The sequence below is a fragment of the Lepidochelys kempii genome, chromosome 11 (genome assembly GCF_965140285.1).
Source record: "Lepidochelys kempii isolate rLepKem1 chromosome 11, rLepKem1.hap1, whole genome shotgun sequence".
Lineage (NCBI taxonomy): Eukaryota > Metazoa > Chordata > Testudines > Cheloniidae > Lepidochelys > Lepidochelys kempii.
The window spans coordinates 26,992,611-27,136,789 of record NC_136390.1 but is presented as its reverse complement, the minus strand read 5'-3'; the positions used below and the strand labels follow the sequence as shown (position 1 = coordinate 27,136,789).

General features: G+C 40.7%; 1 long non-coding RNA gene across 1 annotated transcript; it reads left to right on the top strand.

Annotated features, from left to right (window-relative positions):
• Window positions 1-94,164: 94,164 nt before the first annotated feature.
• LOC140895287 (uncharacterized) lies at window positions 94,165-138,663 on the top strand. The gene is made up of 3 exons (XR_012154160.1): window positions 94,165-94,326; window positions 113,161-113,441; window positions 138,563-138,663. It is a non-coding gene; the product is annotated as an uncharacterized LOC140895287 (long non-coding RNA).
• The last annotated feature ends 5,516 nt before the right edge of the window (window positions 138,664-144,179 follow it).

Below are 144,179 nucleotides of genomic sequence, written 5' to 3'. Positions count from 1 at the left end.
TCAAGTGCCTCTTTGTCCTGCACCGCCGGCAGCAGTTGAAGCTGCACTTGCCAGCGGAACAAGAGGACGTGACTGAGGGCGGGGTCCTTGCAGCCCAGGGAGAGAGGGCTCAGGACAGAGATAGGCTTCCCCAGGGTCGAAAGGGCGGGTAATAGGGCGGCATTGGGAAGGAAGGGACGGACGGAAGTCAGGACCAGGCGGACGCCCAGTGGCTTCAGGGGGACGAATGCACCCCCCAACACCAGGCCCTTCTCCATTGCCTCCTGGGAGGCGGCCTCCAATGCCAGGAAGAAGACCACCTTCCCGTACATTTTGGAGGCCACCACAACGACCGTGGGCCCCACCGCCCTTGCCAACGCCCGCACGTACGTCTCCACATGGGGCGAGGCGAGCACCAGGAGGCAACGGACACCGTGCTTCCTGATCATGTTGGGAAAGGGGCCCCGGCCACTATAGCTGGTAGCGGAGGCAATGGGTGGGAGAGATGATGTAGTGGCGGGCAGGGGGACTGCCACCACCTGGGCATATGCCCTGGGGGCCCAGGGAGGGACACCTACAGAGCTGGTGGATAGAACAGCAGGGAGGAACGCCGCGGCCAGTGGCGGGTCCACGGCAGTGGGGGTGGTCCCTGCCATGGAGGGCCTGGTCTTTTTGGCAGGGCCCTTCCCCTTATTCTTACCCTGGCCCTTCCTGCCGGCTGGGGGGGCTCCCCCAGAATCTGAGGGGGCAAGGAACATGGCAGCAGCGAAGGTCACCCCGGTGCCTGCCACTGCCAGCACCCCGGCGGGGGCCGTGGCAGGTGGTTTGGCAGCAGCAGTTGAGGTAGAGGCTTGGGGGGTGACGGAGGGGCAGGCGGGGGAGGGGTATCTGGGGCTGCTGGAGGGGCCCCACCCATCGTGTCCCTCGCCATAATGAGCAGGGAGGGAGGGAAAAGGGGAGGCAGGCCAACCACTCCTCCCCGCTAGGCTGCAGGCAGGGGAGGAGGGCACCAAAAGGGATGGGCTGGACAGGGGGGCTATCAAGGGCTTGTGGGGGACAGTCACCAACTCAGGATAGGAATCCAGTTCTTCTAGCTGCACTAGTAGAGGGGGGTCATAACAACGTTAGGGGAGTGCAGTGAGATCGGGGCAAACTCAAACAGGGGAAGGGCACAAGCGCATGGGAGGGGGCATGGGCGCACTGAGTAAGGGGCCAATCAGGGCGGGGTATCACGTGGGGAGGGGGGAGAACCAGGCTAGAGGCAGGACAGGGAACCAAGGGGCCAGCTTCAGAGCAGGGGCGGGGCAAACAAACAAAGGCTGCAGAGGGAAGAGGGCGGAGCAGGCAAACAGACTGAAGCCAACAAGGTGCTGGGGTAAAGGGGAGGGCAAAAAAGGCTGCAAGGGGCAAAATGGGACAGGTAGGAAGGGACAAAGCTGAGGGCTTGCTAAAGGGGGTCAGTCCAGGATCGGGGGGGGGGCACGTGCACCTGCAAAAGAGTCAGTGCAGGCTGGCTGCTGCTTCAGGCCCAAAAGGTGGTGAAAGGGCGTGTCAGGCCAAGCAAGCAGTGCAGTTCCAGAGGCCAGAGCTTGAGGCAGATGGTAAGTGTCCACTGGGGGTGGTGGAGGGGGCAGCGATGACAGTGGTGGTGGGGGTTTGAGGGCGGGGGGGGGGACACACAGATGGATGGGGGGCAGGCTCCACGCCACACTCCCTGTGTCCCCACACACACAGTCAAAACCCCCACCACAAGAGCACAGTTCAAAAGTTACTCAGCCTTCAGGCCCCCTCCACAGTGGTCTGCAGAGTCCCTGTGTGCTCCTCCAGCAGCAGATGGCCTCATTCCCTCCTCCTTTGGGGTCCAGCAGCTCCCAGGCAGCAAAGGCAGCAGCAGCCCAGTGGCCAGGCAGGCAGAGAGGACCCCTCACAGGTGGTGGTGGCGGCGTCGGCATCCATTGTAGCAATGGCTAGGGCAGGGGTCCCTCACTCCCCCCCCCCTCTGGGGAGCAGGCCAGCAACCCCCTTCTCTAAGGGGCTGTAGTTGGAGCAGTAGTAACAGCACCCAAGGGGGTGGGGGGGGGTCCAGTAGCTAGCCAACAACCAGGTAGTAGAGAAGGGGGGTGGGGGGTGTCTGGTCCAGCCAGGGGAGTAGCTGGAGTAGTGGCGGCAGCAGCAGGAAGAGCCTAAGGCCCAGCAACAGTCTCCCTCTTCCCTCTAAGCCAGTCAGGTTCATCAGAGGAGCCAAAGGTGGGTCTAGTGGCTGCTAGATAAACAGATTTCTGTTCCCTGACTGACCAGAGCAGGGGCTACTCCAGGCTAATGAGAACACCTGACTCCAATTAACTTGCAAAGAGTCAGGTGAGGCCATTAAGCTAATGTGACCACCTGACTCAAATTAAGGCCCCTCTGATAATATAAAAGGGCTCACTCCAGTCAGGCAGAGAGGAGCCAGGGGAGAGGAAGTATGGCTGAGGGGCTGGTTAATGAAGACACCCTCAAGTCATTGGTAAGGGAGAAGTGGGGGAGCTGTGGGGAAGTGGCCCAGCAAAATATAGCAAAGTTTGGCTGCCAACAGCTGCTACCATTAGGGTCCCTGGGCCAGAACCCAGAGTAGAGGGTAGGCCTGGGTTCCCCCTAACCCACCACTACAGAAACACCTCCTGAAAGGGGAAAACAGGCCCCTGTCAGGACAGGAGGCTAAACTGTTTTGGCATGAGGCCCTAGGAGCAACAGAGACTGTGGGAACACTCTCACCAACCTCCATTGCTGGCTTATGATGAAAAGGGCTCAGTAGACTGTATCCCTGGCCCTAGAGAGAGAAGGGCTATGTAGAGGGTTGCAGTGAGCCTGTGAAGCTAGCATAAACTGCCTGGAAGCATGGGACCCACAGGGACATGGTCAGAGCTCTACCACTATATAATATGCATTTTAATAGATTACTGGAATTGTTTGGAACACTTGGGGAAATGAACAATCCCAAGAGCTGCTCTGTGGTAGGGCTAATATCTCTAACACCACTTTAATGGTGCTTCATTATCATACAGATGGAGGTAAGCACCTTAGATGTAGCACACTCAAGTTAGGGAAATATACCTTTTTGGTGTGCTCACCACACGGAAGAAAGCAAGGACACATGTTATGGGTTTTGACCAGGCTGCACCATTATTAGTCAACCTATATCCAAAAGGTTCCTTTTGGGGACAGCCCAGTGCAGTCACTTGAGCCCCCTGATCCTCTGTCAATTCTTGAGGTGCTCCCAATGCAGGGGGGAGCTAATAACCACACTAGGAGGTTTTCCACCAGGGCTCCTCCACCTGCCTGCTATCACCCCTCCCTTTTTGGGGGGTTGAGGTCAGAGGGGACCTCAACTCCCACAGCCAGCACCACCATAAAGTTCATTGGCAGGACTGTCCCCTCAGGGTCGTGTCCTGCCCTTGGTTCACATTTGCCTCTAGGGTACGTTGCCCCAATCTCATAAGGAGATGACCTTGGGATACCCACTGTGTTACCTTTTTGGATGTGCAGCCTAAATCAGCAAGTTCTTGCACTGGTCATCTGCCACAAAGAGATGCCAGCATCAGCTTGGCCATCCCACTCCACCCCATGTGGGCTACCTAGGATTTCAGCCAACTCAATACTGAGATCCTCCAGAACAAACTGGCACCTATATCAGAGAGGTGCACTCCAGCATCTCAATGAAGCTCAGCTGCACTGTGGTCTGTGTGTCCATGTCTGGCACCTGGGGACTCCAGTCATGTCAATTTTTCTGATTGGCCTTCCTCTGGGCCCTATCCACCTGTTGGGTGAGATGGGGGCAGCAGTCCACCAAATCCAGTCAGCCAACATCTCTGACTAAACTTTCCCCACACTGGGAAATATACCTGCCAGCAGTCTAATAGCCCTGTAAGCTTTTCAAATTAGTTTGAGCCAGGATAGGCTGACCAGACAGCAAGTGTCAAAAACCATGACAGGAGGTGGGGGTAACTTATGGGTTATGGGTAGCTTATGGGTTACCTATGTTTATCTATGCCAAAGTTTGTAGGCCTCAAGACTCATGCTAACTGCTGAAGGCAATATCTTACAGGACACAAGCCTATTGGTTCCTTGCATTACTGCTGAATATAATAAAGCAGAATATAATGCAAAGCAGAGAATAGAATAGTTACCTATGTTTATGGCTAGCTTATGGGTTACCCTGGCAGATTTAGAGGACTGAGAGTTCACCACATGGACAGCTATTTGATTGTCGCACCAAAACCTGACCTTTTTGTCTCTGAAATCCCCACCTCAGATGGTGACTGCCACCAGGGCAGGGAAGAACTCCAGGAATGTGATGACCTTCAAAGTTTCATACTCTTTCTGCTCCTGGGGTCCCTCATGAGCACACCAATGCCGCCTAAAACACAAGCCAAAACCTATCCCACTGCTGCATTTGAGTGGACCTGCAGGTTGGCTTGACTGAAAAATGTCAAAGGGACCTCAGAAACCAGCATCTCTCACGTCCAGCTAATCAGTGCCTAATTGCCTATGGTGAGGACAGTGTGTTGCTTAAACTACTCACTTCTCCTATCTGACTTCACCTTACTGGATCCTGAGTAACCTTGTCACGCCTAGCAGCCCTCCAAGGCTTAGTGCTGCTTTCTCGCAACCATCATCTGCCTCCATGCAGAAATGAGTCACTGCTTACCCTATCTTCAGAGACACCTTTCAAACTTTAAATAACTGGTCTAGCCACAGTAATTATACAGCCCCCGTTACCACAGTATCTGAGCACCTCCAGTCTTCTCAACAGATTTAACCTCACAATATACCCGTGAGCTACGGAAGTACTAATTTACAGATAGAGAACAGAGGCACAGATCCTCAAAGGTATTTAGGCTCCTAATTTCCATTGGAATCAATAAAAAGGAGTACTTGTGGCACCTTAGAGACTAACCAATTTATTTGAGCATAAGCTTTTGTGATCTACAGCTCACTTCATCGGATGCATACTGTGGAAAATACAAAAGATGTTTTTATACACACAGACTATGAAAAAATGGGTGTTCATCACTACAAAAGGTTTTCTCTCCCCCCACCCCATTCTCCTGCTGGTAACAGCTTATCTAAAGTGATCACTCTCCTTACAATGTGTATGATAATCAAGGTGGGCCATTTCCAGCACATATCCAGGGTTTAACAAGAATGTCTGAGGAACAGTGGGGGGGAGGGGAGGAATAAACAAGGGGAAATAGGTTACTTTTTATAATGAATCAACCATTCCCAGGCTCTATTCAAGCCTAAGTTAATTGTATCCAATTTGCAAATTAATTCCAATTCAGCAGTCTCTTGTTGGAGTCTGTTTTCGAAGTTTTTTTGTTGAAGGATAGTCACTTTGAGATCAGAAATTGAGTGACCAGAGAGATTGAAGTGTTCTCCGACTGGTTTATGAATGTTATAATTCTTGACATCTGATTTGTGTCCATTTATTCTTTTACGTAGAGACTGTCCAGTTTGGCCAATGTACATGGCAGAGGGGCATTGCTGGCACATGATGGCATATATCACATCGGTAGATGTGCAGGTGAACGAGCCTCTGATAGTGTGGCTGATGTTATAACATCATTAGATATGCATCCAATGACGAAAGCTTATGCTCAAATAAATTGGTTAGTCTCTAAGGTGCCACAAGTGCTTCTTTTCTTTTTGCGAATACAGACTAACACGGCTGTTACTCTGAAATTGAAATCAATGGGGATTTAGGTGCCAAAACACTTTTGAGGAACACTCCAGGGTTTAAGCAGGAGACTGGCACCTAAATTTGTGCCTCTGGGCATGTGTGCTTGAACTCACTGTAGGCATCCAGATGCCTAAGGAACTTGTACCCTAAAAACAGAGGTATTAAGTCTGACACGGTTCGGTGGGAGTTCTGTGGATTGCAGTGGAGCCTAAAATTGGGACATAGGCAGCAAAGTATCTTTGGGAATCGGAGGGCTTAGTATCTTGTCAGAAGTCACACAGGAAGTCTGTAGTGGAGGAGGGAATTCACCCAGGTCTCCTGAGTTCCAGCTTAGCACCCTACCCACCAGCTTGGCCACTGGACCGTCGTGCTGTTTGTGGGTGAATGCTGAATGCCTAATATCCGCTATAGTTGTCGACTTGTCCTGTTGTAATAATAATATTAAGGGTCTCAGTAGTATTCTCAAGTAATAGGAATAATTATATTCAAGGCACCCCCTACTTTGGTGCTCTCAAGAGAAGAAGAAAATACAGTAGTATATTTTAAAACATTACATAATAAAAATATAAAGTCTTGCCCTTTAATAGCTGGGGGGGATTAGAGGGGAGCTAGCACTAAAAAAAAGGAGGGGGGCTAGGGAGGAAGAACAATAAAAATGGGGCCAACAACAGTGGTCAGGCTATAAAGTACCTTTGAAGGGAGAAAAATTGTCGGTCTGATTTAAAAGGAGGGATGGATGGAGTGAGAGACATGTCAAGGAAGAACAGAGTCCACTCCAAGGACCCACATCAACAAAGAAATAGAACACAGTTGTGGGGCTGCTAGAAGTGGACAGTGTCAGAGTGAAAACAAGGTTGTTTGAGGAGGAAGTCTCTCATACAAAGATAGGGCCCCACCTAATAAGTATTTTGAAAACCACCAGGATGGTTTTACAGGTCAGGTGCATGTGGCTTGATTGTTCCAAAATATATTGGGCCCAGTCTCTCTCTCTATCTATTTTTATGTGCTATCCCTCATTTGGATTGACATTTGAGTTTTTTAATTGGGTTGTGAGTACTGCACCTGGGATTAATTTGGGTAATTTGGATCATCTGCTGCTCACCAGGTGTGGAATGAAATCAGGAGATAAGCACAGGGTGCTGCTGAAGAGAAAAATTGGGAGCCTTTGAAAGACTCTCAATGGCTACATTTGGCAAATAATGAGGCTACTTAGCAATAGCATGGTGAAGCCTTTGTCCTACACTTGAGCAGAATAAGACTGTGATGCTGCTGATAAATTGTTCCAGGATTAGTGTTAAATCCTGCCTGGATTTTTAAACACCCAGTTTTACTTTCCTAGGGTAACTGAAAGTCCTTGTTTTCAGAGGAAACAATGGTGATTGGAATGACAAATCACATTAAATTTTTGCAAAATGCTGAGATTATCTCCTGACAACAACCATTCTTACTGCACTAATTCAGCTTCCCTTCCTACAGTATTGCTCTTTAAAAAAGCAGGCGAGATTTTATTTTTCAGGTAAGAGTTTGGTTGTAGCCAACATTTTCCATTTACACACATAAACCATTCAACATAATTAGTCCTAAAATAAGACAAAGGTGTAAGTTAGCAGCCTGAACTCCAGGGAGTTCTAACTTTCTCTGTGGTCTTGGAGAATTTCTTAACCTCTCTTCTTTAGTCACCCTCATTGTAAAATACTTGCTTAGCACCCTTATTAGCACACAGGAACATTGTGAGAATTAATTAGATAATGAGCATTAAATGCTTTGAACAGGAGAGGCACTGTACAGCATAAATGAACATGACCTGTATAAGGCAGCATTTTTATTTTACAATTTTGTTTAGGTCCAGAGTCTAGCTCTGCTTGCTTGTGAGTTTCCAGTGCATGAGGGGAATCCTTTATTCTCTTGAGTATCTGGATGAAGTAGCAGCTAAAATCCCACTGCTTGCATTCCTGGAGCATAGGGAGTAGGGCAGGGGTAGTCAAGGTCCAAATATCTTGGTTAAGGCATAGTCCAGATCCAGAGAAAATAATAACAATATAATAATAATAAATATTTTTGGAGTCTTTGTTCAAAAATGTCTATTGGTCTGGATTTGGCCCATGGTCCACCTATTGACTACTCATGGTGAAGGGGACTGGCTGCTGTGATACGCTCTCCAAAGGGCTCAGATGATGCTCTGAAGTTAGTTCTGCGGGGAGGTGTGTGCTGCATCCCCACAAAGGAAGAATAGGATTGCTCCTGAATACAATTCCCCAAACACTCACAGAGAAAGTCTGCCTTCCTCAGACCCCTGCCACAGTGTGATGCACCTCAAACCCCCAACATTTGCAGCTGTGGATTTAAAAAGCCACAACAGACTTTAACATGAGAAAATATACCACTTGCAGATTATCTTCACTTAGGCCAACCCCTGAGGGAAACTGCTGTGTAGTCTCATCCCTCTTCATGTTCCGTGTTTAATTAATGTTTTTGCAGCACTTTGTACATGCAAAGTGCCAGAGGAATAGTATTATTCTTAGCCCTGCCAGAGAGCTCTCTCAGCTCATTGGGTCTGATTCTCTGCTACAAACAGGCCAATTTATACTATCCTGGCAGCATTAGGTGACCTTAAAATAGTCAGGAACAGCCCCTGAAAATAACATCCCTGTAGGGGGCTTCCTTGAATGATGTATAGCTGATGTAAGGACTGACCTGCTCCCATTCCCCAGTGTAGGAATGTATTAGGGTGGAAAGGAGGAGGGTTTGGAATGGAGACAGATTGTGTCCAGAGTACACCGTGTTATGTCTATTCTCTTTTCTTCTCAGGGTCCAGGGGGAAGAGGGCGTGTGGGAAGGAGAGTATAAATTAGAGCTGACTTGAAGTTGCTCTAATTTACAGGAGCCCCAGAATACAGAAAGCACAAAAGTGACTTGAAGCCACACCTTATCCCCCCCTCTTTGTTCCCAGAGGAAGGGCAAGAATGGAATAACTGACAGTTAGGCCCATTGCCAGCTAATGGGAGTTGTGTGTGCTCAATACCCTTGGAAAGCAGGCTGCATATCTACAGGCCTAAATCTGGATTTAGGTGCATAATCTTAGGCAATTTATTTTAAAAATTTGGGCCTAAATCACTTGTTTATGCTTTTTTTTATGTTTATACTTTTTTTCTAAAAAAAAAAAAAAAATCTGTGTGTCTAAAGGTTTAAAACAGCAAATGTAGTAAATTTTCAAAGCAGAGCGGTTAAAAAAATAAAATTGCTGTTTTTATTTTTATTATTTAAAAATTGGATTGTTAATCTCCATTCCTGTTCTTCTTTTCTTTCCCACACTGATTCCAGTGACCACCTTTGCCATCTTTACAACAACAGTAGATAGTACCAGGCAATTCCAATGTGTTCTTTTTCATACTAGTTAAAGGCATGCACCAGAAACAGATAAGGAGGCTATGCCACTCACTGAGAGATCCTGTGGTCACTGATGTACCACTGGGCTCCCTGTTGTTTTCCTCCTCCATTCCTGCTTCACCCCAAGTGCACTCATAATAATTTGCTGCATACTTCACAGATGTTTCTTCCATTCTGCTGAATGCTTATCTTTCAAGTAGACTCTTAGAGCAGATGTTCCCTGTGTAGACCTGCTTTCCTTTTCCTGACACCTTTTTGATACTAACAGAAGACTGTTTCCTGCGGTTCTTTGAATACAGATGAAAAGAATCTTGTGTACTTGGCAGTGATTTTAGGTGTTACCACTTCTGGCCTTTTTTCATTTGCCTCCACAATACTTTATCATAGTTGTTTCATGACACAATCGCCTTATCAGCAAGCTGTCTCAAGAAGCTAATTTATGGTATGCAGCTAACGTGTCTCAAGACACAGGTTCCATTTCAGAATTTGCAATCCTTGTGAATGGCTTCTTGTATCTTAACCTGCCGGATAAAAGGACCCATTTCTCAAATCAGTTGCTGCTTGGGGATAGGAAATATATGCAATGGGGAACTTTCTCTGTTTCTCACGGAATAACAATCACTGCCTGCTGCCAGCACCATTGTGTGCAGCTCTAGACACCAATGCTAAAGCCTCTTGACAAAGAACATAGGTTTGAAACAAAAGAGAAAAAATGCAATTAGGTGATAAGTGAAGAGACTATTTAGCTGTTCCCCACCTTATGGCTAGAGAACAAAAATGGCCAGCTCTCAGATTAGAGGAAATCTTAAGAGCAGAAGTTATTAATAGCCATTAAATGTCTCAAACACCCCAGTATGGCATACAAATAACCCCAAGTGAAATGCTCTTTATGATTGTCTGGGTGCCATAGACATCAGATAAATATGAATATATTAGTGCATTGTGTATAACTATGCATGCTCCCTTCTGAGCTTAATTTGCCCTCTCCAAAAAAAATTTAAAAAGTTATTTCCAAAAAACGAGAGTGTTGGGGATTCAAATTAAATTACAAATAATATTTAAGACCAACTTTTCAACCTAGACGAAGCCAGGCCCCTCTCTTTCTATCCAGGGTATGAGTAAAGTCAATTGGGTTATGTATACACTGCAGCTAGGAGCATGGCTCCCAGCCCAAATAGACAGATACACTAGCTCTGATCCTGCTAACACACTAAAAATAGCAGTGTGGACCTTGTGCCATAGAAAGTATCATGAACTAGCCACCCACGCTTGGACCTAGAGAGTCTGCCCAAGCCGCCCCCAGGCAGCAACAAGCCTTTTGTTATTTTTAGCATGCTAGTTCAAGAAGAGCTAGCACATGTCTATCTACCTACCCAGGCTGGTAGGCACTATCCCAGCTACATTCTAGACATACCCTTTGACATTTAAGTACTTAATCTAGTAGGTGTAATCAGAAAATTTATTTAGCTGTCCATGTAACATTAATTGTGGCACAAAAATGGAGACCAGCTTTAGAACATCTGGCTCTCCTCGTGTTTAAATTGGAGATGCCTGTGTTAACAGGTAATTTGTAGTGCTCCTGGCAAGTATTGCTATACGATTATGAATATTTTGTTTTGCTCATGATATTTTATCTTGGATAATATAAAGTTGTATATTTTAAGAGCGGGATTTTCAAAAAAATTCTCAGCCTTGGCCGAAACCTTGCATCCACTGAAGTTAACGGACGCTCAAGCTAGGCAGGGCATTGTTGAGAGCTTTTGAAACTTCCACTTACATCATTTGCATTGTTCAGAGAGATGGAAAGGAGCTGATAAAAAATATTGTATGGTGAACAGTGTCATGTAGCCTTTAGAACAGAGATTTGGGAGTCAGGAGTCTTCAGTTCTTTTCCTAACCCTGAAACTGAGTCACTGTTATCTCACTGTGCCTTAGTTTACCTCTCTATAATGGTCATAATCATATTTAGCTTATAGAGTCAATGTGAGTTTTGGGTACATGTGTACAGTACTTTGAGATCTCTATATGAAAGGTGCTATTTAAGTGCAAATTAATACTATTATTAGGTTAGTAAATCTCTGTCTGCTCTGAAGATATGAAATGTAGACACCGAGCAATAAATAAAATGAAGCAGGGATCCTGGGGAAGGGGAGGAGACACAAAACAAAAACAAACAAAACCTAATGACATTGTTTTAAAGTAAGTAAAAAGAACTCAAAGCCTAAATCACAGGGAAGAAAGTATGTAGGGGAGGAACAGAGAAATATTCTATCATCAAATAAGGGGTACAATCGGACCTCCAAACAATAGCTTTTAGCCATTCATCTGGATATGCATGGAGGTGTTAAAGTGGTCAGATAGATCTTTATCTTATTGTGGTCATGGCCCAAGGCAGATTTCAGGATACCATTATAATCTTATAACCCATCTGCATTGATTTTTGTTGTTGTTGTCTATTAAATATGAAACAGTACTGTGAAGTTTGTTTGGTTACATTCCCCTTTTTAAGAAGGGATTTAGCTTCTTCCAGACAGATCCTTGTCTCTGAGGTCCCTGAGTACCCACAATTGTTTGTTTCTGAACTAACATTAAATCCAATGTTTTAAAATGCAGCTTGCACAGCAGATGCCTTTATCGGGGTTAGCTGAATGTGTCAACAAGATGTAGCTTCTGTAGTATTTGTCTTTGTGTATTTGAGCCATGAGTACATAAGTGTGCCATGTAATACTGAGGTTGCTATGGTTATCTCTCAGAAATTGTTGGCTAATAGGGCAATTACACTACCACAATGCACCTAATTGCTTGTGTCCTTTTGTACATATTTTCACAATTTTTTTTTTGCATATAGATCTTCCACTTTAGTGCTAAAACATAGCCATTTCTCTGCTGGCACATTTTCCAGTTAACACGTATAGCAACACCCATTTGTATGCAAAAGTAAACCAAAATATCTGTCACAGACCTTGTATAGATGCACTGGAAGAGTTTAGCAAGTGAGACTTGCATAGGTCTCAATACTAGTTAATACTTAATACTAAGCTAGTTATGGGAGCTGGACAATACTCTAAATATATTTGTTTGAAACCCTTAAGGCTCATAACTGCGTGTCTTAAAAAAAAAAATGACCAGAGTGGTTCACTGTCATCTCTCATCACATACCTTTGCCACCTCATGCTTTTGACAGCCAGAAGGCATTATTACAGAATGCGTGCAGATACATCGCTTAATGCTAGGTGACATGCTGCAGTAGAGTTGCTTCTAATTAACTAATATCAAAATCCACTCATTCATAAAATGTAGATATTGCCAGTAGGACAAATATAGTTCCTTTAATTGCTATGTATTATATTACTAGCTACTGCCCATTTTTAATATTGAGAGTAGCATAACATTTAATATGGCCAAACAAATTTATTACCAACAAACCTAAATATGAAGAACAAGGGATGATCACAATTACATTGTTGGTACTGCAGAAATCATAGCTTCCATTCCAATCATTCTTATTTTAAACTAGTTCTCTCTATTTAGAGGGTGATCATTGCCAAGTTTTGAGAGTTTCAGGCACAGAAGATAATGCTCTCAAATTCAGGTTTGATAATATTAGTTTTCAAAGCATTAACACAGCATGGAAATATCTTTAAAGTGCTGTCAGGAATGTGTTTCAAGTGGAATAAAGGGACAATGTGAAAAGAGTTTGCATTTTCATAGTTTCACTTCATGCCTGAGAGAACAGAAGAAAACACCTTTTTTTAAAGCATCATTTCATTGTAATTTTTAATGGGCATTTCAGGTCAATTCTTTTTCTGCCTTTGGGCAGTCTTTCTTACAGTATAGTTCTTGGATTATAAAATATTCAAGCCAGCTAATTTTAAATGAATTTCTGGAATTTTATGAATTTATATTAAAAGGGCCTTTGACGATCAACTTAGCGTCTTTTGAAGAAATAAACTTTCACGACTTTTTTCCCCATAGAATTGTGCAATACTTTTTTATCTCAGCCTGTTATGACAAGAACTGTGATGCCACGTAGAGGACTAGCTATTGTTAGTGAAAGCACCTATTTAAGTTACAAGTTTATAAAAATACCCAGCAATATAATTTAACCATAGATAAAACCCAAGATCTTATATAAAATCTACATAAAGTTACCTTTCAAATGCCATATTGCACTCTATCATATTGACTCCATAAAGTCAGTAGAACTAGGATGTTTTATGCCAGCTGAGGATCTAGTACAATGTCAATTTGAAAGTGGATGCTGGCCCTGCCATATGGGTCAATGGAGTCTAAGATAAGCTCAGGCATTACATAGTTGTGACGAGAGACAGGCGACTACTGTAAAAAGTGTCCAAGAACACTTATTCAAATAAACGCTGCAAATTTGCTTTGACCGTATCCATGACCCTTTTTTATTGCTTTTCACCAATATTTGTACCAGCAAAGCCATTTTACAAAGATATTTGTGGAAAGAAAAGTGTCAAAATACTCCTGAGATTTGCAGAAGTATTCATATGAGAAATATTCAAATTTCCATCTCAAAAGCATGCTCTGGGTTTGGAAATCAGCCAGTCAGGAGCAGAAACAACGCCATGTGACTTAAGTGACCAAACACACAGCATCAGTATTGACTGGCAAATAGCAACATTTGAAGCATCAGTCATGAACCACAGTTTTTGAGCAATCCAGAGGCTGCAGTATGTTTTCCAAATCATTTGTCAGAAAGTTTCCAGTAATGGAGAAATTAATAAAAACTGAAGTTTGTGGATAATTTATGAAGAGGAAAAAGAGTTGACTCATCAAACAGATTGTTTGACGGAATAATTATCCCACCTCTCCCTGCAATAAATATAATTTAGCTTTGGATCTCTCCATGGCTTCATACAAATCTAGCAACAAGCACATTCTTGTGTCAGAGAAAAATATTGATTTGTTTCAAGACAGATTTCATTTGAAAAAAAGAAAAATGAGGAAGTTCAGCAAGCTCATACAGTAAAGGATAAAACTGAGTCTCAGAGCAAAAGGGATGGGAGAGACAAAGAAAGATTACTTATGTAACCCTTCTGCCAGGAGTGACAGCAGTAACAAGGGCTGGGTTCAATATCTAGGGGTTCCTCTTAAATTACAAAATGGAACCAGCTCAAGCCCCCACCCAGAAGGGTGGGAAAACTAAACACCACCCCTGAGTGCCCCTCAGAGACAATACTTCTCTACTTGCAAGCAATGAGTCTGTGTATAGCAAAATAAAACTTTTACTGAAAGGGAGAGATGGGACTCAGCATTTATTTGGGAAAACACTGCTACAATTATTTAAGAAAATCCAAACCATAGTAAACACCTGCCCTATAGTATATTCCATAATAGGCCTTTTCTGCAGTTGCCCAACTTGTGGTATGAAAGTCTAAGGGACAAAAGTCCCTTTAACACACCACTCCCCTTTCCCTCTGCTGCACCCGTCTCCTAGTTGGCTGTCCAAAGTCAGCCAAGTCCCAGAATTAAGAAGTGCTTTCACATGGGTTCACCTCCCGTCCTTGAGGGGGCAATAACTTTGTTGTTGCTATAGCTCACCACTGCTACTGCCTCCTGCCATCTCCGCCTCTAGCTGTGTTCTGAGGCTTTATGACTTCAGCTTTTAGTGATTTTTGAGTAGTGAGGAACCTCCTTCCTGCTGCAACCTCTGTGTTGTCATGAGAGACAAACATTGTCCCCACAACAGGTCTAAGGTTCAACCCCTGGACCTGCTCCTCAGTGACTTCAGGTCTAGTCATCCCTGAGCAGAAAAAAAGACTTTAAGTTGAACCTGCTTATTAATGTCTTTAAACAGTGGAAGGGAAGGGTCAAAAGCTAACTAGGATCTTAAAACTAGTCCACTGCATCCCACAGGAACATTTATCTCCACCCACTCTGACTTGCTCTTGGATTTGGCATCACTACTCCCTGCTTAATGAGTGAGTTCCAGTCAGCATGATCTTCTCAGTTAGGGCTTCTTAAGTACAGTTCTATTTTCCCTTTGGCATAAAATAAGGATAACAACATTTCATTACCCCTGCCTTCAAGACTAAACTGAATTTTAACCCAAAACAGCCAAAATTGATCGCTTTGGGAAAGCAGGTCTGTCTGCTGATCACCTAGGCAAAGTAAGTGAGTCTATGCAAATATGGTCTGCTCCTAGGGTCTTTTTCCCTAGTTCATCAATAGGTGGTGTCAAGGTTCCTCCCCCACTCTGAACTCTAGGGTACAGATGTGGGGACCTGCATGAAAAACCTCCTAAGCTTATCTTTACCAGCTTAGGTCAAAACTTCCCCAAGGTACAAAATATTACACCCGTTGTCCTTGGACTGGCCGCTACCACCACCAAACTAATACTGGTTACTGGGGAAGAGCTGTTTGGACGCATCCTTCCCCCCAAAATACTTCCCAAAACCTTGCACCCCACTTCCTGGACAAGGTTTGGTAAAAAGCCTCACCAATTTGCCTAGGTGACTACAGACCCAGACCCTTGGATCTTAAGAACAATGAACAATCCTCCCAACACTTGCACCCCCCCTTTCCTGGGAAATGTTGGATAAAAAGCCTCACCAATTTGCATAGGTGACCACAGACCCAAACCCTTGGATCTGAGAACAATGAAAAAGCATTCAGTTTTTTACAAGAAGACTTTTAATAAAAAATAGAAGTAAATAGAAATAAAGAAATCCCCCCTGTAAAATCAGGATGGTAGATATCTTACAGGGTAATTAGATTCAAAAACATAGAGAACCCCTCTAGGCAAAACCTTAAGTTACAAAAAAGATACACAGACAGAAATAGTTATTCTATTCAGCACAATTCTTTTCTCAGCCATTTAAAGAAATCATAATCTAACACATACCTAGCTAGATTACTTACTAAAAGTTCTAAGACTCCATTCCTGTTCTGTCCCTGGCAAGAGCAGCATACAGACAGACACAGACCCTTTGTTTCTCTCCCTCCTCCCAGCTTTTGAAAGTATCTTGTCTCCTCATTGGTCATTTTGGTCAGGTGCCAGCGAGGTTACCTTTAGCTTCTTAACCCTTTACAGGTGAGAGGAGCTTTCCCCTGGCCAGGAGGGATTTCAAAGGGGTTTACCCTTCCCTTTATATTTATGACAGGTGGGATAGGACAGCTCATTCAGACCTGGCTTACACTTACAAGAGAGACAAAAATATGAAGAACTCGGCTGCAGTTTGCAGCCACAGCCTATGCTGGAGAGGTGGACGGAGAGGGCCTGCATTGCAGTGGGAGCCAGTAGGCACAATCCTCCTGGACCTTCTAGGGAGTGCAACCTGAATTGTGGAGTGTGTATCACCCACCCAACCTCACACCCAGCCAGTCCTGCCAGACTGTATGAAGAGTGGGAGCAGAGTCGTCACTTGGGTAGGGTAAATTGGGGTGACCGCTCCAGGCCTCGTGATTTGGGGTCCCCGCGAGCCGGTGCAATTGGCTGCTGTGGTCAGTCCCGGAAAACATAGGTGCAGGAACTAGGGCTATGAGGGGGTGCTGCAACACCTCCGGGCTTCCAGCTGCCGCTCCGCGTGACCAGGCTCCCGGCAGCAGGCAGCCCAACACCAGGCCAGATCTGTCTTGATGCAGCTTGGGGCCCAGAAGCTGCTGGGGACTGATTTGTCCCGGGCCCCGCACCTCCCTAGGAACAGCCTTGAGTGAGAGATGGAGCTATCCCTTTAGAAGATACTATTACTGCTGGCAGTGCTAGCAGGACACAAGACACTACTGCTCAGACCCATTGTGCCTGGTGCAGAAGCAGGGTGGGAGCAGTCCAGTGAAGGGCCATCCACTATGAAGCAATAACACTGAAACCTAAATGAAGTTACTGGCTATTGCTTAAACACAAAATCTTATTATTGTTAAAGCTAAACTGCTGAGATGAAATCTATGTGAGGCACAGGGAATTCAATTAAATGAGAGATGGTACTTGATTAAAACTTCTTGGCATCATCTATCAAGAGATCCCTGTGCTAAGTTCCACTGCAGGTTGTAAGCCTTAATATACAATAGGGGGGAGGGGGAGTTATGATGTCTTATATATATGCTGCTTGTGAACTATAAGGTATGAGACTGGTGCTCTTATTGTAAGGAATGTTCTCCTCCTTTAAAATGATTGATTAACCAAATGCATTAGCTTAAAAATCTATAAAGGTTGGGACAGAAGGAATAGAAGTGTAGCCCTAGTGCGAAGAGTGTCTTCGGTTTACTTTCTCAGTGACTTCAAGAGAAAATGTGCTCTGTTTACAAAAATAGATTTTTTTCCCTAGCCTGGGATTTGAAAATGAAGCTGTGTTTTCTCTGTAACACCCATTTTCTCCAATAGATAATGATTCTGCATGACAAACTTTGCCCAGTTGTACACTCTGCCTTGTCTTCAAACACGTCCCTCAGTTACACTTCTACCAACCCTTTTGGCTTCAGTTGCTTTCCTCAGTCATACCTTTGTCTTCCTCAGCAACAGCAAGGAGCAGCAGAGGGATTGGAGAGCCAAGGTTCCTGGACCTAGACTCTAGTGGGGGAAGGGAACAACATCAGATGGGAACCACCCTTCCTTTCAAGTATTCAACACCCAGAATTGTTCTCCTCCCTCAGCCATGTGGGCTTGTGGAGGCAGAGCAGATGGTCCTATCGCAGAACCAGACACTGGGAGAAACAGGGACTGCACAGGAACAGACAAAAGCCGCAGCCACAACCTATAAGTGCTAGGGAAAGGAGAGCAGGATCTCCCTGGGGGCAAAGTCAGGTCCTGGGGGAAGTAGGGACCTCTTTGACATTAATCAGGATGTTCTTGGACATTCCAGCAACAGAAAAAGAGCCCAGTGTGTTGAATAGATTGTTTGTTTGTTTGCTGTGTGATTGGTTTTCTCGGGTCTAGTGGATGTGTATGATTTCAGGCATTAATCCTGGTGCAGATTTCCCCCTCCCACACAGAAATCCATGGAGGGGGACAAGCACCAGAAAAACTCTGTGAAGTTGCTTAGTGGCTGTTCTGTAGCCTATCTGTATTAACTCACTTCTAGATTAGAGCCAGGAGCCGGTGCCTCAGAGATTGGCCAGTATTTGCTCTGCCCTTCCTAAGGGAGCCTGGCTTCTAAACCCCTTGGGGGTTTCCGGGAGCCCAAGAGAGAGGGACAGTACTGCAGAGGTAGCACAGGCCTGTCTGCTATGTTTTTAGGGAGAGAGACACTCATCGTGAGTCCCATCTACATGCCCCTATGGAGGGGACAATACAGTTCCTTATTATTTCACCTGGGAAATATTTAAATTTATTGTATGGACCTCAGAAACTGATACTGAGCTGAGGCTTTAGTTTAAGCTTTTTTGACAGTTCATCAAAGTATACATAAGAAAGAGGCACTCTAGTGGTGCAGTAACTAGATTGGACTTGCTTTGGGATCTGTTGATGATTTTTCATTGACAGTGAGTCTTTGTGTGAGCCTCGAGCCTTATGGATTAACATTTCTCCAAAAGAGAAAGCTCCATGATGTAAATGAAAAGCAGGAGTTCAGGGTTACAGTGACATTTTTTTTTCTGGTAATTGGTTCTGCAGTTCCAGTCTGTTCTATTTAGCCTCTCAGGCTAATGAAGGATAATGGCTGCACATATCATCAGTCGTGAAAACAATTACCAGATGTCTTTTTACTGTTATTATTATGCACCCTTTACACATTTTACATGAAAGATAAATAATTTGCCTGATAAAAATTTGTGCTCACCCCTGGTGAAAGTATATGTTCTGCATGTAGTTAATCCCAAATCTTCTATGGATAATTTCACCTGACTTCATCTATGTTCTTAATCATAAACACAGAGAAGGCCAAAATAAATGTTATTGCAATTCCACATTGACTCTGTGATTTACTAAGAGTTCAGAAAGAGACAAATCACCTCAATTAGCTAATCCAGGGATTGTTTTAGGCGTTTGCCATACTGGCATCCATGAAGTTATTGCATCTTGGAAAGCAATAATATGAAGCGCTTCTCCCATTAAAAAAATGGATCTAATATCTACTCGACTTTCATTCCTGGCCAGTGTATTGTCATTTAGGAATTTTATACTTAAATGGAATTCAGAGAATTGAGAAAATCCAGGATCTTACAACACACAGAAACAACCAAAAATGGGTCATATTCAATTTCAACCAGAGAGGTCTATAGCAGCTCATTGATGACTTACTCATCGGATTGTTTGTGAGTTCAAATCCTTCATTTATTATTGATTGCATGTGAATAGAAGCAGGTCAGCACACTTCTGAGTCTAAGAATGTTCAGCACCACATGTAATCATAAAAGAAATACCCTGCAGTATAAGCACATGTACAGCTACAGTGCTGTATACACTTCTTAAAAGGTATGGTTATGTCACACTGCACACTGTTAGTATTTTGTCAGACTTGTGCAGTGTCACTGCAATTTCATGGAAATTCTAAGCCACTAATTTAACTTTAAAACAACAGACATTTATTTTCTTTTCTCTTATACATTTTCCATAAGACTTAAAAATCGAGGTAAAATATATGTATTTATACTCAAATGGGTCCTAAATTAAAAGATAACCAGGAGATGCATGAAAAAAGGGATGGACTGGTACAACTGGAAGGATAGTCAAAAAAGGGGGGAGGGGGGGCTTAAGCAGAACTTGATGGAGAAGAGTGAAGCAGCCTGGCATATTAGAGGAGGGAGCTTGCATTGGGGATAGGAATTGGCATGGAAAGGTACGGATATGCAAGTGGGCGGAGATAAAGTGTTCAGCGAGGTGGCGATGTTGGCAGAAAGTATTGCATGAGCAGAGATGCAGGAAATATAGGGAAGTGAACCATCAATTTGTTGAGAGTGGTTTAACTGGACTGGAGAAGGTGGAAGCTATCCTGATGGAGAAGAATTCCAAGAAGCTAGGCTAAATGGCATTCTGTAGGACTCTGCATGCGAAAGGAACGGAGGGAGATAGGGTAGCATTCAAAGAAGCAAAGACTGTAGAGAATATCATACAAAGGGATTCTGAATGTAATAAGTTTGGGCTAGATGGACTGGTTGAACTGCTTGAGTTTGAGAAGAAGTAAAAGGTGTCCAATTCTGCAATTTTGATTGTTCTCAGGGCTCTTACTTTGAAGGCAATCAGATATCTCATGAAAGCTGAGAGCCAAAACAAAACAGCATCATTTGTGACCTGAAACATGCTTATTTTTTAAATATCAGAAGCTGCAAGACTGTATTAATATAAACTCTTCCACAAAGGTTTGCACATCTGGTGACCTCAAACAAAAGTGAGTTTTTTCACTAGGTAATGTTTTCAAATTCCCACAGCTCTACAGATGTTTTGATGATGAAACCCAGGGGAAACCAAGATTAAAAACAATTTATTTTCTCTTATGACAACTTTTCTTTATTGTTCAGCAGTGAATCATGAATGAGCTACCACCATATGCTATATAATAAACATCTGGAGTGAAATCCAGACCCACTGAAGTCAATGGGCGTTTTGCCAGTGACTTCAACAGGGCTAGAACTTCACTTCTGAGGACCTAATTATTATACTTGCCCTGAATAGTATTTAAAATGCTTATTTCACACCTTGGTTAGTGTCTCAGTAAAAACCTGGTATATTCATTGCGAGGCTGCATTTTGTTCTCCTAATTGAGATTAGTATTTTAAAATAAGTGATTTTTGGAAGCACTATGTGGTTTATTTTTATTATTTTATTATTTAGTCAGAGTTCACAAGCTTGCAAGACAGATGGGCAAAACTAGCTTGGTTTTCATTTATTTGCAAACCAAACCCCAAATTTTGGCATGGTTCTGATCCAGATCTTGCTGTATCACAATCCTTAAAGTTCTAGTGATGGAAGGGTACCAATAAATGTTAGTCTGGGCCCATATCCCGTGCTTTACTCGCTTTGAGTAGTACCTTTCTCCACAAGCAGTCCCATTGAAATCAACAGGACTATTTAACATGAATAAATGGTGGCAGAATCTGGACCAAATTTAAAATGTAGATGTAATATTTATGTTACAAAACCAAACCGAACAAGGAATAAAATGTAAAGCAAAAATTGTATCAAGTAGAATTAAAGGGATAATGGTTTGCAGTGGCACAAGTGCACATGTAATAATTTACCACCAGATTTATATTCAAATTTTTAAAAGTTACTTTCCAAGATGTCTCACCATCACACTGCATCACTCAAAGTAATTAACTTATATCTTTATTCATATTGTCCACAAATCAAATTTGCTCTCCAAGATGACCTCCCCCACCATTCCTTCCTTCCTTCATCCAAACATCCTTTCCTCATCCCTCCCCATTAATAGAGACCCTGACATTTTTTACAATAAGCCCAGCTGTTTAATTGCCTGAACATGAGCTAGTTATGGGAATACAGTTTGCATAGCTCTCCAACAAAGGTTAAACATACACTATTGCATCAAGTCTTTGTGTAACCAGCTAGTTATTTTCCAAAACTGGCTGCCATTTCTGTTTGTCTCTGATCAATGCATGCTTCCAAGAGCTGATTATAGTTTCTTCATATCTACAGGAAAGGTGGGTTCCTTTTCCATGAACACACTATGCAGAGGTTTAATCTGGCATATCAATAAAAAAATAAATTCCAGTCTAGATATTTAAAGAAATCTCAAGCACCAACAGAAATTCAGATTGGACTATGAATTATGAAAAATGGAAGAAAAGTCTTTTCTATCATAGTACACTTAGCACAATAGTGTATCCATCTCTGTTGTACTTCCTTTGAAGTCAGTTATCACATCAGGAACAGATTTTCCCCATTATTGCTCTGAGGTGCATTTTGCAGAGTGATAAAACTTGGTTTTTCTCTGTTCTTTTGTCCCTTCTAGGACAAATGGACACAAATAAGAGAGTTCTTCTAAAGAATTTCTGTAAAAAAAAATCATTGCCAGCTATTATTAAGCTATTATTATTATTATTATTATTTATTAAGGTGTGTCAAAGTCACTAAGATGATTTCTTCAGTGGTCTAGGCAATTCAGCCAAGTAAAAATCCACTTTTTTTGAACACCGAGTCATAGAAAATTACTGTTTACTTAAGTTATACTGTACAGAGGCTGTCACCCTTGGAACTGGTCTTACTTGTTTGTATGTTTGTCATTTTGTAATTCTGACATTTATAGTGTATTATCTCTACCAACCTCTGAATGGCCTTTGAGCACTTGGTTCTCAAAACACTTGTCTAAAAAACATGTCTAGAGAGTATCTGGGCTGAAGCATGCATTTCATGGCACTCTGCTCTCTAAATGAAAGCCAGTGGTGGAGAATGTCAGCAGCTTGTGTCTGAAAATTATAACTGTCAATACTTACTGTCATGGTAAATCCCAGTGCAAAGAATCTATACTGCTGTTTTAACTGTGGGCCAATTTCTCTGCTTGCAAAACCCAACTTGTTTGTTTTCCTTAATGTACAATAAAAATCTCTCAGACTGAAGCATATGGTGTCTCTTTGTGTGTGGAAAAAACACAAGACTCTGGAATCTGCAACAAAAAACCTTATAGCAATTTCTTTGAAAGCTAGGTACCTAAAGTTAGGCTCCTAAAGCCATATGAACACACCTAGAGAGAAGCAGCTTTTCAGAAGTGCTGAGCACCTAGAAAATCCATTGAAGTCAATGGGAGCTGGAGGTGCTCAGCACCTTTTAAAATCAGGATATCACATCTGAAAACTTTGACGCTAATATGCTGAGCTAGAACACCAGTCTAAAGATACAGGACCAAATTATGTGCTATATCCTGCACCTTGTGCAATGCCACTGAGCTCTGTGGGGTACGATGGAGTATATGTGAGAGCAGTATTTAGCCTATCATCTGCAATATGTTGTAGGAGTAAAAATAGCAGCTGTAAAAATATCTTTCAAACAGGGCATTTTACAAGATTCCATATAATACATTTGTTTGTGTATAATTAAAACTAATTTGAGTGTAATCTAGTTTCCAAATGAAAACCTGTTTTTAATTAGAGTTAAAATGTGTATCCTGGTAACACTGAATTTTAAGTACCATTTTCAAATGTTTATTGATTAATCATTATTATGGGAAAACATGAGCTTTCATACATAAATCTTTTGACAGAAGCTGTCCATCAAAAATAATGATCCTTTTAAAAATCATGAATAAAGAATAGTGTAGATCTATTTTACATAAAAATACGTAGTGGTTTATATTCTGTTCATTGAAATGAAACATGGTTATTTAAAATAATGTTACAGTGCTTGGATAATGAGCCATTATGCATTTAATGCACATGGTGTCTTGTACTGGCCTTTGGATTATTATTTTGTAAAATTAAAGTACTGTGTAGTCTTCTAACCCAAATGTCTCTCATAGGAAATTATTTCAAAATGTTATTGTGAATATTGATATAATCACACAAGAGTCTTATTACAAATAATGAAATAACATCTAGGATCGTTAATATTCGAGTTGTGAGAAAGTTGGTGGGTTTTGAGATTTGTGTGAATATTTTCTCTAGTTTCTGAGAGTTCATAGGCTCACACACATACATACAAACATACCCCTCCCAGGACAGAAACTTGAAATGTGTTATGGAAATGATCCCAAGGTTGCACATGTGACATTTGAAGGGCCACTGAAAATTAATTTTGATTTCTCAGTTATAAGGGTTTTAAAAACTTGCTTTCCACGTACACCTTACATTTTACAATACAATCCCTTAGTGGTCTGCTAGTGTTTTACTGGTTATGTGTATGTATGCATAGTTTAGGAAAGTTTATGAGCAGTTTCCCTCCAGTAAGTGGAAAAGACATAGGGTTCTGGGTTCTGGAAAAGACATAGGGTTCTTCTAAAAAAGAAGCCCTGAACAGTTGCTGAGTTCACTGACCACTTCCAATCTTGTGCACTAAAAATCTGTAGACCTTCAATATAGACTGAAATCCTTCCTATAGGAATTTTTAACTTTCCTATAGAACTCTATAGCAGGGATATCATTTCCTATTACATTCTGTAGGATAGCTAAGACAAAGAGCTATAGAGTATATTTTTATTAATTTCCAAAGGGCTTTTCCATGAGGGACTGAGTTATGGCTGCTGTAATAACCTTGTCTTTGAATTTATTGCTGTTTGTACATTTTAATTCTCAAACATTATGCTTGAATTAAACCTTAAAGCTAGTCTGACACAGTTTTACTGGTTATCTGTACATACAAATTAATAAAAGCCTGCTGCCAGACCACTATTTGTCTGTTTCTCCCTCTCTAGTCTTCTCTGTATGACTCCTTATACCTAGAATTCTAGTCCTTCCTTATGGCTTAATCCAAAACCCACTGAAGTCAATGGGAGTTGGATCAGGCTCCTAATACTGTATGCCTCTTCATTCATATCACTGCTTCATCCATGTAGCCTATTACTAATCATCCACCTCCAAAATTTGTTGTTATTGTTAATAAAATTAACTTTGTTGGTACAGCTCGAAGACCATCATAACTGAGATCAGATCATTTTTAGGTCATCTGGTGCATTCTATGTTAGAGTTGTACTGTTTATTTTAGACTGTAAGCTACTTGGAGCAAGGACTGTCTTTTCCTGTGTTTGGCAAAGTGTCAGTCAGTCATACTGTCAGTGCCCATCAAGGCATCACGGAAGAGCATTCCTGACCTCAGCAAAGGAACCAAGAACCACGACAGAACAGGACACACATCACCAGTTTCTCAGCCCTTCATCTTCTAGCTGTCAATCCACCTCCATAACATTCCCCTTCCCTCCCACCCCTCCATTCTGCCATGCTAATCCTTTTATAACTCCCAGAGAAAACATCCCAGACTAACACTCCCTTCCTACTGCCAGTTTCCTCCCTTTCTCCCATATCAGCTCTGGAGGACTTCAAGTAAAACCTATAACTGAAAGTGCACCAGGCAAATGACCTGTTAGCCAGCCTTTTTGTTCAGCTTTTGTTTTAGTGTGCCTCCATTTGAATCTCACATTTGTTCATCAAATGCAGTTATTTACATAATATTTACAGTGTTGTTTTCTTCTTTAATGAAATTTAGTGTCAGTCTGTTCAATTCTAGCTGGAGTTTTTAGGTCATTTTGCAATGGGATACTAGACGGATGAAGCCGGAGAGTTTATGCAAGTGAGAAAGTGGAGTGAGATGTCCTTAGTCCTGATCCTCACCACTTGTGTGAACCTTCCCTGATTGCTGCTGTGCACTCTCTATGTGCCCTGCCAGTCAGATGCTAATTCCTGATGTAACCATCAGGCTAAAAACCAGCAGAAGGCCATTGGGGAAGCCAGAAGTGTATGTTCAAGGGGCTTAGCAGGTTTACTTGTGCGCCACTTAGTGCACTCCCTGTGGCTGAATAGATACAGAAATCCTTCAGCTTCTTAAAACACAGGCTGGATGTGATGCTAGATTCATAGTAATATTGTGAATGTCCCTGGCTCTAGAAGTGATTAATAGATCTTCTTTAGATCCAACTGGTATTAGTGCATGAAGAAATTACCCACAGATCTCAAATGAGAGTTGGATGAGCAATTTATAGATTCAATTGCCCGTGTGCACTTAGGTACCTGGCTAACAGATTATCCCTTACTTTTAGAATAAGAAAACAATAGAAGACCTTTAATGATGCATTTAAAACTTCAATTAGTTACACCACAAAAATAACATAAGTGGCGAAATATGATTCTTCACATTAATTTTAGAAGGTTTTGAAATTCTGGTTGTTTCTAAAGGCCCAGTGTAAAAAAAATAGAAATAAGTAAAAGTAAAGTTCAGTGACAGAATGGAAGGAAAAAGGGTGTCCTGGGATTGAGCACGATATTCTTGGGGCTACTTCCTTTTACCCAATATATTATTCTTGTAACCTGTAGCTTATTGTGATATTTAGTTGGCACCACTCTATCAGTATGATTTGCTGCACTAAAAATCTGTACAGTCAACTTCATGATAGAAAAAATTTGTAAGATATCTTCTGCCAATGAATGATTTATAACAATACTGTGAGGGAACTCTGCACTCAGATACAATGTTGATAAATGTGGCATACATGCCTACCATAAAGATTATATATGGGCCTTATTTTCCTCTCAGTCACACCAGTGCTATTTCATTGACTTACTCCTTCTTTCCTTGCACTTACCAAGATGTAGAGGAGATAGCTCTTTAGGTTCTTGATTATTTTATGTATATATTTCAGACACAGAAAATTAAGACAACGTGTTTTGATATGTACAACATGTCATGAATCAAACACTAACACATCTCAGATGGAACATTTAAAATTCTAAAATGGGGTACTCTTTCCACTGGATACATTGCGTAGCATTGATCTATATGTTAGCAATGGAGGTGTACCATTCCCTTTCATGGTCATTAGACAGATCGCCGTGCTGTAATTTTTTTTTGCTCTGATGGAAAGGGTTGAATGGTATGGCATCCAGGGGGAAGCAAAGTTTATTGAGAGTAGGTGCACTCTAGAACAAGTGAACTCACTCAGAAAGACAGATCGTGACCCTGGATATGCTTTTTGGCAAGGAAGTAAGGCAGCATAAAGGAGCCCCTTTACACTTCTGCACAGGTTACCCATATTGCAGGTAGCAGCAGTGTACAGAGGGCTATTGCTTTCAGGCAGCTGTGCCACTCCTGCACAGGTGAGCAAGGAACAGAAAGGCAGGGGCAGAGCTTTGACTTCACCCCCTTCCAATGCACCAGCCAACACTGCTGAGCCACCATGGTATGGGAGCAGTACGTTGCACCAGGAAAATGACTGGTGCACCTTCTCTCTTCCATGGAGCAAAGGCGAATCAGGAAACTAATTGTAACTCTCCAGAATCACCATTTGTTCCCTGATCTTCTCCTGGTAGTACTGCCCAACTCTCAAGGTGGATTGCAAATTGGGAAGCCAGCCTTTAGTCCATGAATGTCCACAGCAAAAAGAAATCGGAAGAGATGCAGGTTTTGAATACTGAGGGATAGGAAACACAAGCACAGCCTGTAATCCCAATCTCTTTCCTCATAGACTTTAGACAATTAGGATGGTCCCTTCTAACCTAGTCTGACTTTCTGCACATTGTAGGCCACAAAACCACACCCACCCACTCCGATAATAGGCCTATAAGCTCTGGCTGAGTTACTCAAATCTTCAAATCATGATTTAAAGACTTCAGATTACAGGGACTCTGCCAGTTACACTGGTTTAAACCTGCAAGTGACCTGTGCCCCATGCTACAGAGGAAGGCAAAAAACCGCAGGGTCTATACACTTGCCATTGTATCTGTTTAGTTCCTAGCATCTCCTTTTTTATCGTATTGTTTCTATTCCTGTACTAGTAGTCATTTCTAATATTTAATTCCTACCATTCAATAGCTTTTCATAATAATTATAACACCATACCTCCTCCAGCTTATTTAAAATGATCCTTTCAGGCATAGGAGCTCTCAAGATACAAGCATGTCCCTATTAACTCCCAAATGTCAAGTCTATGAAGGATACTAGACGGAGGAAGCTGGAGACTTTATGCAAGTGAGAAAGTGGAGTAAGATGTCCTGATCCTCACCACTGCAAGTGAGTAAGAGACCAGAGAAAATTTGCTGACAAATGCTGGTTCTTTCATCTTCCTCAAAAAGATGACTGACTGCCTGTTTCTGTGTTGGTGATTGCTTCATTTGCAGGAGTGAGAAAGAGCAGTCGGTATATGGAGACCAAGGTTTGTGCAACATTGGAGTTCATCAAAAAATGTTAAATATGTATGTTTCATGCACAAGAGTCTGTGAGGACTTTCCAGTGTTTGGAAATTTATAGTGTGCATTCTCTAAGTCCCCCAGAAGGTTACAATACTTATGTGCATGCTTTTTCTTGGACTAGTTTCATGAGGATAGCAACTCGCTGGTTTCTCAGGTGCATTTCATTTCTTCAAGATCTTCTATGCAAAGCACCTGACAGCATGAATTTTAATAAGGATCCTTTCCCCCCCACCCTTTCTTCCCAGCTATCTTCACAACAATTCCCTTCTCATGGTTTCAAATAAAAATTCAGATTATGTCATTTCTGAAAACACAGACTCTTTCTTTCCAGGACACAGTGGATTTATTTTCCCTTGTATGTGATATTTCAAATTACAGTAATTGTATATGAGCCAAACAATAAAAAGAAAGACCTTAAAGTCAGAGAGAGGCATCATCCACAGCAGTATTAAATTGGTTGATTTTCTCTGGTGGGATAGATGAGACAGTAGCATCTAAGTGCTAGATTTAAAGTAGCAAAAAGTGTAGTGAACTATAATTAATGTCCCCTAAAAGATGAAGTGGCTAATATTTATCCAGAACATAGTTTCAGCACTTCCTCACCACCAGAGATCCCCTCTCCATCACTGCAACAGGAAATCATTGAGGCCAAGAACTTTGAGCAAGATTCAAAAAGGTATTGGACCTTTATATAGATAATAAGAGTATCCAGCATTACAATGGTTTATTGCTAACAAAAATTCTGGAAGGGATAGTCAACCACACTTCAGGGATTAAACCAATCTCTAACTATTAGAGATTAGGATGAAACCTACAGTGGGGTAAATTATCCCAAATCTTCTCTGGCAGGGCTCTTACCCTTTCTGTGAAACATCTAGTAATAGTTAGTGACAGGATACTGGGCTAGATGGACTTTGGGTCTGAACCAGTCTGGTAATTCCCATGTTCCACACATTACTAAAATGTTAGTGTTAGGCTAAATACCTAGCTATTTGCATAGTGGGAGCTATTAAATAAATTAGGTAGATAGGGTGGTAGGTAGAGGGTGACTCTTACAACCTCTAGTGGCAGAAAGCTTCTCTCTCATAACTAAAGATACTTGCCTTAAGCTCAACTGGGAGTGGCCTATGGTTTTTCATGCTGAAGGCCCCAGGTTGAAATCCTGCTGGTGACTGTGTTTTGCAGCCATTATCTGTTAAATGAATAAACTGGCCCCCAAAACTTTTCTCTAAGGAAACTATTATGGTTTCTGGGACTTCATTGTTTTCTCTTTTAATTTTACACTTTCATGCCATATGAGCTTCTCATAGTCTCACCCTGAATGTGTCTTTTTTTGACATTAAGACCCCAGTTTTCCTCACCTGCTCTCCTTCTACACATTTGCATGGTGTAGAGAGGAGCAAAACTACAGAATAAGCTGCTAACAAGGGGAAAGGTGATTATGTGGGATGCTCTCCCATTCTGTTTAACTGCTCCATAACAGATCTCAATGGCCCACTTACGATATAGAATCATAGAATCATAGAATATCAGGGTTGGAAGGGACCTCAGGAGGTCATCTAGTCCAACCCCCTGCTCAAAGCAGGACCAATCCCCAACTAAATCATCCCAGCCAGGGCTTTGTCAAGCCTGACCTTAAAAACTTCTAGGGAAGGAGATTCCACCACCTCCCTAGGTAATGCATTCCAGTGTTTCACCACCCTCATAGTGAAAAAGTTTTTCCTAATATCCAACCTAAATCTCCCCCACTGCAACTTGAGACCATTACTCCTTGTTCTGTCATCTGCTACCACTGAGAACAGTTTAGAGCCATCCTCTTTAGAACCCCCTTTCAGGTAGTTGAAAGCAGCTATCAAATCCCCCCTCATTCTTCTTTTCTGAAGACTAAACATCCCCAGTTCCCTCAGCCTCTCCTCATAAGTCATCTGTTCCAGCCACCTAATCATTTTTGTTGCCCTCCGCTGGACTCTTTCCAATTTTTCCACATCCTTCTTGTAGTGTGGAGCCCAAAACTGGACACAGTACTCCAGATGAGGCCTCACCAATGTTGAATAGAGGGGAATGATCATGTCCCTCGATCTGCTGGCAATGCCCCTACTTATACATCCCAAAATGCCATTGGCTTTCTTGGCAACAAGGGCACACTGTTGACTCATATCCAACTTCTCGTCCACTGTAACCCCTAGGTCCTTTTCTGCAGAACTGCTGCCGAGCCATTCGGTCCCTAGTCTGTAGCGGTGCATTGGATTCTTCCGTCCTAAGTGCAGGACTCTGCCCTTGTCCTTGTTGAACCTCATCAGATTTCTTTTGGCCCAATCCTCCAATTTGTCTAGGTCCCTCTGTATCCTATCCCTACCCTCCAGCATATCTACCACTCCTCCCAGTTTAGTGTCATCTGCAAACTTGCTGAGGGTGCAATCCACACCATCCTCCAGATCATTTATGAAGATATTGAACAAAACCGGCCGCAGGACCGACCCCTGGGGCACTCCACTTGATACCGGCTGCCAACTAGACATGGAGCCATTGATCACTGCCAGTTGAGCCTGACAATCTAGCCAGCTTTCTATCCACCTTATAGTCCATTCATCCAGCCCATACTTCTTTAACTTGCTGGCAAAAATACTGTGGGAGACAGTGTCAAAAGCTTTGCTAAAGTCAAGGAATAACACGTCCACTGCTTTCCCTTCATCCACAGAGCCAGTTATCTCGTCATAGAAGGCAATTAGATTAGTCAGGCATGACTTGCCCTTGGTGAATCCATGCTGACTGTTCCTGATCACTTTCCTCTCCTCTAAGTGCTTCAGGATTGATTCCTTGAGGACCTGCTCCCTGATTTTTCCAGGGACTGAGGTGAGGCTGACTGGCCTGTAGTTCCCAAAATCCTCCTCCTTCCCTTTTTTAAAGATGGGCACTACATTAGCCTTTTTTCCAGTCATCTGGGACCTCCCCCGATCGCCATGAGTTTTCAAAGATAATGGCCAATGGCTCTGCAATCACATCCGCCAACTCCTTTAGCACTCTCGGATGCAACGCATCCGGCCCCATGGACTTGTGCACGTCCAGCTTTTCTAAATAGTCCCGAACCACTTCTTTCTTCACAGAGGGCTGGTCACCTTCTCCCCATACTGTGCTGCCCAGTGCAGTAGTCTGGGAGCTGACCTTGTTTGTGAAGACAGAGGCAAAAAAAGCATTGAGTACATTAGCTTTTTCCACTTCCTCTGTCACTAGGTTGCCTCCCTCATTCAGTAAGGGGCCCACACTTTCCTTGACTTTCTTCTTGTTGCTAACATACCTGAAGAAACCCTTCTTGTTACTCTTAACATCTCTTGCTAGCTGCAATATGGCAAAAGAGGGGTGGCCAGGTGGCAGGAAAAACTCAGGGAGGACTTGTACCAAGCTTTGTACTACATATTGAGAAATGAGGAAATAAAGCAGTAAGAGAGGTATAATTAATGCTGCTTGAAGTGGAGCACAGAGAAAAAGTCTCTTGTGTGCAGCAGGCTAGGGATCTGTGGTGTTAGGGTTCTAGAAATCTGTGTATCCTCTGCTGATTTTTCCCTCTGGCCTCTCCACACCCAGTCTGCCCCACAAGCTGGGAGGGGTGATGCAGTGACTCAGAGTCACTGCGTTTGTTTGCGGGCGGGGAACATACCAGCCTGACCACAATGGCATGTCGTCATTTCAAAGAAACTGGATCTCTGCTACTATTTGACAGTGGTTCAGCAGCCTATGCAAAATGTGAATAACCATCAAAGAACTTGTCTCAGGGGACATACCAGGGACTGAAGAGTCTGAAAGCTGTCTCAGTCCTAGAGGCAGTAAATCCAGAACTGGACTGACATAGAATACCTGTAAATTGTAATGTGGAATATACCTTAAATGTATTGCGAGCTCTGCACAGCTGCTTTCTACTCTGTGTTGTCCAAAATTGTATATAAGATAAGAGCATGCAATATCAGTTCATGTAAAATAGTAAACTTATTCTTTTATACTTAAGGTGCAGCCCTTTAAGATTTTAATCTTGGCCCACACTGTAATTTAAGATGATGTCCCAGGCATCTCTTACATTTTTATCTGGTACATGAAGACTTGCACATGGATATGTAAAATAACTGCACAAAAATATATTAGGCCAGAATAGTATATTTCAACATCACAACATATCAAGCTGGTGTTAAAATGTATACATATGGAGACCAGTTCTGCATTGATTTACACCACCAGGATGTCTCGAGAAGTAAAGTAGTGGAGGTTTCTGATAATGATTAGCCTTTCCTTGAGGTCATTTTGTGATCATATTATATAAATAGCTCTCAACCTCCCAACGTCCAACATGAACACATACTTTAAAATGTATGACATTCACATTGAAGGAAACCACAGCAAAGAGCAAAAGATTCAACATTTCCAAAATCAGTATATAACAGTAATAAAAAGGAGGCAAGCATGGAACTGAAAGTAAAGGATGAAGTGTTGTCTAATGGTTAGACACTGTACACAGAGCATTGGGACTCAGGATTCCTAGGTTTTATCTCTGGGTCTGCTGCAGATTCAGCTGTGTGTTGTTAAATGTGCTAAGGAATTTTGTGGCAATGTACAGTACGGTAAAATAATGAACTGTGTGATATATAGTGTTTTTAGAACACTTCTTTATTGATCCATAGGAAGAATTTCTTCTGTTACATATGACATACAAGTTCTGGGGAGCCAGACCAGATTGCTTGTGGAATACTTTAACTACAGTGGAAAGATGTTATGGACCTTAATCCATTGATTTATAAATGGCCTTTTTCTAAGGAACTGAGAATCCCAGCTGATTGGACTTGAAGCAATTTGTGAAAATAACACTACTGTTACAAACTATTCCTACTTCTAGTTATGAATTGAGGGAGGGGGAAGTTGTGAGTTATGTATACCAAACAACTGGAAAACCATGAAATTGAGGATAAATGTTGTCACTTATTCATCTACTAAGGATGGTTTTCCTGTGGTTTGCCATTGTGCTACCGGTCTTCTAACAAACACAATTTCCATCAGTTCAGAACATCTTTTGAAGGACTTTCCCCACATAATAAAGGTCCAACAGCCAGATAAATGTAAAGGAGAGTCACAAAAGTGTATTGCTCATAGAGAGAAAAAGAAGGAAATGTATGTTAATAATAGAGGACTCACTTCACATCTCTCCACTATTTTCAGTTGGCGTTACAAAGAGAAAGGGGAAATTGGATTCTTCAAAGCTCATACAGATCTAATAAGTATAATGACCTTAGCTTTCTCTTTTGCTGGTATCACTTGGATACATTTTTTTTTAAAAAAGAAGAGGATTATCAACATCCACAAGTCATTTCCCAGTTTGTCAAGCAAGCAATGAATGTACCTATTGTCATGAAAAGAGACAATATAGCCATTTGGAAAATAGCTGAAAAGAGCAATTTGTTTGGATGATTGCCTTTTAAATTTTTTTTTTCTTTCTTTAGGAAATAGCCTGCTCTGAAGAGGATATTTTGGTTGAACTCCAGTAAAGACTTTGACTGTAAGAAACTCATCTCCCAGCTGAAATGCAGAAAAATCATAGACAAGAAACCCAAGCCAGATGGGTGAGAGGATTGGAAATGGAGATAGGGAACTTTTTGTCTGTCAGTCACTTGTTCATGTGGCCAGATATTATTACTCTCATGGCTCTTCAGTGGCCTATATGAAATGTGTTGAAAGTCTCAGTTAATTTCTTAATGGATAGCTGACCACATCCTCAACCAAACACTACCAAAAATAGAATCCCGTGAGCAGAAACCCACACTAGACCTATACACATGTAGTCCTAAACTTAGGCCTGATCTTGCAAAGACTTAAGCATTTGCTTAACTTTGCACATATAAGTAATTCTAGTCCATAAAATTGAGTCTATGAGTCTTTCCTGGATCAGGGCTTTAGAGATTTGCAAGAAAAATATAACATGTCCAACAGTCTATTTTTCAGATATCTATAATTTAGGGAATGTCTGTATATATAATTGATATAATGTGTGTGTTTTTCCCTTTCTCTTAGTTTCTATTTTACAGAATAATAACTTCTTAAGCCAAAAAAAAAGACCTGTATCTAAAAACAAAATCAAAGGCAGATTTCTAGTGAGCATTGGAACCATAGATTCGGGTTACTAAAACACCTGAATTTTCAAATTCATCTAATACTTTACAGTGCAGTTTTCCAGCTAAATATCTTAGGAGGCCAAAGCAATTTTATGAAATCTTTTAGATACAATTCTGGTGAAAAATGGATCCAGGTGGCTATAAACAAAGGATAAAATGCGGCAGTTCTGAGGAATACAGATGAATACTCTGGATTTTTGTGAACAAGCAAACAGATTCATTGTTTAATACATTGCAAATCTGAGCAGACTGTGATTCTTTCTTTCTCTCGTTCCCTCCTTGTGTGTGTATTTGTGACAGAGTGCTAGGCAACAGCAGCTGAATCAACTCTGGTCACTGTAACTCTAATTAGTAACCCTGATGATGATAGCTGTGCCTGATGGACTGGAGAGAACTAAAAGGCTAATTAACCCATTAGCCCAGAATGTAGAAAGACACAGGAAAGAAGTGTCAGGAGGAGAAAGGGCCAGACTCTGCAGATGGAGATCCTCCCAGGAAGGGTCCAGTGTGCTTTTTGAAGGTTTGGCAGCCTAGTTGATGGAGGAAACTCTACAGTTCCTCATGAACCAACAAAAGGAAATGCAGAAGACCTTAAAAAGCTTCTAGTAGTCACACCACATGGAGAGGCAGGCATTGCTCACATGGCAGGTGAAATATCAATAAAGTCCGCAGGATTTCGTACCAGAGCAAGCAAATGTGCAGCAGCAGTTACTGCAAAGGGTGGTGAGTCCTGTGGCAGGGACTGATAACTGGACACATGGACTGGGTCTCTGTAAGATGGTCCCTGCAAATGAGCCTGTCATGTTCCTAGCCACCTTTAAGAGGGTGTCTATGGGTGCAGGCTGGGACAGGGAACAGGAACAGGGACCCTTACCTTTATCAATGCGGGCAGCAAGGACACTGCTTAAACATGGAGTGAGGTTTTGCCAAGTTCTGTGTTTGGAATGGGTCTCTTGGGCAGAAGAAAGAAAAGAATCTGTCCACCATTGGTGGGGAAGATGTGTCTAAATGGCTGGTAGACGGTGGCCTCAGCTTCCTCTGTGGTCTGGCGGGAGTTGGTAAAACTCCACAGAATGATTCCAGGAGCAAGCTTGAAATTCGAGTGTGTCCACAGGGATAAAACGTACTGCTATATGGCAGACATACCTGTGGAGGTCCAGGGGAGGATTTGTTGGAAATGTTCTGGGTAATGGATAGGTTACCCTCCACTGTTGTGTTGGGCACTGACTGGAGTCCCTTCCCATAGGGGAAAAGAGCTGGCAATGAGTGAAAAAACAAACAAACACCCAGGTGGAAGGAAATGATACCCAAAGGGAAAGGAAAGAATGGACCAGGAGTAGAAGCCACAGGACAAGAAGACACAAGCCGAGATGAAAGGGAAGAACGAGGAGTCCCCTGCAAGACTGAAAGGGAGAGGAAGTAAAATAAGGAAGCAGGTGCAGTGGATAAAGATTATCCAAGCTCATTAATGGGGGTTGGATTACCACGGGAATGAGGCAGACACATACTAGAGCACCAAAGGAAAAAAGCCCATGCATATTTTGGAGAGTTGGGAGAACCACAAGCTTTGAACAGCCCCCAGGATATTCATAGTGTGAAGACTTGTGGGCCAAAACAGAATTGCGTGGGTGACCTCCCCCCCAGCAAGTGTGACTTCTGTGAGTGAAGGGTGCGCAGGCCCTACAAGGAGGACCTGGATGACCCCCTAGAGGCACAGGGAGAACCTCACAAGGAGGCACCTCAGGTAAGGGAGAGAGAACAAAGGGCACAAAAAGCCTTTATGTCAGAGAAGTGGGGAGGGGTGAGACAGAGACCTGGATCACAGCAACTGAACCAGCCCTCTGGTCACTGCTACTCCACTTAGTAGCCTGGGAGTAAATCTCATGGTGGCAGCTGTGCCTAATTGATAGATTGGGGATAGGCTGGAGAGAGCTGTAAGGCTCATTAGCCCAGAAAGTAGAAACGGCACAGTAAGGAAGTGCCAGGAGGACAGAGCATGAGAGTGCCAGACTTGAATCAGTCCTGAAAGAGATCTGAAGAAGACATCTCCTATCTCAACATAGGGGGCTGAGGATGATAAGCTGCTGTAAATAAAGTGCTGCACAATGCTGTAAAGGTGGCAGGGGAACACTGTAAATAAAACAAAGAGTCTAGCAAAGAGTCTGAGCAGTCTCTGTGTCTGTGCAGAAGACAGGAGTGGAGCCTGACCCTGTTAGAGCATCACCATGTTCTACTGTGGTAGGGTTTCGGATTTGGGGGTTTTTTGGGAGGTGCAGTTAAATGAACATGGGGCTATATGCTTGTTAGAGAAGACAGGGCAAAGAAGGAGTGGAAGGTGGTGGGGAGGTTTCTAGGATAGTTTGTTCTACACTCTTGGACCGGCACCCAAGAAAGCTCTATTGCCTGCACAGATGAAATTTACTCTTGTGGTAGAAAATGCCATTGTGCCTGAGAAGCAGAGTTGTCAACCACAGTCCTTATCTCACAATGTTGGATGATCTCTTAGCCATTCTGAGCCATTGAGTGCCTTCAAAGAACAAGATGTGAAATTTGACTTAATATTCTATGGGAAGCCAGTGTAGAAAGCAGAAGAGTGACACCACTAGTCATGCCTGTGAGGACAGAAGGAGCTTTCCACCTTCTTATCTCTGAGTTTCCCTAAAGTAAACTTCAGTAAAAGAGAGCAGATCACACTAAGTAAAGGAAACAGCTGTCAGTAAGCATTTCATTAAACACTCAAGTGCTGATTTCTCTCCCTCACCTTGCAACTACTTCACTTAGATAAAACAGGACACCTGTGTCCCAAAGAGGAAATTCAAGGTCAGGGCTGAGACAACTTCATTAATTCATTCCATGCTCCCTGCGTATTGCAGCACATACGGGCTGTAACTTGTGGAACACAGTGCTGAGACCCTGTGAAGCCTAAGCACAAATAGAAGCACTATGGAAAAAATGTCAGTGCAAATTTTGGCCTTTTCTTGACTTGTGTGAAAACTTAGCATCATTTATTTAATTTTTCCTCGGTGTGTGCGGGGGGTTAATCATTCTTCCCTAGTGGCTTTCATTGTGGTTGTTATATTTTCTTAAAATAAATAAGTAAATAAAAGCAACAATGACCTGCTCTCTTAGCCAACTGCCGTCATTTGGAGTCTTTCACTGTGAACTATTCAGTCTGTTCTGTTGCTTCGTACATGTAGACAGTGATGCAGGTACGGTAGTGTATGCCATACCAGTAAGATATTTGTAGCTGGTACGGCATACTGGAAAGACACAGGATGAGCCTGCCCTCAGCCCTTCCACGCAGCTGCGTCTCCTGAGTCCTCCTGCCTGGGATCTGTACAGGGCTGGACACGGGGTGGGAGGAGTGTCAGGGAGAGCCCTGAACCGCAGCAGGGAAAGGAGCAGAACATGGGGCCACCTGGCAGCCCCATGCCGGCAGCTCCTCCGGCGCAGCTGCTGTCCTGCCCCCAGCGCCGCCCCACTCAGCCCTATCCTCTGGCGAGTACATCCGGTAACGTAGAATGGGTGTGGATCATGGGGAGGGGACAGGGAGAGTGCAGGGGCCCCGGGCTTGGAGTGGGGCAGGGAGGAGTCATGGGGGAGGTCACATGGGGAGGTCACAAGCTCCCTCTCTGGTGTCCCTCCCATGAGTGCAGCGTATCGGCAAGAAATGATTTCTACTTGCACCACTGCATATGGAGACATTTCTCTCAGCAAATTCCTTCTGTGCCGTATGACACACAGAAACACTAGCCTCCTGCTCCAGAACCCACAAGCCTTTGTCATCACTTGAGTTGAAATTTCATTTTGTTTAGATGTCAATTTAATCTTGTTTTCAAGCATCCACTCACTAGAGGGTGATGCATTTACAAACTCAAACCTTTAGAGGTTTGCTATGTTCAATCCAGAAGAGGGCTGGTCAGAAATGCTAAGATTTGTGCAGTCATTATGATTGGCTGTTTTATACACATCAGTAGGAAGCTATAGTAGGATAGATGAGGTGCATTTTCAGGGTCCCTGACCTATTAATATGTTCAGTTGTAGCTAAGTAGGTAGTAAAATTTCAGAGGAAATATGTCTGCCTATGCACAGTAGCATCTTTTCAAAGTGAAATAAAATGCCCACTTTACATTTTTAAATACAGCTACAGGCTTATTACAGGAAAAAATCACATGTTAAATGCAAATCACTTTTTAAGCTATAAAATAAAATCCTTCATAAGGAAGTAAAGTTCCACATTTTGCTTTGCTGTTACTTCTGACTTTTAATCCAATTTTAACTTTTTTTAACTGAAAATCCTCATGATGACATGGTTTGGGCCAAATTTGCACCAAGTGATACCTGCAGAATACACACTGACAGCCAACGACAGGTAAATGCACTCACAAATCAGTTATTTACCTTGTACATGCAATTATGCACGGATTCATTTTGTTGCTTCAATTTAGGCTTTCTCCTTTGATGATGTTGACCTTTTACTATATGTCAAGTTCCAGCTTCAGATGAACTGTTGCCACAGAAAGATAAACCCATGGAAGAGTTGGTTTATTATGAAAGCTCAGACAGCTTTAACTACTATATAATTCAAGCCTGCACTGATCAAAGTCCAGGCAGAGGGCAAGGGCTATGGATGGGAAAGGCAACCTATCACGAAAGGCAGTATAGTAAATTGGAGCAGCCTGGGGACCCTCTGTAGCTAATAGTAGCTGCAGCTGAGCCAGTCCTCTACAATAGGAGCTGCATGTGTATACCAGCTGTGTGCATTGATGAAGGCCAGCTAAAGGTGAAGAGAGGTGTGGGGGAAAGGACCTATTGAAAAGCCAGTGCTGGGAAAAGAAAGGCTTGCAGAGCAGTGATTGTGTGTCAGGACTAAACGGTTAAAAATATTTGGGGGGAGGGAATGAGGGAAACACACAAAATTGTAGACCTTATTGGCTCATTGGGTTGATTTAGCTCTAACTATACTAGGTGCAGTGTAATCAAAAATCAAGGGCCTCTCATGGTCATGACAATGACTCACATGATCTACGGAAAAATCCTCAAGGTTAAACAGTATGATCAGTTTAAATGTTTTATAACCTTCCTCTACATCCCATTGTGTGCATGGAAGGTATGTTCATTCCCCAAGTCATTTGCCAGAGACAAGCTGGCAACATATGAAAAATGACTACAGCACTTTACTTTGCCGAGATTAAAAAAAAAGAGAGAGGTTTTTTCCCCTTCTTTTATTTGTAGCAGCTCTTTAGTTAAGAGCACATTTGATCGTCTCTTTCTAGCACACAGCATATTGAAGCCAGCAATCAATAAGATCAGTCCCATTAGAAGCTGTGAGCTTGAAGAGATGTATGATAATTTCCTGAAATGGCCTCTCCAAGACGATTCCCCAGGGTACATTCATTTGCCAATCTCCTATGTGCTCATCTTCCTTTTTCCCCAATAAAAAGTAATGCATCCAGAAAATATCACTCTTTAACTAGATGAGTGGTCCTGAAACAGCGGCTTTATTTGAAAACTATTAGCTGGTAAAATATGTGAATCTCCTTTTGAGATGGGTTTTTTTCAATGTGTGATCAACAAACCAAATATCCTTTTTTCTCTCTCTCCCTTTTGTAATCAAATTCCCTTAGTGCTGATTTTTAAGCAACATTTACTTATCTGTGAAACTTGGTGTCTTAACAGCAGAAGCATCAAACGTTCACTGGAAAAATCAAGGTCTCTCTTCCTGGGAAAATGCTGTGCCAGCTTTAGTCTGTAAAACACTTATGAGATCCTATCTCTGGCCATAGTAATCCCAGCAATCACTTTGGATACCCATAAATATAAAGCTCCAGCTACCCCCACATCTTTTCTATTGGGTGATTATATAATCTAAATGCTGAATTAGCTTTTAGCCACTAGTCATCTTGGGCTATCTTTTGTGGACATAATTATATCAAATTTCTATCTAAATTATGGTGTCCTCTCCCACCTTATGGCACTTTCTAAGCTATCTAAAGGGTGGGTTGTGGAAGCCCAATTCCCGTTTTAATGCTTTGAAAGTCTCATGCTAAAGGTTTAGCAAGTAGAAAGTAGAAAGGTGGAGTCTATTCTGAGATGCTTTTTGTATACTCTAAACATGAGTATGCCCACCTCCCTGGGGACAGAGTGGACTTCTCAATGCATATCACTAGCAGGTTGTATGCAGTGATTTGGATTGTCTCCTGCTTTCAAGGGGACTACACATTTCAACTAGTGGGTGAGACAGAGAAAAACCTTGCAAGCTTGTAAAAATAACCTAAAAAGTAGCACAAACATTTTGTGTCTCAGCAAGCTACAACATTCTAGTTAATGCAGGGCAAGTGACTTAACTCCATTCCCCCCAAACGTGTGCAAACGTATAATTATATCAGGGGGGTAGCTGTGTTAGTCTGTATCCACAAAAACAATGAGGAGTCCAGTGGCACCTTAAAGACTAACAGATTTATTTGGACATAAGCTTTTGTGAGTAAAAAACCCACTTCTTCAGATGCATGGAGAAAAGTATAATTAACATTCAATCATATCATTGCTGGTACCAGCCCTGCATTCTGTCCATGGCAACAGTAGAATTAAAATGCACAGTACGTGTATGTAGTCACCATGACTGGATCTGGACAGCTGCATGGGAGCATGTGAATAGAGACCAGGCTGTTCGGCCCCTAATCCATACTCCATTACACTATTCAACAGCTTCTGTCCCAAAGGACCTCTCAAGTGGCCTTTCTGGAGAGCAGGGGTTCTCAAACTTCATTGCACATGACTCCCTGGGATGGGGATGGAGACCGAGCTGCACTGCCTCAGGTGGGGGACTGAGGAGGCTGTAGCCTGAGCCCTGCCACCCTGACTGGAGGTAGAGTTCAGGCTTCAGCTTCAGCCCTGGGTCCCAGCAAGTCTCATGCTGGCCCTGGCAACACCATTAAAATGGGGTCGCGACCCACTTTGAGGTCCCAACCCACAGTTTGAGAACTGTTGCTGTAGACCAGAGTACACGTGATTATCTAATCACCCTACAGTAGCTGTGAAATGGTTTATAGTGTGTGCATGCCTAGCTAGAATTTGGGCTCAGTGTTTCCTATTGTTCTGCACTTTGTTGAGGGAGATTATACCTCATCACTCATTGACAGAGCTGGTCATAAAAATATTTAATAGTGTCATGCCTAGAACTGATCCCTCTGGTACCCCACTAGAAACACCTCCATTCAGCGATGATTCCCTATTGATAACAATTTTTTGAGATCTGTCAGTTAGCTGCTTTAATCAATTTAATATTTGCTTTATTGATGTTGTATAATGCTAGTTTTTAATCAAAATGTTAATTTTTGAAATCAGAAATTCAATTAATTCAATTCAGTTCCACTCAGGTTTATTGGTATGACAAACTATACAAGCATACAGGCAGGACTTTCTGGCATCTGTCAGAGGCAGGTACTGGATAAAGCTACACAATGGCTGGGGGTTTATCCCCATGGCTCTTTGTCATTTGTCATTACTGTCCATTCCATGGCCTATTTTGAAATTCAATATTTTCATGAAAATATTAGTATTTTTCAGATTTCTCCATTTTTTTCAGTTAAATTAGAAATTGAACATTTTTAGAGTTCTTTTAAATCTATTTTTCCCTTTTCTCTCCTTTTTCAGAGGCAAGGAAGAAGGAGGGAAGGAAAAGAAAATTTGAAAAAAAGTGAATAATTACCAAAATACAATTTTTTAATTGAGAAAACCTTCAGTGAACATTTTCTCAAAAGATCTCAGAAACACATAGAAAAATATTCCTTTTCAAAACCTGTGGAATGAAGATTGTTTCAAAATCTTTTAAAGTGTTTATATTTTTCTCCCAGTTTTTTGACCATCTCTACTCATAAATCTATATATTTGCTTTAGGTGCATGTTCCTTTGCTTAGTCTCCACAATAAAAGAAAACCATTTCTTCATTCAATACAGCAGATGCTCAAGTACCCCTTGGGATTAATGTATCAATGTTATAGCTCTTGTAATATGGGCCTCACACTCCCTTGCTCATATGGGACACACCTGCAGTTTATCAGCTTTTTGCAGTTGTAGGAGACTCATAGTTTCTGGCTATTTTTGTAAGTTTATTTGCCCTCCTTTATATATTTCTTAACCCTTTGGATACTGGCAAATGTCCAGGAGTTTGGACAGGACTGGTTACTTTCAGAAAGTGAAGCATTTGCCTGTTTGGGATACTGACTATTCCAGAAGAAAGGAGGGTTTCTAGCCACCAGGTAGGGTGTATGTGAGGGAGGTCTAGGTTAGGACACTTGTCTGCAGTAAGTTATGTCTGGTCCTGTGTCCCCATAGCCACAAATGTCCCCTTCCTTCACATGACTGCACTCCCAGCATGACTCAACTCCTTCTGCTGCAAGCTCCTGGCTTCTTCTTTTGTCTGGGAATGTGTAGAGGGGAAGCAGGTGACATTGGGAAGTCTGGCTAAGAATAAGAGGAAAATGGGTCTTTACTAACAATGTGAGAGAGATAGCAGAGATGTGTCATACTATACAGCATCCTGCCATTGGATGTGGAATGGAAAGTAATGATAAATGGACATGGAGATAAAACCCCAATCATTGCATAGCCCTGGCCTGTACATACCTCTGAAGATACCTGAATGTTCTGCCTTGTTTTCATACTTAGGCAACATTTGTATAGCTTGTCATATCAATGAAGGCTTATTGAATTGAATTAATTTAATTTCTGATCTAAAAAAACTAATATTCTGATTAAAAACTAGAACTATACAACATCCAGAAAGCAAATGTTAGATTGATTAAGAACTAGCTAACTGACAGATCTCATAAAACAGTTGTCAGTGGAGAATCATCATTGAATAGGGGCTTCTGTATGGATCAGGTCTGCGCCTGATGCAATTAAGTATTTTTATTAATGATCGTAAGTAAATATAAAATCACTGCTGATAAATTCTGTAGATGACACAAGGATTGGTGGGAGTGGTAAATGGTGATGAGTACAGGGCAGTCATATAGCGCAATCTGGATTGCGTGGTAAGCTGGGCCCATTCAAACACACTGCATTTTAATACAACCAAATGCAGGGTCAAACATCTAAGAACAAAGAATGCAGGCCATACCTACAGAATGGGGGATCTTATCTGCTGGAAAGCAGAGATTCTGAACAGGATTTAAGGAGTCATAGTGGACAAACAACTTAACATGATCTCCTAGTGCAATGCCATTGCAAAAAAAAGGTCAATGCAATGCTTTGATGTATAAACACGAGTGCAGTGAGTAAAAGGGGGGTGATTCTTCCTTTGTGCACAGTAGGGATGACACCACTACTGAAGTGCTGTCTCCATTTCTGATTACCACATTTTTAAAGGATGTTGAAAAATTGAAAAGGGTGCAGAGAAAAGCCCCAAAAATGATTCAGTGAGAGGCTTCAAGATCTCCATCTGTTTAGCTTATCAGAAGAGAAGATTGAGAGGTAACTTAATTATGGTACAAGGGAGGACATATTGATAGAGGGTGAAAGAGGGAAGGAACAGAAGTGGAGATGGACTTGGTTTTTCTTTTGCAGGAATAAGTTTATTTGGTTTCTATCCTTCATCTTAGAGTGCTAGGACAGGACGAGAAAATCCTAAAGGTTAATATAAATGTAGACACCAATCCCCTCCCTCTCTCTTTCTTTGTAACATGGAAATAATCCAATTCAAACAGTGTCAATAAACACTAGAGCAAGTTTTCATTGCAGTAATACTTCTACATGGTGTATATTCAAACTAATAATGTATTTACACCTTCCCACTCTTAATTCCACCCACACGGCACATACAGCAGTATTACTGGAAAGGACAATGAACACTGAATTGTCCCTGTGCATCACAATGACCTGAGCACCTGTTCTAAATTACTTTTATGCTGATACACTACGAATGTTCAGATTTCAACAGCTTCAGCAATTCCACCTGTTCTGTCAGTAATGGGAACAAGAACAGATTATGACTAGAAATGGCCGTGGATAGAATAAAATTATGGAACTTCATACATACGTACACATTTGTAGAAGGGAAAACACAAATTTTGGGGAGCCCTTTCAAGGGCCAGATAGGTAACACATTGTATCACTAGTGAGATAAACTCAGGATTGAATGAATTGTCCTATCAGCTCTATGTTTTTGGGGAACCAGGGCGCAGTACCCAGCCTGTCTGACTCACAAAAGACCCTCCCCTCCTCCAGCCTCTCCTTGAACCAAAGCAGATCAGAAGAAAAACTTTAAAAAAGCAATGAAGAGGCAAGGAGAGACACATCTAAACCCCTCTGGACAAGGGTGACAGGATTAGGGAAACTCCCCTAGCCTCATTTGCATTGGAGATGGGACAGGAAGGCATCCCCATTAGCATACAGATGGAGAACAGAGAGTCCAAGGCAAGGATCGCATGGAACTCTGGGACCAGAAAAGCAGGAAAGTACTGCATGATGGGGAATCTCTGCTCCAGATATTAATAAACCCATGCCTGCACACACCAGCTCAGCAGTTATCAGACCAATTCTAGAAATAAATCCTTTGTTGGTATCCAAAATACTGAAGCTGCCTAAATTGCATTGTAAGCTCCTTCGAACGAACACCGCCTGTAGCCAGGAATGATCAGTTCCTATTGTCTAGCCTGAACAAAACAATTTTAGTGTACTCCCTTGAGCCATCAGTTTACTCACAAACAAATCTAGGGTTCTCCCTTGAACCAGTGTTCTTTCCCTACAAAAACCCCTACCCACACTCAAGTGAGTGCTCTGATGCCTGGATCCAAAATCTGCATCAGTTCTATTGGGACTTCATCTTCTCCTGACTGATCATGCTAGGGGCTCTGCCTGTCTCCAGCACTCCCTCAGCTACCACCACCACCTGGGAACCCCGATCGATTCAAGCTTCATGGAGTGGTAAAAACCTAAATCTCTCTCTCTCTCTAGGTATAGCCTTCTGACCCTGAGTTGTGCAATCAGTTATAGTTTTCTAAACCTGACTTTCGTAATCAAGTTAGATTTAATATTATAACTGTGTTGTTTGTTTGGCTCCCCTTGTATGGTTATTACCTGGCAATAAATAACTTTCATGGTTAAGCTGGTTACCTCTCTCTCTCTCTGCAGCAATGCTCCTCGTACCTAAGTTAAAGATCCTTGTGTGATGTTCCCCTCTGGTGTTATCTGGACCGGAGATCTGCTAGGTCACTCCAATCCTTGACCCTGGAAGCCAGCCTTACCCTGCTGTGCTGTGAGACCCCCCACTCCTGGGCTGTTAATGCACAGCCTCTAGCATGTAAGCAGCTCCTTGGATTGTGCAACCGAATGACCCTAGCCAATATCTCCGGTCCCAGACACAACCTTAAGAACCTTGCAGTGTCCAGTTATGCTCGCTGGATGCAGCAAGCTTATATGAGTTCATCAATTTAACAAAGAAATTGATATGTACCAGGCTTGTTATCCCAAGGGGAGTCTCTGACATGCTTCAAACCAAATGCACTGCTTCAGGTAGAATAAACAAACAGATTGATTAACTACAAAGATAAATTTTAAGTGATTATAAGTCAAAGCATAACAAGTCAGATTTCGTCAAATAAAATAAAAACAAAACTCATTCTAAGCTGATCTTAACACTTTCAATGCCCTTACAAATTTAGGGCTCTTCAGCCAGGCTCTCCCCTTTGATCAGCGCTTCAGTCGCTTGGTGTGGTGTTTGTAGATGGAGGTGGAAGAGAGAGAGAGAGAACATGGCAAATGTCTCTCCCTTTTATCATTTTCTTTCTCCCTCTTGGCTTTGCCCCCTTCAGAGTCAGGTGAGCATTACTTCATCGCAGTCCCAAACTGGCCAAAGGAGGGGGGGGGTGACTCACGCAAGAGACCAACAGAACCTTTTGTTGCTGCCTAGGCCAGCATCCTTTGTTCCTGTGAGGCTGGGCTGGATTTGTCCCATACATGACCTGATGAGGTGTGAACTGCCTCTCTGACCTTGGAGAGTTTTTGCCTGGGCTTGCTTTAAGCCATGAGGATATATTTTCAGCCTTATAACTATATACATGAAATTATAACCTATAATATTACTATAACATTACTGTAACAATTACTATCACATCACTATAACAACAACGCTCAGTACATCATGAGCCTTCCAAAGACACCCAACATAACAAGCTTTGCATTGGATACCACACAATCATTTGATAAGGATGAACATGGGCGTGCTGGGTGTTCCCCAAGGTACAGAGTGTGACACCCTGCAGCGCCCCAAAATCCTGTGGGGTTTGCTCATCAAGTGGGTTACTACCAGAACAATTGTAATGTGAAATTGAGTCTTCATCATACATCACCTTTTCCAACTCTATAGCCAGCAGAGATCAATAATGTAAAAACCTTGCATCCTTTTAGGAAGGAGTTCACCTACAAAATCATGAGATATTTAAACCAAAATCTTTTTTGCTAACAAGACAAACACTAGCTGTCTGTTTCAGTAAAGGAAAGATGTCCAGTTAATAGAGTAAGAGGGAAAGAAACAGTGTAGTTTCAGAAATATGGAAATCCTGGATCAAAAGAGAGAGAGAGAAGAAAGCATTATATTCAGAGTACCAAAGGGAGACAGTTCACCTTCTTTCAGAGTAGCAGCTGTGTTAGTCTGTATTCGCAAAAAGAAAAGGAGTACTTGTGGCACCTTAGAGACTAACCAATTTATTTGAGCATAAGCTTTCGTGAGCTACATCTCACTTCATCGATGCAGCCGATGAAGTGAGCTGTAGCTCACGAAAGCTTATGCTCAAATAACTTTGTTAGTCTCTAAGGTGCCACAAGTATTCTTTTTCTAGTTACCTTCTTATTATTTTAACCAAGAATTCAATCAAGTCAGATTTCCTTTCTAGAGCCCTTTTTCCTATCTACATATCTCTGCCTTTCCAGCACAGGCTTTTGTTGGCTTTGCTTACTGAACTTGTCATTCTGCACTAGCAATGTCTGATGTGTAAGGTATGGTTGGGGAATACTTTCAACTTTTCTAATTAGCAGATCAGAATTACTCTACACAGAGTGAGACCAAATAAATTAAGCCCCTTAAACATGATGCAAGATTGGTGGGACCGTTTCTGGGAATTGCATCACTGTCACAAGATTTTTTTCATATTAATTTCTAATAATTCAAAGAAGCCCAGCACAAATCTGAATTCAGTTAACTTATACCCAATAGACAGCTAAAGGGCAAAGATAAGGCTTTTGTGCATCACTACTTTTCTCATCAAATTGAAACTCTCCATTTCAGTTTTAATGTTAAGCTTATAACTTGGAGTCTTTTCTAAAACGCTATATTTCCAATAAGTTTCACTGAAAAAAGGAGCTGAAACTAAATTCCTTTTTTCATAAAGTAGTTTGATTTTATACAGCACAGAGTGGGCTGGATCAGCCAGTCAAGAAACTAATCTTTAGTGATGGGTGAATTTTGTAAGGTTTGCTTCATGTCTGATGGGCAGTCCAAAGGAGAAAAGCAGTGCCAGCTTAATAGGGGTTGACTACTCATTGACTCTTAGCTAGCACATCTTCTTTAGGTCTCCTTTACTTCAAACACTTATTTTTATACTCATTCCTGGCACAGAGCAGGAAACAAAACCCAAGAAAGGTCAGAGCTTAGGACAGCAGCCTCTCTTAAAAATCTGTGTTCTGCTTTGTGTGCATTACAGACAAAAAGCATATCAGACCAAAACTGGAAACATGCAGAGGGATACAAGGAAGCATGGGCTTTTGGTTAAGACACTGGATAGGGACTCAGGAGAACTGAGTTCAATGAATGAGCCTGCAATAGACTTTTATGTGTCCTTGGGCAAGTCATTTCATTTTTCCTTGTGTCTCAGTTCTCCATCTGTAAAATGGGGACACTAGTACTTTCCTACCTCACAAGGCTGTTCTGAGGATACAGTAATGACTGTGAGGTGTTCAGATATTGTGGTGATAGAAGCCATAAAAGCACGTAGCTAGTATTTAATCTGATGGAATCAGGATGACACAAATATTGTCCTGAGTCAGAAACACACACACACACACACACACACATTGATTTTATCCTATTTTTCCTGTAAATGGTAAATGAAGTTTAATAGTCTCTTCATTTAGCACACTCGAAGCTCCACATTTTAGCTTATATCCTGCTCTTCTTACTCAGACAAATTATCCCCTAGAGGTCATGTGTATGACAGACAAACAGAACTTGGTCCTTTTTGAACAGGTTGGGACTGCAAACATGCACTAAACCTCTGAAAAACTCACTCACCTGCATAAAGTTCAATGTCACAATATTTGTGTTTGTCTGTCGAGACAGAAATTGTTCCCATAAAATGTGTTTGTTCTTCAGCTTTATGTTTTCATGGCTACATGTGAATGTACATCACCCTTCAAGGTTATCTGAAAGGAAAGGAAAGAGAATCTGAATAACATAAAGAAGCTGAAGTGACATCAGTGCCAAACAGTCAGTTCAATCTACTCTTGGGTGCTTCAATAAATGTCAGATCTGTATTAGTACATTGATTCTGGCCCTAAAAGAATTGGAGGATTTTCTTTCCTACTTACTGTATTGGCTAATAAACTGTTTAAGTTTAGAGGCTGGATACAAATGTACAAACTGTTCACTAATCCCACTAAGTGATTAAAACAAAAATAGGTTCTGAAATATTTTTTTAGTTAATAAATACACTGGATATGTTAGAAATATTATCCTGAGCAATAAATAAGAGAAGATATTACAACAGCCTGATATCCAATACAAGGCCTAATTTTGTTCTAAGTTGTGCTGGTGACAGTCCATTGAAGTCATAAAAAGAACAGGAGTACCTGTGGCACCTTAGAGACTAACAAATTTATTAGAGCTGAGATCTGAATTTGTCCCATAGTGTTTAATATGATCATTTTAGTTGTCAGGGCCTTATTATGCACCAAGATGCATCCACCTACTCCTGCTATACTGAATAGGTGCTGTACTTGTGCTCCTGAAAGCAGAATTTGGCTCTAAGGGTCTGATCCAAAGCCCAATGAAATCAATAGAGTATTTCTTTGGATTAGTCTCTAAATCTGTACTGAACACAAACACCTCACTGTATTTAATGTTCTGTTTATACCAGTAACTCTGCCTTGTGAAGGGTGAAATGGCTAGTTCCTATTTTGACACATCATGATCAAAAGTATTTCCAAACTTCCCCAGCATGCAATGCTTAATCAGCAGTCTGGAGGCTTGGAGTGGGAGCTGTGTCTGTATGCATCCAAGGGCAGAATTTGGCTGTTAAAGGGGAAATCCATCAAAAAGAAACCCACGGTATCCTGGGAATCAAATATTCATTTGAGCACAATTCATTCATTTCTTCAATTTAAAATTAATTTGAGCAGGAAAACTGTCATGCCTGGCAATGCAGGAAAGCTTGTTTGTTTGCACAGTAATGAATATCTTATAACAATATTGTTCAAGATGTTTACCCCATATAAAGATTACAATTTCTCTGTACTGTTATCAAGAATAATTAGGAACCTGGCCTATTTTCCCTTAACATCCCATTTCTACTTGGGACCAGTTTTCATTTTGGTGACCTGCTTTTTAAGAGATTTTTTAAACAACATCTTAGAACTGATTATATTTGCTTCCTTCCTGACCTTATTTGAACATTTACCCTGATCCACTTGGTACAGGAAATTATTCATGATATTCCAAGTATAGTGAAAAGCCCCACAAAAGCTACAAGGCTTCAGACTGTAGTAAATAGTATGTCATACTATTTTATGAGACAAAGTGGGTGAAGGAATCTTCTCTTAGTGGAATGTACAAGCTTTCGAGCTACACAGAGATCTTCTTCCGGTCTGGGCAAGAAAGCAGAGTGTCTGAACTAAATGAAAGTTGGAGCAAATGGTTAAGCAGAAGGGTTAATTTGGTGGCAGTCATGTTGAAATGAAGTGGGCAAATGCCAGCACACACCTTGGGAAAATAGAGAAGAGAAAATTCCACTGGTTGGGATATTTTTGAACTTTTAATACCAAGGTACATATAATTTGAGGAGTGGTAAAAGGAGATCTGAACATTGTGAGCTTCACACATGAAAAGACACACACACACACACACACACCACACACACACACACAAAAATCACTGTGAACAGGAAAGGTGTCCTGTTGCATGGTAATGGCCACAAAGAAGTGTGAAGCTGGGAGCTAGGGGTGTAGCTACGGGTGAGCCTGGGCCCGCCCAACGATGGCAATCATCAAAAAATGTAGGCCTGCCACCTCAGAGAGTCAGGCCCGGAGTAGGGTGATGTGACGGGGTTGGGTGCCGGGAGCCGTGCACGCTGGAGACTGGCGTCCCCACCCAGAGCTGGGTGTGCACATGGCGCCCTGGGGGGCCCCTGGCCAGAGCATCCATTGCCTCCCACAAGGCTGGCTGGACTGGAGGGGTGGGTGGAGGCAGGCCCCCCAATCCCTTCTGCCCCTTCTCCCCATGGCCCCCCTGTCACTGCCTGCCTACCCAAAGTCGGGGCCCACCCAAATGTCCCATGCTAGCTATGCCACTGCTGTGAGTTGACCCCCTGCACATCTCCTCGCCACAGATGGCAAACTTTGGACAATTGTGGGGTGGTAGGAAGTGGTCCAGGGAGAGCAGCCTTAAGACACATCTGGCTGTCAGACCTGTGGTAGCCCTCACGGGGCTCTGGACCAGTGATATAGCATGCCTAAAGGCATAGATAGCTGTTGCTATTGGTCGGATAAGTCACATGACATTGTTTCTGTTCAGGATTAGATGAGCCAGAAATCCCTTCTGGTGCCACTTTAAAATTCACCATTCATGAATGCAGCTTTGAAATTAGCTCTTCATGAACATTTGGGCCTGCAAAATGCAGTCACTCAAATATGTATCATAAGTGAATGCAAAAAGGAGAATGAAGAAAACCCAAGTGAATTCATTAAAAAAATCAGCTGAGTCCTCATAGAGAATAGTTTGTGGTATTCTCTCAGCTCCAGTAAAAATCCATTAAAACAGATAATATATCAAATCATTGTGGTGACTTACAGACAGAAAAATATGATTTAAATCTCAGATTCAGCCTTCAGCAAACATGGGATCTGATAAATAAAAAATCTAAACAGCCTAAGAACTGGCCTAATTAGAAAAGCATAATTGTGTTAATACTCATGTGTAGATTGCCATTTGTGGTGCTTGAATAAATCAGCTGCCTTGCTATGAAAATTAGAGTAAGAAGAAACACATAATGAAAGGCTATCGTCAGGCTGCTTTTGGGCCTTGATGTTTTTGGATTGTGCAATTATACCATCCCAACTGCAGAACTGACTATTGCTAGCTTACAAACAACTTACATATTCATAATGTCATTGACACAGGGGACAAGCTAGGAGCTGGACAAGCTAAAACAATCACAATCTACATAACTGGTGAGACATGGTACTCAGGAGCCTGGAAGAAGCCAGGGGCCATATTCTGTGCCGCACATCTTAAGAAACAATGCACAGAAGACACAACCCAAGAGATTTTTTTACCTCTGGAATTCTGGGCCTGCCACATCCTCTCACTCCTAATATCCACCTCCTTCTCCTCTAGCACACACCTACACCAGGGGTTGCATGGGGAAGAGTTATTACGTTGGGCCTATGGCACTCAGGCAGTCCTCCTATGCCAGATGTGTTCTCCAAAGGCCAGATAATAAGCTGTGCAGCCCCTAAATAGTTGCTTTGCCTCTGTAAAGGGAATGCAATAAAGCCCAGAATCAGGGCCCAGATGGCCCCAGTCATCTCTTAGTGGAAAGAGGAGGCTGAGAACTAGTGGGAAATATAGCTGACAGTGAAGTGAGAAAAGCTGTGAGGAAAGTTTGGTTTTACTTAGTTTAACCACCCATCTTATTTTTTTTAAGGGAGAGTCCCTGTTTTGGCAATATGATCTGATGTTATGAAGGCCAGTAAACCAGCCCCAAAATATGCTCAGGCAAACCTAATGCACAATACCAAGGTCACAGTTAGAGCCGACTGAATAGTGGAATAAATCTTCCATGAATATTTGTTCAAAATTGTTGTCAGTGTACATCATCAAATGCCCCAAAGCAGATTTCAAACTGTACGTGCCATATCACATGCCTGAGCTAACTACAAATGGGGGAAAGAGGCTTATTAATGCTGACAAAACCGTCATTAACTTACTCAGTGAAGGTCTGTGGATTTAGTCAGAAAGCGTCCATGCTGTTTGCTCTGCCCCCTCCAGCCACAGCTCAACCCCCTGACAACATGGAGTTCCACTGAAGGGTTTCCACAGGGCTGTGGGAAGGAGGGAATGACAGCATGGGGCTTGTTCTTTATGCTCATGTCTACACCCACCATTGGGTCCACCTACTTCTGATCCCCTCTGCCATAGGTTGCAAGTTCCTCTAGTCCTTGCTATGCACCACACACCAGGCACCACAACAATAGCGTACAAACAATAATAAAAAAATCAGAATGGGACACCTAAAATCAGATCTTTGGCTGGTCAGTCTGAAGAGTTGCTTGCCAAGCACAGAGTAGGCCCAGGGTACATTACAATTGTTTCCATGTGCTCGGGAATCTCCTTTGGTACAATTTTGGAGGTTTTTTAGATCTACCACAATACAATACAGCAGAACATAAAATGTTCCTACACTGTAGGCAATTCCTACAGTGTTTTGTTCCCTTTTGGCTCTGCTGGGGACACTGGGCATGGCCACTAGGTAATTCGAGGGGATGGAAGACCACGAGTGTCGATGAAGCCCCCTCGCACTAGGCCCAAGTGTCCTTGCCCCCCCCACCCAGAGGCACTCGCAGCAGTTATGCTGAGGATCTGCAACAATATGTTGCAAAATCAGACTGTCTGAAACTAAACAAGGCCAGACAGGGCAGATACGGTAAAACACTGCTGAACAAAGCAGCTTTATATATGGTTTAACAGATGGTACAAAGCAAAAGGGAACTAGCCAGTATCTGGATTGGCTGGCTATATGGATACTTAGGGCAGCCTGCTATTGGATAAGTATGCTGAAGAAAGAATGTATAAAAGTCTGTGTAACTTCCTGCTCTGTGTACAGGATTTGAGGTGAATATCTCCCTGTACCATATTGAAGCTTCAAATAAACTTTTCTGCTTCTCCACCCCGTTGTGATTATTGGGTGACGCACACCGGGCAACGAACCTTGCTGTTGCTTGCCTCGGGCACTCTGTGCCGGCAACAGCTCTGCTGCAGCCATCACCAGAGAGATCCCATTCCCAGAGATGAGCTAATTCCATCCACCATGAGCATGGTGTACACAAGAGGACATAAACAACGTCAATAAAAGCTATGCTAATTTCAAGCTCCATTAGAAATGAAAGGAAAAAATTGAAAATAACCTTGGTAAGGAAAGGAAATGTTTTTTTTAAGTTTACAATGGGTATTTTCACAAGAAAAGAGCAAGAGATTAAAAGAGAAATTTATCAAAAGGATACTTATTAATAGATTGCTTTGCACAGGTCATTGGGCTTGTTTCATACAAGTTTGTTGTAATTACTAACATTATGTACAAGTATTGTATAGCGCCCACCCAGATGGATGCTAGTCATTTTACAGAAGGTATCTAAAATGCAAGTCTCTGCCTGAAAAGCTCATAATATACATGGACTCAAGAGACAAGTGGGGATATAGGGTCTGATTCAAAGTCCAGTGAAGTCAATGGGATCCTTTATATATATATATATATATATATATATATATATATATATATATATATATATATATAATAAAATATTCATATGCTAATAATAGTCATATCCTCTTAAGATCCCCAAACACTGGAAAAGCATGTACATTTCTGTGTCATACTGTGCACAGTGTTTTCCAGGCTTTCATGGTGTACAGGGGACGATAGCTGCTGTGTCACCCTTCAAGGGGTGCCCTTCACAGCCAGACAGTTACTTGTGCCCTTCTTTCTCTTGTGTTCCTACAAAAGTGCTGAGCACAATCTGGCCCTTAATTTACAATCTGATGATATTACAGCCTGAGGTGATGTGGCTGCATTAAGAACCAAATGGTGAAGTCCTCACTCCGGTGAAACTCCTACTGAGTTAATGAGAGTCTTCCCTGAGAGAGAACAGAATAAAAACTAGAAGCTTGACTCTGCAACCCTTACTCTAGCTGAGCAATACTTATGTAAATAGACCCACTGAGTAAGAATGTGAGGATTTGGGTCCAGATTCAGCAACGTACCCATGCTTAATTTTATGCACTGGACTTCACCTCAATGGACTACTTGTGTGCATAAAGATAAGCATATGCTTAAATGCTTTGCTGAATCAGGGCCTTAACAAATATAACATATAGAACTAGAGGACAATGATGATGCCATTCACTGTGGCCAAATCGTGCTCAATGTACTTATGTGACTAGCTCCATTGACATTACTTGATTTATATAGAACAACTTGCATGGATAAAATTGGGCCTTTGTTCTGAATATTGCTCTACCTCAGCAGTACCAAAACACTTCATTTTTAGCCAGTTTAGTGACACCATTTTTATTCTAATTACACTTTTTTTCTGGTCATGAAGGAGTCAGAATCTCAGAAAAAATTCTTCCTGATTAGGAATGAAGAGAAAATCTATTCAGCCGATGGTAGAAAACTTACCCTCACTGAAGGAGTGGTTCACTGAAATTTGCAGATGTGTGTGCAATTCCTGTAACTTCTCATTTCAGTTATTTTTCAATTACCTTTGGCTAACCTCTAATTAAGATCTGAAATTAAAATCAAACAATATAGGAGACTTCTATATGTAAAAGCTCAGTCAAGCTGTTTGCTTTTTTGTTTCATCAAAGAGCACTCTTAGATTCTTATGCAATAAGTTTCTTATTTGCTTTTCCAAAATGCATTATTTATTGGCAAAAAATATTTTCTGTAGTTAAACATCACATATGGTGAAAGAGAGCTTTTCATCACATCAGAGCACACTGCTCCTTTGGTCGTCTCAATGAGGATCTGGCTTCACCAATGGAAAATGTATGCCTTTAATAATTGTATATGGCTGTATAGTAGATTAGAGAGACATTCCTTTCTGTATAGTAGATTACAGAGACATTCCTTAGAGTTGTTTCTGACGCTTACTGTTCGTTTGTGCATTGAGTGCTGCACCATTTTCTCATGATTACACCCTTCTGTGGACTTTGCCCTAGTATAAAGGGAGGAAAAATATATAGACAGAGAGGGAGAATATTTCCCTGTATCTTTTCTGTATTCTCACCTTGCAGTCAGACTCTCATCCCAATATATCTTCCCATTTCTGTTTTCTTTACAAGACTGTAATAACCACAGTGTTCCTCATAGTCTCTAACTAAAGTTTGCCTTTTTCTATTTCCAGTCAACTATTTCTGAAGAGAACCTTAGTCATGTCAAATCTGACCCATGTGGGCAGGTGACACTAAATATTAAAAGCTATTTATAGAGAAGACTCTATTTCTTTTCCTTTATTTTACGTTCATTTGTTCTTTGTTCCCATTAAAATATGAAGTGCAGAATGGGACCACTCCTGAACTGCTGAAATCAATGAGAGTTTTGCCACTGACTATAAAGGGGGTGGGAATGGGCCCTGTACCATTTTCCCTCAGTCAAGCCCATGAGTAAGACATGGAATACTCTAGAGCTGATATTGTACTGTGCTACAACTGTAGAATCATAGAATCATAGAATATTATGGTTGGAAGAGACCTCAGGAGGTCATCTAGTCCAATCCCCTGCTCAAAGCAGGACCGGCACCCACTAAATCATCCCAGCTAGGGGCTTGTAAAGCCGGGCCTTAAAAACCTCTTAGGATGGAGATTCCACCAGCTCCCTAGGTAACCCATTCCAGTGCTTCACCACCCTCCTAGTGAAATAGTGCTTCCTGATATCGTTCTAGACCTCCCCCACTGCAACTTGAGACAATTGCTTCTTGTTCTGTCATCTGCCACCACTGAGAACAGCCTAGCTCCATCCTTTTTGGAATCCCCATTCAGGTAGTTGAAGGCTGCTATCAAATCTCCCCTCACTCTTTTCTTCTATAGACTAAATAACCCTAGTTCCCACAGCCTCTCCTCATAAGTCATGTGCCCCAGCCCCCTAATAATTTTCGTTGCCCTCCGCTGGACTCTCTCCAATTTGTCCACATCCCTTCTGTAGTGGGGGGACCAAAACTGGACGCAATACTCCAGGTGTGGCCTCACCAGTGCTGAATAGAGGGGAATAATCACTTCCCTCGATCTGCTGGCAATGCTCCTACTAATACAGCCCAATATGCCGTTGGCCTTGGCAACAAGGGCACACTGTTGACTCATATCCAGCTTCTCGTCCACTGTAATCCCCAGGTCCTTTTCTGCAGAACTGCTGCTTAGCCAGTCGAATGTTCTTACCAAGAGTAACCCGATTCTCTGTTGGAATGCGCCCACTACTCAGTCATATGATTTAAGAGCTATTTACATAAATGCAATGGTGGGATTACACCCCAGATCAGAGAGTCTGTTAGTGAAATAAAGTGTTCTATTCAGGCACGGTGACTTAAGCCTTTGTTAGTGAGGTATTCTGTACAGAAGGAAATATTGTAGGCCATGCTGCTTGGTGAACCTTCCTTATTTCTCAAGTCTTCAATCCTTCTCTTTAGTGGACACCTTTCAGCTACATATCTAACAAGTAGATGGCATCAAAAAGTAGAAGCAAGTTAATCTTGATTCAGGTCTAAAATACACGTAGTCCTTTTTTAAAAAGAACTTGACTATCTTCCAAACAAGTTAGTGAATATAACAGTACAGCCCACAGATCAGCAAACTGCCACCAGACCAGTGAGGGCTTCTGGATTTTAACCTCTTCCTGAATACAATATTAATAGTAAGCTCTATATCACTCTGCGCATTTGCCATCTCTCAGACATATTGCACAGCCAGCAGTTTGTCTCAGCAGTTTCTGTACACTCTGTAATAGTTTAGAAACTTGCAGACACGAGCTGTCAAATTACAAAGTAGGGACCTTTTAAACCGCAAAGTTTGTACATTGTGTGTGATCCAATCAGAGGTCTCACATCATCTAACTTGTTTGCTTTTGCTCAAGGAACAATTTACCTGTAGACATTTCCTGTACAGATCATTCATCCGTTCAAACAATAAACTGATGCAACTCATATATGAAAAAAGAAGTGATGATATCCTGTTTTTCTTCTAAACAAATTGATGAAATAAACTAATGATTGTACTTTAGCTCATACCTGTGTCAGAGACACAAGGTCTGATCCTCATTTATAGTAAAGCCCTTTCATACCACTCTTGCAGTGCAAATAGGCTTTTTATTGATTGTAAGGATGCAAATATAATTTACACCTGCTGAAAGAGTAGTGCCAGAGTGGTGTAGAGGGGCCTTCGTGTGAATGAGAACAAGGCCCATAGCTAGTAATATTACTGCATTTGACCCTTTCTCAATAATTCGCTGTATTTTACCTTGGAATGTTGTAAATCCTGTCATTTTATCAATTTTAATCCCAAAACTACCTCTACAAATACTGGTCTACCAAAAGTATGACCCTCCAGTGGCCATTGTGGCTTGCTATTCTGAACAGATACTTCCTTTCAGCAGTCACCCAGTGTTTTTCCATAGGCAGAATCAGATCAAGAGTGACTGACAAGGATTTTTAAAACCAGCCTCTGGTTCTGAAGGTGCAATTTTCCATCCTCAATTAATTGTCAAGTGAAGCAACAGGAGCAGCTCTGGCTACCATACCCTTATAGCATTTCTACAGTCCCTCAGAAACCTGAATGCAGAAGGACTTCTCCCACAAAATACCAGTGTAAACCCTAGTCTAAGCATGGGTCCCTTTGAAGGTAGACACCCTCACATTGGCAGAGTGGAGACTAGAGATCCTCTGGGCCTATTCAACACCAATGAGATGCATCTGCAAGGCTTGTTCTGCCTGGAGAGGGGAGCTTAAAAAGGAAAACCTGCCACAGGAAGTAGGCTGCTTTTCTTCAGACCACTGAGACAGCCGTGGTGAGAGGGAGATAGCAACAAGTCTCACTGTTCCTGAAGCTTCAAGACCTAGCCTCAGATCAATATAATCCATATGGAAGGGCTGGAGGTAGACCCCATTCTAGATTAAGGACAAAGGGCTAACCTAGGAAGACTGTGTGAGATCACAAGAACGGTTATAGGGGGTCAGACCAGTAGTTCATTTAGCCCAGTATCCTGTCTTCTGACAGTGGCCAATACCAGGTGCTTCAGAGGGAATGAACAGGCAATCATGAAATGTTCTAGACCCTGTCCTCTACTCCCAGCTTCTGGAATCAGAAGCTAGGGGTACTTAGAGCATGGGGTTGTATCCCTGGCCATCTCAGCTAATAGCCATTGATGGACCTATCCTCCAGGAACTTATCTAATTATTTTTTGAAACCCTCTTTTTACCTCTCTGTTTTTCTATGAACTCCCCTTACTCATAAGGGAAGAAAGAGAGGAAAGAACTTTTCTTTTGTTTGCTGTAAGAACCCCCTTGTGTGTCTGTTGAGGTGGAGGACAATATAAGGCGCTGGAGTGGGGTCTGGAGAATTTAGGGTGGGAGAAAGGAGGTGAGCTGAGCCTACAACTTTTTAAAATGCATCTTTTTGCATTATTCTGTGTGTGTGCACATAGGGGTTGGGGGGGTGACAGGTTGGATCACAGAAACCCCCTTGGTGCTGCCAACTGATGTGCCAAGACTACTTCTGCCCCTGCCTTCCTTGCCAGCTTGGGACTCCAGAACCCTGCCTGGCTGTGCCAGACACACTTGCCAGCCACAAACACAGACCCAGGTCTAAACCACATCCCACAAACTGCAAGCTTAATTAAAAGCAGCTTAAGTGGTGTTCTACCTTTAACACTCAGATGCCCAAATCCCAATGGGATCCAAACCCCAAATAAATCCGTTTTACCCTGTATAAAGCTTATACAGGGTAAACTCATACATTGTTTGCCCTCTATAACACTGATAGACAGATATGCACAGCTGTTTACACACACCCCGCCAGGTATTAATACATATTCTGGGTTAAATAATAAGTAAAAAGTGATTTTAATGAATGCAGAAAGTAGGATTTAAGTGGTTCCAAGTAATAGGAGACAGAACAAAGTGAATTACAAGTAAAATAAATAAAACATGCAAGTCTAAGCCTAATACAGTAATAAAACTGAATACAGATAAAATCTCACCCTCAGAGATGGTTCAATAAGTTTCTTTCACAGACTGGATGCCTTCCTAGTCTGGGCACAATCCTTTCCCCTGGTACAGCCTTTGTTCCAACTCAGGTGGTAGCTAGGAGATTTCTCATGACTGCAGCCCCATTTGTTCTGTTCCACCCCCTTATATGGCTTTGGCATAAGGCGGGAATCTTTTGTCTCTCTGGGTCCCCACCCCCCACTTCTAAATGGAAAAGCACCAGGTTTAAGATGGATTTCAGTACCAGGTGACATGGTCACATGTCCTGTGAGATCCCAAGCCTTCATTCCTCCCAGCCTGACTCACAGGAAGGCCTGCCTGCAAACAGAGCCATCCACAGTCAGTTATCCTGGCTGATGGGAGCCATCAAGATTCCAAACCACCATTAATAGCCCACACTTTGCATAATTACAGTAGGCCCTCAGAGTTATATTTCATATTTCTAGTTTCAGATATAGGAGTGATAAATAGGATGACCACACTCAGTAGATTATAAACTTTGTAATGATACCTTACAAGAGACCTTTTGCATGAAGTATATTCCAGTTACATTATATTCATACTTATTAGCATATTTTAATAAAATCATATAGAGTGCAATGTCACAGGGGAATGCTGTAAATAAAGTGTTTCTGTTAAATCCTAGTTTGTTTTACTATTTGATTGATTGGCAGTCTGTTCAGCCTACCACATGGCTCAGTCAAACTGGGCTCTCTGCTAACCCAAGTGAAAGAGCTTTTCTGAGAGGAGAAAAGGAATGTAGAACTTGCTCAGAACACTATCCTCTTCTGGAGGAAGCAGGAGAACAATGATTAGTTCCAGCAAAGATTAGAGTACAGTGACAGATCATGAGAGACACATGCTGAGCCCACCCCTGAGAATGCTCAAGAGACCATGTGGTAATCCACTGAGGAGAAGAGGAATACCTGATGTGTAGCAAACCCCAACACCCAGTTGATTTTGGTAGGGAGCTGTGTCCAGCCCTCTTTTTCTAGAGCAGTGGTGGGCAACCTGTGGCCACCTACTCGCACCACTTCCCACAGCTCCTATTGGCTGGGAACGGAGAACCGCAGCCACTGGGAGCTGCGGGAGGCAGTGCAAATGTAAACAAACAGTCTGATTACCCTGACGGGCCGCAAGATGCCCACCATTGGTTAAGAGGGACAATTTTTAAGGTACAAGGATCTGTAGGTTGGAGGAGAAAAGCAATACATTATGAAAAGGGGAATTTGGAAAGAAGACTGTAAGAACAACCAATGTGGTGGGAATTTTTTAAAAAGAATCTAGACATTTTAATTGTTGTAGAATTTAATGAAGATTTGCACCACATTATCCCACCCTGACTTATCTCTGCAACTGTAACAGACACAGCAGTTTAATCACCAGTTTATCAAACAAACTTTCACTTGGGATATTGCACAATGAAAGGATGCAGCAAAGTAATGCTATCAATTTGCTAATAACACATATGTTGATGTACTGGAGATAGGAAGATGCCAATTTCTCTCTCCACTCCCGATCTTTCTTCTTAGAAATCTACACTATTAGACTTTCATGTACAGTTTGTCATGTACAGTTTGTCTTGCACTCTCAGGGCAGCTGCCACTGTATTTTAGCTTTAAGTCCTAGGTGAAATCCTGGCTTCATTTAAGTCAAATGTAAGTTTTGTCAATGACTTAAATAGAGATAGGATTTCACCCCCTGTCACTGTTGGAAGAGCCTTTTCCCCTGATTTCAATGGGATCACCCACGTAGCAAAGCACTATTCAGCATGAATAAGGTTACCAGAATCTGGCCCATAGCATATAAGCTATTCAGTGGAATCAGTGTTGCCTAATGAATATGCCACTGGACTGGGACTCAGGAGAACTGCATTTTACTTCCAGATCTGCCACTACGCTGCTGGGTGGCCAGGGCAAGTCACTACATGGCTGAGTGCCTCAGTTTCCCCATATGTACAATGGTGCTAAATAAACTTACCTCCTTTGTAAAACAATTTCAGGTCTACAGATTATGTATATTATATATTTGTACCTTGTACAATGGGGCTCCAGTCCTCATTGGGGTCTCTGGCACTGGTGTAACACAAATAATAAATAATCATTGACTTCACTGTCACTTTAAGTCACTCAACACTTGATAGGCCTCAATACTGTAATCCCTATTCACATGAGTCATCTTCATTCATGCAATGATGTAATCCCTCTGAATGGTCCCGATACAGGATCAGTCCCGTAGTCTAAAATTTTTTGGTTTTGTGAGAAGATTGAAAACAGAGGGCTTGTCTACATGGGCTTGTTTGTGCTGCTGTAGAATTTTAAGGGTAGTTCTAATTTATTTGTGTAGATAAGACCTTGGTGTCCCTATGTAGCCAAATATAGAGAAAGAAATTAAATATTAAGAGGCAAATAACCTACCTGAATGTCAAGTTTCTAAGCAAACATTGATGTAACATTAATAGGTACTCTGTCATAGATGTCCTTTAGCACAAACCGCTGTCGTGCTTTTCTTCACTTATGATTACAATTACTTACACAGAACTTGAAAACAAAGTAAAGTTCTTGATGTAAAATGATCGTTTGTGCATCAGGATCATGCTTATTTTAAGAAATCACTGGACTTTTTCTCTATTTTGACAGCATCCACATTTTTCTTCATAAAATCTTCTGGACACAGGGTTCAGCTCACTAAAAACAAATTGTTTCACTTCACCACTCCAACCTGCATCCAAGCAGGACTCATACTTTGGCTCTTAGTATTATTCTAACTGCTAATATTGGGTTGTCACTCTGCAGTCTTGTACAACCAAAAGACTCTGTGAGGAGGCCAATAGACCAGTGTTCCTGGCCCTTTTGTCCTGTTCAGCAGAAAACACTGGTGTCTCACTGTGCTGTACTTTGGCCAGGTTTTAGGGACTGTGTTTAAAGAGCCAAATGGCATGTCTCTTTAACCATAGATCCAAAAGCTCAGTAGGAAAACTTGTTTTGATATTCCTTACTGGAAATCCTTGCTCAACACCACATTTGATAATCCTACATGGTCTCATAGCTAGCTACACTCATACCCATCTGTTCGGATGGCATTGTGCCTGCTCACCAGATGGCATGCCTGTTTCACAAGGGCAGAGGTGCCAAAAAAAGATGCAGTTAGATGACATTGTTGCTGCCACTTCTTCTGCAGTCCCTCTGCAGGGACAGTTCAGACAAATTGGTGCTACTTCAACATAGACGGCCTCTTCATAACTTGTAGAAATTAGAGATGGAAAAGCTCATCTATTCTACCCCTTGCCGACGCCTGGTCATCACACTAATCTTTGCAAATGTGACTATTACAGTGGAAGAGAGAAAGACAAGCTGTTTCCCGAAACACATGGCTAAAAATCACAGAATAGATTTCAGTTTTCCCCTGAGAGAACCCTGGGGACCATATGTGGTGTCAAGATACATTGCACAACAGTTCAGTCTGTAAGCAAGCTGCATGAAAGCAGGCCCATGGCACACATAAAAAAATGCTCATTTACATGGGAGAAACTCCGTGCACTGGTAGAGCATAGCACACTGCGTGTCATGTAGAAGTCACATAGAAACACACATTATAAGTATCCCAGTGTTCTGTGTTTGTCAGGAAAATGCAAAAGAGGGACATTGATAGGAAAAATGTTGGAAACGGTATATAGGCATCTGAGAGGGCAGCTAGACTAAATTTTTTCCTACCTTTTACTTTGCAAAAAAATACTTAACACTGGCAGGCCTGTCCCTGAGATGTCCAGCAATATGTTTTAAGAAGAACATATATCATATGCTGAACAGTTCACTTCTCCTCCTGTCCATCTCCTCATTTAAAAAACACATTTTTTCTTTCCCAGTGGTTTGGAATAATTTTAGCAAGTAACCATTAAACTAAAACAACAACTATTTAAACCATGCTATTTTCCACTGAATTTTCAAAATCTGAAAAATGTCACCCAGCTTCAAAAACCAGGGTGGGGGAATCAGAAAAATACCACTGAACGTTTTCCCACTTTTTTAGCCAACATTCAAAGTTTTGGCAAAAATGTTCATTTAAAAAAATCAAAATTCAGACTAATTTTTACTATAAAATAAACTAACCTAAAATGTTATCCTCAATTTAAGATAAAGCAACTGAATATCTCATCGCATGACAAAGACAAGGGTGAGACTTAACACAAAAATGCTTTCCTTTCTAGGCCTCTGGATGGTGAAGGAGTTTTGATTCTTATTTTTCCTATTCTTTTTTGCGGGATTCTTCTATTAATCTGTAAGATTTATAGTATGATCATGCTTTTCTAGCAGGGTTTTCCACATGATTTGCAGGTCCTATCATTCCTGTAATGTCCCATATGGATTGCATAGACTTCCAATCATTGTCCAGTTATGCTATTAGCATAGATCTTGTAGGCTTTGATTCATTGTACAGTTATTCTATTGGATTTCTTGAACATTTCTCAGTGCTTTCCAGAATTATAAATTTGACGTGAATGACACTATTGAAGGAAAATTTAAAAAGGAAGAAAATAAAGCATTAATTGAATGCACGACCTTGTTGTCAGTTTCCTGAGCAATGGTATCACGTAAAGGTGAAAACAGAAAAGAATGATACTAATATTTAACGTAACCTGCAGCTTCAGGTTCTCCTATTACATATATTCTTTCTGTCATCATGCCCTTACACCATCTCTCAAATCCCACCAACAGCAATGGGAGTCATGTGTGAGGCCGGTGGCATGATACTGCCATCTGATTGTTTCAATATAAGTGCACAGGAGGCCTTGAGAGTTTCTCTAGCTCTCTGGTTCAGTGATCAACTATACATTTGTTAGGTGCCTGAGAGGAATCAGAGCTTCTAGCAGATGTTGAATAGTGTATGTTTAGTTCTTGGGAGCCTAACCACAAAGTTCTCTGTTGACCTCATTTTCTTTCTCTGTAACAATAGCTAGCCCAAAGCTAAAGAGCGAGACGGCTTTACCCTCCATTAAAAAGACATCTAAATGACTGCAAGCAGCTGAGGTATATCGCTTTCTCCATGTGCCACTGGAGAGTTGATAACTATTTTTATTGAATCTTGCTTTCCATGAAGCTTTACAGTGGAACTTCACGGTAACAGTAAAAAGCTAAACTCTTCTGCCTGTTAGTTTCCTTTCTTCACAGAATTTATTCCATGTGTAGTTTTTAAATACCATTGATTTATCTGTGACATTCTTTGGGGAAAACACACAAAGGTCTTGAAGCTGAGGACTTAGTCTGTCATAATATAATTAGAAAATGATAATGTAAACCACATAAAAAAGTCCATAAAGTGGGTGGAGGTAGGAGGGGACGGACTGCTCTCTATCTGGTAAATTATGGAACTTTTTGAGCTAGGGACATGGGGAGAAGAGAATTTCCCTAGCTTTCTCTTGACAAATAAGTCACAACTGAAATTGTCTCAGGATGTTGTCCATAAGGGCCCCTCGGCTCTGGAATTCATATCCCCCTTTGCTCCACCAGAGACTTCATCTTTTAACCTTCCATTTACGCCGCAAGACAATTTGTTTAATTCCCATTTCAAAGGGATTACATGAAGTCAGGTACTGCTCAGTGTGTGTAATGGCAGCACAGTGGGGCTCTTCAGAAATTAACCTAAAGTAACAACCTAAAGTAACAAATATGCGTGGTAGATGCTGTACAATAACATGATTGGCAAATAAGAATCAGATACTAAAAGTGATACCTGTAAGTTCAATACAAATCCATTAAGGACAGATAGAAATTGTTCTGCAATTGTATTCTCAGGCCTACAACTAGCACAAGAGTCACTCCTATGTTACTATTGGGAGCACAGTATATGCAATTATTGTTCCATAACTGTTAAAAGGAACAGATTGAATGCAGCAAGTTTTTCAGAGAAAAGCTACCATTGCAACACCAGTGATCTGCAGGGGCCTTAGAGCTCTGTGGCTGGCTGTTACAAAGATATTTTGAATGGGTTACTGTTCTCTTGGTCCTTTCTTATTTTTCACGCTATGTCAGTCCTGGAATTGCATTGATCTGAAATGTCAGCCTGTGATCATTTATAAAAGAGAATAAGAAAGTTGCTCATTTTGTACGTTGTAAAAAGAGGCAAGATGAGCAGTCTTTTATGAGGTACTTTCACGAGCAATAAACAGGAATATCAAAACTGAAGTCACTTAAAAGAATTGAGAGTTTCCACAACAGTAACTAAAAAAACAATTTCAAAACACAGCACAACAAAACAACCATTTGGTTTGGAAGAGAAAGAGAAAAGAAAAGAGTCCTTTCCATTTTACTGAAATGCCCTGTAGGACCCAAGTTCTGAATAAGCAAATTTAGAATGTCACCAAGTCAAAAACCTGGGGGCAGGCGGGAAGCGGAAATGCATGCTATATTTCAGTGCAGCCTGCTAAGAAAAGAGATGAGTGACTAGCCAGCATCTAATCTATAAAGAAGTTTGACCCAGTCTATGAAGACAGTAACAAATAAAAGCAGAGACGAGCTTTGTAATCACAAAAATTGAGCTGCTTATCGTAGATCTCAGAAATCTGTTAGCCAAGAGTAGCCATCATCAAGCTTTTAGGCCTGATTCTGATTTCACTTGCACATGTAAATCAAGAATGACTCAAATTAGGTCAATGGAGGGTATAAAACCACTGTGAAAGTTAAGTAAAGCTTTTCCTCTATAAATGTGGATTTGGGGGGTTCCTTAAATCCCTTTTAAAGAAAGTTAGACAAAATTTGTTAAACTCAGCACTTCAGAAACTTACCATATACCTTGCAAAACCCAGGCAGACAAAATGAAAACTGAGTTTTAAGCTTTGAATTTTTTTGATTTGGGATGTTTGTTTAATAGCTACCTTTACTTTACTTTCATGTTTTTGTGTTACTATTGGACTGATGGTACTGAAATTAAGGAGGGGAGCGTGAAATTAACGTGCATTAGTTAAAAGAGACTGATTGATCTCAAGTAAAGAATTTCCTGTTGAATTCACAAAGTGGTGCTAGCATCTTTATGAAAACAAGTAATTATTCTTTCATTGAAAGCCAAGCCAAGCTTCAATCATTAAAGTTAGAAACATGGAAATCTTATGTTAGACACTGAGACTAAAGCTATGCTTCATTATTACAGACGCTTTTTTAGAATGCATATTTCCTGTTTAATGGGGGGTGTTTTTTTTGCTGCTGCTAGAAGTAAGGGTCTGGGTTAATCTATTGGTTTAGTGGTAACATGATTTTTGACCATGTGGAGAGGACTTGGGCCTTATCCTGCATTACTTATGCACCCAAGACTCCAGTAAAAGTCTATGAAATTTTGGGTGCACAGGGATGCTGGATTCTGCTTCAGGTTTAGGACTCAAGCTCAGTCCCTGGCTTCCACATTGACAATCTGGAATGTTATAAAAGCTGGAACATTACTTTGATTTCAGTGGGCATTGGATTAGGTCCCATGTGGGCAGAAAAGGGAGGACCTTGTATCATTTTTCTGTGATGCTGTAGCCAAGTCAGGAGTAGTATTATTGAGCTCCAGAGAGTCAGTCCAACCCTAATCAGTTAAAAGGAATGTCAGCCTTATTGGATTTGCAGACTGGGAGTGGTAAAAGCAAAAATATTGGGAGGAGGTCCCTTATCATGCATATGCCAGATGATAATATTATACTATATTAGTAGTAGTATTTAATGTGTAGATAAATCCATAGCTGCTCATTATTGTATGCCACCATGGTGCGGAGCCAAGTGGATTAGTAAAATAGAGACAGATGGCAATAAAAAATCATGAGCCAGGGTTCTTGAAATAATACTTTGTTAGACACTATCCATTTTTTAATTTAATGTGGAAGGTACCTAGCTTATGCATATACACTCTGAGCAGCCTAGTAGAGTATTTATGAAAAGATCTTTTTCATGACAGGAAAATAAAAGATTTTTATTTGCAGCAAAACATTATCTCACTACAGCTATTGGAAAAATAGCTGAGTGGTTACAGGGCAGGGAGTCTGGACTGCTGGATTCTATTCCTAGCTTTGCTTCGTACTTGCTTGTGTGACCATCAGCAAATCAACTAACCTCTGCGTGTGTGCCTCAGTTTGCTCATCTGAAAAGAGGTATTTGTTACTTTGTAGAAGCATTGTGAGAGTTAATCAATGGGTGCTTGTAAAGTGCTTTGAGATCTTTGAACTGAAAGAACTATGGAAGAGTAAGGCCTGTGTATAGATATACACAGGTCTGTATATATATATATAGATAGATAGATAGATATGTGTGTGTGTACATATACACACATACACACAGTGAGATACATGGGTATTATGTATATACTAGTGGGTTCTCTCTCCATTTTCCATCAAGATACTGAGCCCAGTTCTGCTCTCAGTGAAGTCAGTGGGGCCAGGATAGGGGAAAAAATAATAGTTTTATCATGGTGTCTCTGTAATTCAAAACAAGGCTGATACAGCTGAGGAATTGAGGAACAAGAGATGAAGAGCAGGAAGCAGGGCAATAATTTTAGTGTTGTAGCTCTGCCACACGACAGTCATTTTAAAATACGAAGTACTCATTTGATTTGAACGTTGTCTGTCATGCTTGATTTATCCAGCTCATTGCACAAATAGTCAATTAATCCCCTTCCTTGAAAACAATAACAAATTTATTGCTGGGTGAGTGATTTCCATCTTTATCCCTTGATAAACAGCAGTTTGGCAAAAGCATTAGTAAAAAAAGCTTTGTAGAGTGCTGTGACATTGGTATCTACAGTCTACTGGAGCTCAGAGCTGTTTCACATTTCTGCTTCCCTAGGCATTGTGTGCAGTGCAGAAAGATTTAAAAAGTTGAAGTGCATAATTAGAAAAACATGCACTCGTTTCTCTCTGCAACAGACTCTTGGGGGACTACTGTCCTTGACACCAGCACAAATCCGAGGTAATTCTAATGAAGTCAGAGGAATTGCACTGGGGGTTAAGAGGAGAATTAGGCCTTTAACGTACGTTTTATGCTGAATAAGGAATGGCCAGGAAACATGTAGTTATATGATGAGGATGACATGAGGCCCCCATGCAACCCAGCCAAGGAAAGAAATAAAATCATGTGAGGAGAGGAGGAATCCCCTTTGCAGCCGTCACTTTGATGCTACGTAATTGCTGAGCTCTGGCCCGCAGATATTTCTGTGCCTCCCCTGCTGAGGTGTAGGAAGAAGCAGGTAGTAACATCAGGGGAGATGGTGCTTTACGCATCCCAGCTGAGGCAGGGAGGATGACAGCCAAGGAGATAGTAAAGGAGTGGAGCAGCGCACAGAAACACCAGTATGGTTAGCCCCAGGTGTTCATACATCATGGATCAGGCCTTCAAAAGTCATGAGATTGGCTTAAAAATCATGAATTTTAAAAGAAGAAAAAACCAATACTTGAGTTATTTTTATTTGCCTCCTTGTTTTTTGAGTTTCTCCTCCGCAGTCTCCTCTTCCCTTGAGGAAGCTTTGCAGTGTCAATGGAAGCCAGTGGCCCCTACAGTGAAAGAAAGGGGGGGTAGGATCTGGGAAGAGATATCTAAAGGATCAAGGAGCACTTGTATGATCTCCTTGCTCCTCAGGCAGCTCTTGGGTCTCAGCTTCAGAACCTCTATGCCACTTCTGTAATGGCCTGACCAGCCTCAGGATTGTTGAAGCATAGGGCTAGCATTGCCCTTAGTGCCGAGTGCAAAGAGCTCCGGGTTTGACCAAAAATAATCACTAAAAAGTGACTTTGAAAGAAAACATTGATAGAAATGTGAATTGTTCTTTCATGCTGAATGGTCCCTTCCCAAATTGTGATGTGAGGTTTACACATATTTTTCTTTTGTGTCTGAAATCCAAACACACCCCCACTGTTCAAGCACAGCGAAGTAAAACCTGGAAGTGTGTTGGGGTCACCTGGCTGGTTGTAACCAAGGCTGGTGGGAGCCAGAATGGGGCTGTGAGGCTGTAGACAAGCTTCTGGGGTCAGAGCTGCTGAACCAAAGCTGTCTAAGCACACAGACACTTCAGGGTATGACCTGCATGCTGGAAGGTTGGTTGTGAGTGTCCCAGGCTGGAAGCTACAATAGCAAAACAGAGTTGCAGGGCAAGTGGTGACAAAACCCCTCACTGGTCTAGATTGCCCCCCAAACCACAGAACGACACAGTGCCCAGCGCAGACAAACACAGGTGAGGCTTTTCCGAGACTTGTATTTCGGTTATATCAGACCAGCTTCTCACTGTGCCAAACTGACAAGAATCCTTCCATTTTCTTTGTTTTAATTTAAATTTCAATCCTGTATAATACCTCTTCAGTCTTAAATTATTGAGACAAAAGTCCAAAAGGACAGAATCACCTGTGAAAACTGATGTGCATCATTCTCTTCTTAGACTGCCACATTTTCAAGGTGCCTCCAGTGAAACATAATTTGTCACCTCTCAAGCTCTTTTTTTTTTTGGTGGGGGGAGGAGGTGTCATTATAATGTGTAAATAGTTCATGTTTTCAAGCTTGTTATTCATTATACAATGCCTTCCAAATTACTATGGATTATTGTGACCTTAGATACTACAGTAAAAGGCACCTTATAAAGGGAGTTAGATCATGTATATTTTATAAGGCAGAAGGGTAATAATAGTTGTTGGAGCACAGGACTGGAAGTCAGGAGTTTTGCTTTCCATCCCTCATACAGTCACTGGCTTATGTGACTCTGGATAAGTTGTTTGTTTGCACACTATTCAGTGCTCAGTTACAATGGACATGAGTACAATAAAAATGTCTAGATAGATGCATTTAATCATTCTATTCCACCCGTTTCCATATCTGTAAAAGGGAGATAATAATACTCAACTGCCTCTGAGGTATGCTGTGAGACTTAATTGCCTAATGTTTGCAAAGTGTTTCGATAGCCTTAATTGGAAGATGCTACAGTTCCTAAGTGTAATGTATTATTATTTATTAGCGTATCTGTTCTAATCCATAATTAAGTCTTTATATATAAATTGGTTGGACCCAGAACACACACCCAGGTGCAAGGTGATACGAGCTCTCCTTATGTCAACATTAGAGCTGTGTGGAGAAAGGTAATTCCATTTTGTGGAGGATTTCAATATTTTGAAATGTGGTGGTGTTTTGATTTGGAATGAAACCCAAAGAATGTGAAATTCCCTGAGAAAGGAATGACACACTGGTTGTGGAGTAGTCTCTGTGTTGGGCTGCCTCACAGCAGGGGACCCCTGAAGCCTGGGCTGCTGAAGAGCAAGGAGCTAAGGAACCTGGGAGCTGAGACTCCTCGGGCTTTCCAGATCCCTGTCAGCCCACCAGGCAGGTTGCTGAGGAGCTGGGAGCCTATAAGCCTGGACTCTCCAGCAGCCTGCCATGAAATCCGTTAGGAAACTGCCAAAAAGTGAATCATATCCACAAAACACTCAGAGTTCAGTGAATCAGCTTTCAATCACGGATATTTCCAACTAGCTTTAGTCAACATAGTACACATATAAATATTTTATTCCATATCCCAGTATTTAGGACAAATCCTGCAGCTCTTATTCAGATATATGGAATTTTTGCTTGAGTAATTTGGTCAGTTGGCATTGTCCATGGCAGACAGTGATTATTTGTATACTTGTGAATCTCAAATGCTAACTATATGAACGCCTATGTATCTATGCTTCTAGTATGAATCTACACAGGAATGAAAAAACAGAGGTGCCCAAAATGTTAGCAATGAAACCTAAAGCAACACAAAACACATCTGGTTTCAGATTTCATTGGAAATATTAGGACCAATTTAAATTCAGAAATTAGTTAAAATTTTGTGGGTTATCGCTCTATCAAGGTGTTGCCAAGTTTTAGCTGCTATTTTTAGCCATTGTTTATGTAGAGTTTTTTTTATGTCAGCCAGTCAAATCAACAGAGTTTCCAAGTTAAATTATAAACTCTATTCCCAGAGCTGCAGTGAGATCCTAGCTGATGGTGGCAATACACAAACAAGAAAACATGCAACAAAAAGAGCCTGGTTAATTTCGGCTGAAACGAAGTCTGGGGTACATGAAAATAGTCAGTTTAGGTTCCAAAATCCAGAAGTTTAATTCTGATCTGACCCAAATATTCTGGTAAAATCAGAGCCAAGGATGCTGATTTCTACTTGCTATCAGGTCAAACCTATCAAGTTTCACATGGCTTCCTCTCAACATCATAATTCAACACTTCCATATGTAACAAACCACATTAGCTTGAAACTCAGCTCAGACTGATCAAAACCTTGGTAAAGTTGGCCCACGTTTTCATTTTATAAGACAATGTGAAACTGCACAAAGCTCATATCATGAGCAGATGAAAGTTTTGCAGAGCTTAACTGAAAAAATACAGATGCAGAAAAATAAATGTCAAAAATTCTAAGATAGTCTAACAAATAATGGAAAAGCAAAATTACAACTATGAAAATTACTTGGCAGAGTTCCTTTAAAATAAATTAAGTGTGTGTCTACATGGGGACATCCGGGAAAATTAATCCAAATCCACTACAAGTGTGAATTTGAAGTAGATTAGTTAAACTGCATTAAATCCTTATGTAGCTGCAGTTAGTCAGGGCTTGTCTACACTTGAAATCCTACAGTGGCACAACTGTAGCTCTGGAGCTGCACCACTATAGCACTTCAATATAGACCTATACCGACAGGAGAGTTTCTCCCATCAGTGCAGGCAATCCACCATCCCATGTAGGTGGTAGCTAGGTCAACAGAAGAATTCTTCATCAACCTAGCACTGTCTACAACAGGGGTTAGGTTGGCTCAGCTATGCCACTTAGTGGTATGGATTTTTCATACCCGAATGACATAGCTGGGTCAACCTAACTTTTTAGCATAGACCAGGCCTCTGAATTAAAGTAGCCTTAATATAGTTTAGTTTAATTCACTTTAGAACTGAACAAAGGTAAACCAAATTAAGATGATTTTAATTCTGAATGAAGAAGTTTATGTGAGTGAAATGTAGTTTAACACATTTCAACTTTGCACCTTCAGTTAATTCATATTAACTTTCTTGGAGGTCCCCATGCAGACAAATTTAAGGCACAATTGATGCTATAGATGACAACAATCTCATCTTTACAGATTTGTAAGTGATCTTTATTCTGTCCTCCAAAGTACTCTGTGGGGTACTTTCCTTTAGAAAAGCACTAAAATACTTCAGTCTTTATAACCTCCTGAGTTGACATCTACTATAGAAATGTGGTAAATGTTTTTCATACAATAATCTTTTTTACTACTTATCAGCTTATAAAACTGTGTGTTTTCCTGAATGAGTGTTAAACTTTAATCCCTCAAATAAATGCAGATGTTATTATGGTCATTTAACTTGGCATACAGTTACCTCCTGTGGTATGGTATGCAGATGTCTGTGTGTTTGGAGGAACAATGTCCACATTGTGATAATAAAATTCCAAGGAGACCAATCATGCATTTAACTCAGTTTTACGACATACCTGTAGCTCAAAAGAAACAAAATGCTATTATAGGGGAGAATCAGCTATAATTCATGCAGATTTTATAGGACAGGAGTTACAGATGTGCTGCATTTAGGATATCTTTCTTTCTATTGCACACGACTTTTTTTTCTTTAGAGTGGAAAAATTGTAATGAATTGACTGAAAACATGCAAAAGCATTCAACCACTGAAGCTAAACTTTTTCACACTGGTGCTAAACTGCTATAATCTCATCTTCCAGGTGCTCTTGTGCTTAGCTAAAAAAAATAGAATTTGAGTAATTAACAATGCTATTTTCCTGTAGGCTGCTAACAAAAAAAATGAAGAATAAAAGGTAATTAATGTGTATTTATGAAAGCTGCCTGCTTCTAAAATGTGTCTGCATGTAATATGCAAAGACCTACCCATAACAATAAGATTCTGGGCATGTTACTAAAATTTTATTTCAAGTAAACAAAAGCAAGTCTGACTTTTCAAGTGCCATTTTTATCGGTAATAACTTGTAAAAGTTGGACCATAGCTCACAAAGTTTCATGCCATTTTGCTTGTGGTCTTTCCTAATAAGACCCATACCTCAGAAGTTTCTTACTGTGGATAAGTCTGGAGCTAAAGTACATGTTCTGCATTAGAGCAAATACCGTGCATATTTGTGCTGAGAGGATTAACATTCCTGCCAACTGTAAATTGTGCTTTGTTTTAGTTTTAAAGATTATTTTTTGCTTTAGGGACTAACAGTGAGCCACATTATACAGAAGAACATCACAGACTCTTACAACTTCAGGCCAAATTCATCTCTAGCACTGGATGCCACTCTGCTGATGCCAAAAGAGTTACGTGAGCACTGAATTTGGGTCCTTTGTCTCTAATACTGCTGTTTGCATTACCCATTGAGCTACACTGATTTACACCAGCTGAGACTTGGGCTCTCCTTCTATCCTACCTAAAAATAAAAGTTAGGATGACATGCCTTCCAGTTCAAGGGAGACACCTAATCCATAAGGTAAATCCAGCCTCCAACTCCAAGACTATACAGGGACCCCATTAGCAAAGCCAGTGTGGTCACACTGTGGAAGGGAGCTGGATTGGAGGGAGCTAAGGGAGCTCACTACCTGCACAGCATGGAGTCCAGCCCTATAGGGACTTCTTACATGGAAGCACATAGCAGCATATAGCAGAAGGCCAGAGGAAAGAATGGAGATTCTGCTGTGTGGATTTTCTTGACCCCTTTACCAGACATTCCTATGATATAGGCATGTTGGGAGTCCAGAGATCTACTACAGCTGTTGGGTTGAAGAAGCCTTCATGAAATGTCTCTACAGCTATTCCACAGACTTCCTAGAATTCCTTCCTGCCCAGCCCTCAGAGAAGATACCCTGAGCCTTGGCCAGCTACTTGTGCTGGGCAATGGGGAAATGGATTTTGTCCTCAGCCCTGCTGGGACTCAGAGCTGCTCACAATGTACTATCTGGAGACTGCTGCTGCAAGTAAAATATTATATCAGTAATTTACAGGAGGGCAGCTGAGCATTGATAAGGAGGAGCCCAGAGCAGTGAACTCTTAAGAGTCTGACAAAAAAAAATTGGTAAGTGCCTATAAAACCGCAGGGAGGGGTACATGAGAAACTGCTTTATTGTACATGTTTGTATGTTTCTGTTATGTACCTAATATGGGTATTTAAAGCCATTTACCAAAGTGTCTTTTAAACCGCTGTGTATTTTAATCTGCACCAAGCTTTCATTGCCAATGGTAGGTATCCTGTGTTGTACTTCCAGGTTCTGCTTTGAGTCTGCCTGTTCTTCTGAACTATAAAAGCTCTTCTCCACAGTCCAGTAATAGGTGCATTTTGACAGTTTCAGCTTTAATGTGCCCAGGATAAAGTCTGAAAGGTTAAGTGCTATTTGAGTGTGCACTTTTATGGTGGCAAATGTGTACTCCAGGCAAAAGTATGTTGGTGTCCACTATAGGAAGAGAAGAAATAGAAGGATCACATTGCTAGAAGAAAGAGTGGTAACAGAACCAGAGGTGACAGCTTGGGACATGAGACTTTAAGGATCCCTTAGAAAACAAATACCAGTTAGAGTAAGAAAAGGTTGTGGGAGCCAAGAGGACAAAACTGGGTGATGGATTGGAGCGCAATTCGCAAATGTCGTTGAACAGAAATGTGTTGTTTGCAGTGCTGCTGTAGCTGTGTTTGTTCCAGGATACTAGAGAGACAAGGTGGGTGAGAATGTCTTTTATTGAACCTACTTCTTTTGGTGAGAGAGACAAGCTTTTGAACTTACACAGAGCTCTACTTGAGGGCTGAAAAGCACATATTCTCAATTCTCTTTGCCAAATTCTTCCCTCAGATAAGGATGTGCAGTTATTGGTGAAGTTAATTTGAAGATGGGTGTTTGTATCAAAAGCCAGAATTTGGCCCAAATACTATTAAAAAGAGACATATATGAAGAGTAACTCCACTTAAATCAGCTTTGCCCTTAGTCTGATTGATTTTGTTTTACATTCACCAACCTCTGATTTCAGTGGTGTTACTACAGATCTCCCTAGCTACCTACAGGTCCCTTTTTAATTAGTTAACTCTCTCTATATATATAGTTTACTAGGAAGTCTTGAAAATGAAGGGATTTGTGAAATGTAAAACAAAATGGAAAAGGTTGAAAAATTGAAGAGGATGCAGCAAAAAGCTACAAAATTGATTCATTCCTCTTCCAGTAAGAGAGCTGAAAAGCTCTGTCTGTTCATTTTATGACAAAGATCAAAAGGTGACTTGATCACTGCATATAGTATCTCCACAGGTAGAAAATACTAGGTACTAAAGGGTTCTTTAATCTAGCAGAGAAAGACATAACAAGAACCAAATTCAAAACTGGGAATGAGGCAGAAATTTTTAACAGTGAATGTGATTAACTATTAGAACAAATTACCAAGGAAAGTGATGGAATTTTCACCTTCTAATGTCTCCAAATCAAGACCGAATGCCTCTCTGGAAAATATACTTTAGTCAAGCACTAGTTATTGGGTTCAGTACAGGGATAACTGGTAAAAATCTATGACCTGTATTATACAACAGGTCAGATAGTGTAATGGTCCCTTCTAGCCTTAAAATCTGTGAAAATAAATCAGACTAAGGACCAAACTGAGTTCAGTGGAGATACTCTGGATTCATACTGGTGAAAATGAGCACAGTGCCTGAGTCCAATGGGGAATAATTATAGATTTTTACCACATTTCCCTATACTTAGCTCAAGTGGGTATTTGCTAGTTTTAAAAAGTAGGAGCCAGATTTCATTGAGCTCAGAGGGCAGAACATCCCCTAGATACCCCTTACAGAAATCCCTACAAAATGTTCCCTTAAAGAAATACTGGAACTCTGCAAAGTTCACAGGTGGGACTTTTGTGTTTTCCCAAGCTCATGGATCCCACTAATGAATCTCATGCCAGCAATGGGATCTAGGCCTGCTTTGCAGCCTATTGAAGTAGTAGAGAAACTCCTATTGACTTCCATGGATCAGGCACTAAATAGCTCATTGAAAAGTTTAAAAAATTCCAAGGAAAAACTGTAGTATGCAGAGGGATTTGGATTATCCAAAGCTAAATGTGTGTTCTGGACATGAGAGCAGGAACCATGCCTCTTTGCCTTACTCCATCTCTCAGTCAAGTATGTGCAAGGGTGAGGGTGGGATGACTTGGCTACAGAAGAAAATCATCTAATAAAATTATGGCAACAGATTATATTTGGAAACTATGCAAATTGCAATCCCAGAGTGTTAAATTGTTATAGATTAGATCTGAATTAGGTGAATGTGAAGTGGGTGTTACAAACATAACATAACATATATTTACAGTAAATATAAGACTGGAGGAACCAACGTCCCTACTTTATTTAGAAATGAACATATGGCACCTGACAGAGGGGCCAATGCTGTCTCCAGACTTCGCCCCAATTCAATACTCCAGCGGCACATAGATGCTATAAAAATTCCATAACAGTCTGGGAAAAAGTTTACCTACTGCACTGTGTAGAGCTAGTGCACCGGCCCTACTGTAGTGGGCATCTCAAAGGTGGGAGGTGGCATCTCCATAGTACCATAGTACCACAGGGATACCGGTGGACAGTGCAGTCCATAGGCAGCCATAGAGAAGCTGCCATAGAATCATAGAATCATAGAATATCAGGGTTGGAAGGGACCCCTGAAGGTCATCTAGTCCAACCCCCTGCTCGAAGCAGGACCAATTCCCAGTTAAATCATCCCAGCCAGGGCTTTGTCAAGCCTGACCTTAAAAACCTCTAAGGAAGGAGATTCTACCACCTCCCTAGGTAACGCATTCCAGTGTTTCACCACCCTCTTAGTGAAAAAGTTTTTCCTAATATCCAATCTAAGTTGCCCCACTGCAACTTGAGACCATTACTCCTCATTCTGTCATCTGCTACCATTGAGAACAGTCTAGAGCCATCCTCTTTGGAACCCCCTTTCAGGTAGTTGAAAGCAGCTATCAAATCCCCCCTCATTCTTCTCTTCTGCAGGCTAAACAACCCCAGCTCCCTCAGCCTCTCCTCATAAGTCATGTGTTCTAGACCCCTAATCATTTTTGTTGCCCTTCGCTGGACTCTCTCCAATTTATCCACATCCTTCTTGTAGTGTGGGGCCCAAAACTGGACACAGTACTCCAGATGAGGCCTCACCAATGTCGAATAGAGGGGAACGATCACGTCCCTCGATCTGCTCGCTATGCCCCTACTTATACATCCCAAAATGCCATTGGCCTTCTTGGCAACAAGGGCACACTGCTGACTCATATCCAGCTTCTCGTCCACTGTCACCCCTAGGTCCTTTTCCGCAGAACTGCTGCCTAGCCATTCGGTCCCTAGTCTGTAGCGGTGCATTGGATTCTTCCATCCTAAGTGCAGGACCCTGCACTTATCCTTATTGAACCTCATCAGATTAAAGCAGAGCACTCCAAGGATTTCTCTAACTTACCTGAGGGGTTGTTTTGGCTCCTGCAGCAACCCAGAATCCTGCCCGTGCAAGGTAGCTCAGATCCACCTTTGTCCCCTCGCCTTTTTGTGTTGCACCTCTCAGGAAGTGCAGCAAGGAATCTGCTCCAGCCTATGACAGCTTTGTATTATAATTCCATTTTAGAATTTCCAAGTGTTCAGGACTGAATTCTGCCCCCTGGTATCCTATGTGGGCTGCAACCCAGTAAGATCAGTGGGGCTTAACGGTTGAAACTGAGGATGGTATTTTTGGTATTAGAATTGTTTTTATTTCACATTGGTGTTAGGTTAGACTGTGAAATCTAAAATACCGATCTAGGAGAATTGCAAATATGTTGCTTAATAGTAGTGGTTGTTGTTGAACAAAATGGTATCAGAAACTTCAGGAATACTTAAAAATTGCCTCCTTCGAGAAGGGATTACCTATTGCAGGTGATCTTTAGTGCAAGTTCTACAATAGATATTTTGTTCTAGATTATTTGACTAATTAATAGCTTGGGACTCAGATTTATAACAGATAATTTAAAGAAGCACTTATTTTTGAAGTAGCTACTTTTGAAGTTGCCACTTAATTTAGCATAACCAAAAGTCATAGCACACATGAAAAATCTCAGACAATGACTCTATCCCTTTAACATCATTCTTCTTACATCTGGGAGACAAAAGGAAAGAAAGTTGCTAATACTGCATTCAACAAGTATAAATGCATCTGTCTCTGGAAGTGGCATTTAGCATTATGAAAGAAGAGTTATATTCTCAACAACAACAAGAAAAAAATCATCCATTAAGATATCTTTCATAAAGATTTCCAGCAACTGACGTCAATCATTCCTCTGAGGCATTGATTAAAGTAATTAGAAAAAGTACCGTGATACACTGAAAAATATTGAGAATCTTCAGACACTGTGCATTTTTGAACCTCTTTGTCTGCTTTTCAATCAGACTTAACCTTCACATTCAAATGTCAAAAAATCTGTCATCATTTTACTGACTTTTCAGAGAACACAATAATAGGTAATGCCATCTACTTAGTGTACAATTTTATATTCATTTTGGAAGATATTGCAGTTCTCCAATCTTGGTTCGGTTTCAATACTTCAATCACAGATGGAATTAGGACAACTTTTTCCTTTCACAAAGGTTCATGTAAAGTGACAGATTACCTGCATTTTGAAGGCTTAGTAATGTGATATATTAGTCTTACTTCTTCAATCCTATTCATAATAAATTAGAAACAGGGGACAACTAAACTGAACTCTGTCCATATGATCCTACTTTAAAATGAAGTGATCATCTGAAAATTTTATACTTTTTAAAAAATTACGTATTTGACTGGCTTTTTAACAAAAGTGCACAAGGACAGAAAAGGTGGAGAAGTATCGTTTACAACACTGAATGCACATGGAAACATAAAAGAATCAGACTAAATAAATTGTGTACTTTCAGATTATCTCTAATTGCATAGAGACACCAGCCATATGTACCCAAAGTGAAGATCATATTTGATCAGTGGGTTTTTTTCTGTTCTGATGTTATAGGCCAAACTCAGAGTTACAAGTGGCATAATTAACTAAGGAAATATCCTTTACTTCAAACCATATTGTTTGATTATTAATTCATTCAGAAGGTAAAATTAACAGGACAGAACTGTTAAATGATGAGGGCAGGAAATACACTACCCCTCTTTACCCAGGGAACAAGAAAAATATCCAGTTCATTAGGCAAATCCCAAATCTGAAGCAAGGAAACTTAATGTATACATTACAATATCTTAAAATATTGTAAAAGACACACTATATTAGACTGAATAACTCTCCAGGGCACTTAGTGCCATGTTCTTTAAAGAGAAAAGTTCAGAAACTGCTTTAAGTTCTGACAATGCCAAAAACTCTCCTAACCTACTTAAAATATCTTAAAACCAAGTTACAAACTATGCCTTTTTAAGGCACAATTACAGCTAGAGCTGGGGCTCTTTGCAGCTGGAATTCAGCCAGAATTTGTCCTGGAACCCCCAGAGGAGTATATGCAGCTCAGACAGTCTTTCAGCAAATGCAGCATGTGCCCTCTTCCATCACCAGCTGCAACCTTTCCTGCCCCTATTAAATGTCTGAGTTCCCTGTTGCTTGTGCTCATCTCACGTGGAGGTGTGAAAGAAATCTCATGATGGCTACCCCCATCTGTACCAAGCTTCCAACAATTAAGCACTACAGGAACTGTAGATAAAACCTCTGACTAAATCTAACTGAGCCATAATAACCAATAAAATGTGACATATCCCAGTAGGCTTCATATCACAGGGCTGGATTCTACCCCCTTTAGTCAAAGTGGCCTCAATTCAGCAAAAGACACATTCTTAAATCACACTCAAGGCAATGGAACTTAAGTGCTTTGCTGAGCAGGGATGCACTTAAGGCAAGTGATTAAAGTTTGGCATTTACTTAAATGATTTGCTGAAGTGGGGCCTGAATGCAGAATGGCACTTGTCTCCAGAAGTAGTTGAAATCAGTGGAGCCATAGATACTAAAGTGATAAGCACAGTACAAGAACCTATATAGAATAAAATAGCACTAAGTTACCATTCAATGTGAGTAGAAGTGGAAGAATTAGATCCTTAAAGATGGCAGGTTTCAGAGTAGCAGCCGTGTTAGTCTGTATCCGCAAAAAGAAAAGGAGTACTTGTGGCACCTTAGAGACTAACAAATTTATTTGAGCATAAGCTTTCGGGAGCTACAGCTCACTTCATCAGATGCATGCAGTGGAAAATACAGTGGGGAGATTTATATACACAGAGACCATGAAACAATGGGTGTTACCATACACACTGTAACAAGAGTGATCAGGTAAGGTGAGCTATTACCAGCAGGAGAGCGGGTGGGGAGAGGGAACCTTTTGTAGTGATAATCAAGGTGGGCCATTTCCAGCAGTTGACAAGAACGTCTGAGGAACAGTGGGGGTAGGGGAGGGGAATAAACATGGGGAAATAGTTTTACTTTGTGTAATGACCCATCCGCTCCCAGTCTTTATTCAAGCCTAAGTTAACTGTATCCAGTTTGCAAATTAATTCCAATTCAGCAGTCTCTCATTGGAGTCTGTTTTTGAAATTTTTTTGTTGAAGAATTGCCACTTTTAGGTCTGTAATCGAGTGACCAAAGAGATTGAAGTGTTCTCCGACTGGTTTTTGAATGTTATAATTCTTGACGTCTGATTTGTGTCCATTTATTTTTTTACGTAGAGACTGTCCAGTTTGGCGGTGCCCAGTAGCTCACTCACAACGGATCTTTTTCAGAGAATATAAATGGCAGAGTTTACTCAGTGAGACTCCTAGTAAACATCAATAAACATATATTTCAGTGGGAGTTCAGATGCCAAATCAGCATGAATTTGGCAGACTATCTTCCTAGAATATTAAGTATTTTTTACTTTAAAACAAATTTTAGCTACAAAGAAAAGAATAGCCAAGAAGCCCAATTTCAAATGCTATCATTTTTGGAGCTGCAGTTTTAGATATTGCAGGAAATAGACTCCATGTGGTTTTTCCTGCTGAGCGAGAGAGAAAATCTCCTTTCATGTTGAGTCAAGAGAAATGTTGTTGTTGGGTTTGTTTTTTTTTTGCTTTAGTTTACAATGATATCCAGAAATATAAATGTGTATTTAACTATTAATATGTGACTATAGACTGAGCCTGTGCACATTCTTGATTGATACTTGATTGTTGCTTACTGGTTATTTTCTCTTCATGTCTACCAAAAATAAAACAGGATAATAAATAAATTTATAATCTTACTTGGAATCATAAATAATCTCACCAGAGGTCTACAGCTTCAGGAAAGTAGGTTTCTCAGTTCAAATGTCATTGCCACAAAAGGACAAAATACTTATATTAATGCAAAATATTGGTTCAAGCTTATCAGAAACCACAAGAAAGTTTCTAGCTGGAAACTGCCCAAAAAGCAGTAACAGCAGCAATATGTAGAGTCAAGCTGGGAAAATATCTGAAGGTCACATAGGAATAAATGTGGCTACAAGGTCAGTGGGTTTGTAGTGGGGCGCCCACCTCCCGGGTTTTCCAATACGACTCCTGAAGAACAGGGGTTAAAAGCAACCCTGGAGTGGGCTGAGGCTGTGAAAGGCTAGGGTGATTGGGGAAGCAGCCACAGCTGGGGCCACACCCCAATCAGGCCACAGCTGGCCCTACAAAAGGGCTGTGAGCCAGGAGCTGAGAGAGTCTTATTCTAGCCCTAGAGTGAGAAGGGCTAGCTACCTGGGAGCAAGGTTACCTGAGGTGGAGCAGTGCTGGGGAAGGGCAAAGGGAGCTGGGGAGCTCCAGCCTGGTAAACCCCCAGGCTACAGGCCTTGGTAAAGGCCCAGAAAGGTATTGGGGCTGCAGAGGGGCAGCCTGGGAATAGGCAGAGGCACCTGGTTCTACCCCTTGGCAGTGATGAGTGGCCACTACAGACTTCAGTCTGCCCCAGTGAGCGGGGGCTAGATGATGACTGAGGCAAGGTGGGGTTAGAGGGTTGGGGTTCCCCTGGGAGGGGAGACCCAGAGTGGGGCTACTGCTGGGGCAGAGCCCTGAGGAAAAGGGCACCAGGGTCTGTGAGGGACATGGGGCCAGCAGCAGGTGAGATACTGGCCTGCAGATGGCGCTCTGAAGGCTGGAAAGAGCTAATTCCCAAGAAGACCAGGAGGAGGCACTGCACCAGTGCCGCCTCACCTCGCTACAGGGTCAAAGTCACTAGCATCTGAAGGCACTGGAGTTTGTGTGTATCAAATGTGAGTGGTCTCAGTCCCTCTCTTAATGGACTGGTGTCACAATTATCTCCATGATCAGAACAGATTGGAAAGAGTCTCAATGGAGAAGCCAAAGCATGAACATGGTATGGGTAGTGGGTATAGAGGACCTGATCCAAAGCCCTGGCATCAGTGGAAAGACTGCTATTGAATTCAATGGACCTTGAATGAGACACATGAGGTAGTTCCTGCAGGTCAGAATTGAGGCCCAGAGGGAGGACATTGTGGGGGGAAGACTTCACACCACTGGCTGTTATTAGTAGAGCTGGTTGAAATTTTTCACACAAATATTTCCTGCTGAAAAATACTGGTTTATTGAAACCAAATTTTTTCACAGGAAAATGTCATTTCTGATGAAAATTTGATTTCCACATGGGAAATATCAAATGTAAAGTTTTTGTTTTAACTCAAGATGTCTCACTTCAGATTTTTGGTTTGAATAAATTGAAACAATGATATTACAAATTGAAGTGTTGATCGGAAATAAGAGATTTCATTTCAACTTAAAATGTCATTTTCTTTTGACTTTTATTCCCACTAAAAGAAAAACAAAATGACATTTTAACTTGGTGTTGAAATGTCAAAAATGTTAATTTTAAATTGGTTTAAAACGTCCTGCATGAAAATTAAAAATTTTTTACCAAAACTTGAGTGCATATTTTTCATTCCAAATTTCTCATGGGGAAATAATTTTGTTTTCTGACCAGCTCTAGTAGCTACTGTAATATAGAGAAGGATGGTACTAACCTAGGACTTGGGAAAACTGAAGTTAGAGTCTTGACTCTGTCAGACTTCCTGTGTGACCCTAGTCACTTGGGAAGGTAGCCCCTGCAGTAAAAGAGGGAAGTGAATAGATAGAAGGGCTGGAAAATGAGGACCAGGGGAAGTGTGGGATGGTATTGGAGGACTATCAAAACCCAGTTAACAGCTGTATCCACATGACAACTTAGGTGAGCCTGAGCCTGCCTTACTGTGGAATCTGGGCTCTACCTACACCCTGAGCTGGGCAAATAGGCCTAAATTCAAAGCACATAAAAGCCTTGGTTTGGGGGATTAGGTTTAAACCTGGATAAAAGCCCAGGTTAAGTTTTCAGTGAGGATTGGCCAACTATTTAGGCATTTAAAAATAAAAGTAAGTGCCTAGTGACCGTTTGAAAAGCACATAGATATCTAATTCCCATTAGACACCTAGGCACTTTTGAAAATCCTGGTAGGAACCTATCTGCATTTTTAAGCACTTAAATACCTTTACAAATCTGACCCTTAGTCTCTCTGTCTGTAAAATGGGGACAACTGAAACTTTCCACTAACTCACTTGGAACATTCAGCACACTTGTTTAACACACATGGTATTAAAAGGAGGCAAGTATAAGTGTACTAGCTATTGATAAGGGACCCAGTCCTGAAAAATATTTGCCTAGTCCCATGTAATTCAATAGAATTACTCGTGTGCTGGGGCCTATTATGTAAAGACATACACACATTACCCACCTTACTACTCAGAGCTTTTGTTTTATATTTTTTTAGCTTTTATTACACTGTTGCATTTATATAAAGAAAGTTTGAATAGCAGGAACTTTCCAGTTGTTATAGCTTTCCTGCGGGGTTATTTCTGAAATAAGTGAGGTAAGAACTATTTCAGAAAGGATTTTGCAGTAACAATGACTTTGTTCCAGATTTGCGTATTATGAATTCTAGCTTGGAGGAATAAAGGGTGCTATAAAGGCATAGCCATTCATGCAGAAATCTAAGCGGATAATCCTAATCAAGAGACACTCATTAAGCCCCATTTAATATTATTCATTCTATAGATAATTAATAACCCAATCAGCTTTAAAAACCCTATGCAATACTGAAAAGAGTATAATATATATTTGAAAAACTCATAGGAGATACCAAAATTTTTAGCTCTAGAGACTGGTGGTTTTACAGAGCCACGGCATAGGTACAGCATAGTCCTAGTCCTTAAAACTCACCTCTGCAGCGAATGGCTAGAAGTGCTTGTCTGCTGGTTATGGGTAGGCAGGTGATTAGTTGTGAGTCTTCTGCTTCCTCTTCATTTATTTTCCTACTTTCTTACCAATACTAACTTCCTCTTTCCTGCTATTCCCCCTCACCCTTCCCCTAATTCCTGTTAAAAAACAACAAAACATGAGTGAAACAAGGTAGGTGAGGTAATATCTTTAACTGGATCAACTCCTGTTGATGGAAGGTACAAGATTTCAAGCTACACAGAGCTCTTCTTAAGGACTAGGGAAGGAAGTGGTGTCAGTTCTTTGCCAGATTCATTCCCTTGTACAATATATGCTTGATCCCTTCTTTCATCTGTTTTGTGTCTTTTAGATTGTGAACGCTTTAGGGCTGGGATTATCTCTCATCTATATTTGTACAGCACAATGGAACTCAACCCGTATTGGGGCCTTTGACAGTATCATGGTATAAATGCTTATTACTTCTTATATGGCCTCCATTTCCATAGTGTCCAAGGACCTCAGAATCTTTAAGGGGATAATTATGGAAACCCATACTCATACCACTTCTTACTCACTTGAGTCCCATTGGCTTACATGGGACTACTCAAGTGAGTATCTAATGGATAGGGGAATGCTGAGCAATATTTATTTATAACTATTACACTCTTCTTCCTGTACCTCAGTGCCACTTTTTGCTGAAGCAGAGGCCCCACAGTTCTGTCTTTTCAGGAAGCATTACACAGAGTTATACCTCAGGGCTATTGCATGTAAAACAGTGAAAGCAGGTGTTAACAGCATGCCCCAGATAGCTTCAAAGAGAGACTATCACATGATTTCTGAGTAAGCAAACATTTAATACACCGATTCTCAGAGTTTTTCACAATGTGGCTCTTAATAAAGATGTTATGTGGACCAGCTCCTCTCCCACTCACAAGCATATGAATGACTTCCTCTCCCCTGTAGCTCTTTTCTGTCCTTAGGAAAGGAGAAAGGAAGAAGCTGAAGTATATGTGGGTCTGATTCTTCCCTCACATTGGTGTAAATCAGGAGTAATTCCACTCACTTCAGCGCAGTTACCATGGTAAAACGGGTGGTAGTGAGAGGAGACTCAGGCCACATCTATACATACAGTGCCGCAGCTGTACCAATACAGCTGTGCTGCTAAAGTGCGTCTGGTGAAGACGCTCTGTGCAATAGGAGAGAGCTCTCCTGTTGCATAAAAAAAAAGGGAGCATAAGTTTACCATGCGAGCAGCATAAGTTTACTATATCACTGAGAGAAGCTCTCCCGCCAGCGTAGTGCTGTGCAAACGAACACTTATGTCGGTGTATGTCGCTCAGGGGGGAGGAATATTCGCACCCTGAATGCATAAATTTTGATGACGTAGGCTATAGTGTAGACATAGCCTAAGGCTCACTTGGGTTTCATTCTCAATTACTGCCCATTTAATTCACTCTGTCATTGGAAAGGTGTCTTAAAGTTGAGGATAATTAAGTGGGTGCAAATATAATTGACCCACTTTAAGGTATTTTTATCCTGCCAGAATGCTGTAAAAGGGCTCAAGAGTAAGTGAGCATTGTGCCTACCTGTCTAATGACTTAAGAGTAAAAAAGTAACATCATTCTTAAAGGACATTTTAAAATTCAGCAAGAGATTTGGAAAGAGTGCTTTTCCAGAGGAGAGCAATTGTCAGTGGTACTCTAACCAAGCAGTTTATACTTTCTAATGGGTTACTATTCTTCTGACATGTTTGGACATCGCTGTTCAAATTTATTAAACAAGACAAAATGCACCAAAAGTGTATGTCATTAAAGGGAACAAGACAAAAATGAAATGGACATTTCAGCACACTGTTTCTGGGACCACATTCGTTGGGTGTCTTTAATGGACCACAGTGTGAAGACCCCTGACTGAGGATACAGCTTCGAATCACACACAGCTCATTATAGTGACTTTAGTCAGCCAAGTGTAAGACAGCTGTATCCACTTCCCATATGCACCCTTCATCTCATTAAATACGCTATATGTGCTGGCTAATTCCAGTCAATTTAAAAATAAGATTCATTATGCTTTTTAATATTTCTCGTATGCATAAGCCAGCCTGTGGCCTTGATCCATCTCCTGTTAAACTCAGTGACAAAACTTGCACTCAGATCAATGGGGGAAGCTATAGGCATGTGACATCAGTAGCCACTAGTCCAATATTTCTGTACTGGTTCATCCATATCCCACAGCAAGTTAACAAATCCTGCAGACACCCATTTGGTGGCATGCTCTGCTCAGTACTCTGTCTATTTACTCTCTATTCTTTTTGGATACCTAACATGATTCAGTAGAAATTAATGTTTAAATATTCTTGCTTTTCTTTTACCCCCAGTAACAAAAGGCCACAACACTAAGCTCCAGCTCATGGCCATGCTAATTTCTGATGGATACTCCTATGATATGCCAAAATATTGAAAGAAAAAACATTACATAAAAATTAAACAATAAATTGAAAGATTATAGTGCATCTTAATACATATTTTATACAAGAGATTTCATGACTATTAAATATTACATTTATTTGAACTGTTCACTTGATGCATACCCACAGCTCTGCACCCTTCTGTAAATCTCTATTTGGTAGTAGCTGTTATAAGGTGAGACACTTATCATTCACAGTACATAACAGAGGATAGCTACTTAGAATTCACAGTCAATGTATTTTAATTGTTAACAAGAAGAAAATCCAGATCACAGGCTACAGGGTCTGAAATCATATTGCAAACAAAGGGCCAAATTCCATAGTGAGAACTATGCAGGTAGACTTGTGGACCCACACTGGGGCCATTGAAGTCAAAGTCATTCTACATGATACAAGGATGCAGACTGGGGCCTAGGAACAGAAGCAGCAAACATTACCAAATGTAGGGCTGGTTACCATAAGCAGTTTTATTGATTTCCCATAAGCATATATTTTTAATTAAGCATTGGCCTGCTAAACCCAGGGTTGTGAGTTCAATCCTTGAGGGGGGCATTTAGGGATCTGGGGCAAAAATTGGGGACTGGTCCTGCTTTGAGCAGGGGGTTGGACTAGATGACCTCCTGAGGTCCCTTCCAACCCTGATATTCTATGATTAATTAATAGCCAAATCTGGCTCCGCTGAAATTGTGGACGCTGCTGTTTAACAGCACACGGCCACATTGCACAGCAGCTTATGAAAGTTAAAAAAGGGGACTGTGCCATATCTATTGAAACTGTGGGACTATAGGTATACACAACATAACCACCCCTACTGGAATTTGGCTAGGACACCTTTACCCTTGCAACCAGTGACATGGGTTCATTAATAATTCCAGGTGATCAGGATCTGTCTTTTTGCTTCTTCTAAACAACACAACTCTGTGCCACAACATAATTCCCTGCTAATACCATGGTGCAGTTGGATCAATACTGATTCACAGGCAGAAGTGCCATACACTGAATTACCACCACCCTCCCTGCAGAAACTGGCTGTTTCATGACAAATTCTCATCCAAATATGGAACCAGCCTGAGCTGCTCAGCTTATACAATCTGATTACCTCACCACCGCCTGGGGTGTAAATTTGGTTTGAGGCTGTGACACCTCAGTGATTGTTTAACTGGAAGAACAATATCTGCAGATATAATTTCCATTGCTGTTCTAGCACATATTTCTTGGATACTAAGCAGAGAACCATTAAAAACTACACTTGGGAGTCTAGTTGTTCTCACTGTACATCTGTAACTCTCGTTAACAGTAACTGGACTGTGTGAACACCAGTGGGAGAATAAAGTTGCAAATAAGCCATGCTGGGGGGAAAACGAAGCGTTGCTTATTTACTTTTGCTTTTTTTTAAAAGGCTTGTCCCCATTTCCCCTTGAGTCTAATGGGGGAAAAAGAGTTATTTAATGATTGCAGCTTTTTTAGCTCCCATGAGCGGTATAGTTTCAGGGGGAAATGACAAGCATTCATAATAAGTTGTCTCTGAAAGGATGAAGCTTCTTTTTAAAACAAAAAACCAGAGAGTTTGTAATTTCCTTCATTTTTCAAATTGTTTGTCCCATTATTCACTCATCATTCACTCAGTAGTCCACAATTGATCTCCCAGTCCTCTGTGGGTATGAGCAATGGTTTGCTACACGTCAGTGAATGGCTGTTCTAGTCTGGAATCACAAAGGACCCTAACAATGTATGTGGTACATAACATTTTAATTTTACATGCCATTTTATAGTAGTGGCCTCGAATGGAAGTCATTGGGCCTAATCCTGTTCAGCCCTACACCAGTGTAAATCATCAGTAACTACAGTGAAGTCAGTGTAGTACAATGGTGTAAAATTGGTGTCAGAGTAGAATATGGCCTATGAAACTAATTGATGGTTGCCCTATGTCTACTGTGCACAACCTAGAGGCCACAAAGTAGATCTGTGACAGTTCACCTCTACTTTTCCCTTTCAGGACAATGCCCATGGTACAGGGGGCCTCTGTTGGACTCACAGAAGCTCTCTTTGTGGGAGGTGGGTAGGAGTTGGGCAAGGGAGGACAGGAAGAGGTAGGCACCCTTGCATCCCTGACCTTTCCTAGTGGCTACAAGATCAATAGGGGCTATGGCAGCTGCAGCCTAACAGAACTAGTGGGCCACATGACCCTAAAAGCCTTAGGATTGATGGGATTCATGCGCACTCCTCCCCCACCTCTATACCTGCACCAGTCTCAACAATGGTGCAAGGATGGATTCCCTCCTAAATCCTTACCTGACCTAGGAGCACTGTAGCATAAAGCTTGGAAGAAAAATAAAACATACAGTATAAAGACTTGCATAGACTATGCAACCAGACATAAAAAATAGAGTAAATTTTTTGCCAGCCAATCTGGATAGTGACTCAGGACTTAATGGTACATTTCCAGTACTATTTTACATAATACAGAAGTGACTTGTCAAGCTTATTGCTACAATACATCACTAAGGCTAAGCACCTAGTATGATTCAAAAGAGGATTGGATACTGCTATGGATAACGGGAACATTCATGGTTATAGTCGAAGAACAGAAACAGCTGTGTATGTTCGTTTAGAAGGGATAGAAGCCTTCATGGGTCAAGACATAACTCAACTACAGAGTACTTAGGTAAAATCTTCTCATAAGAGCAAGTTATTCCATAAGTTTCCACTATGATATTTTTTGCACCTTCCTTTGAAGGATCTGTTCCTGGCCACTGTCAGAGACAAGATACAGGACTTGATAAACAATCACTGTGATTCAACATGGCAATTCCTATGTTTGGTTTAATTAAAACAGAGGGTTCTTTCCTATCTTTAGCTCTTGTCCCAATGTGTCTCACCTCCTTTAAACAAAAAAAAATTGCAGAGTAACATAAAGCATGCAATATGGTTACAGACATTCTCAGTGGCTGTCTGCTACTGGTTTTTAATATGGAACACTGGAAAGTATCATTCAGAAAGAAATAAAATAAACCTTACTACATCTGAACCAAACAAGCACACTGGACCTCTACAAGTCCCTGTGAATTCACTGAAAGCAACCAGCTTTCTTGACATGGTGTATCAATATAACTTACAAAAATTTCTGTCACAGGAGTCAAATACAGTCTAATATATACTATGTGAATGGTCTGAATAAAAAACTTAGCTTGCTATTATCACTCCATTTCACTGGAAGATAAAATAAAGGTGGAGAGTAAAGATTTAGTCCACACCTTAAATCTTAGAATTCAGGTATGCAAGATACCTCTTGGCAGATGTTCATCAGCCTTTACTCTTTCTGGCTTCACTGGGATCAGAGAATGCTCAGCCCCCAATTATCGTTGGATTTACATTTGTGCACAGGTGCTTACAGATATATGGGGTCTTAGTCCTATTTCCACTGAGGTCAATATGAATTCTCACTGGTTTCCATAGAAGCAGGCTCGGGCTCTAAATCCCCATTAAACGGTATCTGTGTTTAACTGGGTTTCTTCCTTTCTATTATCTCTAGGTATTTTTTCTCCCTCATTTCTTTCTCTAACCTATTGTCTTGTCATATGGTCTGTCTCTTTCCCTTCATTTGTCATCTCTCTAACATGGCTATTTCCCATTTACCTTTCATTGCCTTTTCAATTCCCCAAATAATGTTATTTTCCTTTACAATGTCTCTTGGTTCCCTTAGTAACCTCCCCCAAGTATATTGCCAGGTTCCCTTCTTTAATCGGCACTTTCCTTCACATTGTCTTCTGTGCAGTTAAAACAACTCTGACATCAAATCTGCACAAGGCTGATTGTGTATTTATTTCTTTTTGATCTTGACATTCATAGGTCATAATAGAATCAAGTATCAAAACACATGAGAATTTGGCATCATAAGGCCTTGAAAGAACTACTTAAAAGGAAAAGATTTTCAGGATTTTTTTAAAAATCAGAATGAGGAAAAAACCTGCTTTTAAATGTTGTCTTGTATGCAAACCTGGCATGTCCTGTGATTCCCAATATCTTGTAGTAAGAAGACTGTGCACCAGACAGTTGCACTGAAAACCCTGAGCCTTATTCAGCATGACATTGATAAGTAGCTGGGCATATTACCAAAATAGCCTTTCAGTACATTTTGTTTGCTACTTGAATATTGAATTCTTTTGGTGATTGTCTTTCGGGTTCTATGGTTTAACTTTTTTAGGTTATTGCAAAAAACTATTCATTAGCTGGCTGGATGTAATTTCTTGACACATCACTCCTTTTCATTTTTTTTATTTTGGCTATGTCTTTACTGCCTCACTCATTTCTTTCATCCTCCTGGTTTTCATTTACAACAATAAAACCAATTGTAGACCATGCTAGTAGGGAGGGGATTTTTATTTTTGCTTTATTTTCATTTTAGTTATTTTAACCAATGTTCCGATTGCATTTCACAATGACTCTACGCACTGTCTCAGTAATGGAGTCATTCTTTGTTTCACTTTTAGTGTCTCTAATGAGGCTTCCCTTGGCACAGTTGATATGAATGATTTTCATTCCTTGCGGTCTATTAAATTACGCAGTCTCCTTGCTCTTTACCATCTGTGTCCAAAGATATTTTTTTGGACTAATCACCAGCAGTTATTCACATTTTGATTTATGCATGTACACAGCTGGGAAGGGCAAATATCAGACATTACAGAGCTTGGTTTGGCTGCAGATATGAAATACCTGAACCTCCGAGTGTCTGACATATTAAACTGGTAATTTTATGCGAACTGGCTTCTTCACAAGATTTTTGGCACTTCTGTTTCTAGTCATGGGTGGAAAGACAATGACAAGGCCCTTTCTTGTAGTATTTCAACATTTCCTTATTTAAATTGTAAGCTCTTTGGGTCAGGGACCATTTTTGTGTTCCGTGCTAGGACAGCACCTAGCCCAATGGGGTTCTGGTCCAATACTGGGGCTCCTAGGTGCTACCTCACTACAAATTATTATTTGTTATTATTTAGAATCATAGAAGATTAGGGTTGGAAGGGACCTCAGGAGGTCATCTAGTCCAACCCCCTGCTCAAAGTAGGACCAACTCCAACTAAATCCTTAGAGGTTTTGTCAAGCTGGACCTTCAGAACCTCTAAGGATGAAGATTCCACCAGCTCCCTAGGTAACCCATTCCATTCCAGGCTTCACCACCCTCCTAGTGAAATAGTTTTTCCTAATATCCAACCTAGACCTCCCCCACTGCAACTTGAAACCATTGCTCCTTGTTTTGTCATCTGTCACTACTGAGAACAGCTGAGCTCCATCCTCTTTGGAACCTCCTTCAGGTAGTTTTTTGTTATTATTTAATAAATCTTTTTGATTCTGTGCTGGAAACCAGATGTTAAAGGAAATTTATCCACAGAATCTTAAAATAAGGTTTAGTTCAAGCCTGAATCATTAAATGGGAGGAGCACACAAGGGTGGGGATTTTGAAATTTTCCATACCAGTTCACCTATGTCTAATGCACACTCCATGCAAGTTATTTTGCTGCCATCTGAAGCAGCCAGTATATGTGACAGAGTTCATGGTCAGTATTTTCTCATTATTTATGCTTGCAATATTTAAATATTATTATCACTTAGATCCTGCTCTCACCAGAGCCTCTTAAAGGTACAGTTACCCACAGACTGCTGCTCATTTGGGTGAACTACCGTATGTTAGGTTTCAGAGTGCTAGTGTATTTTTAGTTAAAATGTGTCACTTTATAATACAGAGAGGAAGGTCAAAAGCACCCTTCTGCCCCTGTGAGTACTAGAGCTGTGTCATTTATATCAGCACAAAAATATTTCATCTTTTTACCAGTGATACTTGCAGAACCCACATCACATGACAGCAGTTTTCACAAGCAGACGTGTCTTGTTCTATTTTACAAAAATATCCTACTACTATTAGAAAGGAAGGAAAGAAGACTAGCTACAAACAGTATCATCCCCACAGGAAAAAATCCTAGAATAGGGTTCCATTCCATATTCATTTCAACCTGTGCCCTATTTGCACTTCCTTTGTGTTAGTTTCTGATTAAACTCAGAAATATAACGTGAAGCAGAAAACTCAATGACTGTGAAATCCCAATTATGACAAAAGGAGAAATTATGACAGTTCTACAAATGATTTTATTTATTTGTTTATTTTTCAAGATTACCACAGTGGACAAAAGGCAACTAGGAGAAGCACCATCTACCGTGTATATGGCCTTCAGCACTGTAGTCTTTGAGCACCTACTGGTGCAGTGTGCCTGTCTGAAGAATTGGTTGAACAGGAATTGGACACTGTGGAGGGGAATTTGTTTTGAATCTTTTTAAGGGTCAACAGCAAATATGCTTGGGGTAGTTTTAAACATACTTAGCCCCTGATCCAGCAAAGCATTTAAGCACTTGCTTAGATGTAAGCATATGATTGACTTCAATGCTTAAAGGTAAGCACATACTTAAGTACCCTGCAAGATTGGGGTCCTAAACAGTGCTCTTCATGTCAGAAAAATGATTAGATAGAAATTGAAATGTTAACCTAATGTGGGTTTCATATTGAATATACCAATATAATTTTATTCAGGACCTTTTTATTTGTTGACCAGTTGTCTTTTTTTTATGATTAATATAAAACTACCTAGCTCAAGGACACGCACACTCCTAACTATATTGTAGTTCAAAGAAAAAAAGAAGCAATAATTTCACAGGCTGCAGGATTATAGTATTTAGTTATAAAATACAGGAATAAGGAAAGACATTGCAAAGAGTACATGAGATATTATTTGCTCACCTCATTTTACTGCTAATATAAGTTATACATCTAAATCTCTGGAAACAACACTAATTTTTTTCCTGATAATGCAGATTGCAGTTTGGATACACAGAAGCTTAAAAATGTAGGTAAGTCAATTTCCTTTTACCTCTTTACCTAGTACAATCTTCTATAAAATAAAAGTGTCCCATTTTTGAAGGAAAAAAAAAAACTTAGCTAGCATCAAGCAATTTTATAGAGTAGAATTCAGACCTTCCCCTCAACTAAATATATGTCATACCTCTCCGGAATTTTAACAGGTAATGACTGAACTTTTCTGTTAAATATCTGAATCATATAGAATGAATTAATCAAAAATATCTTCAACCCCTGCATCTGTCGGACATTTTCAACTACTACCATTTAAAACTTTCTGCCGTGGCATCCAGCATTTTAAAGTAGTTTTTTATTCCACAGCAAAGAGGTAAACCTTATCGGAATTCCTTTGTTAAAGGTTCACATTCCTCATGTTGACACAATACATTTCTGTACTCAAATGCAACTGGAAAGAAAATGGTGTCTAGGGAAGGCAAGGCAACCCAGACAGCTCATCAGCCGCTCATCATGTGACAGAGCCAATGTCTAAGGTCAGTGCCAAAAAGGGACTGAGACATATAGCTTCTGGAAAATATCCTCAGCAGCTTGCCACCTGTGTCCTGTCATTGCTCTCCAAAGAGAAAGGAAGGGAGAATACAGCAAGGCCTTGTGAACAATACTCCACCCCATACTTTTCTCATTATTTATGCTTGCAATATTTAAATATTATGCAGTGAAAAAGCACCTTTTTCGATGGCTGGGGGCAGAGGAGGTTATTACTTCAGAAACATTTAATACTGTGTGTTCTCACATTTAACCCCTCCACTGCTGCTGGCTGCCCAGACACCACACCTCCTGTCTGACAGTGGTGTTTGTCTGTGTTGTCTGAAGTGATGTTTTGCATGCATTTGCCCAGTGGAATGGGCAAGAAAGTGAGCCCAGATCCTTCCAGTTGCTGTAAATGGGTGTTACAGCATTGGAGTGAATGCTGCTAACCTGAATTACCCACTCAGTATCTGGCCCTGATTTTTATTTCTGGCTCTTCCATTTACTTGCTGTGTGACCCTGGGAGACTCACTTAACACCTGTTTTCCTCAGTTTCCCTGTGAAATGGAAATGAAAAAAAATCCTATTTATTAGAGCTCTTTGAGACTTTTAGATGACATTTGTAATGTAGAACTATGTACTTATTCCTTGTTATTATTAACCCTTGTGTTGAACTCATTCATCCCTGGGAGCTGAAACCCTCTGTTTATCTAGAACATGAGAACAGCACAAGCAGCAGCAAACCAGGTTTCTCACAATGCTCCACCAATCCACCCCAACCCCTTACCTAGAATTGGAGTGAATGAGTGGCTTCATTTCTATGCCAGCACTGGCCTCTCTGCCAGCACTATGTCAAGTGTGATCTGCCCACCCGCACCCAGATTCTGAACCCGGATCCATATTTTCTGCTTGCCTACAATGAGCCAAACCCAAAGCCCTGGGCCCTAACAGCACACGAACTCTGCAGTATTTAGAATCCCGTTCTAGATCTGATTTTTGCAGTTTGGAACATTGTGTGCTTCACTTGCCCCTCTTGCCTTCTGTATCGAGTTCAGGATTCCTGTCCTTGATTCAAAGCTCTGCACTGTCCTGAACCTCCCCACATTTCTGCTTGCATTTCTTCCCATTTCCCCCTAACCTCATCACTGGCATCCTCTTTCATGTCATTTTCTCTTTCTTGTCTCGATGACTCACTCCATTCTGCCTTCCCATGCCTAGAATTATCGCACTACTCCTGCACTAGCTACACACCCCATATTCTTTCAAATGCATCTTCCAATCTCACTCCTTCCATGAAGCTAAGAAGCACTAACCATATCTGTTAAAAATACTCTTGCTCACTCATTATATACAAAAAGCAAACCCCCAAACCTCACGCAGGTAGAGCCTTCCTCCCAGTGGAGTGGGTGCTGTTCCTCTATTAAGTTTGTAGGCTGCTTGGGACAGGAATTGTGACTTCTGTGTCCTGTTCAATGCAGAGCACACCCAAGGCATGGCTACACTGGAAACTTCAAAGTGGGAAGTTGTGGGAACACCCTCGCAGCAGCACTTCGAAGTGTGTGTGTGGTCGCATGCCAGCTCTCGGAGTCTGTCCACGCTAGCGCTTTAAAGCGCTCAGACTTGCTGCGCTCGGGGGGGTGATTTCCCCCCCCCCTTGAGCCAGCAAGTTAGAGTGCTATAAAATGTAAGTGTAGACAAGCCCTCAAATAATAAAATAATAATCTCTAGCTTCCATCCAATGATGGATTGTGTCTTTTGAGTGATCACTTAGATCCTGCTCTCACCAGAGCCTCTTAAAAGTACAGTTCCCCACAGACTGCTACTCATTTTGGTGAACTACCCTGTATTAGGTTTCAGAGCACTAGTGTTAGACTGCTCGCAATATAGCTTCTAAGCTGGGATGCTGAGTTACATCAGTGAAGTCTTTCAACCTTTACCAGTGACATAAACAAACACTACTAAGGTGTTCTGTATCCCTTCACTGAATGAACTGAGATCAAGAGCTATTGTATAGTAAACAAGAACTAATGAACTTTGTAGCAGAGGCTGCCTTGTGTTTCCAGACAAACTAATTATCTCATCACAGTCCCCAGTTGTGGATCCACTATGGATACTGTTTTCATATTTACAGGTGCCTGACTGACAGCCCATAAAATGAAGTCCTGTCTTTTATTCACAGAACAGGTAGAAAATGGAGAGTATGAAAGTACTGTATATGAAATAAAGAACAGTATAGAGAAGGTAGAGAAAGAACTGCTGTTCACCCTTTCTCATAATACAGGAACCCAGGGCCTTCCAATGATGTTGAAAGGTGGCTATTCTGAATGGTTAAAAGAAAACACTTTTTCACACAGTTCTTAATCAGCCTGTGAAATGTATGGCCACAAGATATCATTCAGGCCAGGAGGCTGGTGGCAGACCTACTCAAAAAATGTCAAATTCTGAAATGTTTAAAAGAAAAATAAATAAATGAATGCACAACAATTCCTAGTTCTTATATAGCACTGTTCATCAGTAGCTCTCAAAGTGAGGTCTGTATCATGATCCCCATTTTACAGAAGGAGAAACTGAGGCACAGAGAGGGCCATGTGATTTGCCCAATGTCACCTTACAGAGCCAGAGGCAGCGCTGGGAATAGAATGCAGGACTCCTGAGTCTTAGTCCTGCATTCTATCCACTAGGCCACATTATGCACCCTCCTCTGTCGTTCCCTCCCACCCCCGCGTAGGAAGACTTTTTTGTGATTTTTTTTTTTTACTGGTTCTATTTAGCAGGATTTTTAGTAACACTGGCACTGATATGGAAGAAAAATATCCATTGAATGGACAGTAAATATTAAAATAAACAAAACAAACAAATAAGAGTTTGGAAGGGATGTAAAACCTCATGCTTCAGAGCATAAACCAACCTCTAATTATTGAGGATTAAGAAGAAATTTCCCTGGAGGGTAGGGTTGTTGGTTTTTTTGCTTTTTCCTGGAAAGCATCTGGTCCCATCCACTGCTGGAGGCAGGATACTGGATTAGATGGACTACTGATCTGATGCTGCATGGCAAGCTCTGTGGTCCTATATAGTAGTACAATCCTCCTGCATACTACTTCCTGCCATAAAGGAACTGCCTCTAAATTGACTGTCATAAAGAAGTCAGTGAATATCAATCTTATCATCATGTGGACATGGATCCATGGGAATTAGATTGCACCACCAAATATATTACACATAGGCCATCAAACAGAATCAGCTATTTCACTGAGGATCTTAGAAAATATCAGCTGAGATGGAGAAGATGATACTGTATATAATAGAAATTTTTCTGTCAATGGAAAATACTTTTCAGACCAAAATGAAATTTTTTCACAAAAGTATGTTTTGTTTTGTGATTAAAGAGTTCTTTAAAAAAATGGCTCTTGTGAAAGGACGACTGTGGCAGATACTGACAAATTGAGGCTGACTTTAGCTGAACTTATATAACCAGTTTGCACTTTTCCTGAGAACCAATGAATAGACTATAACCCTATTAATAACAGGTATGTGGTGCTGCATGGTAAATGCAATGTATCTTGGTGGGCATGACAGACATATTTTGGACATAGTCAAAGGTAAGAGCAGAAAAGGCAGACCATTTATCTCCTAACTGTTTCAGATTCTCAGTCATTAACACAGATGGTGTTAGCATAATGAGGCATGACTCAGAACTTGAAAATACTCTCTAGCAGTGGCCAGATGGGCAGAAGAGCAACAGAGCTAGTTTGTATACATTTCCCTTGAAGGTGCATCTGAAATCCCTTGCCCTTGCGCTAATGTGTATTTGGGTCAGTGTGTGCCATCTCCTCCAGACAAGTAATTTCTTGCTCTGGATTCATCCAAAGCAAAGTAGCCAAAGGGAATAGTGCACTGAGCATTATGAGTCCTAGTTCTGTGTCTGAGAGTCCATGACATAAGAACCATGTAAGTGCTGCAGAAGATCCATGGCCTGAACTGTGGTGATTGATTTTTCCCTTACTCTAAAATCCTTGCATATTAACCAGTTCAGAAATACCAGAGAGAGTCAATTTCCTACTTATGTATTGTAACAAAATTGTAAGTCTATATTTTTAAATACTCCAGCTTTTTTTATACGCTGACATGGTCTGAGAGGTGCTGTGAACTGTTTGCGTGAGTGACTGGCTCTTCATCACATGCCTGAGTGCACTGATTAGACCTGCACAGAAGAAGGAGCCTAAAAAAAGCATTAAAATGGTGTTGCTGAGTGAGCCAGCAGACAATTCAAATTACTACAGACACAGGATCCAGCAGACTTGATCTGCAAAAAGAACTAACATTCCAAACATTGCAACCATGCATCTGTCTCAATGGAATTTTTAAGGGGGAGGTGAGCCATGGCCTAAGTTGGACTAGTGGTAAGAGAGAGATGAGAGACTGAATGAATGAATTTAAATTCTGTAGCTGCAATTTTCAACACAGTTGGTGCAGAGCAGCAATTATAATAATATATAAGCACAAATGTGCCTGCAATGTTCAAATCAAGCAATTAGGCTTCTAAATGAGTTCAGGTATGGATGGAGGCAGTTAATGGTGCTTGCAGTTTTAAGCCCACATTAAACAGTTGTCACAATTTTTCACCAGCTGTATTGGAGGCCATGTTGTGATCAAACAAACAAACAGGGCTCATAACCAAACCTCCGTAGTTTGTATGTGGGGTTTTTTATCCCTTCAGTCTTTAGTTAAATTGACCATCTACATTCAAAAGCCGAGCACATTTCACCGTTTTGTGAAAAAGCAAGCATGTCCCCTAAGCGGTTCTCCAGATTTGTTTTAGTTATTGAGATTAATAACAGACCATCTCTAGTCCTGATGGGCACCATGACAATAAGGTTTTTGTGGGGAAAATATTCAAGTAACCTGGAATTAGCTTTACATTTTACCAATTAATAATTTTATTAATGTTCTATATGTTCAATTTTAATAACGTTCTATAGCTCATGCAAATAATAATGGTTGTTTTATCTTTATTAGGAAATACCATGACCAGAGTCATGGAGAGAGAGAAAGAGAGGCTGCATAGTGCTAACTAATTAGACCACTGTTGTCTGATTAAATGCATTCCCAGTTGTAGCAGTGTATCAGGGTAGTTGGTTCATTGGAAAATGAGTTTCCAAAGCTTTAGTCACACATTCATATTCCACCACTTCCACAGAAGCAAATCTTCCTTCTGAACACCTTGATAGTTGGTGACAGAGTTAAACACTCTCTGAAATACAAATTAAATGCAGAAAACATGACAGGTTTTTTTCTCACCCACAGACCCAGAATTATCTCCCAACTACAGATTCTTTAATATTCTTATTGAATAAGAATTGGCAACATGGAATTGGTACACTGAGTTTACACATTCCTCCATACTCCATGGGTCAGATTCCTAACTGGTGTAAATCAGCATAGCTCAACTAAAGTCAATGGGTGCTAAACGAATTTTCTAGCTGAGAATGTCCCCATTTTTCAGTTTCAGACAGTCTTGCTCTTACTCACTCTCCTCCTTCCCACCATCAGAAAAAACAACACTAAAAATAGGAAGCGTTTCACTCCTGTATGTATTTTAACCTGTTCTAAATTTGTCATTTGTTGTCGTATTCAAGTTAAAAATTCACAGAAATTTGATTGCCTGAGGTAGCAAATGATCAGTTATGCTGCTAAACAATACATACTCACTGTGTCCTATTTGTCACGTATTCATTGGTAAAGGAACAGTGCACACAGAAATCAACATCATGCATAAAATAACATACAATGATTATCTTTTCACTGTAATACTCTCTTGCATACCAAAGTGATGCTGACTGATTAAAAATTGACTCCGTTGGTGCTGCTGTCACTTTCAAAAAAGCACTCTGCCAATTCTGATTATTGATCCTACATCATGTGCCAGGTTAGCTTTCAAGGCTGTTCGAGGTGTCTCTTTTTGTTTTCTGCTTCACTTGGCTGGCAGGCACCCATGGAAGTAACTATGTGTCTGATAGTATTAAGATCTAAAACTGCACTGCTTACTCTGGTGCTTGGGATTGCAAATCGTATCAGTGGTGCACAGGACTGGAAGCTTAATCTCTCAAAATTTAATTTTACAAGCAAATGCGGCATCTCAGTTTATTCAGTCTTCACTTTCAGACAGTGCTTTAGGAGTTATAATAGTTCTTAAACTCTCCAGCTTGTGGAAACTTCTCCAGAGAGAATTCCTGGGGAATCCACAGGATGGTATCCATTCAATCCCTCACTGCCAACATTCTCAGTTCCATTACTTCGCTGTGCCAATTACTTAATATTTGGTGATGTAAAAATAGGATTATGAGATACAATTAAATGAAACTTGGATACTGTAAGGCATGTAGTTCATTGGTTACTAGCCTCCCTTATTATTTGTATTATCTGAGTTGTGTTTCCTCTTCCTGAGTAGAAGACTTCATGTTCACTTGGTCTTATTCTCCTTTGAGTTAAACTGGTATAAACCAAGAGTAACTTCTCTAAGGCAGTGGTACTACCTCAGTGTAAGTAAGATCAGGCACATTTTTTGACCCAGAGGCTCAGTTCGTGTAAAGTAGCGTCGCTCCATTGACTTCAATGAAGATACACCAGCAGACCTTGAATATTTCAGGCAACGATACGGGAAAAGTCCAATGTTATGAAGAGTCTTGGTAAATTAGACTGGTAAATTCTTGGTAAATTCTTGGTAAATTAGACTTGGTAAATTCTTCAGAGCAGGGGCTGTCTCTTACACTGTGAGATTGATTCACCACTGTATTGTTCTAGTTTTATGCAACTGTAACTGACATACACAGAAATCACAAAACTAGACTCACATAGTGGTGGTGAATCAGGCACTACGTCTGTACAGCACCTATCAATTGGGCCTCTGATCCTGATCAGGACTTCCAAGAGCTGCAGTAATACAAATTAATACATTATTAATTATTATTATTATTATATTTTTCCTTTGGGGCATGAGGTTCTGAAAGCTAGGCAAACACTTCTAGTACACTGTAGAGCTGAATGGGAGTAATCTTCTAATAGTTTTATTCTCTGCTGTTCTTTCGTAGAAAAAGTCTTCAAAGCAGGAGTATATATTTGGCTTTTCAGATCCCCAGGCCTGATGGCAGGTGGCCTAGGATGTAAGTTTGGTCTGCTATCATAATGGGTTTAATCTGGTTGCAATACTTTCCTCCTGGTGTTTACCACGTGCTGCAACAAATGAATGAGTCCTGCATGAATAAGATTTGCTCAAAGCTCAGTACCTAATGCTCAATCAGGCCTCTAAAATGCGATGATGGAACTGCCTTATATGAGTATTGATTTTACGAATGGCAGTTTTACACTTACAGATCATATCCAGACAGTCCTCTTCAAGTACCTAGGAAAGAGCTTCATTGGGTACAGTTAAGAATGGTACACAGCCAGGCAATAGTATAACCCATTTACCAGATGGAAGGGGATGTTTTTAGCATTTCAAGAACTATGGTCCAGTGTCCAGTACACAAAAATATATTCTATAGATTGTATTGTATAACTATATAGAAAATTTGAATTGCAAAGTGAAGGACTTTCTTTCACATACTAGACACAGATGGCCTGCCGTGATCTGAAAACAATCTATTTTAGGTGATTGATGGCCTGTAAATTCTTTAGTTAGATATTTAATTAATGTAAAACCAATTTTTATTTAGGCATGTTGGGCCAGATTTTTAAAGGTACTGAGGCACCTGAAAGATGCGTATAAGTGCCTAGTGTGATTTTCAAAAGCATCTCAGTGTCCAATTCCCATTTTAATGCATCCATAGGCATCGAAATACCTTTTAATATCTGGCCCTTTGTTCCTACATCTTAATCTGAGAAATTTTAGCTCTCCTTTATTTCCCATTGCAGTGGTTCTGTGCTGCTTCAGTACAGATGAGAACAGAAAGGTTTTCATATATTCAGCTTTCCCAGGCCTGATTATACAGTCTGACATACCAATTATGGTGACCGGTGTCAGCAATGGTTCAGTGGAGTTTGGGAGGATCTCTTCATTAAGATTGTCTGATCATTTATCATATTTATTGTTTTTTTCTTCATGCTGTTGTCCCAGAAGTACCAGTATGTGTCTGCTGAGCGCTGCTTTGAAATGAGAGGATCTTTCTCAGCTGCAATACAATAGAAAATATCTTCCTTTCAGAAGGAAGGCAAGAACCTCAGCTGATGCAGAAAAACAATGGCTATGCTGATTTATATCAGCTGAGAATCTGGCCCCTAGAGCTTTGTTCAAAGCACTAAAGAGAAGACGAGAAGGAGCGGAAAAGGAACATATCAATTATTGTTCCACATTTAGTCAGAGACTCAAAATGATGTTCATTCTATTGTGGAGATTCTTAGTCAGAATGATTTAGTGTTACAACTACTAGGTGTAACCATCAAGATAAAAATATATTTTAGGATCAGGAAATGAAGAACATTTCTTTGATGGCTTATTTGGCTGAAATTGTAACAAAAAAGTAGAATGTTTGGAAAGAAGCCAGGCAACCATTGACTTTACATGGAGTGAAGTAGGATTTAAAATGTTAAGACTTTATTTTTTTGAATGCCGGAAACTGAAGAAATTAGAATATTTTTTTTTCTCAGAGTGAATTTGGTGCTAGTAAAAGCCATTGGATCAAAAGCACTAAAGACTGAAGTACTGTTTCTAGCCACAGAACAGACATATTACATAGACTAGCAATGTATTCTTCCTCATGCAAATGGAAGCCAGTGTACCTCAGCCTTTACAACCTGACATATAATGACCACCTGTAAGGTAAATAAAAGAGGATAGTTTAGCTTTCACAGTCATTCAGTCCTGGGCCTCTGTGCAAGTCTGTGAACAAAGGCACTAATTAGTGCCCCTGAACAGCCATCTGATTGTAACACCTTTTTGTCACGGCTGACCTAGGCTGGATTTGAATTAGTAGGATAAAGGGGGAGTCTACAACCTATTATTAATTCCCTGAGCCATATAGGGAGGGTTTAATGTCTGCTTGTAGTTCATAAGTCAGTGAAGGGAGAAACCTTATGCAGTTTGAGGATCGTTGTCGTTGTGTGGCCATCGCCATAACCATATGTGAAAGTCTTTGCCATCTACAGAAAGAAGTAAAATTAGCTGAATTTTGCCCCGAATGCTACATTTGTAGTTACTAGTATCTTCATATTTATATATAGATGGAGAATTTTCCTGTTACACTATACTGTGCATGGAGAGGAACATTATGTAAGTAATATAAAACCTTGACTTGTATAGTGTCTTCTATACAAGGATCTCAAAGCACTTCACAAATATTTTATATATTGTCAACCCACAGAAAAGGATAGCTACTACTTTCATACAGTTTGAGAAGTTGGGAAGTACAACTGGTTCCTACAGTTTTGTTCAGATTCTAAAAAGAAGAGAAGTACAAAGAAAGATTAAATGACTTCCTCAGGACATAGAGGAAGTTCTTGGCTGGGCTGACAAAATATTGACTTCCATTCTTAAGATCTAAACCACAAGGATATCCTTCTTTGATGATCTGGTCCCCTTATGCCACCATGGCAACAAAACAGGGCAGGAAAGATAGTGAATCTCCACATCTCATGTTGAACTGGCATAGCTGGTGCAAAACTGAGAAATCTGACTCTTAAGTTGCTCACTCTGCAATCCTCAGCTTCTGCCTTCCAGCTATTCTCCATTGACTAAATAGCTCTTGGGGGGCAAAAAAAGCCAGTATGCTTAGTAGCACTGAGCCTGCTCTGAAGTATACTGAGGCCATGGCCAGCATAGAACCATCGGTAGAATAAGACAGCAGCAAACAGCTCCTTTCTGAAACCTCCCCTCCCACCAGTCACAACTGGTGGATAGTGCAGCAGAGAATCTAGCCCTTTGACACCTATGTTTGTACACCATTATGTACGCTGTTGGCATTCAATAAATAATAACTTTTGATTCTATCCTTATACCAGTCCAGGTGAGTGATATGTGAGAACTGTTCTCTACTTGTGTGACATTTCAATAGGGGGCAGTTTTTCCTGAATAATGATATTTTCTACAGTTGTGGGCTTCAACCAGACACAACGAAAATCAGTGTTCATGTGTCCCTTTATGTATGTACATCCTAAGGTGTAAAATGCACTCTTAACATTTTGAATAGTTCATCATCAGCTTCTGCCACCTGCTCAAATCTGACCCATTATTACTTGATGGCTCTTTGATATCCTGTGTGCAATGACCTGATGTTGAAAAGATCTCAAGATGATTTAAACCCTGGGCATAGATAAACTGGAAAGCTGCTGCAAGAAGCCATTTAGAGCTCCCTGATCTTAGGTCTGGTTCTACCCCATCCCTGATGTAGCTTACAGCAGCCTCGGGATTGCTATGGCACCAGGAGAGTTGATACACAAATCAAGGATCATCAAAGCACAGCAGCACTCCAACCACACCGCCTTCCATCTGGCCATCTGCCAAAATATCCCTTGTGCTGGAGGATATGAAGGTGATGTAGAAACCAGCCATGGTGCGTCTGTGCTGCTTAGGGGTCCCCCGCTGCTGGGAGAATCCCGAGCTGACAGGTTGTGCCAGCTTTCCACTGGAGTAACACAACAAGGCCAGAGCAAGGCTGAAGATCTGGCCCTAAGTCTCCACAGTGCAAGAACAAGCATCACAACTGTCACTAATTGCCATGTTTATTGATAGACTCAGCCAGAGGACAAACAATTAACAAGCCTAAAGTGTGAATGATCCTCTTACCCCGAACAGCAACCTGTTGCATACTGGTGGTGCAGTATAAAGAAATGCGAAGCATTGCCCATGTGATGCCTGTTCTGCAGAAAAAAGAGGGTTTCAGCCTCCAGGGTTGACAGTCTACAAGTTAAATTCACTTTTAGGGTTAAAAAATTCATCCCCCCGATTTCACAGATGGCATTATCTTGGGTGACCATATTTAATCCAGGCTTTCACTTCACTGTAATTCAAGCATCACTGTAAAAAATTACAAGGTAGGTTTTTAAGCATGGTTTATTTTTAGATTAAAACTTAATCAAGAAACTGGAAGAAAGAGGCAAAAGCCACCAAGGGAAATATACAAACATATTTTTAAGGCATGACTGAATCTGCTGAACCTCTTAATAAGATTTACACAGATCAATAAGTGGATAGAAATATTCTCTGGCCTTGCCTGGAACAAATATTCAGGAGTGGAAAAGTGGGACAAGGACAGCTGCAGGCTTTTCTTTCCTTTAGATTGCCACTGTAGAATTAGAAGAAATTTACATTCTAAAAAGCCATGTGTATGCTTTCATTTGAGGAAAATTGGGCACACATCAGTATCTTAAAACCCTTGACAGGATAATAAACATGTGAAGTTCTATCTCTTATGGAGCATTTGCTCTTTCAAAAGGGATTTTCTAATGTATATGGTGTTTACGCACACTTCTGGAGCGATGTGTGCCTGAAGAATCAAGCCTATTGGTGTGCACCCATGATGTCCACTCAAGAAAGGAGCTGAAAAAAAAACAAAACACGTTGGAATTGCACATGAGAAATGTTGAAAAATGTGTTTTGTTTCATACAAACTGTTGAGATGACCACAGATAAGAACCAGGAGGTTTGCGCTGGAGAGCGAGCCTGCTACACTCACTCTCAAAAGGTCAAAGCACACTAGAGAACTTTTAGTGTGTATCAGTAGGTTAGTGCACAGCATGTTGGAGCACTGTAGATTTTCACCCCAGCTTGCCATGCAGTAAGTGCTGGTGAAGACCTGCCCCATCTGTAAAATCATAACTAGTACCCTTTGAGTGGGAGACTCAGTTTGACCCTGTCAGTGGATGCCTCTCCCTTCTGTTTGATGGTGTTTCTACCATATACTGTTCTCCATTCCTAAATATGGGTGGCTCTAAAAATCTCCTATCTGCTTGTGTTTCCTATGGGTAGGGCAGGCAGATAGCTATATTAAAACAAGTGAAGAAAGACACTGAAGTCAAGTTGTTTTACTGCAGATGGTATTTTTAGATACATTTTATGTAATGCAACATCCTTTTTAATATATGGACTTGACACTTCAACAGAATAATGTGTTACACTAAGGGCTTGTCTCCACTTACTGGGGGATAGACATGCAGCAATCGATCCAGCGGGGTCAATTTAGTGGGTGAAGACCCGCTCAATTGTTCGCTGATCATTCTCCGTCAATTCCGGTACTCCACCAGAACAAGAAGCATAAGGTAAGTTGACAGGAGAGTTTCTCCCATCAACCCAGCCCGGTATAGACACAGCAAAAGTTTGATCTAAACTGTGTCGACTCCAGCTACATTATTCACGTAGCTGGAGTTGCGTAACTTAGGTCGACTGAGCCCCATGGTATAGACCTGCCCTTAGTTACACTGGTACTTCACATACAATCAATAAAAGGACGCATGATGATCTCACTTGCACCAGTGAGAATCAGGAGTCACTCCACTGGATGTCAAAGGAGTTATGCTGATGTAAAACTGGTGTGAGATCATCAGAATCAGGCATCCTCCATTTGATTCCTCTCTATATAATCTGCCGGTAGTCTAACATATTATCAGCATGAAGTGTTAAACATGAAATTAAGCCAAAAAGTGTCTAAAATATTTGCTTTTATAACTAAATCTGTTCTGGGATTATTAAAATAATTGTAATCAGTTTTTTTAAGGAGATTAACATGATCCAAATTAGTAGCAATATTTTTGGATCGGTAGCAATGCAGTTTGATCAACAGGTAAACACACATACTAGGAAAACTCCTTCCACAGCACTCACATCTTTACCCCAACTTGTCTCTCCTAATTATGATTGTGTTTTAGTGTGTGCTGATTCTGACTCTGCATGTGCAAGCCATGTTATAGTCTTTTGCTTTTAAGGGTGACTTTTAGCTTCTCTCATACTGTTTAAGGTGGAGATGTTATTAATTTCTGAAAGCAAACATATTTTTCAATTTTATTTTATTATAAAGGTATCTGAAATAGAATGAGAGGATAATTAAGATGGATATTCAGCTAAGAAGCCATCATTTTAATAGTCTGGTGTAAAGCAAGACTGAGAAAATTCAGCTCCATCTGAATGCATGTGATAGCCCACACCTATGCTATTTAAAGTTTTGTTTTTTCACTTTTACATTCCGGGAGTGGATTTTAAAAGAACGATCTTGAATCTATCAGACACACTTCACTAAAGCAACTCTGTTCCCCACAACCACTATGAATCATAGGTAGCCTCTCTTTTTGCAAGGGAATTCACTACTTGTCTATGTAGGCTTCTTAACCTCCTTCCCACTGCCTAAGTGAGTAATAGAAATAATTGTCCTGTTATTTATAAAGCTCCATCAGTTTACTCAGCTCAGTGGAAAGCCTAGAAGTGGAGATTCTAGGAAAAACTTTTTTTTCTCTAATACTAGCTTTCACATAGAGTGATTGACAAAATTAGCATAAATCTCCTTCCAGCAGTTACTTCAGTTAATCAAGCTAATAACAATACTCATGAAATATAGCTATCATTTTCTCTGTCAAATACAGTATACCCTGAATAATAAAGGAGGTCAAAGAAGGAGAACACAGTAACAAGTGGGTGCAAAAGTATGTACCCTCTACTAATAATAGCAAGGATCTGATATATTGAACAAAGGGTGGAAGACTCATTTACTGAGATTTAAAATTAGATTAAACAGAACACTAGAGTATATACCATGGGGAATAATCCAGCACTGCTTTCTGTGAACTCACATTTTACCAAACACTCTTGTGATGCTAGGGTAAGGTTTTGGGTCAAGTTACCAGAGGCAGGAAAGCAATAAAAAAAAGATGCTGGAAAGGTCTGATAATTTCATTAAGTATTTAAGTTTAAAGATAGGAATGTTATTAATTATAATTATTATATTTTATTTTATTATTGCACAATTCAGAAATAAAAGTTAATTAATGGTAGCTTAGGTACATGTGATCATGACTTGATCACATCTATAATGTGCAAGTAGAATAAAGTCCAGACCAGTAATATATAAACTTGGTATTCAATGAGGCCAATTTCACAAAGCTAAAAACAATTATGAGCTAAATCAGCTGAACAGAAGAATGCAATCAGAAAAATTTGAATGATAATTTGAAATAATTTAAGAACACTTTACTAGATGCCCCCAAAAGCTCCAATCGCACAATCCAGGAAGAAGACTGTACTGGTTAAAAAAAATGACCTGACTTAGAGGAGAAGTGAAGATATCCATTAAAAAGTACATATATAACAAATGGAAGAAAGGACAAGTTGATAGTAATGAATATAAATCAGAAGTTAGGAATTGTAGAAAATTGATAAGGGAAACTAAGAGACATAACAAGAAATCTATGGCCAGAAGAGTTAAGGACAATAAGAAGGAGTGTTTTAAAATATATTAGAAACAAAAATAATCCTGATAATGCTATTGGTCCATTACTAGATGAAGATGGTACAATTATTAATAATAATGCAGAAAAAGCAGAAGTGTTCAATAAGTATTTTGTTCTGTATCTGAGGAAAAACAGATGACATAGTGTCATCATATGGTAATGACACTCTTTCCATTCCACTAGTAGCTCTGGAGGATGTTAAACTGAAGCTACTAAAGTGGACATTTTAAAATCAGCAGGTCCAGATAACTTGCATTAGAGAGCTGGCTGAGGAGCTTGCTGTAGTGTTAATGCTGATTTTTCAATAAGTCTTGGAGCACTAGGGAAGTTCCAGCAGACGGGAAGAAAGCTAATGTTGGGCCTATTTTTAACAGGGAAAATGGGATGATCCAGGTAGTTATAAGCCTGTCAGCCTGACATTGATCCTGGGCAAGATAATGAAGTGGCTGATACAGGACTCAATTAACAAAGAATTAAAGGAAGGTAATATAATTCATACAAATCAACACACTTATTTATGGTAAATAGATTCTGTCAACCTAATTTGATATCTTTTTTTAAAATAAGAGTACAAGTTTGGATGACAAAGGTAATGGTGTTGATGTAATATACTTAGCCTTCTGTAAGGGTTTTGACTTAGTACTGTATGATGACATTTTGATTAAAAAACTAAAATGTTATAAACTTAACATGACATACATTAGCAGATTAAAAACTGGCTAAATGATAGACCTCAAAATGTAATTGTAAACAGGGAATCATTGTTGAGCGGGTGTGCTCCTAGTGGGGTCCTGAAGGGACTGGTACTCGGCCCTACACTATTTAATATTTTTGTCAATGACCTGGAAGAAAACCTTGAACCATCACTGATAAAGTTTGAAAATGATACAAAAATTGAGGAATGATAAATAATGAAGAGGACAGGTCACTGATTCAGGATGATCTGGATCACTTTGTAAACTGGGCAAAAGGAAACAATACACACTTAAATATGGCTAAATGGAAATGTATATATCAAGGAACAAAGAATGTAGGCCATACTTACAGGATGCAGGGGGAAGCAGTGACTATGAAAAAGATTTGAGGGTCCTGGTGGATAATCATTCAACATGAGATGCTTTGGCCAAACAAACTTATGTGATCCTGGGATGCATAAACAAGGGAATCTCAAGTAGGAGGAGAGAGGTTATTTTACCTCTATATTTGGCACTGGTGTGATCACTGTTGGACTACTGTGTCCAGTTCTGGTGCCCACAATTCAAATGGAAGGTTGGTAAATTGGAGAGGATTCAGAGAACGGGCACAAGAATGATTAAATGATTTAATGATTATAAAACATGCCTTATAGTGATAGACTCAAAGAGCTCAATCTATTGAGCTAAACAAAGAGAACGTTAAAGGTGACTATAGTCTATAAGTATCTACACAGGGAACAAATATTTAATAATGAGCTCTTCAATCTAGCAGACAAAAGTGTAATACAATCCATTAGCTGGAAGTTGAAGCTTGACAAATTCAGACTGGAAATAAGGCATACATTTTAAACAGTGAAGTTAATTAACCATTCGAACAATTTGCCAAGGGTCATGGTGGATTCTCCATCACTGACAATTTTTAAATCAAGATCAGATGTTTTTTTTTTCTAAAAGATACACCCTAGGAATTATTTTGTGGAAGTTCTGTGTAATACAGGAGGTCAGACTAGATGATCATATTCTCTTCTGGCCTTTGAATCTATGAATCTATAATACCATTTGTCTTATTTGAAACTAAAAATAATACATTTGTAAATGTAGAACTGTCACCTTGTGTAATATGTCTCCTGAGTGCGCATCTTATATTTTCTTTATCAGATATATTGTCCTATCTGTTAAATGAAAAATTTCACTGAGTATTTGTATGGCTGATCTGTAATGAGCTTATAGCATATTGTGTGTGCAGGACATTACTTTTAGTAGCTGTGTTCTTCTAAGAGATGTTCCTAAATTGAAAAGCCAGATGAAATAAAGTCTATTTAAACAAAAAAAAATTGTGCACATTTCTTTCCACTTTGTTGCCTGTGTTTAGTAGCTAAATCACTGTCACAATGCGAAAGTGCTGGGCCCACACCAGAACACCTGATTCTACAGACTACCATAACAGTAGGAAAATATTTTGATTTTGTGATTGGGGGTCTACCTTTGTAATAGGTAGAGCCAGAAAATCAAATATGAACACACGTGAACTATGTGTAAGTTTGGATTTGGATCTGAATTCAGATCTGAATTTTGTGGCTTGGGTCCTTCTCTATTTGTGGTTATAAAACTATTTGAAAAGAAGAACAAATAAGCATGCTAAAAGAGATGTTTCGGGTCAGTGCACAAAGCTGTCATTCTGAGTTGGCTCCAACATGTTAGTAAAAGTTGTATTTATAGTCCAGCATAAATCAATCAAGAGTTTTAGTACAAGGTACTTTACAGTGAGTGACGGAATGATGGATGTCATCATGTTTCTCTTTGGCTTTGTGTCTAAGTACAGAATGTGCTCATTATGAACTGAAGAAAATGACAACTTACAAAGGAAGAATTGGATTCAGGACCCATTCAGAATAAATATTTAATAACAACCTGTACAAATTTGTTCCATAAATATTTTTTCTTCAGAAACCCATATAATGCATTATTGTTATAGACAGTCTTATCTTAGCTACTGTGACAAAGTTCCTCCTCTACCTTGGTGGGTCTTGCACTTATTGGTGGATTTGCTCGCCTTGCAGCTTCACGGCAGCCCTCAGTTTGGCCGTTTTCGTGAACCCACAGTCCAGGTCAACTCCTCCTGTGTCTGACCAGGAGTTGGGAGGTTTGTGGGGAACCCGGGCCTGCCCTCTACTCCGGGTTCCAGCCCAGGGCCCTGTGGAATGCAGCTGTCTAGAGTGCCTCCTGGAACAGCTGTGCGACTGCTACAACTCCCTGAGCTACTTCCCCATGGCCTCCTCCCAACACCTTCTTTATCCTCACCATAGGACCTTCCTCCTGGTGTCTGATAATGCTTGTACACCTCAGTCCTCCAACAGTCCGTGTTCTCACTCTCAGCTCCTAGTGCCTCTTGCTCCCAGCTCCTCACACGCACACCACAAACCGAAGTGAGCTCCTTTTTAAACCTACGTGCCCTGATTAGCCTGCCTTAATTGATTCTAGCAGCTTCTTGATTGGCTGCAGGTGTTCTAATCAGCCTGTCTGTCTTAATTGTCTCCAGAAGGTTCCTGATTGTTCTGGAACCTTCCCTGTTACCTTACCCAGGGAAAAGGGACCTACGTAACCTAGGGCTAATATATCTTCCTTCTATTACTCTCCTGTAGCCATCTGGCCTGACCCTGTCACACTTCATATTTTAAAAGAAAAGAATTACCATGAGAAACATCTACTGTAACCTTTATAGAGGAAGTCTAAAGAAAAAATCATGCTCTCAGTTAACAATGGTGTAAATCAGGACTAACTTCACAGAGGTAGGCTAGTGTGAAGTTGGTTGAAGTGAGACAAGATTCTAATCTGCCATCTCTACTAGTCTCAAATTAAATCAACTTTTATTTAGGTTTTTCATACTGCAGCATTCTTTTTCTTCTTGCCCTCATCTTGACTAATTTGTGTCCTAGTACTCTTCCTGCCTCCATTACCATCTGTGAGCAATCTGTATTCCAGGCCTCACCATTAATTTGTGTCATATCTTGAAAACTGTGCAATCCCACACCAGTTGCAAAAATTTCATTTGTGTTCAGGAGAAGTTTTCAAGCTGTTTATGTGTGTGGTGTGTTTGTGACTAACTAAACTACTCATCCCCTCCTTCATACAGCTTTATGAAATTTACACAGACATGTGCATATAGAGTATATCTTTGGTTCTGAAGATAGAGAATAAACACAAGCTTTTCCACCTGCTGATGGGACTAACCAAACTGTTACTTAAAATTTATGCTAACAGAGCTGTATTCTGCTCACAGATATACATTGAAAACGTATGACTCCTTAAGCAAGTGCACAAGACCTCAGGTACAGCAGGGATGAAATATTTCAAATTGTTCCAAGCAGTGGAGAATACATACAAATCTGAAACCCCCACCCACCACAGAACAGAGCTCTGCAGTGACTCGCTGCACTGGAATGTGGAATAGGGTATTAATAATATGGTGGGACAGACATGGTCAAACCCCACATTAGGGAGATTCAGAGGGCCTTAATCACAACTCTTCTCCCAAGCCTGGAGTAGAGGCTGCGACCTTGTGCAGATTTCTGAGTTAATTGGAGTTAAGGATTCTGTCCCACAGCCCTTGACTGTGCTCCGCTACTTGGCCTTAAGCACATAGCTCAAAATAAAAACAAACGAGCTAACAAAACCAGCTCATAGACTGACTTCTCCTCCTTTTCTTGCTCTGTACAGCCCTACTGATTTGGAGGTTCTCAGAAGAGTGGGGAAATGCCACTCTGTAGAACTGTCAGCAAGAGTCAATGAAACACTTTCAATGGAAAATGAAAACCGTCCTTTGACAACCTCTTTGGATCTAAGAACATAGAATTTGCCACGCCAGATCAAACCATTTCTCCATCAAATATGGTATCCTGGCTCTGTCAGTACTTCAGAGGAAAGTGAAAACTACTGCAATCCTCCTCGTCCATTGGGAAATAAAGCAGGAGAAAAAAATCCTTCCTGGTTCATGTATGGTAAGCATATGCCCTGAAAAATTAGATTTTATTATGGTTTCACAGGAGGCTTGACTCAGTGGTGGAATTTTAGATTCCTCGTATGTTGTGGCACATCTAGTAATTTATGTGGCCAGACACACATCTAACTAATCCAAAATAAAATGTACACTGCCCTCCTTCCCTCCTCTCCTGATTATGCCTGGAGAGACGAAGAAACTATCCCTCAGATTTAAGAAATTTGTATCACCAAAGGAAAAGGGGGGTTACTGCTATCTGCTGCTCACATCCAGAAATGCCACACTCCCCTTCCACCACGGCAATTAACTTAATTTGACAAACTACACCAAGAACCAGGCACAGTCTCACATTCTATTCATTCTGTACAGTGAATACTCTTAAAAACCATCAACATGACAGAAGAACTGTGTCTAATTAACACTCCCCTAATATCTCAGCAAATAACAAACCTGCTGTTGAGAAAAATACTTTCACACTTCCTTATCAAATTAGGGCAAAAGCGCTCCTAATGAGCTAAAATCAATTAAGGCGACATTAAAATGAATTGATTTTTGCTGTCAGCAAAAGATACTTGCCTTGTAGTTTGCAATGTGAAAAGGAGATGCTAAAGCTTTTTAGTGCAGTTAATGAGGGGCTGGTGCTTGAAGGTGTTACCAGTGAGAAAATTACATCTGACTGAGATTTATGCTGGTATAGCAGCAGCTCACATGCAATGCTGGACACATCAAAGGGGTATTGTTTGGAATTTTTGAATTTTAATGTCGCTCTTATTCAAAACAAAGTAAATAACAGAGGCCCATATGTTTCCCTGCTGCATGAATGCAGGTGGAGAGGAACAATGCAGTGTGAAAACTCTGCAGCTCCAGTGGAGATATAGAGTCCAGGCATCCTCCTCTTGGTCCACCAGGCCAGCAGGTGGGCCAAGTGCGTAGATGGAGGGACCTGAAAAGATAGTGGAGTCCAGGGGATCCTGGACCCACTGAAGTCAGTGAAAGTTTTGACATCAGCTTCAGTGGGGCCAGGATTCCACCTCAGAGATCTATGTCTTCCACCTACCAATGTTCAGCTGCTGTATTCCAACTGCACTTTCCCAAGTCTTCCTGAATGTTTTATGTATCCCACAATCCCAAATTCCAACTGACACCTCTGAACTTAAGATTTGAAGAGACGAAGTGGGTGAGGTAATCTCTTTTATTGGACCAACTTCTGTTGGTGAGTGAGACAAGATTTGAAGGCCATAGTCAGCCAGCAGATTTTAAAATCTGAATGAGGCTTGGGATCTATTCCAAATTTGGGTGAAGTTCATGCTGTTTTTTGTCTTTGCCCAAACCAGTCTGTATGCCATTGCCAGGCTCTTCATTGCTCAGGGAGGTTGAGTTAAACACTCAGAGGGATATATATTCAGTCCACATGTGGTATTATTGAGCAAGAGCACTGTAGAGCCCACAATTTAAACCAGAAAATCTTGTGATCCATTTTGGAATCAAACATTACTAACGCTATATTCAGCTATCTGGAATGTTATGAACATCTCAGGCTGCATTACATTTCTTCTGTGCTTAGTCAGAATCGATATAAACTAGACTAGACTATGAAGAGGGATGACAGCTCTCTGAATAATGGTGGAGTTTGAGCCAAATTGGAGAAGAGACACTTTATTGCACCATTGTCCACACTGGGTGAGCAAAATGCTGACATTAGCAATGTACCTGATTCTCCTCTCACTTAGACTGATATAAATTAGGAGTAAGTCAATGAAGTTACATGGTTTCAGAGCCAATGTGAGAGAAGGATAAAGTTCAATTTGTGTAAGAGATGCAAAGATGAGAACTGACAAGGACTAGGGTCTTTTCTCATTCAGAAATTCAAAGTACAGGGGGCGTTATTTACCATTTGGCCAGGTGTTTGTATGTTCTCAAAACTGTAGGCATGGCATCTGTTTCTATCTGTTTGGATTTTCACAGCTAGGTATAATGGATTATTGATAATGATAAACAAACATATATTTGATCAGAGTTAAAAAATAGTGATATTCAATATTTAAGGCATTTTTACTCAATTTGCTATGTCCCACAAAAAAGAAGAAGATTGAAAATGATCATTAACTACAAGACAAAAACAAATTGTGAAAATCAATCTTACTCAAGTTTTTTGATTTAAAACATTTAATCAAATTAGAGGACAACATCACTAAAAACACAAAACAGAGCTAAATGGTAATTGGTTTTAATCATATTCATTGTTTATGGCTACCTTAAATCATCATGCTGTAATGCTAGCATATACCAAACCTGTTCTTGACCTTGGAGTTAATTGCTCAGAAGCTTTATTTATTGCTAATGTGCTGATATATTTATGTGTGTGTGTGTGTGTGTATTATATGTACACTCAAACACACACACACACATATATGTATAAATACAAAAATAAGAGGGAAATAGATGTAACATGAATGGAAATAACAACATAGAATCCGATTACATTTAAAGCCCTTAGTGATGATGAGGGAATCTAAAGAATCATGATAAGAGACTTCCATGGTTATTTCATGAAGAAAGTATTTTTATGGTTAAAATAAATCAGCTCTTCAATAATGCAATACCCTTTTAATCTATTTATGCCATGCTACTCAGTATAAACTACTGAAATTGTGTAAAAGCCATTTAGCCTTCTCTTGACAGATTAATGAAATGGGACTCTTAGACCAAGTTACCCAGCTTATGCATTAAGGCCAAATCCTCAGCCCCAGACGTAGATGAGCAATTGAACTGGGCAGATGTGGAAGGTGGCAGAATTTTCCACCCCAAGCTGTATAGTAACCCCAGATCCACAACAAGGAAGCTACTTGAGCCATGGTCCCAATGCACCTTTTCAGCCCAGTTTCTGTCCCCTCTTTTCTTAGTGGAATAGCCCAATTCCCTAAGAGGGGCCTGGGGGACCTGTGGTAGCATGGTATGCCCACTTACACTCACTTTGCACAGGTGTAAATGACTACACTAAATGTAACACAGTGCAGAATCACTTCCAGTGTGCCTGCAAGGCATGCTGGGGTTCGGCCTTTAAATTGCTTCACTGTCCAGCCAATGAACCAATTTATCTTTGCTATTAGATAAGGAAAGCTATTTCCTACAGCGTAGTTCTCCATGGAAGTTAAATACTTCTCCAGAATCTCTTGATCTTTATGATTTGCAGCAGGAACTGGCTTTGCACTTTGAAACAGCAGCTCTACATTAGAGGGGTTGCATTCCCTGGAGAGGGAGTCATGGTATCTGGGTTCTAAAACTGGCTCTGTCACTGTCTTAGACTATGTCTGTATTTTTGTCGGTATAACTTATGTCGCTCAAGGGTGTGAAAAAACACACCCCTGAGTGACATAAGTTACACCGACAGAAGGGCCGATGGGTTCAGCGCTATGTCAGCAGGAGATGCTCTCCTGCTGACCTAGCTATGGCCGCTCATTGGAGGTGTTTTAATTATGCTGGCAGGAGAGCTCTCTCCCATCATCTTAAAGCAGCTACACAGGAGATCGTACAGCGGTGCAGCTGCATCAGTACAGCTGTGCCACTGTAAGGTCTCGTGTGTGGACATGGCCTTACTGTAAGACTAAGGCAAATCACATAAACTCACTCTACATTACAGGGGTTGCATTGTTTGGGGAGGGAGTCAAGGTACCCGGGTTCTAAAACTGGCTCTGTCACTGACTTACTGTAAGACTGGGGCAAATCACATAAACCCACTGTGCTTCAATTTCCCCAAGCTCTAAAATGGGGATAATTCCTATTTCACAAGGCTACTGGTGTTCGTTATTGCTTGTAAAGCATTGTCTGATCTCTGATAAAAGGCTGTGTAGAAGAGTACAGGCTCTTCTGAGCATGTCCCAGGAGAATGGGCCCATAGAATGTCTAATATAGTGTTCCATGTCCACCAATAGAACGAAGAGTTTGTTCACCTTGAACACTTCTTCGAATATGTGGAGAAATGCTAGCAGCCATGAGCACTATTTCTTTTTTTAAAAGAAGATTCCCCTTTAAAATAAAAACAAACCATTATGTAGCTTTGGATAATGTATCCAATAGAAGATAGGGCTTTTTCCCTCTGAAATAACAAAACAGAAATAGAAAAGGAGTACTTGTGGCACCTTAGAGACTAACCAATTTATTTGAGCATGAGCTTTCGTGAGCTACAGCTCACTTCATCAGATGTTTACCGTGGAAACTGCAGCAGACTTTATATACACACAGAAATCATGAAACAATACCTCCTCCTGTCCTGCTGGTAATACCCTAACCCTAAAACAGAAATATTTGGCTACTGCAGTAATGAGTTGAGTAAATGCTTTTAACAACATGTTTGTTTTCAAATACCTTAAGCATTTCAGATCCCAGAACATATCTTTGTAAGCTAAAGTTGGTTTTATGTACAACTTGTTATTTACTTCAATTATCAAATATTTCTTGCACATCTCTTTATATCCATGTGTTTGTTGCTGGGTTTCTGACATATTTAATGTTATTAGACTGTACAAGAAAATTGTGTGCTTTGATTTATTTAGAAAAACTGAACATTGTTTACGTGTATATCTTCACTGCAAGACAGCTACAGAAACAGTGAAAACAAAGCAAGCTTGAACAGCAGAAGACATATCTGTATATATATTTTTACAAAAGCACAGAGATTCAGCAACTTTTGTAGAATCTATATCAAAAAAATAAATACCAGCTAGGTAGTGTTTTATTCATTTTGCGGCTTCATGTTCCTGATACTTTATATCCATGCAGAATGAATTTGATATACTGCTGGATATGTCAGGTGCAACCTAATACATTCTGTTGATTCAAATGGAATGAAGATAGACCATTGGGCTGACTCTCCCTTCACTTTGGGCCTGATTCAAAACCGATTGAAGTCAATTGCAAGGTTCCTATTGATTCAGTGGGCTTTGTAACAGCAGAGGCAGATTAAGGTTTTCCGGGGCCCTGAGCCAGAGCAAGTGGGGACCCCCTCCCCACTCCTTCGACCTGAGGATCCGCCCCCATTATGCCCCTTCCGCCTGTGGCCCTGCCCACAGCCCCACCCCTTTCTGCCCTTTCCCGCAACCCTGCCCCTGTTCCACACAGGTTCCCCCCGATTCCACCTGCCCCACAACCCATTTGCTCCTTTCTGCCCCTCCCAACCCACCCTCACAGCCCCAAGACCAGAGAAGCTCTGTCTCCATGCCATGGCCCTGGGGCTGTAGCAGAGAGTGGGAGCTCCTGCAGTTCCAGGGCTGCAGCGGGGGTCCGGGTGCTGGGGCTTCCTCGCCACGCCCACCTGGTGCTTCTGCCAGAGAGCGGGGTTGGACACGGGGGCTTCCCCTGCCTCCCTGCGGCTTTTGCAGGGAGGGGGTCGGGACACTGGAGGCTTTCTCTGCTGGGAATGGGGTTGAGGGGCTTCCATCGTCCTGTGGCTTCTGTGGGGGATGGGGTTGGGGGTTCTTTTGGGGAAACTTCACTTGTCCCATGGCTTCTGCAGGGGATAGGGTCGGGTGGGGGCACTGTGGGAGATATCCCCTGTCCTGCAGCTTCTGCCAGGGATCAGAGGGGTGCTGGGGGGGGGGCTTCCCTCGCCCCACTCAGCAGCCAGTGGAAGCCTGGGGCTCCCCAGTTGGCCAGGGCCCTGGGCCCGGGCTCCATGGACCCAGGGGCTAATCTGCTACTGGTAACAGGCCCTTACACCAGTTTCATACAGGTATAAGTCCACTGACGTCCAAGGTGTTGCTCTTGGTTTACACAAAGAGGAAATGAGACATAACAGCAACACAGCAGAATCAGCAGGGAAAGAGCTAAAGCTAATATTTTCATAAATGTTCACTAATTTGGTGTACCTTAAATTTTGAGTGCCCCAAGTGAGGCACCTGAGGTTTCAAAGGAGCAACCACGTAAGTCAATTGAAGCACACAAAATCTGAGAATGCCTCCAAAAACTAGGCTGTAAAAGCACATGACAAAAGACTTTAATTGAAGTCAAGTTCATGGGAATTGTCATATTTCATAATTAACTTAAACTGCAGTCTCTGAGGAGCCACTGCAAAGGGTATAATATAATTACTGTTTTTAGAACTTTGGACAAAACCAGGCTAAAGATTAAAAGAAGCAACTCACACAACTGCTAAGCCAATGGATTGTGTGATGCTTGTAGCAGCATCAGTGAGTTGTATGCTCAGGTTCAACCTGAAAGGCTAATTGGTGAATTCAAGGGAGCTGAAAACAAAACAAAGAAAGTTTAAAATCAGTTATCTGCTAAATTCCCCTCCCCTTGGCATTCAGTACATAACCCTACCTGTATCTCTCCACTTCATCAACTCTCCCATCTCATCTTAAATTTCACCCAAGAACACCCCTTTTCACCCTTCACTGGGCCTATTTACTTCATACTCCCTCTGGAAATATTTATTCATTAACTCCACAAATAGTATTTGAGGGCATGATTTGTGTGATGCCATTAAAACCTGTGTGTATTCATAATATTTTATAAATAAATATATTGGCAGGTCATCTTTAAGGACAGGTTGTCAACGACACCTTTAAAGGGCTCATGGACTTTTAAGGTCAGAAGGAACCATTAGCTGACCACAACCCAGACTGTTTTCATCCAGTAGGCTGCATCGAGCCCAGTAACTTGTGTCTGAAACTTTTTCAACACACAAACATCCACAGCGGGCCATTCTCGGAGTTCCCCTTTGCTCTCCAGCTAGCAAACTTGCCACTTCTCAGGCAGTTTTCACATTTTACACGACTGAGTCCACACAAGATCTCCACTCCCCAGAGGGGGTTAATTCATCCCATCGCAAGCGATCCTATGCAAAGCAGTAGCACTACAGTAGCCTCACCTAAACAAAAAATATAATGTTTGTACCCAGCATGATTTCGTGGATCGCCATTGGTTTTAGTGGCCTGAGCAACATGAGAGGCCATATTGGATGAACTGTTCTATGTGAGGTACAGAAATGTTCTGCTTTATCACTGGATTGTTCTCCATTTTCTATATTTTTCATCTACACTTTATTTTGCCTGGTACTTGAAATTAGATTTTCCTTGTATTGTTTGATGTGTCTGCTCTTGTGAGATTTTGCAGATTGTTCAAACTTTCACTATGTGCTTAGACTGCATATAATCAATTTACAAACATCCTCATGTATTCTCTGTGCATCAGACATCATTCTTTCTCACCACCAGCAATTTAAAATGCCTTGTGGGACTTGGTTGTTGAAAATAATAAAACTCTTCTACATCCAGTGAACACATTAGCCATTAAGGAAGCCCGTAGACAATGGATGGTGTATCAGAAGATAAAAGCTAACATGTTTATAAAGTGACTTTACAACCACAAAACTACAAAATAAAAGCAATAATGTCTTAACTTTCCGTCTAATTATTCTTACACTTTGTCTAGTTTCAAGCGTATTGATCAACAGTGCATGGCTTTTTATCCCAAGAACATATTTCATAGATGCAGCCAACCTATAGAAAGAATAACAAAAACAAACTGACAATGAAGAAACTGGAGAAAGCTTTTGTGGGTATGTGTATGTATATTTATAAATAAAATCTGGTCAAGAAATTGTTTTCACCACAAAAAAAATGTTGACTGAATAGGATTTTTGTTTGTTCTGTTTCATCAAAAAATTTTCAGGTTTTCTCAAGAAAGAAAATAAAATGTTGATGAAAACAATTTTTTCACCAAACTTTCCATTTTGTCAAAAAGCTATTATTTCAACAGCAAATTTTGACCAGTTCTAGTGTATAATATACATCATAGTTTGGACCTCTGAGAAACCAGTTGCTATAAATCCTCCATGTAATGAGGAAGAGATTGATGCTTGCAGATAAATGAATAGCATAGATTACAGTTTAACAACAATAAGTCAAACAACTACAAAGTTAGCAATGAATGGGAAGAAAACAAATGATTGCTGCAGGGTTTGAAGCATATATAGACTGTGTACTAAATGGGGCCGAAAACAAACACTGGAGCAATGAGTTCAATGTTTTTACACCTGATTTTAAACTTTTAGTACAGGCTTTGTTTAGAATATCTGAGTGGAAGTTGGTAGAACAGCTAAACATTTTTTAAGTGATTGCAAATGAGAAGGCAGGTTAGTTAGGTATAGGTATTAGCCAGCACACTTCGGCTCTGGGTCAATGCCTATTAAATTCAATATGAGCCTGTCCATTGACTTCAGTGGGCATATTAATTTTAGAATGCCTACGAGACCCTGACAGGTGCAATAAAAAGGAGAGGACATCACCTAAAATAATAAGGATCAAATTGGGCTCTCCAGTGCAAAATATGTGCAACAGCCCTGTTTCTGTGTGAAGTCTAAGGGGGCTGGACAAATGCTGGTTTTCTATCTTGAGAAGAACTTGGAAAAATTCAAATGGCAGCAGCTGAAGTTACTGAGAAAAAATGGAGGAAACAAAATAGATCACAAAGAGAAGGACAAAGCAATTTGAAAGGATCACTGTCAGCAGAGAGCACAGCAGGATAAAACTAAGGATTTATTTCAACAGGCGTTAGGTACCTACGCACTTTAGAAGATCCCACTAAGGGCCTATTTGCATCTTCAGGTCCATACATACTTTTCAAAATATGGCCTTTAACCTCAAAGGATGAAAAAGTCAAATGGAGGCAGATCTTCAGATAGTTTAAATCATGTAGTTCCAGTGAAGTTAATGGAACTATGGTGATTTACCCCAGCTCAGGTTCCGGCCATACTGTGACTAATTGGAGAGAATATAATGCTGCATCATGCAGTGTTATATTAATGGGCCATAAGACTTATGGTGGAGAGGCATTACTTTCCAGGGTAACTAATGCAGGGCAAAGATATCGTGTTCATATAGATGTAGCTGCTATTCAGATGAGGAATTTCATTTGGGCAGGCTGAAGCATAATGCTTGTAATTTCTCACCTGTTCCAATATAAAGGCAGGATGTTCAACTTGTTTATGACTTAGTGTTATCCAGATAGCACAAGGTGGATTATTAGGATTTGTAATCATTAAAATAATTCTAAAATGTAACATTAAAAGTAGCCACAAAAAGTGAAACCTACAGATGTATTCATTTCCCATGATAATGGAGACATAACACTGGTATTTAAGAGACGTTTGACATATGGTGTTGTTTAAAAACAGGTTTAATACATTTTATTAGGTGCTTACATGACTTTGAACTCAGATTTTCTAAAACATATGCAAGCTGCCACTTGATCTCACTGATACGCCACAATTAGCCTCAGGGAGATATTTATAATGCTGTCACTTCCTATTTTATTTTTCTTTTAACATTCTAAATGACAACATATTAAGAGATATTCAAAATCTTACATTACAACGTACGGAGCTTGATCTGGTCCCATTTGAAGTCAATGGGAGTTTTGTCATTGACTTAAACAGGAGCAGGAATCAGCCCTAGAAGCAGATGGGAGGAAATATTGCTATCTTGCTTCATAGTGATCATGTTCTGAGGTGCTAAGCACATGCAACTCCCATTGACTACCATGAGATCTGACACATTGTTCAGCTAAAGCCAAATATTTTTTCAAAATGCATGGGATTTTTTGATTATATTTAATCACTGTAGTTTCAATGGTAAAGACCAGGAAATTCTACAAATATTAACATTTGCAAATAGAGTTTGTAAGCAAATTAGTTTTGAATTTGGATTGGTTTTCTGATTGTCTAAACTTTGTAAATTATTTCTAATTAATTCAATTTAGTTATAAAATACGGACTATATTTGTATACATTCAACTAAATTTAACTGACTTTACACATATTTTAAAGAAGCTTTTGGGCCCTTGTTTAGATAAAAGTTGGGTGCTAGATTGTATGGGCTCATAAAGCTTGCCATATGAAGTACAGTAGGAAACAGAACTTAAAGAAGCAGCAGTAAAACCTAAGACAACTTATACTTTGAAGAGGAGGCTCAATCAACACATCTGCAAAGGGAGGAATGGGGAAGGTGACATAATTTAGTTATGTAACTTGGTACATGGAAGTGGAAGAAAGATCCTATTACAGAGAGATACAGGTAAAGGGCCTGAGCATAGAAGTTAGTGAGTTTTGTTCTTGCAAATTTGAAACATCCTACTTACACGTATAGCCCTTCTTAAAGTGAGCATGCAACCTTGACTTGCATTTGTCACACATGTGTGCATGCACCCAGTTAAAAAACTGTGTCTTACTGCATTAGATCATGCATATTTGCAGTGTTGTTGTAGCTGTGTTGGGCCCAGAATATGAGAGCACCAAGGTTCATGAGGTAATATCTTTTACTGGACCAACTTCTGTTGAAGAGAGAGAAGCTTTTGAGCTTACACAGAGCTCTTCTTCAGATTCTTCTTAGATCATGCAGTCAATTTTTTGTAACCACAGGATATAGTCACAGAGTCAACTTTTGGTCCCATTGATGACAAAACTCCCATTGATTTCAATGGATCAGTCCCCCTGTAACATCTGGTTTATATTTAAGCAGAAAGATGGAGCATCTATAACATAATTTCTAGGAATTTCCACTTGTCTGAACAAATACCAAATACTTCTGCAGTTGAGCAAACACAGATGTTAGGTGTTACATTCTTCCCAAACTTCACCTGATTATCAACCAAGCACAAACAAGTACTTGCAAACTACCATCTAATTGATACAATGAAGCATGCAGAGGAGATGAGGCCACATATTTCTGATGGAGGATGACTGCTATATATGTTCATAGAGAGTAAAGCTTTTTACAACATGCCGAGGGGCCCTCTCCTAATGGGCCTGCAATGACTCGTTCTCATTTCATGGCAATGAAATCATTTTGGCACTTTTCAAAGTGAAAGGGGTATGAGAACAAGAGGAAGTCAGGCTGACAACTCCACCTCGGCCCATGTCACCTATCACCACCATCTTCTCTGTAAATTCATCAAGCTGCTCCAGCTTGTCAACCTTTGGTTAACTTAACCAGCAGCTTAAACCAGTACATGGTGTTCTCTTTCCCACATCCTCCCGCCACTGCCCAGGAGGTCAGGCATTCATCACCTGTCCCCTCTCTTTATCCAGGCCAGGGTCTTAATTATTTTTTCTATCACTCCTCCTAATGGTGAGTTGGTTCCCCAAACAGGGATGCCCTGTCTTTCTCCCATTCACTCCATGATAAGGGTAAAGGCAGTTAGTAGGAAGGGGCTGGTTTCCTCTCTGCTTGACTGGAGACCAGGAGAAGTAGGAGCACCCAGCCAACTAGGTTGCCTGCTTGCTGGGCCTGACCAGGATATTAAGGGTACTGTATAGTGCTCCTAGCTTATGTCTGCTCTGGTCAGCAGCAGAAGACAAGCAGGTGGGGTAGACTTGAATCTCTAATAATCAAATCTCTGCTGAAATATTTGGCCATTTTTGGATGCGGAATATTGTGTAGCCAATACTTGAGCTCTCCTGATTAGCTTATTTGTTTATTCCTAGGAGGAGGTGAAGGAGCTACCCTCCTCTGTGGCCTCCTCCTGCTTACCAAAAAGGAGAGAAATGTAGGACTCCCCCTCCCCGGGAAACATATGAAGACAGAGGGGGAAGTCTTTGGAGCAGACAGTGAACCTGCCATCTGCCCTCAAAATTATGGAAGGTAGGAGGTTTGCAGGCCATTGGACCTCAGCCAGAAGGAAAACCCTTGTAATGAGCAAGGTGGTTTGTCAGGAATGTGGTTCTGTCAAGAGGCCTGTTATGTAGGGCCATGGGGCCTGCTGAGAGCCTCTATAGGCCTAGCTAGCTCAGATTAGATTCTGCACTTTTTGGAGGTTTATTCACATCAAGCTCTAAAACCTCTGAAGTTTGTCCTTGTTTTGATAAGCAGCGTTGCAATGCTGAGTAATGCTCCTACAAGCATATTTGTAGGGGTGAGGATCGTTTACTGCATATTTAACAGGTTGTTTGGAGTTTTAAGTGCCTAGTTGCACATTTGTTTTATTTCTTCTCATATTCTGAGACGCAGAACAGGAATTACTGATAGACGGAAAGGAAATTATTATTTCGGTCTGACAGTCAGAAGTGAGTCAGGGAAACTTGAGAAGTGTACAATACTCCCTATTCCTGTAGAGTGTGAATCCCATACCATAACACTATGAATAATACTTTACAAAATAAAAAACAAACAAACCCACCCTGCATTTGTCTTATCTCAACTTACCAGGGTTATTCAGTCATCCCATGCCTCTTCTTATCTTTCCTAAACCTTACACCCTTTTTGAATGCAGAGCAGTGACAAAGAACACACTGTTTTGTGTCAAACCATGCTCTCTCTTCTTCCGCTTCTCTGACTTTGTCAGCAATCCAACCTGGCCCTTACTTCAGACACCCATAAAAATAAAATTAATCATGTTCAGCACAGTGAATTTTATATTCTGTTGCTTCAACTCCACACATTTCCATGGTTGCTAAAAATCTAAATTTCTGGCATAAGGTGTAACTTTTGCTGCTATTTTCATCTCACTGTCATTGTGAGCCTACATGGTGCAGTGGGAATAAGGAACGCAGTGGGAGGGGAACATGAACTCAAGAAGAAATGCCTAAAATAAACATTATATAGCTAGTGCTAGATAGGAGGGAGAGAAAGAAGAACCAGATCAACTCCATCCACACACTGCACTGAAAATCATGAGAGCTTTTACTTACTCAACTTCTAAAGAACAACGGCAACACAACTGCCATTTATGTATAAAAACATTATGCCAAATCGTCAACTGCCATAATTCCACTGAAGGTGATGGATCTACAGCAATTTAAACTAGCTGGAGATCTGGACCTTCAGTAATGGGACAGAGGTTGTGCATAAGGAAAGAACTGCCCCCAGAAGCCTCCTAAAAAGAACCATGAAATAATGCAGAAAGAACATTTGTTCAGGGTGCAGCAGGTTACCCACATATTGAAGAGAAAGCAGGACATGAAGAATACAGGACCGGCTATGAGTCAGTCAAGGAGAAGTCCTTCCTCTGTGGCTTGGTCTTCTCCTTCTCTCACACACTCCTAGTATTTATCACAAGTAATGTTGCTAAGCCTTATATAAGTACCCTTGCAGGGTCAAGCTACAAAAGTTATCACCAAATAGAGCACTGAAGACATTTTTGAAGAGATAGGAAAATACAACACAAACTATCCTGTACTCTGAGGTCAGTTGGTCTGTATTGCAAAAGTAGCATAATTTAATGCTTTGAATATGTTATATGGTATTATTCTCATTTATCTTCCCTGTGGCATCTTGAATATAAGGCATTCCTTCTGCACACCCATATTCTCTTGTCCTTAGTTCCCAGTAGTAACAGTGGTTACCATTAAAAGTCAACATTTACTAAGTTACCACACTATCTGTGATACCAGTGTTGCTTCCTTTTCTAAGACTAGAGAACAACTGCTATCATTGTGCTACAGGATACTCTGAAGGGGCAGACAACCTCCACACTGACAAAGAGAGGGTTAATAAGAGCCTGTGGACCCAACTGACCCCACCCTACTACACCTGGGTAGGTATCAGGCATGGAGAGAGGCATTAAAAGGAGGAGACCTAGGCCAGCTCAGTAGGTTTAGTAAGGAAAACACAGCTCTGCTTTTCCTGATGTGAGAGAAGGTTGGCTGCAGGCCAGAGACTGAGGTACTTTGCCAGTTGGCTGAGCCTCTTGGTGGAAGAGCCAACCAGACTCTGGGAGACTGGCTGGAGTATGGTTTATTTGAAGACAGGGCCTGACTAGAAGGTTGGAATCCTGTCAAAAATTTGATGGAAAACACTGTTTTGAGTTGTGCTGTTTTGAGTTGTGACTTATTTTGGACTTTAACACCCCTGAAAGGGTAAGACTGAAGTGTGCCTTGGCCAGAGCGCTGAAACACTGCTACATCAGACCCCTGAGAGACTGTGCCCTTCCAGTGCAGACCTGTGGCTGAGTGAGTTGTGCCCTGAAGGGCCAAAATGGGGTCTGCATAGGCAAACCCAGTTACAGGTTTTAGCAATATTTTTCCTAAATATTGACTGTGCACTCTCAAGCAAAGCCATGAAAGGGATACTTTTAGCAAATAGTTCATTCAAATGTAAGATGTGTAGAATTGTGTAAATTCTGCAGGGCAACTTTAAAATATGAATGTCTGTGAATTATGGGAATTTTGACTTTCTGTATGTAGTATGATGACATCCCCATAAATATCAGTGGGGCTGAGACCCAGGACCTCTGGATCCAAAATCCTGAGTCTTTAGCATTTGAACTAGAGTTAATGAGCCAGACTGAGCTTTAGCCCAGACATTAGAGGGAGTTATTTCTTGAGCTGAAGTAGCAAAGCCTTGTGCTTTTGGTCTCAAATTCTGTACGTATGGGTTGATAGGTTAATTACAACACAAGCAGACCAGTCATAACATTGGCAGATATAGTAAAGAACATTTAATTACAGTTTTAAGAGAATATGAGACCTACTTTAATTTAGTTTACACTAATATTAGTTAAAAACACAGTCAATGGAATCACCCAAAATTATTCCTTTGATTAAAATGTCTGGTTTTTAACCCTTTGGAAAATATATAATAGTAATAGAGCCTCTTTTAAGAAGTTGTGATCTTAGATCACAATAAAATGTCATGGAGGACCACAAGACAAATATATCTTTGTAATTTAAATGGCAATCAGCAAGCTATTTTTTTCTAATTAATATACAGAAAGTTGGTGGTCACAGCAGGGGACTGATGAAGCTCATCTGTCAATGTCCTGATAGTTCTATGCCTGATTGCTTCAAGCCAGTGGAGCTACATAATCATGAAACAGCCAAAGCTAAGAATTGAAATACACAATCAATTGTGCTCAAGTAATTTGGATGTTTGTACCTCATCTGTGATAGTTGATAGCATCTCAAGAAGGCATCACTAATTAAATTAAAAACAGGGAAAGATACCTACATTCGTAGGAGAACTTCAAGTCAGATGCAATCCAGGAGGTGACATTTAGAATGTTGATATGTCTTCCAATTTTGCCTCTCTAATCATAGGTTGACCCAAAAAAACTGGACAGATAGGAGTATCTGTCTGGAGAGGATTGGCACTTTACCACTTGTGTACCATGTACATACCACTGACAAATAATCTTAACTACTTCCTGAGGTAAATGACAACACAAATCTCCATACTATCTTTGTCAAATAATCTGTACATTTCAGTTTGAGTAGAATGTTGAGCCTTGAAATGTGGCCACATGACTCATAGGTATTTCTTCTATTTTATGCTATATAGTTGCAGGAGTTCATTTGATGAAAACAGGCAACACTGGGATGGGTGTTCGTAAGATTTTGCAGCTTACTGGCAATGCAATTGTACAGTGATATATGCACCCACGATAAACACTTTAAATAGGGCTTGTACCTTATTTCCCTCATTTGAATATGTCCTGCAACTTTTCTATGGCTCTCTAGGTTCTTATAAGTATGTCAGCAGTAAATGTAGACCAATTTTGCTGCTCTTAGGAATGTTATACACAGAAATGCAGTAGCCAAGTAATATATTGGCATGTAAACAGAGGTACCTTGCAAAAGTCCTTTGAGAGAGGCCAAAACCATGAGAGTAGCTGAAATCACCAGCCATGCTATTGCTGAAAATGAGACACTATATGGGTTACCGAATGCTGCAAATAATCACAGCAGATAAGATTCCGCACAAAACTATTTAATGTGTTTTTGTAATAGTTATACACTGGAAAAAGTCAAACTGTTCAGTAGTCCACAAACTCATACTTCCTCCTCTGAACCTGCAAGCTCAGTACAGCAGGAGATGGCTTAGTGCTCTAAGTTCAGGTTTTAATTAACTAGGGGGTCTCAGACCACAAATTCAAACCTCAGCAGGTTTGACTCAGCCCTTCACCCTTTTAAGGTTTATTTACCCTTTAAAAATCAGCTCTTCTTTGCTTTGAGTGTAAATTAAAAGATCCACTGACATGTTTTGTAACTACAGGGATGAGCTATTGGTCAAAATTTCCCTCTCTTCCAATTTATCCTCCACAGGATAGACTTCTGTGTAGACTTCTCATGCCGGATGTATCTTCATTTTATTGGTGCTCTATATATAGAATGATGGGTCTGATCCTGGGGCCTGCTGCAGCCCCTTTATTCCATTTGGATCTGGCAGGAGAGGATGCCTTGGTACATAAGGCCATTGTAGTAGGCTCCACAACAGTTATGTCACAGCTGTTCTCCTAGAAGGAGGCATGAATGTGATCCTGGCTGGAATAACAGCCCCTTGTGGGGAAAGCAGCAGATAAAGACTCTGAGGCACAAAAATTATGGGCCTAATCCAGCTCCTGTTAAAGTCAATGGAAAATCTCCTACTAATTTCATTAGGAGTTGGATCAGGATCAACAAAAATTAAAAGAAACTCCATGCAACCAATGTGTTCTTGTGTTAAAATTGTAAAGTGAAATTAACAAGATGATAAAGTCTGCAAACTGCCTTTAAAAATAAATAGGATATCCCAGAGGGGTGAAAAATTAACCTTTTTGTTTAAAAATAAAATCTTTTAACTGGTTTATAATTTTGTTCATTCTCCTCTGCTTCTCATTTTTGCTTGAACCATGTGACGGCATTTGCAATGGATTCTGATTTTTAAATTTCCTTACAAATTAATAATAACTCTACCATAGTTCATCACATAATGGTGTAAAGAGTTTCCTATCCTCTGCAGTCACTGAATTTAAGCAAAACAATCACAAGATTTGATGAAGCAGAAAATATGATAGTGCCTCTATCACGGAGTATTTAATGCTAGTGGATGCATGCATCCTCAACCACTTATTTGGCCAGACTTTCCATTGGTGTAAGCCAACACAGCTACCTCAGTTTATAGCAGTGAAGAATTGGCCTATAGATTCTTTAAGGTAGCAGACTGTTGTAGATATTTGTAATATATTTTAAGAGTTACACTTCTGTAAGGTTGAAGAATGGGAAATAATTCCATTTTAGTTGCAGTTGTATAATTTATAACTAATTTTGAACTCTTATAAATTTTAAATGAATGTTTTTATCTCCCCTCCTTATTCTTGGTACTAAAATTTAGTTCAGGTACATGTACCTTATAATCTTATTTAGTGGACTGAGCAACAGACTGGGAAGGGAGCCAATAAACTGAGTTATATGCTGATTTTTGACATTACCTAATTCTGCTGTTTTGGCCATGGCCCTTCATCTTTCCTTGATTCAGTTCCTTCATCTAAAAATACATATCTTATCTACCTCACAGGGGTTCTTGTTCCTCCTTGATTTTTTTTTTTTTAAAGTAGAAGTTAAAACCATTCAAGTGGCATTTTGGACTGGGCTACTCTAATGACATTTTGATATAAAATTGGTGGGGTGGCTTGCAGAAATAACGGGAAGCAGTAAAAAGTGGAGGGAAAGGATGTAGAAGGGCAGAGAACAAAACACAATGGCAGGAAAGAGGAGGTATAAAACCCTAAAGTTAAATCCATGTATTACTCTCCTACATTCAAATCATCCTTGATGAACAAGACTCTGATGGCACCTTGGGCTCTCTGGTTTATTACTTTATCAGTCCCCACTAGTAGTCACGGTCTTGTAAACAATTCTTAGCTGTTAGCCATTTGCCCTATTTAAAATGTGTTCTTTGCATTAGCAAAACTACTTGTTTTAGCAGGTAGTATTATAAAAGTTCAATTAAGTTATGTTTTTAGTGAAATTTAGACTTGATCATGACACAATATTTAAGCACTGGTGAAATAGTGCTAAAATTTTAAAATGCATACACTCTTCTAAATGTTGGGACCACACACAGACTGATATCTGAGCCCAGCTTATGGAGGATCAATCACGATCCAGTTAGTTGCTAACCTTGAATAATTCAAGAGTAGTCACAAATTCTTAATGACCTGAATATTTCAGTGCCAGTACACTTTTAATTAGTTTGGGCTAATTTGCTTTCATATTTTTCTCCTGTAAGGCTCAGCCTGCTTTTCAAAAAAATTATCTTTATTATTAAACACATTTGTTGCTTATGGATTGCAAAAGAGTCAACCCTAAGACTCAAACTCTAGCAGATTACAACCCTGCCACCTTAAGATCACTTTGGGAAATTGCAGATTCATGCTGGCAAATCCTAGCTCCATTGAAACTGTTAATCACAATGACAATATGTATTCCTCAAATGTTGTCCAAGAAAGCTAGAAATGATTATGCCTTGGGAGGTCTCATTAAAAGGTGTGATGCCACATACCCATAATTTGCTTTGCCTGCAATTTATGACATATGGTTTATGGGTTTAACTTTCAATTGTTGGAGTTAAAATGCCACCCAAAAGGCACTTAGCGGAACATGTTAAGGTTTCACACTGTAATAATGCAAAAGCAGAAATGTGATAATTACACATTCCTCAAAACTCACCTCTTCCATAATGCATACAAAAAATACTGATAATGGAGAGACAAGGCATGGAAGGTAGCAACTTTTATTGGACCAACTTCAGTTGGTTAGAGACAAGCTTTCAGGCTTACATAAATCTGTAAACTCGTGTCTCTGACCAACAAAACTTGGTCCAATAAAGAATACTTCCTCACCCATCGTGTTTTCTAATATCCTAGGACCAGTACAGCTACAACACTGCATACACCTGATAATCGTTCGGCAAATGGACAGCTGCAATCTCTACTTCTAACCCACTAAATATTTGAACTTCCCGTTCCATCCCTCCCAAACTCACCAGCTTATGTGTTTTCAAGATAGTTTAGACCAAAGCAGACTGTGAAGAACTTCAAAAAGATCTCACAAAACTAAGTGATTGGGCAACAAAATGGCAAATGAAATTTAATGTGGATAAATGTAAAGTAATGCACTTTGGAAAAAATAACCCCAACTATATGTACAATATGATGGGGGCAAATTTAGCTACAAGTCATCAGGAAAAAGATCTTGGAGTCATCGTGGATAGTTCTCTGAAGATGTCCACACAGTGTGCAGCGGCAGTCAAAAAAGCAAACAGGATGTTCGGAATCATTTAAAAAGGGATAGAGAATAAGATAGAGAATATCTTATTGCCCTTATATAACTCCATGGTACACCCACATCCTGAATACTGCGTACAGATGTGGTCCCCTCATCTCAAAAAAGATATACTTGGCATTAGAAAAGGTTCAGAAAAGGGCAACTAAAATGATTAGGGGTTTGGTATGGGTCCCATATGAGGAGAGATTAAAGAGGCTAGGACTTTTCATCTTGGAAAAGAGGAGACTAAGGGGGGATATGATAGAGGTATATAAAATCATGAGTGGTGTGGAGAAAGTGAATAAGGAAAAGTTATTTACTTGTTCCTATAATATAAGAACTAGGGGCCACTAAATGAAATTAATGGGCAGAAGGTTTAAAACAAATAAAAGGAAAGTTCTTCTTTACACAAAGCACAGTCAACCTGTGGAACTCCTGGCCCGATGAGGTTGTGAAGGCTAGGACTATAACAGGGTTTAAAAGAGAACTGGATAAATTCATGGAGGTTAAGTCCATGAATGGCTATTAGCCAGGACGGGTAAGGAATGGTGTCTCTAGCCTCTGTTTGTCAGAGGGTGGAGATGGATGGCAGGAGAGAGATCACTTGATCATTACCTGTGAGGTTAACTCCCTCTGGGGCACCTGGCATTGGCCACTGTCGGTAGACAGGATACTGGGCTGGATGGACCTTTGTTCTGACCCAGTATGGCCATTCTTACGTTCTTATGTTATGCTCTTTTATTCACCTATTATGGTTTGTCTCTCAAACTGTAAGCAATATGGGCCAGGGACTACCAGAGACACCCCTTCTTGTCAACTGTTGAGAATAGGCCACTTCCACCTTAATTTAATTGGCTCATTAGCACTGACCCCCCACTTGGTAAGGCAACTCCCATCTTTTCATGTGCTGTGTATTTATACCTGCCTACTGTATTTTCCACTCCACGCATCTGATGAAGTGGGTTTTAGCTCATGAAAGCTTATGCCCAAATAAATTTGTTAGTCTCTAAGGTGCCACAAGGACTCCTCAGTGTTTTTTCATTTATTATAAGTTTATAAAGAGTCCAGCACAATGGGGTCTAGCTTGGTTGTGGCCATTAGGTGCTACTCCAATATAAACATTCAATAACAATGATGTTGCCACACTGGAAATTAAAATTGGATGGGACTGAATGTCTCAAACCACATTCTGCTGCTTATGCCAGTATGGGTACAGATCATGAAACAAAAAAATCCTGCGCAACAGGGAAAACTCAATATGGGTTCTGACTTTTATTGGACCGAGGGGTAAATCTTCACCTGGAATAAATCATCATTAGCAATTAGCAATTTGGCCATTTCCAGATGCAGTGGTATCTTCTTACAGTATGGTCTCTTTTTGCAGAACTATTTCTCTTATAAAGTCCTTTTAAAGTTCTTTTGTGGCACTGTTTCAGACCAGCTCAGCATCCTCTTATTCTCAGGAACAACCTACTGTCTAAAAAGTCCAAGTGAGCTGTAGTTCACGAAAGCTTATGCTCAAATAAATTTGTTAGTTTCTAAGGTGCCACAAGTACTCCTTTTCTTTTTGTGAATACAGACTAACACGGCTGCTACTCTGAAACCTGTCATAAATAGGTAGAAAACCCAGGCTTGGATGTGATGGATTTGAGGGAGCAGTGCTTGCTCCCACTTAAAGGCAGTCTCTTTCCATCTCATTGCACTCCAAAAAAGAAAAGAAAAAACTTCAAATCCTTTTAGCCCAAAGATGTATTTTTTGCCTAACTACTGTTGGTCCCATACTTATTACCTTCTGCCTTTTGCTCTTCATTTTTTTCAAATTCTTCAAACTGGTTTTCTTGGTTAAACTTTTAGAGGCTGGGCTTTGCTTGACTCTTGTTTTTAAATTGTTTTGTTATTAAATACAGTAATTTGCCCAAGCACGCTTAACTATACCTAAAAACTCTGCAAGTGGATTCCAATGTCTGGAGTGATGGTGAATGTCACTCATCATAACACTGGAGTATGTGTTATGATTGATCTAAACTGGGTTCTTTTTTTTTTTTTACTTGGAACCCTAGATTGTATACCAAAATCCTTATGTACCTGCAATGACTAATATTTCAACCTATATATGGTGAGATAATTTTGTGTTTGCCCAGAAGGTGAGTTAGAGTCAAGGTACAGAGAACTATTGATGTCAACCACAACTAAAGCTCTAATTCAGACAAGGCCTAATTTTTTTTTACTCATATCACTGAAGACCATTAAATCTCTTGTGTAATTCTACTGCAGTCCATAAAGTTACACCAGGGATAGATTTGATCTACACTCTGGTAAAAGGTACTCATGTGTATTAGTTGGAAATTCTGAGCCAAGCTCCTCTGTCTTTACTCAAGCAAAACTTCCACAGAAATCACAGGTAGTTTTATCAGTCAGGACTGAACAATATGGCCAGTTGTTCTTACAGGTGGCAATGGATATTAGTTTTTAGACTTTTTATCCAAAATAAATACATTGTGGGAAGGGGCCAAATTGTACTCTTGTGTGCTCATTATCCTATTGCTTCCTGCCCACCACTTCTTTGCACAGCTTAAAATCTAAAAATTAAAAAGCTCTGGTTGATAGGCATTGTGGGTTCACTCTTGTAAAAATCCTGTAAAACTTCAATGGATGCTCATGCACCCTGAGTCTTACCTAGCAGACAAGTCCTCTCCTCCCCTACCCTCCGGAGGTTCCTGGTAGCCTTGTGTAGGCATCTATATGGCCAATGGCCACATGAGAGAGTTGACAAAAACTCAACACAGCCAAAGGGGCAGGTTCCAACCCCAGCTAAATTGTAGCCTGCTGCAGTGGCTCTCTGTGAATGGAGGCAGTGAACTCCCTCTCTGGTGCAAACCACTGGAAGACACATCTTTTTCTGTGGAGTTTATGGCTCCAGGGAGAAATGGATTGTAAAGAGGGTCCTAGACTGAGTTTGTACATGAACTCAAACCTTTGTGTTCTTTTGCAGCCACTCAGAAAGCTAGAGGTAAAGGAGCTGCGTACAGCTCTGCAACCTTGAGCCATTTTAAACTACGTGCAAGCAATCTGAGTAGGTCACAAGTGACTGTTTATTCTGCTGTTCAATGAAAAAAAGGTACTAAGTTACTGTATCACAGGAACTGTCAAGTTGTATGTATTTGTGCTACCTCTGAGATCTAAATGTCTTCTCTGAGAGAAAGTATTTATGCCATGTAAGCTACAGTACTGTTCAGCTAAAAAAAATATGTTGTAAGATGAAAATGTGTTGCAGTATGCGGACCCATTTCCGCAAGTGTTAGGTTTTTTTACTCATATGGTTTTAATCAGCATTAGACCTGTCAATGGACCAGATCTTCAACTGTTGTAAATAGACTTTAAAGGTGCTGTGCCAGTTTTCACCAGTTGTGGATCTGGTACATTTTCCTCATTTTTAGAAAAAATGGAGCAAAAGAGTATGCTGAATGAAAGAATAAATGCAAGAAATGGGTAGGGGAAATTGGCATGACTCAAAAAACGGTATTTCCTACAGTAATAATGATACTTAGTATTTGTCTAGCACATTTTATGTTCAGGGTGTTGTGCAGACATGAATTATTAAATCCTCAGTGTACTCCAATAAGGTCAGTGCTATGATCTCTAGATTATGCACTCAAATATTGATGATCAAACTAGCAGTGACATTGTGATGCAAGTATTAAATATAGCTAGAGAAGATCAAAAAAACATGGACACACATTGCTAGATCCTGGGCTGTGGTAGGGCAATTTTGTGTCACTCTGCTTGTGCAAAGGTACCCTAAAACTTACCCAATCCACTGGAGAATTCCCCCCTTCATAGGAAAATCCTTGGGTAACTGTTATAGCTTCTCTACAATTCCTGTCCCTGCAGATGGCTCAGAGGGGATAGCCTGAGGAAAATAAACATACCAGGAGTATTCCTTTGTCCCAATGTTATAGGGGCCTCTTCGAGACATAAGCACCAGGCACAAGTTAGAGCAGAGTCATGGCTGCAGTAACTTGCATTAGGGGACCAAAGCAGTTGGGAGCAGCCACAACCATAGCAAAAAACTTGGCCTATAAATGTTAAGTGGTGAGCTCAAGACTACACAGTGAGTGGCTGAGCTAGCATTAAACCTCAGGAATTCAGAGCTTCCAGCCCTGTGCTTTTTCCTGCCTTCACAATACAGCAAAGAGTGCTATGACCTGATATCTAATTTTGCACTTTCTGTACCCCAGCTTGGGACTCTAACCAGGATTTCAAACCAAAGTGAAAATGGGAGGCCAGACTTCTTCAGTCACTGCTTTGAAAACTGATATCAAACCTGAAGTTGATCTTTTATGATAGGAAACAGAAAACACTCCTCCTGATCCTTTCCCAGGCTTATCATGCACACACCAGCAAACCTGTGCACCAGACGAGGATTGTTTTTCTTTTTTAAACTGAACATATGATCCGAATGCCAAAATTCTATCTGTATTACCAGACCTGTCTTATTCCTTTATCCTCACCAGAATGGGATGCCTACTGTGAGAGATAACCATTACAGGTTGGATCCAGTTCTCAGGATACAGCCTGAGTAACCATGCTGTGCACAACGCAGATTTGCAGGGGTTGGAAATCTCTCCTTCCTCAGGCTGTGGAACAGCAGTGTAGCCATTCCACTGTCTGTTCAGGAGCCTCCACTTGGCCCCCCAACACTCATACTAGGAATGGTCATGTATTCCGAGCACCACCAGACCCACCCACTACCCATGATGCTATGCTTTGTCTTGAGGAGGGGTTGCAGACTTCCACCATCAATTCCATAGCTCTTGCCCCTCACCCAGCAGAAAGTGGTTCCACCCCATTCAGTTCCCTTGCCACTCAGGGAATTTATTACTAGGTGACCCACATCTGGGAAAAGCAAAAACTGAACTAGCTTGTTCATGTACTACTGTGTAGGTAGTGAATTCCTCAACACCATTTTTCCTAAATACACTTAAGCTTTTGTGGTGTTCACAGCTTAAATAATAATAATATTAATACTATCTAACTCTCTTTTATAAAGCAACTTTCAACAGAAGATCTCAAAGTGCTTTACAAAGGAGATCACTATGTAAAAAATGACGATCATATTTAACTGACACTGTGCCCTTGAGGTATATGTCTACCTGTATTGTACATACAATTTTTCCTAGTGCCAAGCCTTATAATGAATTGAGACTCTGAAATGAGGTGTCTCCGTTCTGCAACATGTTGCAATATGCATACATCCCTGATATGTGAGTTGCTTGTCTAAACTATGCAATATAGTCTGTCAAGTCATATTAGATTTATATGAGGGAGTAAACATCAACCTGTGGAATGGCCTGAGGAGAAAAGAGGTGATTTGACCCAAAGATTAAGTTACAACATTTCATCATTCCAAGTATAACTTATTTGTGATCAACTGAGTCCCTAATTTAAAGCTTTAACTTCTGATCCCATGCTCTATAACCCTTAAGAATATAAGAACGAGCTAGTCTAACATTGGAATACTTTTCCCTTTTTTTAAATTGGAAACTCTTTTTATTAAGGACAAAATTGTGTAAAATCAAAGAAATGATATAACCAAATTAAATCAAAGGACTGGGGATTAAAGGCACTATGTCCAGCTAGTAACTATGAGCAGGACACAGCACTATGCTCAGGGCAGTCTCCTTAGCCTTCAACACAAACTGCAGAATTCCTGCAGTTCCTATTTAATGTAATGCAATGGAAGCTGTGAGCAGTAATGGATCACAGCACAGGATGGTGCATCTGTTCTAATGAGAGCCTTGTATCAAGTCCTAAATCACTGTAAAAGGCTAAGAACTTCCTATGAATTATTTCTTTCCGTTCCTCTATTCTTAGGAGCCTGCATAAAGGATATTGCAGCGGTATGTTCAGAACTATATCCTGTACACCAGCTCACTCAGCAGGTGCTAACACAATGTGTATAGCATCTGTAAATAAGTTACTGTTGAATTACTACTGCCTTAAGGCAGCAGTTATGTAACGTCATCTTTTTCTGAGCATTTTCCAAAGCTGCTTTTTCTCCTCTGATATATTTGATGAACTGAACTGTCCACTTATCTTTTCAGAGCTGTTGGATGGAGCTGTGTGAAACTCTTCACTTCTGGGGCACAACTCTCCAAGATCCAAGAATACTGCCGCCTGCCTTACAAGGAATCACTAAAGTCAAGTCTGCCTGGGAGCACTGTGCATCTGTGGCTCCCCTCTTTCACAGTTAGAACTGAACTTAACAGAAAACGGCTGCTGGTTTCTGCAGATGGCAGTGTCCTGAGAGACTCAAAGGTGCAGTACCAGGAAACAGTCAGAACAGTTTCATAGCTATATGCATAAATATGATCCAGCAGAGCCATAATTAAGTATATGACTGATATGTAATGCCTGCCACCGGTTTTTTTTCTCAACTCTGTTAAATAAAAAGATACTGGTGGGAAATTCAATGAAGTTATTCCTGGAGTTCAGCAAGAGGGCTAATGAGATCACAAACAATGTTCCTTTTAGGCCTTTGGCATTGGGAGTCCCAAATTCCCAGCATTAGAGCTAAATTGCATCCTAAGCCCCAGCGCTAAAGAATGTTCACATTCTGGATAGCAGCCAAGAGGTAACTTAATGTTTGTAATAAATACATGCTAAAATATGTCTTTCTACTGCAAATGCCTCAAAGTTTGCACACGGGGGTCCAGTACCATAGGCATAAGCTAACAAAGCTAACCTCTGCTTTTTGGCTACTTGAAAATCATTAGCCCTTTTTTTTCCTCCCCACAACCAACACATGATAGGATCACAGCAAGAGTCCACACTTCAGAATGGAAGGTGCATTCAAAAAAGCTGTAGGGTTTGTTGAATTAGAGTGGGGGGTTATTTGGCAGAAGCAGGGCATGTAAAAATCAAGGAGAAGTTTCTGAAAAGCATTCAAGAGTTGGCCTAAGCCTTCTCTCATTGCAATCAATGTTACATGACTTCCCTGGGAGCTGAGTTCTCTTTCTCAGCTTTCACAATGAGCAAAGGGTACGCTTAAAGAAAAGAATGGCAATGTTCTAATCAGGACAGGCTCAGGAGCAGCATTTCAGCATTATGGCTGGTTTTCACAACAAAATTTAAAATTTTGAAGTTGTTTCTATTTCACAGAAAAACCAGGATATAACCATTAGGAACAGAGGACTGGAAGGGATATCCTGGGTCACCAAGGCCCATCCCCAGCTATTGCAGGCAACGTCTCGTAATCCCGTTCCTAAACTCATCAAGCTCCATCTTAAAACTAAAGGGTTTGAAATGGACCCATTTCCATGTTTAGTGATATTTCAACTAACTTTTTAATGGAAATTTTATCAACTTGTATCAAAATCCTTTTGAAACCCTTACAGAAATGTGTTGTTTACTGAAAACCATGTGTTTTTATTTATAACTAAATATTTGTCAATATTTTTGTGTTTGCCAAAATGTCAATTAAAATATTGACAGACACCTGTGGAAAGGGAAGGTGTCTACAATGTCAACTTTTGCACAAACTACATATTTTAAATTAAAATTTTTTGAACACACAAATAAGCTTTTCATACAAAAAATGTCAAGCAGCTTTAATATCTCAAGGTCCCACATGAGAAATGGTAGCATCTGCAGTGATGATAAAAGCTGTACTTGTTGGTCTTGCAGCTTTTTTTCATCAGCAGAGAGAATTTTCCTTTGATTCTGACCAAGACCATTGTTATTGGCCAAATGTGTCAAAATAGGAGCTAAATGTAGCTACCTAAATCTGATTTTCAGAAGTGTTGAGCACTACTAGTTCCCACCAAGGTCAGTTAGAGTTGTGAGTACTCAGCACCTTTTTCAAATCAGGCCACACTTCGTGGACTCTGACCATGGGCTCCCTTCTGCCCATAATCTTATGTCAGGTAGAATAGAAGTAGCATGTCAAAAAACCTGGTGCAGTGCAGACAATTTTCAAGAGCTGCGTCAGACTGAGAGGAATAATGCAACACGAGGAGTTCAGGAAAATACATAAACATTTGGCAGGTGGATAAAATGAGGCAGACAGCACTTCAGTGACTTGCTCAAGAAAACACAACCAACCGGTGCAGAGCAGGGACAAGAATCTAAGTGCTGACACTTATTTCCATTCTCTATTGTAGCACACTCCTTAAGAAATACTAGTTAAATAGATGAAATTCCTTTTTTGTCTCTCTAAAATTCAGGAAGATATAAGGAGGTAAGAGATTTACTTTGTAAAAGTGGCTCTCCCTATGTATTGGGTATTAGAATTGGTTCTAGCTAATAGAACTCTACAAGGAAGCTCATAAGGCAAATGGAGGAGTGTGATGGGGTGTGCATTGCCCTTTGGCCCCTTGCTGGAGGTCCTGTGGTCCTGCTACACTCCCCACAGGAAGGAGTACCAAAGGTGGGTCCTCCAGGCCTGCCTAGAGAGTCATAGAAACAGCCAATCAGAGCCCAGCAGGCTCCGCTAAAAGTTGCTACAGGGCCTGAACATGTCAGTTCCTGGCTGGGGATAGAGGGGCAAGGAAGGATTGTCCTCTTTAGCTAAAGGGTGCTGGACAGGCTGTATTTGCTAAACCTGGGGATGAGAGGACCTGAAAACGCTAGCACTAAGGTAATGACTGGAGGGAAAGGGAAAAGCTGAGAAGAGGCTCAGCAACTAATTGAAGGAATTAAAGGAAGTAGTACATGGCTGCCTTTTATAGAGTCTCTGGGTTGGAACCTGGAGTAGTGGGAGACTGGGGTTCCCCAACCAGCCACTGATAAAGTGGCCTAAACCATGAGAAGGGGAAGCCCATATGAACAGCTGAATCAATCAGGGCCCAGAGATGGGGCTAAAGACCCTGATAAGGACTGACAGTTGAACTCTTTGTTACCCTGAAAGTAGTTCATCCATTTTGACTAGGTGACTTGGCTGGAGGTCTGAACCACTGAAGACCTGCCTAGTGAGGTTGCCAATCTACAGGAGATGCTCAAGAGGTAAGTGTCCTTCAACACAAGAAGCATCATAACAAAGCCATTAGTAAAATGGAGAATCACCGTTCTCCTATCCAATTACCCAGAGTGTTCCCAACTTATCACTTGCACTGTGGCTGATTATGTGACTCAAAATGATGCATAATTTATGGATGTTTCTATTATGTATTCCATGTTTTCAGAATGACACCCTGACATATGGTATTAAAAACAAAATTGTCAATGCATGGCATAATGAAGGAAACTGATCAAATCTGTGACACTAGATACCATTACATATTCCATCAGGCCTACAGTGTGACAGGGAGCAGAAGATGACAGGCATTGCAATCTCTCTGAGGTTTCACAGGGGGAAGTGTTATGCATTTGAACTAATTTGCTGGTGCATCTAGCCTTTGTCATCTTCTGCTGAACTCAAATAATCCCTGCATGTTCCCATGTCCCCTGGTGATCATTAAAGAGTCTCACACTCTAAGCTCCTTGAGTGGTCCTGGAAGTGAGCTGAAGGTTAATATTTCACACTGCTCATAATCTTCAGGGGATGGGGGAGAGAAATGTCACAATGAGCTACTTTTACGTGTTTGCATTTGGGAATGTCTAGAATGTGACCCCATTACTGTCTGCATGCTTCACATTAAGCAATATTTCTGTCAAACAGGTCTTAGGAGCAGAGCTTCTCAACTGATTGATTCACTTTTCAGTGGTATATGTGTTAGAATTATTAACTTATACTTGACTCAAGATGGCTTCTCTTCTGTGTGCCTTTTCTAATGTATCTGTGTTGGCTCTGGCTAGAAGAAGTGCAGTCATGATTAACAACTGAGTAAATAATGCTATTATTTTGGAGTCACTGTGCAGCATAGTGTGAATTTGAAGCAAAAGTCCAATTTGTCTTAAACATTGTTATATGGAATATGTGGGAATAAAAGGTAGAGCTCTGTTTCCCCTTCCTGAGGTGCAAGTGTATTATAATATCCCTTGAACAGAGCTTGACAATGTCTAGGTTTCATGGCAAAGCTGAACCTATTTTAAAAATTACCATGTCAGATTGAACTCTTGCTCCATCAAATCTAATATCTTTCAATAATTCTCCCAGAAACTGTGACTGGAAGGAAGGGGGTGAAGGGAGGAAAAGAAAGGGAGGAAAAAAGTTATGTGCCTCACTAACATTACAGTGTGTACCAGGGAGAGAAATTCCTTCCTACCCACTGCAATGATAGTCTTACGCCCTGAAATGTGAAGCTTGGTTACCCTAATTTCAGGGTAAATCCACATAAACCTATTAGTAGTCCCAGGATTATTCATCCATAGTGTTTGGCCCTATAATCACCGAAAGCAGTGAATTCACACAGCTTGCACTCATAGTCAACCTGTAGAAGAAAGTTTATTTTATTTGCTATAAATGCAGCTATTACTTTAATAGCGTGATGCCTTTTATCATGAAACGCGTGCACAAAAATATCTGCCCGTAACATGAATGAATCTGATCAGGTCTACATGATTCTCAGTATTCTTGCTTTCGATCACTTCAGAGGGAGACAAAAAAAATAAGAGAAAGGAAACTCTTACAACCTGAACTGTGTTACAGAACTCTCCTCCTTTATTTATTTTTGCCAGATATTCTGCCTGACTCTCTCTTTTTTTTTCTCATTTGCATCAGTATAAATTAAGAGTAAATCCATTGACTTCCATTGAACTGTTGTAAATAAGAGGAGTACCAGGCCATATTTTTCCTATATTAGCAATGATTATTGCTATCCAGATATCTTACTAGATATCTTGAAACAACTGCAAGATGCTTTAAGTTTGGAGAAGAAATTGATTATGGACTCGGGAATCTTTGGGGCAATCTTGTTTATTTACAGTCTTATTTTCATGAACATGGGAGTAACCAAACAACAGAAGGACAGCTTCTTTGCTTACAGATCAAGGCACTTTTAGTAAGCACCACACTGTGCTTGTCCAAGTTGGCTGTAGCTTCCTTCTCAGTCTTTCTATTTGCTTCCTCTCCTTGTCTCGTCTCTCTCACACTGGTGAAGCCCTTCACCCACTTAGTTTTAATTCCTAGGTGGGCATGCATATGCCTTCATTTTGGGTGGGGGCTACTAGAAAGGAGCTTAACTATTTCCCACATCTATCTTAAATGAAGGGCAGCAGTTATACCCACCAGCTTTGATGGTGTCTCACCCAACCCACAATACTTGATTATTATTGACACATGAACTCCTACATTTCCAAAGACTTGCATAGAATTTAGTCAGAAAAATAGTCATGTATGGCTAAATGCCTTGCTGGTATTGGATAGTTTAGTGAGAGTGGGTATATGTAAAGATATAGTATAATTCTGGGACACACACTGTTCTAGTGGAAGCAGATAAAATAACTTAAATCTCATATTTTAGAAAAAATTAGGTCATCTAATCATCCCAGCTGTCAATGCAAAATTGCTCCCTCTATTTTTCTAATGCTTCCTCCAGTATAGCATTAAATTCAAGTAATGGGGGCGAGGGCTGTGTGCAAAGATGTGGCAAAAACTTTTTTGAACATTTTCAATAACTAGGATTTGAAATATTCCTCCCCCTCATTTATTCATATAGGGCCAAATTTTAACCACCCCATCCCACCAAAGCGCGACCACCAAAAAGGGACATGGTAATAGTCCTTGCAAGATCATCATTAAATATGGCTCAGTATTCCTTCCCTGTTTCTGGGCTCAGATGT